The sequence below is a fragment of the Lithobates pipiens genome, unplaced genomic scaffold (genome assembly GCF_037356315.1).
Source record: "Lithobates pipiens isolate NorthernLeopardFrog02 unplaced genomic scaffold, aLitPip1_a1.2 Scaffold_13, whole genome shotgun sequence".
NCBI classification, from domain to species: Eukaryota; Metazoa; Chordata; class Amphibia; order Anura; family Ranidae; genus Lithobates; species Lithobates pipiens.
The window spans coordinates 96,294,293-96,420,729 of NW_027507718.1; the positions used below are offsets into that span (position 1 = coordinate 96,294,293).

Consider the following 126,437-nt stretch of genomic DNA (forward strand, 5'->3'; position numbering starts at 1 on the left):
ACAGAAATCCTATGGCGTGGAAAAAAAGTGATTTCATTTAAATGTTACATCTTGCTGGTGATTTGCAAGACTTGCTGTACTTGCAATGAAGCGACTGCCAACTGGTTTACCCTATAAATGTGTATATAGACCATGCTGCCAAAAAATGTAAATTAAGATTACTAAACGCTTCCTAAAGATGTCCAATTATAGACAAAACTAGTTGAGGCAGTGTTCCCCAGCTGATATGGTACATCCCATCCCTGGAGTGCAAGCCAGCTACTGGGGGCATAACCATAAGCGCTGTATGTACCTGGTGCTGGTCCATAGGCACATATACAGTATCTCACAAAAGTGAGTACACCCCTCACATTTTTGTAAATATTTTATATCTTTTCATGTGACAATACTGAAGAAATTACACTTTACTACAATGTAAAGTAGTGAGTGAACAGTTGTATAACAGTGTAAATTTGCTGTACCCTCAAAATAACTCAACACACAGCCTTTAATGTCTAAACCGCTGGCAACAAAAGTGAGTACACCACTAAGTGAAAATGTCCAAATTCGGCCCAATTAGCCATTTTCCCTCCCCAATGTCATGTGACTCAGTGTTACAGAGTCTCAGGTGTGAATGGGGAGCAGGGGTGTTAAATTTGGTGTTATCGCTCTTACTCTCTTATACTGGTCACTGGAAGTTCAACATGGTACCTCATGGCAAAGAACTCTCTGAGAATCTGAAAAAAATAATTGTTGCTAGACATAAAGATGGACTAGGCTATAAAAAGTTTGCCAAGACCCTGAAACTGAACTGCAGCATGGTGGCCATGACCATACAGTGGTTTAACAGGACAGGTTCCTCTCAGAACAGACCTCGCCATGGTCGACCAAAGAAGTTGAGTGTACATGCTCGTCATATCCAGAGGTTGTCTTTGGGAAATAGACGTATGAGTGCTGCCAGCATTGCTGTAGAAGTTGAAGGTGTGGGGTGTCAGCCTGTCAGTGCTCAGACCACATGCCGCACGCTGTATTAAATTGGTCTACATGGCTGTCATCCCAGAAGGAAGCCTCTTCTAAAGATGATGCACAAGCCCGCAGTTTTCTGAAGACAAGCAGACTAAGGACATGGATTACTGGAAACATGTCCTGTGGTCTAATGAGACCAAGATAAACTTATTTGGTTCAGATGGTGGCAAGCATGTGTGGGGGCAAACAGGTGAGGAGTACAAAGACAAGTGTGTCTTGCCTACAGTCAAGCATGGTGGTGGGAGTGTCATGGTCTAGGGCTGCATGAGTGCTGCCGGCACTGGGGAGCTACAGTTCATTGAGGGAAACATGAATGCCACATGTACTGTGACATACTGAAGCAGAGCATGATTCCCTCCCTTCGAAGAATGGGCCGCAGGGCAGTATTCCAACATAATGACCCCAAACACACCTCCAAGTTGACCACTGTCTTGCTAAAGAAGCTGAGGGTAAATGTGATGGACTGGCCAAGCTTGTCTCCTAACCTAAACCCTATTGAGCATCTGTGGGGCATCCCCAAATGGAAATTGGAGGAGCGCAAGGTCTCTAACATCCACCAGCTCTGTGATGTCGTCATGGAGGAGTAGAAGAGGACTCCAGTGATAACCTGTGAAGCTCTGGTGAACTCCTTGCCCAAGAGGGTTTAGGCAATGCTGGAAAATAATGGTGGCCACACAAAATATTTACACTTTGGGCCCAATTTGGACATTTTCACTTAGCGGTAGTCTCAGCTGGTGGATGTTAGAGACCTTGCGCTCCTCCACCTTCCGTTTGAGGATGCCCCACAGATGCTCAATAGGGTTTAGGTCTTGAGTAGGGATGAGCTCCGGATGCAAACATGCCGGAGCTCATACTTAGTCTTGAGACATGCTTGGCCAGTCCATCACCTTTTCCCTCATCTTCTTTAGTAAGGCAGTGGTCATCTTGGAGGTGTGTTTGGGGTCGTTATCACATTGGAATACCACCCTGCGGCCAAGTCTCTGAAGGGAGGGGATCGTGCTCTGCTTCAGTATGACACAGTACATGTTGGCATTCATGGTTCTTTCAATGAACTGTAGCTCCCCAGTGTTGGCAGTACTCATGCAGTCTGAGACCATGACACTCCCACCACCATGCTCGACTGTAGGCAAGACACTTGTCTTTGTACTTCTCACCTGGTTGCTGCCCCACACGCCTGACACCAACTAAACAAAATAAGTTCATCTTGATCTCAGACCACAGGACATGGTTCCAGTAATCCATGTCCTTAGTCTACTTGTCTTCAGCAAACTGATTGCAGACTTTCTTGTGCAGCATCTTTAGAAGAGGCTTCTTTCTGGGATGACAGCCATGCAGACCAATTTGATGCCGACACTACCCCCCCCCCCCCCCCCCAACCCCTTCAACCTCTGCAGCAATGCTGGCAGCACTCAAACGGCTATTTCCCAAAAGGCAACCTCTGGATATGACGCTGAGCACATGCACTCAACTTCTTTGGTCGACCACGGCTAGGCCTGTCCTGAGTGGAACCTGTCCCGTTTAACCGCTGTATGGTCTTGGCCACCATGCTGCAGCTCAGTTTCAGGGTCTTGGTAATCCTTTTATAGCTTAGGCCATCTTTATGTAGAGCAACAATTCTTTTTTTTCATATCCTCAGAGTTTTTTGCCATGAGGTGCCATGTTGAACTTTCAGTGACCAGTGTGAGAGAGTAAGAGCAATAACGCCAAATTTAACACAGCTGATTACCATTCACACCCGAGTCACATGGCACCGGGGAGGGAAAATGGCTAATTGGGCCCAATTTGGACATTTTCACTTAGGGGTGTATTCACTTTTGTTGCCAGTGGTTTAGACATTAATTGCTGTGTGTTGAGTTATTTTGTGGGGACAGCAAATTTATACTGTTGTACAAGATGTACACTCACTACTTTAAATTGTAGCAAAGTGTAATTTCTTCAGTGTTCTCACATGAAAAGATATAATAAAATATTTACATAAATGTGAGGGGTGTACTCAATTTTGTGAGATACTGTACATGTGTGTAATTGTAAGGTTCTATATGGTTGCTTTGTACAATTAACCTTTCCCGTGATACTGTTTATTGAGTGGCGGTGTATGGCAGAGGAAATCACATCCTGGTACTTGTGACTGGTCAAGTTGGGGACAAGATACACAGTGGGTCCAATAAATTACCACCCCCCACCACATTATGCCTCCACACTGCCTGTCAAATGCCTTTTAAAAAAATGATTCACCACGGAACACTTTTCAGAGGGTGATTTTACTATACACAAACTCTAATTTCAGAGAACCACAGTTGAGAAGATCTGTCCTGGAAGCAAGTTTACAAGAGACTACTGCACAGTTTGGGATTATGTTTGAGGTGACAGAAAATGTAAAATCAGAAACTTCTGTCATATTTGTGGTGACAAGAACTTGAAATACTTTCTATTGTCACGTTATAAATGCCAGGTCTTTTGTAGCAATTGTTACCATATAAGGCAAAGCAGTTGCCTCTATATTTACAATTTGCTCATGGTAGAATATAGTTGTTCAGATTCCATCACTTTTATTTTAATGCACTAGAATCAAAGAAGAATTGTGCAGCAAAATAAATACCCTAAATAGGAAACCTAAAACTATTCACTGATCTCTTTTAGGGATAGGCTTATCCAGCACCTCTTAACCTAAAAGATTTGGATTCCAGTTCCTAAATAATTTAGTTTTTTTATATCATCATTCAGCCTAAAAGAAACCTATGTTGTGTCCGTTCTATACAGTGGTAGGCCAGCATCTTGAACCCAGCCTTTCCTGATATCTAGAAAAGAGGGAGAGACGAGGGCGCTCTGGTGAGGCTGGGTATTCGGTCCTTTGTAGCAGTGGAGAGATGGCACTGAAGGCAGCATTTTGTAGAGAAGAAGCAGCTCTGGAGGATCATAAAGGAAAGAGAAAGGCGCCTTTTTCTTTCTTTTATTTCCTGAAATATAACCATATAAGATACTTGCCTTTCCTTGTCAAGAACACAAAGATGTGCAAAACCTGATAAATGGCATGTTATTCTACTAGTTGCTGGCACAGGTGATTCTGTCCTATTTGTTAATTAAAATGACACCTCTCCACAAAAGATAAGACTTATTTGCACAGTCTATGCCATATTCCTGGGTGTACTAGGGACAGAATACATGTGCATTTTTTAGAAAGGAAGATTTTCCTTTCTTTCCTGTCCTGTAGACCCAACCGGAAGTCTCTCCAAAGTAAGAGAAATGCCCTCTTGGACAGCTGACCTGCAAATGACTTTTGGAAGAACTGATCTATTCCTTTTCTGGTGATAATACAACATTTTATATTTTCCCTCAAGTTCGTTCAACGGGCCAATTAGAGAGAGTAAAACTTAAGCAGCCCATTGATGATTTGATTTTCTTTCCTTCATCCATGGTTGGGAGGAAAGAAAAATCATTTGAGTCCCTCATCGACACAATCAGTGTTAATGGGGAACTGCCTCCCTCAGTGCTCTTGTGTTCTGCCATGGAGGGTGCCTGGCTGGCAGAACACAATAAATCAGCCTGCCAATGGATCGATCAAACCTTGGCCGGCCCCTGACGAATTTTGTTCCATGTATGGCCGGCTACACTAGCAGCAGCACATATAGCACTAAAAATAGTATTTTTATAACAGCTTACCTTTTCTTGGAGTACATCACAGGACACAAAGCCATAGTATTAACTATAGAGAAAAGAAATTGGCTTTTACCATGTCAGAAATCGATGTAGTGGCCACATCCCTGGATTTTATAGAACAAAAGAAGGTACCCCCTATGTTTGGGACTTTGAAGGCCACAGACACCGATGTGTGTAGAAAAAGACATTTTATTTCATAAAAAGAATGGTGGTAGATCACTACAAATGATCAAACATCAAAAAATGTCTAGCATCTAATATTGTATACATGTGACCAGAGGCGGCTCTAGGCTTTGTGAGGCCTTAGGCATAACCTAGACATGAGGCCCTACTCACGTCTATAATGAGGGAAAAAAATAATTCAAGCAATAAAAAAGAATTGCATATATTAAGAGTACTGGTGTCAATGTGCTCAATCATACCAGTACTGAGAGCACAGTGACAGCAGTGCTGAGATAGAGCACACTGACACCAGCGCTGAGAGCACACTGACACCAGCGATGAGAGCACACTGAAACCATCGCTGAAATAGAGCACACTGACACCAGCGCTGACCTTGAGCACACTGACACCAGCGCTGAGCACACTGACACCAGCGCTGGGAGCACACTGACACCAGCGCTGACATTGAGCACACTGACACCAGCGCTGACATGGAGCACACGGACTCCAGCGCTGAGCACACTGACACCAACGCTGAGAGCACATTGACACCAGCGCTGAGAGCACATTGACACCAGCGCTGAGAGCACACCGACACCAGCGCTGAGAGCACACCGACACAAGCGCTGAGAGCACACCGGCACCAGCACTGAGAGCACACCAACACCAGCACTGAGAGAACACCGACACCAGCGCAGAGTACACTGACACCAACGCTGAGAGCACACTGACATAAGCACTGAGAGCACACTGACACCAACGCTGAGAGCACACTGACACCAGCGCTGAGAGCACACTGACACCAGCGCTGAAATAGAGCACACTGACACCAGCGCTGAGATTGAGCACACTGACACCAGTGCTGAGAGCACACTGACACCAGCGCTGAGAGCACACTGACACCAGCGCTGAAATAGAGCACACCGACACCAGCGCTGAGATTGAGCACACTGACACCAATACTGAGAGCACACTGACGCCAGCATTGAGTACACTGACGGCAACGCTGCGAGAACACTGACACCAGTGCTAAGATAGAGCACACTGACACCAGCGCTGAGATAGAGCACACTGACACCAGCATTGTGCACACTGACACCAACGCTGAGCACACTGACACCAGCACTGAGCACACTGACACCAACGCTGAGCACACTGACACCAGCACTGAGCACACTGACACCAACGCTGAGCACACTGACATCAACACTGAGAGCACACTGACACCAACACTGAGAGCACACTGACACCAGCACTGAGATAGAGCACACTGACACCAGCGCAGAGTACACTGACACCAGCACTGAGAGAACACTGACACCAGCGCTGAGCACGCTGACACCAGGGCTGAGATAGAGCACACTGACACCACACCACTGTACCACCCCCCCCCCAGTCACATGCACCCCCTAGTCACATTTACCTCACATAAAGCAAGGCTCTGTCCTCTCATAGTTCAGTCCGTCAGCTGCACAGTGCACACAGACAGGCTGAATTGGCTCCGCCTCCATCACGGAAGCCCCGCCCTGGAAGGAGAGTAGACTCTGTGCTCAGATGCTAGCTGTGCCCTGCCCTTGCACAAGAAAGGACGGACAGGATTTGATGGCGGGGGGGCGGGGCAGGGCAGTTGATGGTCTCTATCCTGTGTTCTGACTGGAAGGACACCTGCACTGCAGTTCCACTTCCAGTGAAGTTTCCTTGACAGGTGTGGGGCGGGGTGTTACAGAGAAGAGAGGAGGCGGGCTGACTGTACTGTGAACGAGGAGGCACCTGGCTGGGACGGATGTATGAGGATAGCCAGAGCCAGAGGCAGCTCTTTAGGCAAAGTAGGCGGGAGCGAGGCCCCTAGGAGGGCGAGGCCTTAGGCCACCGCCTACTTTGCCTAATTAGAGAGCCGCCTCTGCATGTGACCAACATAACGAAAAAACAAACTGTGACAGTGCATCTGAAATTAACACCAGTACTCTCCTGTGGATGGTAATCCCTGGTACCCGACACGTTTCCAGTTTAACACCTTCATCAGTGGTAGAGATCAGAAATAAGTATGGCCAAAAATAAGCCTCTAGGCATGAAAAACTATTCCTGTTCTATGCCCTGTATTATGCTAGAAGAGAGATCCTCCTTAAATGGAAGCAGTCCTTTTCCCCCACACAGCATATGTGAAGAGCTACAATAAATTCTGTTTTACCTCTATACAAACTCACATACGAGAGTAGAAATTGCGCTAAAAAATTTGATAAGGTCTGGTCCCAATGGGTTGATGCAATTGGATAGGGCCTTAGGGCTTGTAGAAAAACAGGAACAAAGTTGTTGCTCCTTAATGTAATCTCCTGGTCATAGACAACAATGCTGTTTTACTGAGTGCCTTGATGGATCTTCCCTCCCCCATCCCTATGTCCCTCCCCCTTTCCTTTTTCTCCCACTTCTAATCCAATGTTGCTAGAAATAACACTGTTGTTATATTATATTTTATTGTTAAAGATTAACATGACCAAGAACCATCAACCGTACCTTAAATTATATCTTAGACCTATATGACCTTATGCATGATTACTATCTATGAACTATGTCATTGTCAACTTTTTATATTTTCAATAAAAAAACTTTATACTGTAAAAAAAAGTATGGGCAAAGATAGTTTAACTCAAATGATAGTTCCATGTGGAGGACCAAATGAGGCAACTGTCAGGGGGGGAGGGGGGTGCAGACAAACGCCAGCCCAAGATCAATATAAATTTAAATTTGAGACAACCGATACCCACTCTGATGGTAGATAGGTGGCAACTGTTGGGTTCCAAAACTGGAACACGCACACTACGGTATATCTTCTCCCGAACGACAGGAAAGGAGTTAGCTGAAGCCTTCAATGAAGCTCCAAAATAAATGGATAATGCCCGATGCACCCTGTCTCCATATCTGCGCCAAATCTATAAGATGATGTGGGTCTGAGTGGCATCTCCCCTCTCTGCAATGCCTGGGCATTGAACAATATATAACCCCTCCTCCTAGTCTGTGGAGGTTTTAAGGAACCCAATGAAGAAAAGGAACTTCCAGCTGATTCAGTTAGGGGCAGCTTGAAAGCAGAACAAACCATTTCCGTAAGAGATTGTACCAGTAAATTTCTCCGATTGCGAGGCTGAAAAGGGTTCATCCACCATTGTTTCCACTGATTGGATTGCCTTTCCTCTTGATCCTCTGAGGGTAAAACCTCATCCTGTACCCACTGTTCCCTTGATAAAGGGTCTGAGGTGGGGGGAGGGGGGGGGATCTACCACGCTTCCTTTCCCTTTCAATGGAGGATGCGATTAAAGTCACTAGTCTTTCCTCTAGCCCTAGCAGGGCGGCGGAAAATGCATCTTCAGTCACGTATACAGGGGCTGAGATGTTGGAAGCAGCTGCAACATCCACAGGTTCCAATGACTCACCCTGGCTAGCCACTTCTGGTATTTCAGGAGAAGATGACAGGGTGGAGACATGACTAGTCCTCAGCGCCTGGGGATGATGTTTTAAGAACCTTTTTTGAGGTGTTTGCACTGCCCTTTTTGGGAGGCATAGTCCTAAGCACGAAAGCAGAGGCACTAAGTAAATGCACTATTTGCTGAACTATAGTCTAGCAATAGAATGCCGCTAATAAAATTTCAGCCTGGTGCTGAGTAAAATGAGTTTCCTCAATTTGAAAAACACCTGTATGCAGCGCCTTACGTGCCCCCACCGCTCCTGTGTCCTGTGTAATTAGACAGCTATTCTCTCTAGCTACTAGCTGAGGAGAGTCTGTTTTTCTGTGCTCAGCATCACCTGCGCCGCGTGTCCTTGTGGATGCTACGTCCAGCACACGGTGCTGCGCCTAAGCCACGCCCCCCCGCTGATCAACCTGCCCCACTTGTTTAAACTTCCAGCAGTCCCCACGCACGCATGGGTGGCATTCGGGTCTACTAGGCGGCAGACCCAGCAAGAGGGGAGGGAAGGCTGGGGAGGCTGGATCAAGCTCCCTCATCCCCCTGTGGGGAAGCATAAAATCAGCATAGGGAAGCTGCTGCACCCCTCCCCCGGGCGGGTAGGGGGGAAGTACAAACTACTGCTGTACCTCCCAGCCCCTTAGTTCCCCCAGAGAGATAAAATGCTGTATTTGGAAAAAAAAAATCCTGGATGAGGAATCCCCCTGAAATATTCTGCTGGCCTAGACCACACACATGCTGTTAGCTGTGACACTGAGCTGAACTGAGAGGCAATGTACCAAGGTATGTGCATTTTACTCCGTCTAGTGGAGACTTAAGGCATGACAACATTTTACTGAAGGAAGAAAAACCAAACCATTAGGTGGACTTTTTGCAGTTCCTAGGCTTCTTCCCTTACCTTTTCCTCACCGCAGGATACTTCTAACAGACAGATCCAATCTTAACCCATCACAGCTGGCTGCGTTTAGCAAACCTTCAAGGACCAGGTCCATTTTTATCGGGGTTCTACTCCTTTGGACCCGTATAGCACCCTGCCAGGAAAAACATGGTAACATGACCAAAGTACTGGATCCCGGGGTCCAGCCCTCCAAGGAGAGGCGTTACAGGCAAAACCTTGTTCTTCTTATGCGAGGCCCGGGTACCATGGCGCTTTGGATGGTTCCGGTCAGTGGAGGCTGTTTAAATCCAATAGGGATCCCTCTAGCAGAGCTCTACAGAGCACATCTACACTCGTGACCAACACCTTAGACACTGGCGAAAAAAACTAAGGTACCCCTGGTAGGAGAAGGATTTATATAGGGAGTGAACTTCCTGTCTTGGGTGTGCCAGTATCCATCGCCTGAAGGTACCTATATAGTTAATACTATGGCTGTGTCCTGTGATGTACAATAAAGAAAACATGAAAGACGATCAAACCCCCTTAGTACACTATCCAGCACTATTTCAGTGAAACCCCCACCTTTACCCGTTTTAGATTGGGTGGTTGTTGATGTTCCAAGAGAACTCATTCTGAGACTATTTCCTGAAGTCTTCTATCAAAAAATGTTTAGTGATAATGTGCATTAACCCTTTATTATTGAATTTGTAAATTACATCATGCGTATGGAAGAAATGCTAGCACTGGATAATAATACCTTCGAGAAATAGAATGTTTTAAGGTATATTTGGATCCATTTCTCCACTTCTAATGCTCTCAAGGAGATGTTATCACCTAATGGTAGTTAAGCGACTGCACCGCCTCAGTCTTCCAATAGGATAGTATAGTCGTTCCCTTGGCACATTTAAGACCCCCCCCATCGGTTGTCTTCGATGCCTCCCTCTGACAGCCTCCTTAACTTCACCTTTTTATTATCTTATCTTTTCGGTCCTAGAGATTCGCTCCTGCTCCGTCTCTCTCACTTAGTCTTCTGCCCTTTTTTTCCCCTTCTTTTTCGACCACCTTTGGTCATTCCTTCCTTTCTTTCCTCTTTTTCTTATCTGTTCCCCAGCTTTATTTTATTATGTCACTTAATTTTTTTATTACTGTAGGACCTAGTAATACTTATTTCATAGCTGTTGTTTACATGTCAACCTATATGTGCATCAAATGCCATAACTAGTCTTTTTTTCATCTTTTTTTGTAACTTGTATATAAACTGTAAATTGTTTAACTTGCTTGTTATAAGTGCACGTTATGTTCATGACCTTAGCTTTATATTTCTTTGTTAGGTTGTAAAACAAAGATATATTTGCCTCTAAAGTGTACATTGCAAAGTGTGTGTTAGTAAATAAGGTGAACCTGTGCTTATTCGTTTTCACCCACATCACCATTTTCACAAAACTTGGGGAACATTCCTTCACTTAACAGATTATACTGTTTTAGTAAATCAACTCTACTTTTTCTCCATGAATCTTCCCTCTAAGACCCATAACTTTTTTATGAAATAAATAAGCAAAGGCAAACATTACATGTCTTATAATGAAAACATGTTTAATACTTTAAAAATTATTAACAGCAGCTTTACTTGTAATTAGAGGCTTATGTAATTTTTTTGGCTTTTGCATTTACAAATGCCCTTAAACATTACTTGGTAATTAATGTAATCAAATTGCAAAGTAGTAGTTCTATTTACTTATAAAACACAGTGTAATTATCAGTGGAAGGCTTAATCAAGTATATGTTATTACATTTATACAGAAAGATATTTATATACAGCACAGCAAATAAGTTAATTTGGATAAAAAACAACTTGCAGTGAAGATGAGAAAACATATTTGTCCTTTGAATTCAACAAAATACCCAAACAGCACACACTAATGTAAGATCTGATTGGTTGCTTTGGATTAATGTCCGCATTGCTCTTTGGACTTACCTGGTAGGCTTGCACACATAAAACATTAGTGTAGTCTCTAAACGTAACCACTTCCCGGAAGCCTTTTAAGTGGGTCTTAACACCAGGAGAAAAGATGGACGTTCAGATTTCACAATCACTCTAACTGGCTGTCACTGTGGTTACATGATCAGGAGCCTGTCCTGTCACCCCTTTGATCCCAAACAGAGACCAGCACTGTCTCTGACAGCTGGGCTACTGTGCAGAGTGCTTTCTCAGCACAGAAATCTCTATCCCCATTGACACATATGCGTTAAGACCCATCCTTGCTGCTGCTAGCCATATGCATTATGTTGGTTAATCAAAAGAAACCCTGAGGCTGCCATTGCCGACACCTTCCTAAAGCCGGCCATAGATGGAATTAGCAGAAACCAGACAAATTTCGATCCATCTATGGGCAGGATGGCTGTACTGAAGTTGATCCATAGCCACCAGCAATAGTCATTATATTCTACCGATGGGGAAGGCTGTGTTGATGAAGGAATGAAGAAAATGTTCTTTCCTTCAACCCTTCAATATTGCATAATATATGGCCTGCCAGTAATGTTGATCCTCTGACTTCAGTACATTCCAAGCAACTGACCTAGAACTAGCATACAAAAAATTAACTCACAGTAAAGTCAAAACCCATAATTAGCGTATCTTACTCCAGGTGACAGAATGTGCCCAGTGAAAAGACACATTCTAATTTTCTTTAGGACCTTTTCACACTTGTCCATTTTGATGCTGGAAAAGTGTTGCATTTTGCAGCATGAAAATTCATGTCAAGTGAAAAATCCAATTATTTCCTGTGTGGCTGTTTTATATCTATGACCTGCAGTTTAGAGTGAAACTCCATGGGCACATTAACAGCAACATGTGTGCATGTCATGTACATGAAAAAAAGGAAATCCAGCTTTCAAATTCTGTAAAAAAATTATTTGGACCGTCTCCCCATAAATTAATCTTATCCTAGTTTCTCAAAACACATCTTGTGCTGAATTTAAATAAGTAGTAACCCGCATTAAAAATAAAATAAAAAAATTGGGCCCCGGGCAGTGCATCACATACTAACACACTATGACAGACTTAACCAAAACCGAAGCTCTCCAGTGGCAAAATGTCACCACTGAAGGCGCTTACATCTTCACCCAGTCTTCTTTCTGGGTTTGTGAGCTTCGGCCATATGAATGGCTGAGCCAGTGATGACATTACTCCCACGCATGCGAGTGGGAGTCGCTGTTTATGGCACGGCTCTGAAGGAACGGAATGGGTATGCTTGTCCTTCAGAGCGCATTCGGGTACAGGGTATACGCTGAAACGTTTCGGCTAAGAAGCCTTCATCAAAACATACATGTTTGATTTAAAAACTGATATTTATAACAAAGTAAGCACTCCAAGTTCCCTTTTACTGGCTGATAGCTGCCACCCCAGCCATACCATTAAATCTTTGCCCATTGGCGAATTCATCAGGGTCAGGAGGAACTGCTCTACAGACAAGGATTTTTTGCAAGAATGTCAGCAATTCAAAAGCGACTCAAAGAAAGGGGCTACAATACATCAACAATAGCTAGAAGTAAAAATATAGCATGTCACAGAGATCGGGTGGAGATGATTCAGAATAGTAGTGCAAATAAACATAAACAGTGCAGTGTTTTTAATAGAAATAAAGTTAATTTTGTTAGGCCCCTTTCACACTGGGGTGGTGCGGTCGTCGGCAGTAAAGCGCCACTATTTTTAGCGTCGCTTTACCGTCATTTTAGCGGCGGTCTGCGGGCACTAGCAGGTGGTTTTAAACCCCGCTAGCGTCCGAAAAAGGGTTAAAACCGCCCACAAAGCACCTTGCTGTCGGTATTGCCCCGCTGTCCCATTGATTTCAATGGGTAGGAGCGGTTTAGGAGCGGTGAATACACCGCTCCTTCACCGCTCCAAAGATGCGGCTAGCAGGACTTTTTTCACTGTCCTGCTAGCGCACCACTCCAGTGTGAAAGCCCTCAGGCTCTCACACTGGAGTGAAAGGGGCCAGTTTTTTCAGGCGCTATTTTTAGCGATGTAGCGCCTGAAAACCGCCTCAGTGTGAAAGGGGTCTTATTACATTTTCTTTAGAATACAACAAAATTGTTGCGATTCTCAAATAACATCTTCCCATCCTATATGCTGACAAGGATCTGTACAGTGCCATCCAGGGGGGTTGTTATTTTTATAGTAGAAGGGCCCCCAGTCTGGGTCGCATGCTGTCACCCAGTCTGTTTTGTTCTCAGAAGCCAAATGTCATACAATGTCAGACATAGAAGAAAAGGAAAAAACTGAGGTGTTTTTTTTTAAGAAAACAGCCAGTAAAAGGGAATTTAAAGTAATTACTTTGTTATAAATATCAGTTTTCAAATCAAACATGTATGCTTTGATACATGTATGCTTTGATAAAGGCTTCTTAGCCGAAATGCATCAACGTATAGCCTGTACCCATGTAACCAATAAAGGACTTTTATTCAAGAGCATCTGAGTTGCCAGCCCTTTTTGATTCAAAAACTATATTTAGGTTCTCAGGTATAATGGTTATATTTTGTTGCACGGCCTTAAAGTGAACCTGAAATCAAAAAGTGAAACTTTTCTACTAACCGGGAACATTTAGAAGTTCTAATTGTGCCTGAATAGTACCCTCAAAATGTACTTTATTGTCTTCAATTCCTTCTATAAAAAAAAAAAAAAAAAAAAAAAAAAAGCAGTGCACTTTATGTGCTTAGGCATTTTGTGCCTTCAGCTTCATAGTTGTATATCTGCAGTGTGATATCATCTAAGGCACTGCTGTCTGTTACCTACTGTCTGACAAAATGTAGAGCAAGGTTTGGCGATGTCACTTCTATTCTCATTATTCTCCTTGCTGGGGAAAAAAGTGGACCTGTGGACCGACAGACAATCATCTCCCTAATTCTGCCACATTCATTGTGTAGATCTGAGCTTTATCTACCGTTCTTGCTGCTGCTTGATCACTACCGCACCAGTCAATGGGGTGGCAACTCTGGCATGAGAAAGCAAGAATCAATGCAGGACAAGGCATTTAAAAGCTGGTAATTAGATAAATAATGCAATAAATGCAAAAGCAGAGGTACATTTTTCACTAATTGGAACCAATAAGACTCGATCACACATACAGTATGTAACTCAGAGTAATAATGGCTGATGTACAGTGCCTTGCGAAAGTATTCGGCCCCCTTGAACTTTTCAACCTTTTGCCACATTTCAGGCTTCAAACATAAAGATATAACATTTTTATTTTTTGTGAAGAATCACCAACAAGTGGGACACAATTGTGAAGTGGAACGAAATCTATTGGATTTTTGAAACTTTTTTAACTAATAAAAAAATGAAAAGTGGGACGTGCAAAATTATTCGGCCTCCTTGCGTTAATACGTTGTAGAGCCACCTTTTGCTGCGATTACAGCTGCAAGTCGCTTGGGGTATGTCTCTATCAGTTTTTCACATCGAGAGACTGAAATTCTTGCCCATTCTTCCTTGCAAAACAGCTCGAGCTCAGTGAGGTTGGATGGAGAGCGTTTGTGAACAGCAGTTTTCAGCTCTTTCCACAGATTCTCGATTGGATTCAGGTCTGGACTTTGACTTGGCCATTTTAACACCTGGATACGTTTATTTGTGAACCATTCCTTTGTAGATTTTGCTGTATGTTTGGGATCATTGTCTTGTTGGAAGATAAATCTCCATCCCAGTTTCAGGTCTTTTGTAGACTCCAACAGGTTTTCATCCAGAATGGTCCTGTATTTGGCTGCATCCATCTTCCCCTCAATTTTAACCATCTTCCCTGTCCCTGCTGAAGAAAAGCAGGCCCAAACCATGATGCTGCCACCACCATGTTTGACAGTGGGGATGGTGTGTTGAGGGTGATGAGCTGTGTTGCTTTTAGGCCAAACATATCGTTTTGCATTGTGGAAAAAAAGTTTGATTTTGGTTTCATCTGACCAGAGCACCTTCTTCCACATGTTTGGTGTGTCTCCCAGGTGGCTTGTGGCAAACTTTAGACGAGACTTTTTATGGATATCTTTGAGAAATGGCTTTCTTCTTGCCACTCTTCCATAAAGGCCAGATTTGTGCAGTGTACGACTGATTGTTGTCCTATGGATAGACTCTCCCACCTCAGCTGTAGTTCTCTGCAGTTCATCCAGAGTGATCATGGGCCTCTTGGCTGCATCTCTGATCAGTCTTCTCCTTGTCTAAGCTGAAAGTTTAGAGGGACGGCCAGGTCTTGGTAGATTTGCAGTGGTCTGATACTCCTTCCATTTCAAAATGATCGCTTGCACAGTGCTCCTTGGGATGTTTAAAGCTTGGGAAATCTTTTTGTATCAAAATTCGGCTTTAAACTTCTCCACAACAGTATTACGGACCTGCCTGGTGTGTTCCTTGGTCTTCATGATGCTCTCTGCGCTTTCAAAAGAACCCTGAGACTATCACAGAGCAGGTGCATTTATACAGAGACTTGATTACACACAGGTGGATTCTATTTATCACCATCAGTCATTTAGGACAACATTGGATCATTCAGAGATCCTCGCTGAACTTTTGCAGTGAGTTTGCTGCACTGAAAGTAAAGGGGCCGAATAATTTTGCACGCACCACTTTTCAGTTTTTTATTTGCTAAAAAAGTTAAAATTATCCAATAGATTTCGTTCCACTTCACAATTGTGTCCCACTTGTTGCTGATTCTTCACAAAAAATTAAAATTTTATATCTTTACGTTTGAAGCCTGAAATGTGGCAAAAGGTTGAAAAGTTCAAGGGGGCCGAATACTTTCGCAAGGCACTGTAGTACATGCAGTAACCCCTGTTTTCAGCATAGAAAGTAAACTGTATATACAAAAAGTATTGCAAAAGCAAAATATGCCTAGGTTTAAAATAAAGCCTTCTAATAAACGTACAAAACACCTACTCATCAATTTATGGCTTACTAAAATTCATCTGTATTAAATATGATTCCATTCGCCTAAGTAAAATACTCATAAAACTGTGCAAAATCTGCACTCTTGTAAAAGCACTTGTGTTTATTCTTCCAAATGCAGAACAACTGGGTCGTCATGTAGAATATAGAATTACATCTCCTCTTGATCATATATGTTTAGGAATGATATCACTAATATGATCATAAAGCTGCATATAAAGGTTGTGCAATTCCATCACTAAAGTATTTGTTCTTTATTAAAACCCCTGGATTAGGCATATTGATAAAAGGCAGTTCAGTTTAAAGAGTTTCTTTTGGAATCTTAGGCCTTTTCTGTGTACATTCACATTCTTCTTTAAAATGTTGCTGGACTCTGTCACACTGATTGCGAAGTTCTTTCTCCTGGCATGTATGACAGCAGGCAGTGAGCCCTTGCCCCTGGCACTTTGTGCAGGTCAGCACCAGTTGGCAGCAGCGATAAGTAGAGCATAACCTGTATTTGTCCCAGGCTGTACCACAGTAATGGCAACCTAGTTAGAAAAACAGGGGTGAGAAATTCATTATCAAATAGTACATACAAGTACCAAACTAAAAATAATTGTTTTTAAAGACATAATATGCTGTAATATGTATAAATGCATTGGTTACAAAAGCTCACAATCCACTACTTTCATGACGGACTAAAGCCGGCTATAGATGGAGCAAATTTCTTTCCTGCAACCAAGGGTTGATTATTCGATTTTCAAGTTGAGGCATATATGGCTTCACTATATTATACCTCAGAAGAGTTTCATAGAATATTTTCTACTTTGTCCTGGGAAGGTGGTTGGCTTGGATGTGGGGAACAGAGAATTGGATTTTCCTGCCTCCTCTCCCACTTCCTGCTCTTTTAATGACACCCCCCCCCCTTCTGTCTCCTCTTTTAAGTCTCTTCAACGACCAACCCGTCTACAGGAGATCTGTAGTAGTTTTGCAATCTTTTTGGGCCACTTCATGTCTACCAAATTTATCAGCCTATTCTTTTCTGCTTTTCTTGATTTCCTTTACTCTCCCCCCCCCCTTTTCTGTGATCCTTTCCCCTTGGATGGAGGACTCACAGAACCCCTCCAGTGTTTTGCTTTTATTATTTGATGCCTCATTTATATAATGTTCAACCAATTTAGTTAATTCTTAATTGTGGTATTTGTGGTACTTCTCATACAATAATGATTGTTACCTGATTTTCCCTTCTCCCTCTTTTATTTTGTACCCCCATGTTCTGATTTTCTCATAATAAAAACATTTAACCAAACCTGGTGCATACAAAATCTGGTGCAGCTGTGCATCTTCACCAATCATCTTCTAACTTCAGCTTGTTCAATTAGGCCTTGACAATTAGGCTTCATGCAGACAGGACATTTATTTAACGCACCTAAAAGCCAGCGTTTTTTTCAGAAAAAACGCCTGATGCTTGTTAAAGTGTCTAAAACTTTTACAGGCATCAAGCTCTTTGGTGTTATTTCATTTCATTGGCCAGAATAATTAATTCTGACCATTGAAATTAATTAATGCTCATAAATTTTAGGCGCATTTAGCAGCTTCTAGTAGCGTCAAGCATTTTTTCTGCCCAAACTCTGCTGCTCCTGGATGACTGGCAGTGTTTTTTTTCTTCCTGCCTCTAAAAGCTCCTGCCACTAAACGCTGCTAAAAGCCTATGTGTGTATTAACATAAACTACCCTGCTAACATGCAGGGTAATTTAGAGGTAGGGGAAAAAATATATATATATATCAGACGTCCCTAGAAACAGCTGTAAAAACATCCAGTGCACATGAGGCCTAAAACCTAGAAGCTGATTGGTTATTATGCACATCTGCACCAGATTCTGTGTGCACCAGTTTTAGTAAATCACCCCCAATAATTAATTTACCAGAAAGAATTTCCCCAGATCAGAAAAAAATACTAAGGAAACACATACACAAATGTGTTGGTTTAAAATGATTTTTGTGGGTATGGAGAAGTTATCTTTTTTTAGATGACTGTATCCTGTATGCATTGGGCTTTTCTAAAATGACCCCACCTCCCTCTTATTTGTAAGGTTCACTCAACTCATGAGAGTGGCAGACACATCTGTTTTGTACACAGTGTTCGATTCTGGCGCCGATAAAGGTATATGTATGGATTACCCATTATAAACGGATTACTGCTATATAGCTATGCAGTAATAATTGCAGTCTGTCTACAGCAGGACTATATGTTTCTGTGCCTTAAAAGCTTTAAAAGCCACACTCAATCCAAGACTTTGTCATCAACGCAATTTGCCTTTTGTGACTTAAAGCTGAACTTTGGGCAGGTATAAAAGGCACAGTTGAATGTGACGCTGTAATCATCAATAAATATATTTTAAATGTCAACAGTGAAAGTAACAGATTTTGGCCTGCATCGGGCCACCGCTTTCCTCGGAATAGGGTCTCATGTAAAAAGGTAAGGAAGGGTTTGTCGGCATCTAAGCTAGGCAACAGACTGAGTAGGCACATTTTTAGGTCTAGGGTAGCAGGAGAGCCCATCTGGTCATGCATGAAGTGTATCACCTGCATCCAGTACACTTGGATAGGTGGGCAGGCCCATGTAAGGTGGTATAAGGAGCCTGGGGTATGGTCGCATTGGCGGCATCCTGGATTGGACATAGGTTTAAAACGTGCTCTCTTCTGGGGGGTTAAATACGGTCTATGTATAATATACATTTGCGTGAGGCGGCCTGATAGTTTGGGGGATACATTTTTCATGTCCTCCAAAATCTCATCCCAATCCCCATCCCCAATCAGCCCAATGTCCACCTTCTACCTGGTCTTGGCAGCATAGGCCAAGGCCATGGCACTGGGGAGACGGATGGCGGAGTAGGGAGCGGAGATTAGTTTGGCTGCCTGTGACTACTATAGAGGGGACTACCAGGGACAGGCTGGAGCCAGTAAATTCGGTTTGTATAGCGTGGCGGAGTTGTAGGTATCTAAAAAGAAGACGGTTGGGGAGGGAAAATTCGTCCTTTAGCATTTGAAATGTTTTAAATTCCGTAGTGGTCATGACCTGGTGTATATACAAGATTGCATGATGTATCCACAGTGCAGCGTCTAGGATGGACAACAGTTCAGGTAGATGCATGTTGAACCAGAGAGGTGTGTGAGAATGGACCCACGGGGTCCCGAGTTTTTGCAGTGCCGCCCGCCATACCCTCCAGTGGTGTATCAGCATGTCTGTTTTGTGGTGGGAGGGAACGTCCCATCAAAGGGGCCCTGAGTACTGACTGAAGCGGGGTGTGGGCTAGGTCATCAGGGTGCCCACAGAGTAGCAACTGGTATCGTGGTAGCTCACTTTTGTCAAAATGATAAAAATGGGATATTCGGGAGGCAAGGCACTTCCTGAAAGTCTGGAAGAGCGGCTCCTCCTAGCGTCACCGGGTTCTGCAGGATTTTCCAAGATAATTAATGTCTACTGTGCCCCCATATAAACGAATTAAGAATAGATTTGATGGTTTTGAAAAATGTTTGTGGTATATATAGGGGGGCATGCCACACTAGATAAAGTATCTTTGGGAGGAGTATCATTTTGACTAAACTGATGCGTCCCATAACACCCAGGGATAGTCTGGCCCAATTCTGTGTCTTGGTCTTGATCAGGGCATACAGGGGTTCAATGTTAAGGAGTGTGTAGTCTGCGAGCGATCTGGTGACCTGTGCACCAAGGTACTTGATCAAGGTGACCCTCAAGAGGGTCAGAGGAGGGGACATGGACAAGGAAGGGAAGTGGTCAATCGTAAGGATCTGGGATTTAGACCAGTTAATGCTCAAACCCGAGCGGCTACCGATACGTTCTATGGAGTAGAGGGCTGCAGCCCAAGAGGGACCCAAGTCCGCCAAGTATAGGAGCGTATCATTGGCATACATCCCAATCTTTTCTTGCAGGTTCCCAATCTTAAGGCCGCGGAAACTAGTGTCTGCATGAATCGTGATGGCCAAAGGCGCACGGGGGAAAGAAGACAGCCTTGTCGGGTCCCTCTCTCTAGGGGGAATTGGTCAGAAAGCCAGCCATTTACAAACACCTTGGCCTTTGGGAATTAATATAGGAGCTGAACCCAGCAAATAAAGTTGGCGCCAAATCCAAATCCCGAGAGGCACTCCCACAGGTAGTTCCACTCCACAGAATCAAAGGCCTTGGCGGCATCCAAAGCCACCATGACCCTCGAACCGATTTTATTTTTATCATGGGACCCCTGAATATTCATCAATAGGCGGCGAATGTTCATCGCAGTATTTTTCCCTGGCATAAAGCCTGTCTGGTCAGGGTGGACCAGTGACAGAATAACCCGATTAAGACGGGAGGCTAAAATCTTAGCCAGTATCTTAATGTCAACTTGTAGCAGGGAAATAGGTCTATACGATTCGGGGTATTTAGGGTCCTTACCAGTCTTAGGGATTACTACAATTTGGGCCTCTCTCATGGGGGGGGGGGGGTAAAATACCTGTATCAAATATGGATTTGTACAGATCGTAGAGTTTAGGGATTTGAATTTCAGAGTAGGTGGCATCGAATTTGAGTGGTAAGCTGTCCGATCCTGGGCCCTTAGATGCAGCCAAGCAGGAGATAGCCTTAGAAATATCCTCCATAGTAATAGGGGCTTCCAAAAGTTTAAGATGGTCATTGGTCAGTCTAGAGGATTGAACTCCTGCTAGGTAGTCCCTAGCGTCTTGGAGAGTGTGGGTGACTCGGGAAGTGTAGAGTGCACAGCAGAATTTCCCAAATTCCTCCGCCACTTGTAGCGGATCAGCAATATCATTCCCCTGCGGATCCATCAACGATACCACCACAGGGGGACGCGCATCCAGATGGGTAAGATACGCAAGTAGTTTGCCCGATCGTTCTCCATACCCAAACACCCTTTGTCTACAGAAGAAGATGCATTGCTTAGCTTTTTCGATGTGTAATTGGGAGACCTGTCGCGTCTAAATCTTAAGATTGTTGGCCGTGCTGGGGCGAGGGGTCCCGATGGAATGCCTCCTCCAAAACCTGTAGATGTTCTGTAGCCTGTTGGACAATAAGTTTCAATGTCCTTTTAACTCTATTGATACGCATGGAAAGGAGAGAACGGACATGGAGTTTAAACATTTCCCACAACATGTCATATGCATATATAGTCCCTGTTGGCTGTGAAATAGTATTGTAGTTCTGCGGGGATGTCATCCTGGTCCTGCAGAGCCGTCAGCCAAAATGGCTTTAACCGCCAAAATGGAGAAGGGGAGGCTCTCAGGAGCTGGAGTTTGACCCAGTAGGGGGCGTGATCCGAAAGTACTCTCGGAGCAAAGCCCACATCTCCTAGTTTAGGTGTCAAGGACTTTGAAATTAAGATGAAATTGATGCGCAACATCATGTTGCAACCAACTGAGAAGCACAAGGAAACTTTAGCGTGCGGGCGCCAAGTGTCGACAATAGAAAAATCAGTCAGTATGCGGTATAGTATGGTGTGGGCCGGTGGGTCAAGGGGAGGGTCCGGTGCACCCATTCTGTCCACAGCGGGAATGAGGGTCATATTGAAGTCCCCCATCCAAAACGCTGGTACAGAGGGATATTGTGTCATAAAGCAAGACCCTCCCTAATTACAAATGAATTGTATGGGGGGACGGGGGACGAACATAGCAAGCTAGTATCAGGATAGGGGATCCATTAATGGTGGCATGTATAGCACGCTGAGACTTGAGGACTGTTAGGATGGATGCGCTTACTTATTGCCCTGATGGCAAGGAGTACTCACAGCTTGTAGGCAGCATGGCACATTCAGGCCCCACAATTCCTCTGATCGATCCAAGTGGATGCCAGTTCGGGGTCCTCAAAGAAGTGGGTTAGGCCGTCGCACTCCACACGAAGCTTTGCAGGGTATAGCATATAGCGTATTTAAGGGCAGGCAAAACTGTAGGAGTGGCCGTCGGGTGGAGCAAGATGGCCACCGCTCCAGGAGTCAGGCCGAATCCCCAGTCTATCCCTCTAGTTAGTGCAGGATGGGGAAGAGGAGCTGCGGTGGCGGTCTCGAGTGGCGCTTTGACAAGCTGAAAGGCTCCGAGGGCTGCGCTGGGAGCAGGGCAGGTTTGCTGGTGTGTAGATGCTGGGGAATCTAGTAGGATATTGAATTCAGTAGTGTGGGCAAGCGGAGCTCTCACTACATGTGTCCTACTCCATTGCTCTCCAAGCCATGCCCCCGTCACTGATTTAACAATCACAATTCCTAAATGCACAAAATACTGGAAATTCATAGTTTTAGGTAATAACAACAGGGGTTGTTGACCCAGGAAATATCTGATGATCTGAGCCCTCTGGGGAATCAGGAACAAATATATTTTCTTCCCTGCCTAAGCAAATTGGACCTTGCTTTATATAGGATTTTATGTTTGCCTTCCTCTGTATCAACTGTGGGTACAGGATTCTGTATATGGAGGTTTTCAAATTGATTCATTTTCTATTGGTAGAACTAGATGGGCGTGTGTCTTTTACAACCTAACTTAATATGTAAGTATATGCAACAGTACTTACTTGATATGATGTCATTGTTAGAAGAAATGGTATATCGCCCATCAAAAACAAACAACTTTCCCCTGAAAAAGCCATCTGGGAACTGTTCCAGATATTTATGGATGCCCCCCTTCAGCTGGTAGACTTCTTTGCAAACAGCCTACAGAAGGGATAAGGAAGAAGAAACTAAAATACTATATACGCTTCTTACAAATCACTACATGAGGTGACTGTAGTCAAATTAGTGCAGATACAACAAAAACAACAAATATTGATTTTGAAGTATATAAACTAAGTACTGTCCATAATACTTATTTAATTTTCACTAACATTTAAAGTTTCAGGTCAAGCTTTTGCAGCGTTCCCTTCTCCTTAGTCCAAATGGGTACTATTTGGACTGAGAAAAAAAAGAGGACACCCGAAAGCTTGTCCTAAAAATGGTAATGTTAGTGAAAATGTAATAAGTATTATGGAAAGTACTTCGTTTTTTTGTTTTTTTTGTTTTGTTTTTATACAAATCACTGAAAAATCGATGTTTATAAATACTACTGACAATTTCATAATAACAGCTTCCCACCTGCCCCAGCATCCCTTTGAAAGGTTCTGAACATCAAGGATGGGAAAAATCGGCCAATCACCTAACCACTGTGATTGGCTGTCACAGTGGTCAAATGATCAAGTGATTGGGAGCTGGTCCTGCCAAGAGCAATCTTTCACAGCTCGGTCTCTGTGCTGTAAGCCGGCAGTGTACGCGCTCTGGGCACAGAAACATTGACGGCCAGCAGCACCTATATGCAGTGTGTGGGCATTAAAGCCAACCCTTTTACTGCCACACATATGTGTTAGGCGGTCATAAAGGAGGAAAGGAGTATTTCTGATTGATATCACCATTTATGAATGGTATTCACGATAAATTACATTATTTGAGTGGAATCAAAGATATCCTTAACAGTCTACGTATGTCAATCAGACACACTCATCCATTTGTAACAGACTAGCAGTGAATCAGAAAGGTTCAGAGCAAAGCAAAAACAAAAAAGAGCCAATATAGGTAAAGATGAAAATGTAGGTGCCCCCTTAACCTATTTTTATCTAAAAACAAGGCTTTTAAACAACTGATAAATGTATATCTAATGATGCTCACAGAAGGATGATATAGTAAATAGTCCACTGTCTAAGGAGCACTTTTCAGACAGCCTGCAAGAACGTTCTCAGGGTACTAAGAAACCACTGTGTTTTACTTTATATGGAAATTCTGGAATTGTACATAAATGTTCCACACAGTGTCAGCTATATGGAAAACTTCTAGTTTTAATTAGCCAACTCCTAGATTAAGAACAGGATCTGCTGAATGAGCATATTTAATTTGAATACAATTCTAATATATATATATATATATATATATATATATATATATATATATATATATATATATATACACACACACACACACACATACATACATATATATATATATATATATATATATATATACACACACATACATATACACACACAGCTACATACTGTATATATTATTGTATTTTTTTATCAGATAGAATTTATTGAAACATTTGCAACATTATACAAGAGGAATGGCAGCAGAATCATAGAAAATAGTACAACCAGGTAGTTGGTTACAATTTGTAGACAAACAGACAAAAAAGTCACAAAAAACAGTTGTACAAAATGTGAACTATCCCACCAAGGGCAATGATAGGGCAGTATATAATCAAAGCATAGCTAACATTTTGTAGTATCAAATAATAATGCCTAAAAATTGCCAAAAAATGTATACAAGTCTGCAGGAGGATCAAACCTGCCTACGGTATTACTTATATAAAGCCATGGATTTTTAGTGTGCACCATTTCAACCTTCCAGCCACAGACGTTCTAATAACCAGTAAAGTCATCAGTGTTGATAATAAGGCCGTTGATCGTCTGCACAGCATTATTGGTTGACCCTCCGCTGCCACTCTCAATCAACACTGGGGTCACATTAGCTGAGTGATGGAGAGAAACTGAGGGAGAGAAGAAAAACTGGAATACTATTCGGTAGTAATGTGGAAAAGTATCTTTGCTCTAGAAGAATAAATCACCTCTAATATTGGGTGTTCTTCACGTGCCAATGCTGCCGCATTATGTAAAATTATTAGAATAGTTTTTTAAATTTTAGAATGTGGTGCCTTGAGACTGTGCATAATTTTAAAGGATGCCTTGACTAAAAAAAAGTTTGAAAAACACAGAAATAACCAATAGATGGAGGAAAGGGAGGGGTAAGAAAGAAAAGGAAGGGAAAGAAAAGGAAGGGAAAAAAAAGGAAGGGGTGGGGATATTTTATCTTACAATACATTTTCTCACCTTTGATCTGAGGTAAGCTGAACCACGTTCACAGCGAATTCCTCCTGTACAGTACATTAACACCGTCTTATCCTTAAATAAGTCCAGATTTTGATCAACATAGTCGGGAAAGTAGCTAAATTTCCTGATGTCTGGAGCCAGGCAATTCTGAAACTGCCCCTATATAAACACACAGAGCAAATTAGAATAATAATACAGGCTACAATAAAATGAAATAATGTTCATGTTGGCAATCAGTATATATATATATATATATATATATATATATATATATATATATATATACACATACACACACACACACATACATACATACACACACACACACACACACACACACAATCTTAGTGAGACCTAAATTTTGGATTCAGAAGATGAATTTAGCAGTGTCTAAACGTAATGCTGAATATCCGTATTAAAAAAATAAAAAATTTAGGAGGTTAAAAGGAACCTGTCAGAATAGAAATATAGCAGCCATTATTGCTAACTTGTTTTGCAATGGTGCAAGCTCCAAGGCTGCTATTCATTTCATTTACTTTGCGAGTTGCTAACTCAAAAAAATTTATTAATTAATTTAAAAAAAGTTTGTACTGCTCTACTGCAGACATTCCCTGTTTGACAAAAGGTAAGGAGGAGCTACCTTTGTCAGTTTACGACATCAAAGCAACACGCACACATCCTTTCCACTATAAAGGAGGGACTAACTTACAAAAAAAAAAAATTATATTTTTTTATATTCACCAGCTTTCACAAAAATATTTTTTTAATATTCAGTGGATACATTTTAATACTTACAATTTTGCTTTCATAAAAATTCCGGCAATCCAGCAAAATTGTGTCCTTGTGTTCATAAAGAGATGCAGATAAAAATTGTTCCACTCTTTTATGAAACTCCTCCGGAGAGAGATGTATAGCTGTACAAACAAAATACAATGCCATGCTATTAAAAGGGTCTCTAGCAGCACACGGTTACACCATTGATTTCTAACTACTTAATACTTCCAACAACAAAGTCTGTGCTGATGACCCCACTGAAATGGGGGGGGTGGCGAACCCAAATGACCAACGGTGGGGTATGGCTGTGGGTGAATTGTGTGCCGCCCCCCCCCCCCCCCAAAATACCACCACTGGTATTATCTAATAGCTTAGAGCCCAAAGTACAGAAAGGAGCATTACACAGTGTTCCACAAACAGTAACCCCACTAGTTGGATGTCCAGGGAAGCCCCTTTTTGTCATATTTCCATGGACATCCTCTGTTCATGTAGGTAAGTTTATACATAGGAAGCGAGGCATCTATCATGGCCTCCCAGGATGCCACCATAGGAGACTCTGCCGAAGTCCACTTCAGCAGAATCTCCTTTTTAGCATAATACATAAGGTAAGAAATTAACAATTTAAAGTGATGCGACCGTTGTGCCTCATCATGAAGTCCTAGCAAGGCTTAATCTGGTGAGAAGGGTAATGATAGTTGTAAGCGAAGATCAATCAACTCAAAAACCTCTGACCAATAAGGAGTGCGCTTAACCACTTCCATACCAGGCCACAGTAAAATGACGCTGGCAGGAACACTCTGGTCCCTCCGGGCAAGCATCGTATGACGTCCGCCTGTTTTCAGCACACAGTGTGGCAATTGGGGATAATGCATGTTCCTCGGGACACAGTACATCCCCGATCAGTGTAAAGAGACAATAAAAATGTCTCTTTACCACATGACCGGCTATGTCCAATCACAGCTGGTCACAAGCATGGTCCTCGTGCACGCCCCCAGGTGCACGCAGAGCGGCGATCAGGGATGAGGCATGTCACTCTGACACAGCCCATTCCCGATCATGGTAGAGTCAACAAAATTGACTCTTTACCATGTGACCGGCTGTGTCCAATCAAAGCCGGTCACAGAATGTAAACTAGCTGCGGTAACCTACTGTTACCGAGTTCTCCTCCTCACACACCAATTGTGTCTGAGGAGAAGATTGCTGTAACAGCTAGTTACCGCCTACGGTACACACCAATACACACCGATTGTCCCCAGTGATAAAGAGGACCCGTCACCAGCCCATCTGAGTACCCAAGTACCTGTCATTAGCCCATCAGAGTACCCGAGTACCTGCCCCCAGCCCAGAGTACCTATCTGCAGTCATCAGAATTCCTGAGTGCCTGTCTCCTGCCTAGAGTACCTATCTGCAGCCCCTCAGAGTACATGAGTACCTGTCCCCAGCCCAGAGTACCCGAGTACCTATCTGCAGTCCACTAGAGTACCAGAGTACCTATCTGCAGTCCACTGGAGTACCAGAGTACCTATCTGCAGTCCACTGGAGTACCAGAGTACCTATCTGCAGTCCACTGGAGTACCAGAGTACCTATCTGCAGTCCACTGGAGTACCAGAGTACCTATCTGCAGTCCACTGGAGTACCAGAGTACCTATCTGCAGTCCACTGGAGTACCAGAGTACCTATCTGCAGTCCACTGGAGTACCAGAGTACCTATCTGCAGTCCACTGGAGTACCAGAGTACCTATCTGCAGTCCACTGGAGTACCAGAGTACCTATCTGCAGTCCACTGGAGTACCAGAGTACCTATCTGCAGTCCACTGGAGTACCAGAGTACCTATCTGCAGTCCACTGGAGTACCAGAGTACCTATCTGCAGTCCACTGGAGTACCAGAGTACCTATCTGCAGTCCACTGGAGTACCAGAGTACCTATCTGCAGTCCACTGGAGTACCAGAGTACCTATCTGCAGTCCACTGGAGTACCAGAGTACCTATCTGCAGTCCACTGGAGTACCAGAGTACCTATCTGCAGTCCACTGGAGTACCAGAGTACCTATCTGCAGTCCACTGGAGTACCAGAGTACCTATCTGCAGTCCACTGGAGTACCAGAGTACCTATCTGCAGTCCACTGGAGTACCAGAGTACCTATCTGCAGTCCACTGGAGTACCAGAGTACCTATCTGCAGTCCACTGGAGTACCAGAGTACCTATCTGCAGTCCACTGGAGTACCAGAGTACCTATCTGCAGTCCACTGGAGTACCAGAGTACCTATCTGCAGCCCATTAGAGTACCCGAGTACCTATCTGCAGCCCATTAGAGTACCCGAGTACCTATCTGCAGCCCATTAGAGTACCCGAGTACCTATCTGCAGTCCACTAGAGTACCCGAGTACCTATCTGCAGTCCACTGGAGTACCAGAGTACCTATCTGCAGTCCACTGGAGTACCAGAGTACCTATCTGCAGCCCACTAGAGTACCAGAGTACCTATCTGCAGCCCACTAGAGTAGCCGAGTACCTATCTGCAGCCCACTAGAGTAGCCGAGTACCTATCTGCAGCCCACTAGAGTAGCCGAGTACCTATCTGCAGCCCATTAGAGTACCCGAGTACCTATCTGCAGCCCATTAGAGTACCCGAGTACCTATCTGCAGCCCATTAGAGTACCCGAGTACCTATCTGCAGCCCATTAGAGTACCCGAGTACCTATCTGCAACCCATTAGAGTACCCGAGTACCTATCTGCAGCCCATTAAAATACCCGAGTACCTATCTGCAGCCCATTAAAATACCCGAGTACCTATCTGCAGCCCATTAGAGTACCCGAGTACCTATCTGCAGCCCATTAGAGTACCCGAGTACCTATCTGCAGCCCATTAGAGTACCCGAGTACCTATCTGCAGCCCATTAGAGTACCCGAGTACCTATCTGCAGCCCACTAGAGTACCCGAGTACCTATCTGCAGCCCATTAGAGTACCCGAGTACCTATCTGCAGCCCACTAGAGTACCCGAGTACCTATCTGCAGCCCACTAGAGTACCCGAGTACCTATCTGCAGCCCACTAGAGTACCCGAGTACCTATCTGCAGCCCATTAGAGTACCCGAGTACCTATCTGCAGCCCACTAGAGTACCCGAGTACCTATCTGCAGCCCACTAGAGTACCCGAGTACCTCTCTGCAGCCCACTAGAGTACCTATCTGCAGCCCACTAGAGTACCCATCTGCAGCCAACTAGAGTACCCATCTGCAGCCAACTAGAGTACCCATCTGCAGCCAACTAGAGTTACCGGAGTGCCTATCTGCAGCCCACTAGAGTTACCAGAGTACCTATCTGCAGCCCACTAGAGTTACCTGAGTACCTATCTGCAGCCCACTAGAGTTACCCGAGTACCCATCTGCAGCCCACTAGAGTACCCAAGGACCTATCTGCAGCCTACTAGAGTACCCGAGTGCCTACCAGCAGCCCACGAGAGTACCTGAGTACCTATCCGCAGGCCATCAGAGTACCCAAGTACCTATCTCCAACCCAGATTTCCCAACCAAGTACCTAACTGCAGCCCATCAGAGTACCCCAGTACATGTCTCCAGCTCATCAGAGTACCCCAGTACATGTCTCCAGCCCAGAGTACCTGTCTCCAGCCCATTAGAGTATCCAAATACCTATCTGCAGCCCTGAGTAAAACTTGCCATGCCTATTACTAAATACCTTGGAATGTCCACTTTAAAAAAAATAAAAAATAAAGTACATTTGGGTGGTATTTGTACTGTCCTGACATTCCTTTTTGCTTTTTCCACTTATATCGCTAAAATAAAGAACCCAGTAGTGATTAAATACCACCAAAAGGAAGCTCTATTTGTGTGAAAAAAATTATAAAAATGTTGTTTGGGTACAGTGTTGCATGACTAAATGGCATTCAAATTTCGAGAGCACTGAAAGCTGAAAATTGGTCTGGGCAGGAAGAGGGTATAAGTGCCCTGTATTAAAGTGATTAAGTCCAAAACATATGCAAAAAAGGATCCTGAGTGTATCCGACAGTAGGAACGTCACTCCCCAGATTATATCCAAGAAGACTTCAAGGGGGTATAATAGACGTGGTGCAGAAACTTGACCTTTATAAGTTTGTCTCTCGAGGAGATGATCAGCTTGCTGTCTGTGGCCCTGCTCCAGACAGTCCTTCTAGCCCTCTCTTTCCAGACAGGGAGTATGCTCCCAAATTTCCAACAAAAGCTCTATCTTAGGGGAGTTGCCACACAGCAGTGCACCATACAGGGAGGATTCAGGGTTTTTTTAAGGTCTCCCTGAGCCAGCAGCTCTTCGAAAGGGATCAGCCTGAAGGATGGGAGGTTGTGGTTATTGTGTCCTGGCTGCCTGCCGCAGCTCAAAGTACCGAAATAACATCTTATCTGGCAAACGGAACCGATGAAAAAGCAGAGGGAAGGGGAGCAAGGCCCCAGAAGGCATGATATCACCAAAGTCTTAACATCATATCTTGCACACAATTAAGTGTCAGAAATAGATCAAAAATGAAGGAAAGTAGCCGAAGGAAAGTAAGGAAATTAAGGAAAGTGAAGGAAATGAAGGAAAGTAGAATTTAGAGATTGGGCCAGGAAAATATGGCCAAGCTTCACGAATCGGCACCGAACCATCATCTAGACCCATGGCCTGGGTTGGCTCCGATATGCTATAATATGAAGATAAGCTAAGGAGCCCAAAAAGGCAACTGCCAAACAGACAGCAGCACTGTAACTAAAGCCCCCAAACCACCAGTAAACCGTCACCAGCATCGCCGCCGAATAATACACCTGAACATTTGGAAGGGCCAACCACCCTAGACTAGAAGGAAGATGTAGTGTGGATTTCGCCAGATGAGGGAAAACACCATTTCAAATAAGAGGGGCCTACACAGCGCTCTATATCCCGAAAAAAGGAGCTAGAGATCCACACTGGAGAGTTCCAAAAAACATTGTTAAAGTTAGGGAGGACCATCATTTTTAACAAGTTGATTCGGGCTATAAGGTTCAAAAGGAAGACTCGACCAGACCTGACACCATTCCCGCAATAGGGACAAGAGAGGAAGTAGGTTAAGGTCAAAGAATTGATAAACATCCCTGGTCACCTGTACCTCCAGGTCCCGAAATTCACCCACCCAGCATAGCAGGGAGAGGCTCGCCGCATCATCATCCAGGAAAAAGAGGAGAGACTTAGACCAGTTAAAAGGAACAACGGAAAAGCCTATATAGGTATCAAATGGCTGCATTGCCGCTAAGAGCAACGGGCCTGCATCATTAAGATATAACAGGACGTCATCTGCATATAGAGATATCTTTTCCTCCAATGTAGCTGCCCTCAATCCCTTCACTACTGAGGATTCCCGAACTAGGATAGCCAGGGGTTCTAATGCTAACACAAATAAACCAGGTGACAAACGCCCAACCCTGACGTGCTCCTCGATGCAAGTCAAAGAGTTTGGAGATTCAGTCGTTGGTATGGACCCAGGTCCTGGGAGCTCTGTAAAGCATCTGTATCCAACTAAAGAATTTATTTCCAAACCCAAAGCAGCAGAGGACTTCCCAGAGATAGTGCCACTCAACTGAGTCAAACACCTTTTTGGCGTCTAGTGAGGAAATTACCCTAGTACCAGGAATATCATGCGCAAGGGTTTTATTAAGGAAAAGGCGTTGTATGTTGATATTGGTTTTATTTTCTCTGGCATGAAGCCCATTTGATCCACATGAATCAAGTTCTCTATTACTGTAGAAAGGCAACTAGCTAAGATTCGTGAAAATCTTTCTCAATGACATTCAATAGGGAAATTGGCCTGTAGGAGGCACATTCCTGCGGGTCCTTGCTGAGTTTGGAAACCAACACTATGGTAGCTTTCTCCAAAGACACAGGGAGTGAAACCTGGGAGGAGAGCTCCGCAAAGAGTGGTAAGCTTAGGAGCCAACAGTTCAACAAATTGCATATAAAACTCCATTGGGAATCCATCTGCACCAGGGGTTTTCCCATTCTGGAGACAACCTATTGCTTACTGGACCACCTTAAAAAGGGAGATGTCGGCCTCCAGGAGCTCCTGATCTACAGCACCTGGTGTGGGAAAGGGAATAGTTCAAGAAAGGCAGCAAGGTCTGTATCTGGAAGGAGTATAGGTCCTGAAAGCAGTCATAAAACTGGGCATTAATAAGGCCTGTGGAAAAGAGTAAACAATCCCCCGCTACCCTAATGCTGCCAATATGAGTAGTAGGGGACTGCCCTTTTGCCAACCAGACTAAAAATCTGCCATGCTTGTTTCCATACTCAAAAACTCTGTGCGAAGGCCATAAGGGGTTTCTTGGTCTGTTCTACCCGAGCAACAGAGAGGTCACAAAGAAAGTGGCACCAAGCCAGATAACATTCTGGAAAGTGGTCGGCAACATAAGCTGCTTCCATAAGCCGCTTCCTAGTTCAATCCTCCAGGGAGACAAATGAGTGAGCCACTTGTTTTTGGAGTTCCGGGAAGTATATTCCCTTTTCACCGAAGCCTAAAGCCTTGTAGACACGATCAAATTTTCGGGCGGGAATTTTGTGATGACTGACTGTTTGCCTAAAATCCAATCATTACTACGCTCCCTCAGACAATTGTTGTCCAATTTTCCGCCAACAAATGATGGATGGCAGGCTAGTAAATTTTCACCGGATAAAGGTCTGTTGACAAGATTTCCGTATTGTGTGTACACAAGTCCATCACACAAAAGTCCAAAGTACAAACACGCATGCTCGGAGTCAATGCTCACGAAACACGAGCAGAAGATGCCCAAAGGGTGGTGCTCAAGAACTGAAATTCTATGTAGTGCGTCACTAAGTTCGTGCTTGTTGGCCAACAATTGTGTGTCGTTAGTATGCAAGACAAGTTCCTGGCACACACCCTTTGGACAAAAGTATGACACTCTGTTGGCCAACAATCCAATCATCTGTATGAGGCTTTAAAGGCATCCCATAGAACTAGCAGAGATGCATAGTTTCCATTGAGTACCCAATAGTTTTATAAGGACTGGGCACCTGCAACCTTGTGTCCATTGCTCAGAACCTAGACAGACGTCACAGCCAAACTCCAGGAGGGGACAAAAGGAACAGTTTTACACAGAGTGTGACATGGTCAGGCACACCCCGGGGAAGGATACAAGCCTCATGCAAAAAACGTAGAAAGGCAGGGTAGGCATATGCCAGGTCAAAATGTGAGGCCGAATGACAAGTGAATTCCTTGCTAGTAGTGTGTAGATGACAACAGAAATCAGTAAGAGTAAACGTTTTGGCCTAGTGGGATAAATCAGCAGAGGAATGTGTGGTGGCATGGAGTCTATCCGATCCGAGCAAGGGACTATATTAAAATCACCTATAAATAGTACATTGTCAGTGTCCTATTACATGATTAATTGCATAATTGTATAGAGTAACTGAGTAGGTGCTGGAGGTGGTAAATAGTGACCCACAAGCACCACATTGCAATCTCAGATAAAAGCACGGAGTGTAACATTTCTGCCCTCTGGGTTAGTACGTATATAACATTTTGAAACAAAAAGGGTGGATTGGTGCACTACAGCAATGCCTAGATAGAAAATTGATCTACTGAGAAGACTATTCCCTGTATGGATCTCAAGGTTTGTTTTTCAGTTTTGACTGAATATTTAGCTATTTTGGCTAAATATTACGTGATTATTAAGCGATTTCAATACAGAACTATCTGTTCAAAATTAATGGTATCCACGATTACACAATGGATAGCTGATATCTACTGAACAATCTTGGAAGTTACTTCTCTTACCGTCCCGCCACCTCCCACAGGACAAAATTACATCAGTGCTATGCTCCACCCTATGTGTTTTGTCATAAATTTAGTCATCATTTGCCCCTGATGACATAATTTAGACCCCTTTCACACTGAGCCGCCCCAGGCGTTTTAGCGGCGCTATTCAGCCGCTAGCGGGGCGTTATGGCGGTGCTGCCCCATTGTTCTAAATGGGCAGGAGTGGTGGAGGAGCGGTGTATTCACCGCTCCTACACTGCTGCAAAAGAAGCTGCTGGTAGGACTTTTTGGTAACGCCCTGGCCGAGTGCTTTCACACTGGGCTTGCAGTTGAGGCTTTTTTCAGGTGCTATTTTTAGCACTGTAGCGCCTGAAAAATGCCTCCAGTGTGAAAGCGGTCTTAGGATGAAAAGCATAGGATGGAGCATAGTGTGCTGATGTCATTATGTCCTACAGGAGATGGTGAGGAGATGATTTTACATGCTTACAGGTTAGTATACTTAAAGGGATTGTAAAGTAAAATTTTTTATTTTTTTAAAATAACAAACATGTTATACTTGCCTCCACTGTGCAGCTTGTTTTGCACAGAGTGGCCCGAAACCTGCTCTTCTGGGGTCCTTTGGCGGCTGTCTCAGCTTCCTTCTGCAGGTACTTCTCACATTCCTGCGAGCTCCCTTGCATGGTGAGAAGCACCTGCGGGCACGCTCCCGTGATACAGCCGGCGGCTATAGCCGCTCGCTGTATCACACGGCCCTGCCCCCGGCACGCTACGTCACTGGATGTGATTAACAGCAGCACGAGCCAATGGCTGCGCTGCTTTCAATCCATCCACTCCAGCCAATCAGCGGCTAGGCTGAGTGGCGAAGAGGACGGCGGGGGCGAGCGCGGGATTTTCGAGGGGTCAGGTAAGTAAAATGGGGGGACTGGGGGTGTCGGCAGTGTGAGATGTTTTTTCACCTTAATGCATAGAATGCATTAAGGTGAAAAAACATTTACCTTTACAACCTCTTTAAGTTTGTAAGCTTTTCTCTTGTTTTTTAAAGAAAATTTGAAGCTTTTGTTTTAAACTGCACTATATAGAGTGCTTTCTCATTTGCATGGTATGAATCTTTAGGATTATGAGGCACCTTAACTGATGCATGGCCAGCTGACCGGCCGGTCTTTGTCCTCTGTCAAAAAGTTCATCTATAAGTGCTGTTTGACCCTTTATGGTCTTGAGGCCTACGTTTCTAACGGTAGTGCGCAGTGGTAGCAAGTGGCATCATGGAGGAGTTTTGAACTTCTTGGAATTGAAGGTGGATTGATTCAAATAGCATGATAAACTTTCAATTGTTAAGAATTATTTTGGGATGTTTGGATTGCAGTGGAATTAGAACAATTATTATTCAATTTACATTATAATTCATTCACAATATTCATCTGTTTTACATGGTATTAGGTGAATGATTCACAAGTTATTTATAGTATACTTGTGATTTATCTATTTATCTATATACACACACACAATGTATATCATGATATTGTGCAAACTGCTTCAATAATGTGACTTCATGCACTAAGTGCAGAATGTTAAGTTTATTTAAAGCTATTGACCTGTGACCTGTTGTCGGCGGATGTCAATCATCCAGTCCAGGCTGGGGAAATATCTCGACTTTACAGTCAGGATGCACCCAGATGCCTGGACCTGCAGCTGGAGGGGCAGAGCAGTGAGTTGGTGACTGACAGTCACAGCTCTCTGCTCAGAGTGGAAGGGAGAACTGAGCGATCCGGGGGGGCTTGATTGCTCAGTTCTCCAGTTCTCAGTGCAGAGGCTGCAGGGGGACAGACACAGCATTGGATTGATGCTGCATTCACCTAGGTGAGTATAAGGTTTTTTGTTTTTTCAAACCAATCCTTTTCTTAATATAAACCAAGAGTTAGAATAATCTCAAAACTTCAGCTGAGAATTAGGGCTATTTTGCATGCAATGACTTGTTGACTTTAGCTCAGAGAGAAAAGGGACAACAGTGGAACGGCAGTTCTCCAGAAGGTGAAATTAGTTAAAAAGGTTTTATTTTTTAATAGAAATAGATTATTCACATCTTAGCAATCCATTATGATGCATTTACTCACTTTATGACAGTGCTGCAGATTCAGACAACACTGATAGAGAGTCTGCATTTCAATGTAAAATGAAAGCACAGCCAAGATTTACCTGTATAGCATAACATCAGAATTTTGGAGCTATGCAGGGACCTCTTTTGACCTTTAACCATCAGAACGGCGTCCATGTGCAGCTTCAAAATGCTGTTGCGCTTACAAGTAAATTTAGGTTTTATTTTCAAATTGGAGCATTCGCTCTCTGTTGTAATAGAATATTTTTTTATTATTTTTGTAAGGCAGTGTACCACAATGATTAACATTGAGGGTTATTTACTTAGGCTAGAGAGTGCACAATCAGGCTCACTTCTGCATATAAAATCAATCAGCTTCCAGGTTTTATTGCCAAAGCTCAATTGAACAAGCTGAGGTTAGAAGCTGATTGGTTTCTATTCAGAAGCGAGTCTGATTTTGCATTCTCCAGCTTTAGTAAATAAACCCCAATGTGTTCTGCCCTGTACACATGGTTAGACTTTCTGACGGAAAATGTACGATCGGACTGTGTTGTCGGAAATTCCAATGGTGTTTGGGCTCCATTGGACGGAATTTCCAACACACAAAGTTTGAGATCTTGTTCTAAAATTTTCTGACAACAGAATCTGATCGTTTAAATTCCGATCATGTTTAGACAATTCCGACGCACAAAGTGACGCACATGCTCAGAATAAATTACGAAACTAAAGCTATTGGCTACTAGCCTCTTTATAGTCCCGTCGTACGTGTTGTATGTCACCTCGTTCTGAACGATCGGATTTTCCGACAACTTTGTGCGACCATGTGTATGCAAGACAAGTTTGAGCCAAAATCAGTCTAAAAAAATTTGACGGATTTTGTCGTCGGAATGTCCAACCATGTGTACAGGGCATTGCAGTGGACTACAACATAGGTGCATTAAGCCAAGTATGTTGGAATGCCACTAAAAATAATACACAAGCGAATAGAGCATTGCTGCACATTACTGCAATGCATATATGAAAATGGGCCCATAATGGGAAATTTTTTTTCTTTTAGCATTACATTTTCTAAGCAGGTCAAACATTTCTGTAGTAAAATATAAAATCTGTTGTACCCGTTATGTCTAATAGAGTTTACCATACAGGTGTTGGTGACCATGCTAAACAATAGAGAACAGTCAACTGTTTATAAACATACCTGTTTCTTTATAGCAGACTTTGTGTGGATCAACACCCATTGGCACTATTTCTTGGAAAACTCCTACACGAAGGTCAGGAAAACAATGTGCACCCCCTTCACTTGTCTTCAAAATCATACGATTAAAAAAAATAAACACAGAATGCGCATGTATAATTGTACAATTAGAGTGAACAAACACAAGCAGCATTTAGGACTTTATTGTTACAGGTTGCATTGTTTTTGGAACCTGTCCTGCTCAGTATAATACTATTTAACCACTTCAGCCCCGGAAGATTTTACCCCCTTCCTGACCAGAGCACTTTTTGCAATTCGACACTGCGTCGTTTAAACTGTCAATTGCGCGGTCATGCGACATTGCACCCAAACAAAATTGACGGCCTTTTTTTTTCCCATAAATATCGCTTTCTTTTGGTGGTATTTGATCGCCTCTGCGGTTTTTATTTTTTGCGCTATAAACAAAATAAGAGCAACAATTTTGAAAAATGCTATATTTTTTACTTGTTGCTATAATAAATATCCCCAAATATCTATAAAAAAGCATTTTTTCCTCAGTTTAGGCCGATGCGTATTCTTCTATATATTTTTGGTAAAAAAAAAAAATTAAAAAAAAAAAATCGCAATAAGCGTATATTGATTGGTTTGCGCAAAAGTTATAGCGTCTACAAAATAGGGGATAGTTTTAGGGCTTTTTTATTATTCATTTTTTTAAATTTTATTAGTAATGACGGCAATCTGCAATTTTTTATCGGCACGGCGACATTATGGCGGACACATCGGACAATTTTGACACATTTTTGGGACCATTGGCATTTTTACAGATATCAATGCTCAATTAAATTGCATTGATTACTGTAAAAATATCACTGGCAGTAAAGGAGTTAACCACTAGGGGGCAGTGAAGGGGTTAAGTGTGTCCTAGTATGTGTTCTAACTGAAGGGGGAGGGGACTGTGCAGGGGAGATGACAGATTGTCTGTTCATACTCTGTATGAACAGACAATCTGTCTGTTCTCCCCTCAGAGAACTGGAAACTGTGTGTGTACACCCACAGATCCTGGTTCTCGATGTGCCTCGAGTGATCGCTGGAGCCTGGCGGTGATCGCGACCGCCAGGCACTCGCAATGGCTCAGTGGACGAGCAGGGGGCACGTGCCCCCTAGTGGCTGTCTATGTTACCGAAATGACATGACGGCGAGTCGCGCAGCCGAGCCATGTTGCTGCAGTTTGTCGGCATGCGGTTAATGCACCCTTTCTCAACCTTTTTACTCCTTGAACTTATTTTCATGTCTTGGGGAACCCCTGCTATAAGCTGAACCACGTCAACTGACTTGATCTGTGTTTGTTCACTGTGGCTATTCAATAAAATGAAGAAATTTTAAGAGCAACAACCGGAGTGCGGATCATTTTTTCCACATTACTCTACTCAGTTAGCGACTGTGGATCGAGTACCTGGGAGCTCTGCTACCTATGTGATGAATGGGTAGTAGCGCTGACTTTTCTGTTTATACTTTGAACCTCTGGGAGGAACCCTGGTTAAGAATGGCTGATATAATGTATACTGTATAAATTACATCCTGCAGTTTGCAGTAGCACAATACCATGTTTGCTCCAACGCTTATCTTTAGCTCATCTTTGGGTTGCAGGAACTGAATTAGAATATACAGTGAGAGAACAAAGTTTTTGATCCCCTGCCGATCATGTATGTTTGCCCACTGACAAAGAAATGATCATGATTTTAATGGTAAATTTTAACAGCGAGAGACAGAAAAACAATAAAATATTCAGAAAAACACATTTCAAAAAAGTTATAAATTGATTTGCATTTTAATGAGTGAAATAAGTATTTGATCCCCTATTAATCAGCAACATTTCTGGTTCCCAGGTGTCTCCTATTCTGTTAAAGGGAGTTCTCCTAATTTCAGCTTGTTACCTGTATAAAAAACAACTGTCCACAGAAGCAATCAGATTCCAATCTCTCCATCATGGCCAAGACCAAAGAGCTGTCCAAGGATGTCAAGGACAAGATTGTAGACCTAAATAAGGCTGGAATGGACTACAAGACTATCGCAAAGCAGCTTGATGAGAGGGTGACAACAGTTGGTGCGATTATTCGCAAATGGAAGAAACACAAATTACGTGTCAATCTCCCTCAGTCTGGGGCTCCATGCAAGATCTCACCTTGTGGAGTTTCAATGATCATGTGAACGGTGAGAAATTAGCCAAGAACTACGCAGGAGAATCTTGTGAATGATCTCAAGGCAGCTGGGACCATAGTCACCAAGAAAAAAATTAGTAGTACCTGTAAGGTCTCCCTGTTCAAGAAAGCACATGTACAGGTCTGTCTGAAGTTTGCTAATGAACATCTGAATGATTCAGAGAACTGGGTGAAAGTGTTGTGGTCAGATGAGAGCAAAATCAAGCTCTTTGGCATCAACTTAACTCGCCGTGTTTAGAAGGGGAGGAATGCTTCCCATTACCCCAAGAACACCATCCTCACTGTCAAGCACGGGAGGTGGAAACATTATACTTTGGGGGTGTTTTTCTGCTAAGGGGACAGGACAACTTCACTGCATCAAAGGGACGATGGATGGGGCCATGTACCATCAAATCTTGGATGCAAACCTCTTTCCTTCAGCCAGGGCATTGAAAAAGGGTAGTGGATGGGTATTCCAGCATGACAATGATCCAAAACACACAGCTAAGACAACAAAGGAGTGGCTCAAGAAGAAGAACATTAAGGTCCTGGAGTGGCCTAGCCAGTTTTCAGACCTTAATCCCATAGAAAATATGTGGAACGAGCTGAAGGTTCAAGTTACCAAACGTCAGCCTCAAAACCTTAATGACTTGGAGAGGATCTGCAAAGAGGAGTGGGACAAAACCCACCCCGAGATGTGTGCAAACCTGGTGGCCAACTACAAGGAACGTCTGACCTCTGTGATTGCCAAAAAGGGATTTGCCACCAAGTACCAAGTCATGTTTTGCTAAGGGGTCAAATACTTATTTCAATTATTAAAATGCAAATCAATTCATAACTTTTTTTAAATGCGTTTTTCTGGATTTTTTTGTTGTTATTCTGTCTCTCATTGTTAAAATAAACCTACCATTAAAATTATAGACTGATCATTTCTTCGTCAGTGGGCAAATGTACAAAATCAGCAGGGGATCAAATACTTTTTTTATCTCACTGTATCTGTTACTCTAGGGGAAAGACTCTTGAATCATGGAATCAATCATACCAAAACCAACCAGACTGGTTTGTCTCTCAATTGCATATAAAAAGAAATCAGTTCTTGATGGGATGTGCATGTATATGAGGTACTCATGACATTATTTGCATTGTCTCTGACTGACCACTGAACAACCCTCAAGACGGATGTGGGTGATGGATTGCCCAAATGTGTAAGGCTGGCCATACAAGGTTTGAAACTCAGCCGTTTCAGCAGGAACCGGCAGAGATTTGAACCGTTAATGGGCAGACTGAATGTACTAAGTTGATCAATCGCTCAGCCAGGGCATTACAGGGTTTGAATCTGAGCCGGTTCAGCAGGAACCGGCAGAGATTTGAACCGTTAACGGGCAGACTGAATGTACCGAGTTGATCAATCGCTCAACTTGGGTACAATCAACCTGCTGGATTCTCTTACAATTATTGCTAGCGGCTGCTATAGCCACTAACAATAATCATGGTTTTCTCCCTGCGGGGACAGCTTCACCACCCCCCAGGAGCAGATAATAGCTTGGCAGGAGGGATTCCCCTGTTAGCACTGTCTGTGTAGATGGGGAAAATTTGCACCATGTATGGCCGTCCTAAATTTCAACCATGCAAGCAAAAATTCAAGTCAAATGTTATGTTAATGTGTCTTACCTTGAAATCATCCAGGCACATGCTGTGCTTAAACAGAGGATGTGAAAGCATAGTGTTGATGTAAATTTTGGTGGAGACTTTGCTTCCCCCTACTGTACCATTTATTCCTTCTGTAGCTATACGAATCTACACAGCAGAAAAAAAAAACGCACAAAAAAAACAAACAGTCATTATCTCTCGTGCTTCAGGATTTAATAAAAAGAATAAAAGAGACCGTTAAGTGCTCTACTTATTTGTACAGTCCGAAGTAGTTTTTGGATAACAAGCATAGGAAGAAAGCGCACCAACCTAGAGCATTACCATAGGACTCTTTAATCAATAAAAATAAAAACCAAACTACTCACAAAAATACAAAGTCAAGTGTATGTATTACTCCAACAAGTCACCGGAAGTGTGTCAATCCACCAGGGTGCAGTTAACGCTAAGAGCCCTGAGGAAGGGGGCATCACCCTTCAAACGCGTTAGCTACACCCTGGTGGATAGATACGCTTCCAGTGGCTTGTTGGATTAAAACATGCACTTGACTTTGTATTTTTGTGAGTAGTTTGGCATTTATTTTTATTGATTATAAAAGTCCTATGGTAATGCTCTAAGCTGATGCCCTTTCTTCCTATGCTAGTTTTGTAGTATTGGTTCTCCCTGAATTGAAGAAGGCAGCAATGCTGACCCAGTGCGGGATGTCAAGGCCATCAGAGGTGGCTACTGATACCCTATTACCCTGACCAGATTTAAGATGAGTCTTCCCTCACCTTCAGTGTGGACTACAGAGTCTGAAGGGCTCCTTTTTCCTGTAGCAAGGACTTTAGTTCTGTTGATGTAAAATAGTTTCTGGACCTGATTAGTTTTCATCAAAATGTCATGGTCATTGGAGAAAAATGCAGGCTGCCATTGCTGAGCAACTTAAAATTCTTACCACCTGGCTGTTATGCTGGCCAAATAGCTTTAATACTTTTGGGGTCATTGACCTATAACAAGTTTGCAGCCTAGGAATGTTGGAAAAACATTTTGAAGTTTGGGTCAGTGACTCAAAGTATTGAAGCCATTGAGTCAGAATGTTAGCAAGGCAGTAAGACACTAAGAATTTTCAGATGAAAAAAAAAAAAAAAAGGTGAGCTCTGGCTGTATCTTTTTATGACAAATTGGGGATTGTTATACATGATATGTGCCCACCATTTCACTTTCTCATAGTTAGATTCATCTCTCACAAAGAACAGTAAAAAAAAAAAAAAAAAAAAAAAAAAAATATATATATATATATAATAATAATAATAATAATAATAAGATGAGTAGTAAATGGAAAAAAATGTGCGCAACTCCTCTGTGCATGCAGTCCAACAAAAAACAACTCTACCCAAATCATTCAGGGTTGCAACAATAAAAGTATCAAACAAGTCAGAAACTGCCCTGCTATTCAACTAAAAAACTGAATGTGCAAGTATCACAAAGGTGAACCAAACACATTAATATTATGGTGATACTACAACAATCCCTACTTAAAGCGGAGCTCCACCCTAAAGTGGAGCTTCCGCTCATTAGAACCCTCCCCCCTCCGGCGCCACAATTGGCACCTTTCAGGGGGGAGGGGGGGTGCAGGTACCTGTACAGTACAGGTATCTGCACCCACTTCCGGCGTAGATTGTGCAGAAGGTACGCCCCTTTCCGCAGAATCTACGTCCCTTTCCGAAGGTCCCCCGCTGCCTGCTGGGAAACACACGGATCCCAGAGACAGCGGGGACCATCCTTATTGCGCAGCGCGACTCGCGCATGCGCAGTAGGGAACCGGGAAATGAAGCCGTAAGGCTCCACTTCCTGATTCCCATAACCAAGATGGCGGCAGCAGCACCCGAGAGACGATCGAGAGATCGGCTTCGGGTGCTGACATCGCGGACGCGCTGGGCGGGTAAGTGTCATTATTTTAAAAGTCAGCAGCTGCAGTATTTGTAGCTGCTGGCTTTTAAAAAAAACAAAAAACGGCGGACTCCCGCTTTAATGTTATCATTCATCAGGGAACTCAAATAAGAGTTTTGGGTGACGTTGACCCAGGTTAGTAACCTATATGCTTAGCATGTATTATAATTAACCAAATAAAACACAATGAAAAATCTAAATTATTATCATAAAAATTATATATATATATATATATATATATATATATATATATATATATATATATATTTTACATACATACACACATTAAGCATATGGTTTCCTGCATCATTGACACTGAGGGCTCTATTTGAGCTCCCAGATGATTGCATTATATAGCAGAGGGATATTGATATTTTGATTTGGGGGGTATATGTTTTAAAAAAAAAAAAAAATTATCCCGTGGGTTGTCTTATTCATGTATTTTTTTTTCTTGTGTGTTTTGTATTCTATTTTGGTGCCCCTCATCTGTACAGTTGGCGTTTTCAGTTCTATGGACCTCTTAGAAAGAGATATACATTGTAATAGTGTTATTGAGCCAATCCTTTGGGTACTGGGGGAATGCAACTGCATGACAGGGCACAATCCATGGGCATGCAGTGTAGAAGGGGTACTCTCAGGAGGCAAAGAGCCTGAAATAAGGAAGCATAGCAACAAAATGAAAAACAACTAATCCGTTTACTGTAGTGGCTGACTCAAATTTTAAAAGTATTTGGGTACCTTGCCTAGACTTTTAAAGAATATGGGAAATGTTATTATCTCAAATGCATATATCCCTCTTACTTTTCCTGTAAGATGCAAAAGTTGGCACAAACTTCGTTGCCAGTCACAGATCCACTGCGGGTCAATCACATCACAGTAGCAGTAATATAAAAGAACTTCACCTGGATCACTGCAAAAAAAGCATTAACAAACAAGGTATCATTAACCTGTCAAAAAAATTGCATACAATTCTAAATGAACAAATGAAGAATAAAAAATGTAATTTAAAGAAAACCACCTCAAAACAACCAGTAGAACCAGAGATAGGCAGCTGACGTTATATGTAATCTCAAAGTCTCCTATCAGGTTTGGCCTTGGCAATTGACATTGGCATATGCATTTCTCAGCTCAGCTGCAATAACAATATTATCATATGTGGTCAGATGAGACCAAAATTGAGCTCTTTGGCATTAACTCAACGTGTTTGGAGGAAGAATAAATGCTGACTAGAACACCATCCCTACAGTCAAGCATGGATGTGGAAACATTATGCTTTGGGGCTATTTCTCTGCTAAAGGTACAGGCCAACTTCATCGCATTGAAGGGCCAATGGACAGGGCAATGTATTGTAAAATTGTGGACAAGAACCTTCTTCCCTCAGCCAAAACACTGAAGATGGATGGTGGATGGGTCTTTCAGCATGACAATGACCCTAAACAAACCACCAAGGCAACAAAGGAGTAGCTCAACAAGAAGCGCATAATACCGCGTAGACACGATCAGACTTTCCGGCAGACTTGGTCGGGCAGACCGGAATCTGGACAATTCGATCGTGTGTGGGCTCCAGCTGACTTTTTTTCCCAAAAGTCCAACGGACCAAGAAATAAAACATGTTTCAAATAAATCTATCCGACAGACTCACGTCTGACGGACTAAAAAATCAGGACAACCGTTAGTCTATGTGTTAGTCCGACTGACCAGATACAACGCAAGGGCAGCTAATGGCTACTGTCTATTGAACTTCCTTGCTTAGTCCCGTTTATGTCATCATGTTCAAAACTAACAGACTTTCAAACGGATTTAGTTGTCGTGTGTGGACAAGTCCGTTCGTTCAGAAAGTCCATCGGACCTCCGCTGAAAGTCCGTCGGGAAGACCGTCGGACCTAGTCCATCGAAAAGTCCGGTCGTGTGTACGCGGCATAAGAGTCATGGAGTGCCCTAGCCAGTCTCCAGACCTTAAAGTTCTAGAAAAATTTATGGAGGGAGCTGAAACTTCAAGTTGCCAATCGACAGCCAAGAAACCTTAAGGATTTAGAGAAAATCTGTAAAAAAAGAGTGGATCAAAATCCCTCCTGAGATGTGTGCAAACCTGGTAACCAACTACAAGAAATTCCTTACTTCTGTGCTTGCCAATAAGGGTTTGTCAATCAAGTACTAAGTCACGTTTTGCTTGGGGAGCAAATACTTATAAATTGAGTTGCAGTGCAAGGAGTAAAATAACATTTGTATCATGTGTTTTTTCTGGATTTTTGGTTGATATTCTGTCTCCATTATTAAAAATACACCGATTATAAAAATGATAGACTCTTTATTTCTTTGTAAGTGGGCAAACGTACAAAATCTTCAGGGGGGTCAAATAATTATTTTCCCCACTGTACATACTGTATTTTACAAAAGACTGCCAAAAGCCACTTGTATGGACCAAACATACTTTGAGAGACTGCTAACACAAAATATAATGGTGTCACTAACTTCTCACATGTTATTGTTCTCCAATTAAATAGAAATTGTTCGGTAGACAGTAGAACCTACACTGATTTACCCAGAAGTTTTAACCACTTTATACTCTATCCAAAATCAAAAGAAAGTTTTGGCCATTAAGTGATTGTTATTTATTTATTTTTAAATTAGACTTTACAAAAGGTGTTATACTTGCATGCTCTGTGCAGTGGATTTGCACAGGGCAGACTTGATCCTCCACTTCTCGGATCCCCCTTCACTGCTCCTGGCCCCTCCCTCCTTTCGAGTGCCCCAAGGCAAGCCGCTTGCTATGGGAGCACCCGAGCTGAGCTACAGCTCAGTGTGTCTGTGCGGTTCAGTCCCGCCCCCTCTCTCTCCTGATTGGCTGACTTTGACAGCAGTGGGAGCTGATGGCACTCAGACAATCAGAGGGGAGAGTCCCGGATGGCCGAGGGACTCATGGACATCCCAGGATAGAGCAGGGGCTGAGGTAAGTATTAGGGGGGCTGAGGGTGGCTGCTGCACACAGAAGGCTTTTTATCTTAATGCATAGACTAAGTGACTAAGTGGTTAACACTTCCATTTGGCAGTAAGGTCATTGGTTTGAATCCCAACCACAGACCTGCCTGCCTGTAGTATGCAAGTTCTCCCTGTGCCTGTGTGGGTTTCCTCCCACACTCCAAAGACATGCTGGTAGGTTAATTGGATCCTGTATAAATTGGCCCTAGTATATGTATGTATAAATGTGAGTTAGGGACCTTTGATTGTAAATTCCTTGAGGGTAAGGACTCATCTGATTGTATAATATATATGTAAAGAGCTATGTATATTGAATGTGCCATATACAGTAAGTACCTGTATTAAATAAAATAAAATATGGTAGTTATTAAGGCATGCATATCTGTGTTTCTACCTTGTTAGCTCTTCTTTCTTGTAGTGGCTTAGATCAGGTAACCAGTCAGAAACTGGACTGTGATTCCAAGAGATTTTGGCTGAGGCACTGGTGTTATCATCATGGTCAGTGCATGGCACATTGGTTGTAGCAGCTATGGCAAGTTCTTGTAAAATACTTTGTGTCCTTTTCCAAATTTCATTTGCATGAAATGCAGCCACGTGTCTGTGAACAGTCCTGAGGTCTGTAAGCTCTTGTTCGCAGCATCTCCACCGAATCACATCTTCTTGTCCAGTGTGAAGTGCATCACTGGATGACTGTAGTTCTTTAACGAAAAGAGCAAATGCCTGCAGATGAAGAATATTGCTGTGGTCTTATATATGTCAATTTTAGCCTGACTTAGTTCCAAAAAATTGTTCACAACACTGCTGCTAATACACGTCTAAAACATAACTTTGGTCAGATGACAGTGCAATACAACAGGACAGACCTAAATACACTGTGCCATATATACATTAAGGCTACTCTGTTGCTCCTCTATGGAAAATCAACCCATTGCTACTGGGGGGGGGGCAGAGCTGGTGAAGTCTGTGAAGATTTCACTTGCCACCCACCAGGAGCATCTGGATGGATTTTTGTAGAGAAGGGATAGGTTCAAAATAGACCCTTCACGTATCCAACAGACTAGAGCTCGAAGTAAGACATAGAACTCACACATTCGTCTTACTGCCACTTCCCCTCTGATCTATCTTTTCCTATATTAGGGACCCCCTTCCCTCCCTTTTTCCCCTCCTTTTGCTTTTCTCCCCCCCCCCTCCTTTTTTATTTTTATTTTTTGTTTTGTTTTTATTCGTATTCTTCCCTTCTTTTTTGTTTTAATTTTTCTTGATGTTCTGTGCTCCATTTAGTTGAATTCGACCTATGACCCCCTGAGGTCGATATGGCTATGGTTATAGGGTATAGGCACACGACATGTTTGGGTTGTGTGCAGGGTGGGATGGGGTGGGTGGTTCTGTTGTGTTGGTTGGTGCTGTGTGCTGTTGTCTCTCTCTGTTTGTGCCCCCTCAGGCTGGGAAAGATATCCCAGACCTGGACAGGTAATGCTCTCCCGATGCATTTGTTACATTATAATTGCCTTATACATGGTACGTGAAATAAGTATACTATCATGGAATGTTCGTGGTATGAACTCAAAGGTAAAAAACGTTCCCTTGTCTTTGACTTTATACGATGATATAAACCCCATATAATCCTGCTTCAAGAAACACATCTCCAGGGCTCTAAGGTTATGGCTCTGAAAAAAGCCAATATTATGAGAGTCATACATGCAGAATATTCTACGTATTCTAGAGGGGTGGCTATTTTAGTCACAAAAAAAGCAGCAGCTCATATTCTGCAGGTTAAATCTGACCCTAGTGGCAGATATGTTATTTTGGTTTGTCAAATGTTTAATGTGTGCTTGACTCTGGTATGTGTGTATGTTCCACCCCCATTCTCTTTCCACATCTTGGACAGTATCCTCCATGAAGCAGTAATGATAGCACAAGGCCCACTGTTGTTGATGGGAGATTTTAATGTGGTGTCGGATGGGGTTCTGGACAGGCACGGGTGTGTATCTGGCTCACGTTATACTCTAGCATCATGGCTGGACAGCTATGCTCTCACAGACGTGTGGCGTTACAAACACCCGGGGGTCAGTGCATACTCGTGCCACTCGGAGACCCATAAGACGTTGACCAGAATTGATATGCTTCTATCCTCCCTGGATGGTCTCCCTATTATCTCCAGGGTTAGATACCTTCCCAGGGCACTGTCGACCACTCGCCTTTGGAGGTCACGTTGGACCTAAATATTCTCACTGGGAGATGACAATGGCGACTGCAAACACAGTGGCTGCTAGAGGAATATGTGACACTAAAATGCAGGGAGGCTATGGGTCACTATTGGAGGGAAAATGGTGCTGTAACCACGATACACACTCAATGGGAAGCCTTTCAAGCTACCATGAGAGGGATTTTTGCTAAAGAGACGAAAGATTTTGCAAAGGCCCTGGACAGTGAGGTGAAACAACTAGAATGTGACATTACTCTTGCAGAACGAGCATACATACAGGACCCATCCCCTGACGCATATAAAGCTTGGCAGGACCTGACGAGACAGTTTAGATTGCTTTTGACGGACCGGACCACAAAGAAACAGCTCAGGCAAACTAGCTCCATTTTTGAATTTGGGGACAAGGGTGGTCGCCTGCTAGCCTTTCTGGCGAGGCCTCTATACGCCCCTACATCTGTACTAAGTATCAGACGCCCAGCGGGTGACTTAGTGACTGATACGCAGGATATTCTGACCACCTTTTTAAATTTTTACTGTGATCTTTATCAATCCCAATCTAACTGTACGGACCAAGACCTCTCTTCGTATTTAGAGGGTATTGACCTTCCCTTGCTGCCCCTAGAGGACAGTAACATATTAGAGCAGTCTATCACCTCTGAGGAAATAACTGGTGCCATTTCCTCCTTCAGACCGGGGAAGTCACCTGGACTGGACGGTTTTCTGGCGGAATGGTACCAGCTCCACGTGGAGAGTTTAGTCCCACGCCTTTTAAAAGTGTTTGTGGCTGCGGAAAAAAGAGGACATCTTGCCGCAATCCATGCGTGAAGCTTTGATTGTTCTGATTCCAAAGCCCGGAAAGGACCTACAAGAATGTGAATCGTACAGACCAATCTCTTTGATCAATACTGATGCCAAAATACTGGCCAAAATTTTGGCCGGTAGGTTGCAGTCGGTGATTCTCAAACTGATCAACTCCGATCAAAAGGGTTTTATCCCAGGCCGATGCACTCAAATGAACCTCAGGAGACTCTATGTAAATATGCAAATTTCCCATACTAATATTGGTAGCCGCGTGATAGCCTCCCTGGATACAAAAAAGGCCTTTGATTCGGTCGAGTGGAAATATATGTTCTCTCTGCTGGAAAAAATGGGTTTTGGACCAAGGTTTGTGAACTGGGTTAGATTACTGTATAACGATCCCCGGGCTTGTATCAGGGTGAACGGACATATTTCGGACTCTTTTCAGATTGGGAGAGGAACACGGCAGGGTTGTCCCCTGTCCCCTCTCCTTTTTGCTCTGGCTATAGAGCCACTGGCTATTAAGCTCAGGACTCGGGATGACATTAGGGGACTTTTGGTCGGGGAATTGGAGGAACGCATTTCGTTATATGCAGATGATATGCTGCTTTATCTTGGGGACCCCCACCATTCGTTAGCTACTGCATTCCGGGTGATCGAGGAATTCAGAGATTTTTCTGGATTTCGGATCAACTGGACCAAATCAACGCTGTTTGCCCTAGACCCACAACCGGATCTGGTGCTCCCTCGCTGTCCCCTGACAGTCACAACCCAATTTAAATACCTGGGGATACATGTGAAATTACCTGTCGAGTCATTCACGGAGGTGAATCTATGGCAGGTAATTCGAGACTTTAGAGACAAAATACAAAAATGGAACGAACTCCCGCTCACTTTATTGGGAAGAGCTAACTTATTCAAAATGATTTATCTCCCGAAATTTTTATACATAATCTCCAACGCCCCGCGATTTATCCCTAAAAAGACTTTCGGTTATATTGACTCCTTGCTGATCTCCTTTTTGTGGGGCGGCAAGGCAGCACGAGTCTCGCTGAACATTCTGCAACTACCGGTGGGGAGAGGGGGGTTGGCAATCCCTAATCTTCGCATGTACTACTTGGCATCGCAATTAGTCCAGGCTCATTGGCAAATGTTTTCGCAGCTGAGCAACGCTGCGACTGCGGTGGAGGCAGCTGCGGCCTCCTCCTATGAGACACTTTTGAATTTTTTCTTTCGAGGTGAAGTACCGACGGAATGCGGCATGACTGCACTCAAACCAGCCAAACAGGTGCTAGAGACATGTACAAGGCATATACAGGATGCGCCCTCCTGTCTATCCCCCAATGCCCCCACGCCAGACTGAAACATGCGACCCATGCTCAGTTTGGGTCCGGGCCGATAGTTTTGGAAAACACAAGACTGGAAAAATTACTTGCAGAACCGGAGCACACAAAACGTGTCTCTACTTATTATGTGGTCCTTATGACCAAAAGACTGCCCGGTGAGGATAAGATGAGGAGCAGATGGACGGAGGTGATTCCGGAGCTGACCGAGGCCCAGTGGGAGGAAGTTCTAGCCTCCTACGGGCCCACAGTCATCTCAGCCCGGGACAAACTTATACAGTTACGATACCTTCACCAAATGTATTATACTCCACACAGACTATTTAGGATGGGCAGAAGAGATGACCCTACTTGCCACAAGTGCCAGGTGGCAGCTGGCACTTTTATTCACATGGTGTGGGAGTGTGGCAAGATACGACCGCTATGGTCACAGGTGTCCCAGTTTATTGCAGACACTTTTGATCTTCCGAATATCTGTAGCCCACTTTTGGGACTCCTGGGTGTAATAGAGGATGAGGTGATGAATAACAATACAAGGCAATTTTTGCGATTACTGTATTATTATGTCAGAAAACTTATAGTGTTGAATTGGATTAAGAGTGAGGTTCTTACCCTATCTGCATGGAAAGGTCTGGTCAATGCAAATGTTACCCTGTACAATATGACTTATGAAGCAAGAGGTAGTAAGAAAAAATGTAACAAAATATGGGGCAGATGGGTAAATTCTAAGGAAACCAAACCATGTGATATCTAAGGGACACAATTATATACCATTGTTGACTAAGTATTTCCTGAGAGATGTTATCAGTGAGGGCATATCGGGGGGGTGGGGAGATGACAGCACACAGCACGGAAAAAGGTGGGGAATTAACCCACATAGTTTTGGTTTATAAATTGTTTATAGGTTTGTTCTTTGTTTACCATAATATATACGGGTGCTGAACGATATGATCTGTAATACATATCGGTGAATGGTTAAGTATTCAATGACCGGGGAAAAAAAAGCTATAAGTGATAACTTGTTTTTGCCTGCGCACTGTGCAACTGTGTAAACGGTTCATACTTCCGCCACTTTGTTGTATATGGCTGAGTATATACTTTGTAAATGGTGCCTTCTTTGTATGTATGCACACTTGGCGAATAAAACTATTTAAAAAAAAAAGACATAGAACTCACAAAAAAAAAAAAAAAAAAAAAAAAAAAACATATGTCAGGCACAAGGCCCGCAGGCCCTTCCTGGTCCACTATGCCTTGTCATGTGGCCCTCCCACCCAGTTTGGCAGCCGAAACGTGGAAGAACTCCATCTCGCCACCTCACCCTCTGCTACCACTCCCCAGCTCTTACTTGTAAACAAAGAAGCTTCCTGTGTTTAAAAGGCACAGCTTTGCTTTCAGCAGCTTCTAGATATAACAGATGTAGCGCACCCATGAACGTTAAACGCTGTACGTAGCTCACCATAGGTAAAACTGGCCCTTTGAGAGCAACCAAACTGCTGATGCGGTCCGTGATTAAATGGAGTTTGACACCCCTGCACTAAAAGATGTAGCATGAAAAGCTATTTCTATAGAGATTTGGGCTTACAGCAGAAAAGGAAACCCATCTTCTCCAACAAAGTCTAGCTAAGCATAGCAAACATTTGCAATGCACTTTTAATCAAAGATTCCTAAAAAGAAAATAACTCAATGCACTCCAGGCTGCAGCAACCTTTCTTGTTTATTGGATTGTGGCAGGGGTGCTGAGAAGAGCTTTTTCAAAGATATTCTTTGAAAAGACACTAAGTGCATGACATATCAGCGGTGACCCCCTGCTACAATGCAAATAAAAAAAAAGGAGCTGCAATCCGGAGTGCTCTGACTCAATTCATTTTCTGAATGATTTGCTAAAGTTCAATTAGCTGGACCAGCACCTCCGGATTTCAAAGTAAAGCCTTTGATGCATCACTCATCTTAAATGATATTAATATATTTCTGCTGAATTCAACCTATCCCCTTCCTTTGATTAGAGCTTGGCAGGTAAGCATCAGAAAAGTTTTGTTAGCAGAATACATGAAAAGGGCAAAGGGGGAAGGCTAGCATTTATTGAAAGTTTATGTCTGCTTCCCAGGAACCCTATGCTGAAAAAATACAATGCCTTAAAAAAGTATTCATACTTAGAAATTATCAACATTTTGTTACAACCAAAAACGTAAATGTATTTTATTGGAATCTTATGTGATAGACCAACACAAAGTGGCACATAAGTGTGAAGTGGAAGGAAAATGATAAATGGTTTTCAAAAGTTTTTACAAATAAATATGTGAAAAGTGTGGTGTGCATTTGTATTCAGCCCCCCTGAGTCAATACTTTGTAGAACCTCCTTTCACTGCAATTACAGCTGAAAGTCTTTTGGAATATGTCTCTACCAGATTTGCACATCTAGAGAGTGACATTTTTGTCCATTCTTCTTTGCAAAATAGTTCATGCTCTGTTAGATTGGATGGAGAGAGTCTGAACAGCAATTTTCAAGTCTTGCCACAAATTTTCAATTGGATTTAGGTCTGAACTTTGACTGGGCCATTCTAACACACAAATATACTTTGATCTAAGCTATTCCATTGTAGCCCTGGCTGTATGTTTAGGGTCACTGCCCTGTTGGACGGTGAACCTGCACCCCAATCTCAAGTCTATTGCAGTCTATTGCAGACAGATTTTCTTCTAAGATTGCCCGGTTTTTGGCTCCATCCATCTTCCCATCAACTCTGATCAGCTTCCCTGTCCCTGCTGAAGAAAAGCATCCCCACAACATGTTGCTGCCACCACCATGTTTCATGGTGGGGATGGTGAGTTCAGGATGACGTGCAGTGTAAAGGCCCATACACACGATCAGACTTTTTGACAACAAACATGCAAATTAGCTGTTTTGGAGCAACATCCGACTGTGTGTACGCTCCATCGGACAAACTTTTTTGGTTTTCATCTGACTTTTGTTGGCTGTGCGAACGGACAAACTTTCTGGCAACAAAAGTCCGATGGAACAAAGTCTGATCGTGTGTACAGAAAACCATAGGACTTTTGTACAAGGTACAAACAGGCATGCTCAGAACCAATGCAAAAGATCAGACAACAATACAGAAGTTGACCAAAGGTGGCAGTAAAGAGCAGAAAAACCACATGATTTGGTGAAAGTTGGCTGAAAAAGTCCTGCTGTGTGTATGCAATACAAGTTCAGGGCCGACGCCCTTTGTACAAAAATCCACAGGAAAGTTTGTACAAAGTCCTATCGTGTGTATGAGGCTTTAGTTTTCCATCACACATAGCGTTTTGCTTTTAGGCCAAAAAGTAAAATTTTGGTCTCATCTCGGCTGTTATCAGCGTTTTTTTTGGCAGGAGCGTTTAATGGCTGGAAAACCCCCCCAGAACTAGTGGGTTTTTCAGCTGTAAAAACGCTCTACCTCTGATAAAAGCTTTAAAAAAAAAACAGAAAAACATTTTTCTGCTTTTTTTCAGCATTTTTGAGCCATAAGCTTTTGTGGGAGTATAGTTTTGCAAAAGAAAAGCTAAACAAGGCAAAAAAACACTACTGTAAAAAATCTGCAAAATGCCACTTGCTTTTTTATAATGTCCAATGTGCTTGATTAACTTCACTTTTGTTGAGAAAAAAAAATTCCCTCTGGGTGATCAATGTACATTGCAAGGATTTTAACAAAATTTGATTGCTCTGAAGGAATGGCTGTTTGGTTCACCATGTCAGACTGATTGGGAGTGGCTGGTTCATTATTATCAGCAGGCGCACTCTCAGTGTTCTAATAAGAAAAGCTAAGCTATCTGCAAATGTTGCGGAGTATCTCATCAAAGCCAAAATTGCTATTTCTGGGGGTGCCTTAAACTTAAACTGTATCTTAGTGCAGACTTCTGGGAAATTCAGTGAGCCAAATCGCACAAGCATAAATGATATTTCTGGGGTGTTCTGAGGACCAACCCTGTACAGAACAAATTCCGGGTGGCCATATTGCAGTCTGTTTGACAAAATATTACAGCAGCTACAGATTAAATGGAAAAGATCATTTTTAATAACATTAAATCACAATATGGCTTGTGTAGCAATTGCATATGAATATTATATATATATATATATATATATATATATATATATAATTATTATTATTATTTTTTTGCTATATTTTCTTTCACGAAAAAGGAGTTATCCCTTAATCAAGTCAGCTCTCACACCTCTATACTCTATAAAAAAAAAATAATAATAATAATAATAATAATAAATATATATATATATATATATATATATATATATATATATATATGGGAAGAAGGGGAGGAAGGAGTTAATTGGGAACATTTAGCGCTTATTAAAAGGTTAAAGAGGAACAAATGTTATATATATATATATATATATATATATATATATAAAAAAAAATAACTTAGGTTTGCTTCAAAGATGAACTTCACCCATAAGGGAAGTTCCACTTGTCTGCCTCCTCTGCCCCTCCTCCGCCATATTTGGCACTTCTTTTTTTTTGGGGGGGGGGGGGGATACCTGGTTTTGACAGGTACCTGCTCCTACTGGTTAGATCACTGCAACGATCTGAGCCGAAGTGTGCTGCCGCCCTCCCCTCTCAGGTCCCAGAAAGCTGCAGGACCATTCACAAGGCGCGGCTCGTGCATGCGCAGTGTGAAACTGAGCACAGTCACATCCGGCTTCCCAAAGTAAACATGCCGGCAGCCAAAATGCTTGCTTGAGGAGAGGGTGGCTCAGGATCCCTGGTTAGGTAAGTGTCCTATTATTGAAAGGCAGCAGCTAAAGTATTTGTTAATTTTTTTCCAGGGGTAAAGAGCTGCTTTAACTCACATAATATGCAGATCAAAGGTGATCTGCACATAAATGAAACATAGTAAGTAAATACAGTATAATGAAACATTCATTTTAATGTTAGATTGTTTCTAAACACTATTCCGAACATCATTCAGAAGTGTCAATTTACACATCAGAAGCTGTAGTTGCTGTTGTGACACAAAGTTAGTCCCGGTGTTCTGTCCAAAAATGTCCGCCTATCAAATAGTGTCCTCCCCGTACTGTGCAGGCGCATCGCTTGCACAGTACGGAGCACAAGAAGATTCGGAAAATCTCTGAAGATGAACAGCGCCTTCGCCATGAGTCCAGGTGCAAGCCCCACCATCCAAGTGAACATAGGGCTGCACATAGTTAGAGGGTTGCTCGCCACACTTCGGGCACGGCCTCGCACGCCACACTTCGGGGCATGGCCTCACTTCGCTCGCCACACTACGGGCATGGCCTCGCTTCACTCGGCTCTTTTTTATTCTAACTCTATGTCCACTTGGATGGTGGGGCTTGAACCTGGACTCACGGCGCAGGTGCCATTAATCTTCGGATATTTTTGGAATCTGCTTGTCATGTGTACTGTGCATGCACAGTACACAAAGGACACTATCCGACGGGGGACAGTATTAGGACACTGGATGTCATTTTGATGGCCAGGATTGCCAATAATAGCAGCAGAGCAGCAGAAGAGGTGTGTGGCTGGCAGTGTCAATTTCAGCCAGAGCACTGTGCTGAATAGAACTTCAAGGGAGTGGAGGAATGGCGCTGCTGAGGAGAGGGGCATGAATACAAAGGAATTGCTTTGCCCTGCATGCCTTGCTTTTTGACTCAAAGCCTACCTCAAGGAGGGAGAAAGGAAAAGAATTAAAAAAAACTTGCAGAGGGGATGCACATTATCAGTGGCGGCCTGTCCATATGGGGCGCGGCCCCCCTAATCCATGCTCCCGGACTGTAATCTACATGCACGGTGCTGGACACGTGGATTCCAATGGGGTTTTTTTTTTGAAGCACATGATTAGAGCCTGAGGCTCCAATTGGCTTCAAAAAAAGGGTGAGCCTACCCACTTGTGTGACAATAGCAAGTTAATATTAGCTATTGTCTTCCTGATTCTCCTCCCGACCAATCAAGAAACAGCTCCCGAGACCCGACTGGCCAGGGAGTCTTAGGACTCCCAATCGTGTCTCAGGACACACTTCCTGTTCAGCCTGGAGGAGAACAGAGAGGAGAATGGCCCAGGTCTTCATTCCCCCTGCCTCCTATATTAAGGTTAGTCTCCGCCGCCACCTTCTCTTCTGTCTAACGCCCGGGGGGGGTTATCGGTGTGCTTGCGGCGATTGCCACCTTCCAGTCTGTTAGTTTACCACCCTATCCCCCCACCCCCCCAAAAAAATATTTAGCACCAGCCGCCACTGCACATTATGTTAAATTCTATTTAAGTCTAGGAAATGCTAAGAAGGGTGTAATACTTACATTAACCAGGCAGCCATTGAGATGAAGCCTTATAAGAGTGGGTGCACAGGTCATATTGGGACATGTTTGTATATTCGGTGGAGGGGAAGTCCCTCCTGGAGAGCTGCTCTGGGGATTGATGTCCTCCTGCCCTTCTTGCCAATGCATGCGTGCATCCTATCACCCTGGAACCCCCCCCCCCCCCAACACACTTTTTTTTTTTCTCGTTTTGGCGCCCATAGGCATTCTTTAGGTTCTCTGTTCTTGTTCCTTTCCTCTAAAAAACTGAAGTGTCTGCACGAGCAAACTTTGGCATATTGTCTACAGTTACCTCCTCGTTTTTGGAAGTGAAAAATTAATGTGGGTTTTAGTGATGTCAGAATACCTTGCACTTTATACTACTTTGAATGGCCTTTGTATTATGTGAGATTTTGCACCTATTCTATTTTGTTGTACATTGATTTGATGGATGCTTTATTCTTTTATATAAATAATGAATTAAAAATAAAAAGGAAGAGTGGGTGCACAGATGGAGGGAGCCAACATAAGCGAGGACTAAAGTAAGTATTACTCCTTATCCCTGTACCCCTAGACTTAACGAGCAGTAAACCCTTGCAGTACAGAGGCCAGGTAGAGGCTCACTGCAATTTTTTTTTCTTGTGCCCACATGTGGGCTTTAAAGAGGACGTAAACCCTGATGGGTTTTACTTCCTCTTTATCCCCCTGTAAAGTAAAAAACATATTATCATGCACCTACCTGCAAACGAAGCCCGGCGATGTCCCCGGGGTCCCTGCTGGTGGCTACGTCCATCTTCACCCCTCTTCCTTCCAGGCCTCTGCCTCTGTGACTGGCCAGAGTCACGTGACGTCACTCCTGCGCATTCGCGGGGGAGCAGACGGTCACGGCACAGGCTCTATAGAAACGGCACAAGCGTATATGGTAAATATCTTCTAAACCGTGCAGGTTTAGGAGATATTTCCAGTACCTACAGGTAAGCCTTATTATAGGCTTACCTGTAGGTAAAAGGGGTGTGTAAGGGTTTACAACCACTTTAAAGGGCTAAGGCCCCTTTCACACAGGCTTTCCGATCAGGTCCACCTGTCAGTTTTTCAGACAGACCCGATGGGACGCTCTATTCATCCCTATGGGGCAGCGGATGTCAGCGGTGACATGTCCACTGACTAAGGATGAGCTCCGGCGTGTTCGCACACTCCACGTGCAGAGCCCTCCAGGAAGTCGGCACTGCACTAATCACAGGCAGTGAGACATTGTCCCAATGCGCTGCTGCAGAGATCGGGAAATGTCTCACTGCCTGTGATTAGCGCAGCGTCGACTTCCTGGCAGGCTCTGCACGTGGGCTGTGTGAACATGCCGGAACTCATCCTTACCACTGACACCTGCTGCTATCTGATCTTGTCTGTGAAATCCAGATGGATGGAAACCCTATTTTCCATCCGTTTGGTGGATCGGATGGGATGAAAAACAGATAGATGGACCGTTTTCATCCAATATTCCCATAGAGGAGAGTGGAGCTCTGACAGGTCTGTCTCTGCACAATGAGCAGGGACAGAGCTGTCACCCGCCTGCTCAGTGGAGATCAGCGGATTGAGAAAAACTGAGTCCGCCAGGACAGCGTGGTGGCGGTAAAACACCTGTCACCGCAAGGACACACAGAAAGCAATTGTTTCCTGTGTGTCCCATTCACACTGCAACGCAGCTCGGAGCTGCAGCATGCTGCGATAAAATGCAGACATGCTATACAGAATCGCACAGCACTGTACAGCAGAGTAGTGAATCATGTTGATGTAGAATGGCATGATGAAGAGAAAAAAAAAAGTGAGCTGTGTGTGATGCACTGAATCACTCACCACACTTCCCCATACTGAGATCAGGAAAAGACAGCTGCCAGAAGGGTAAAGCGCTCTGGCATCTGTCCGTTCCTGTGTGAATACAGCCTCGGGCTATGGTGCTGTGTATGAATGTGCATTATTTTTCGTATTAAGGTGCATGGCATTAGGGTAACGCATTCATTCAAATAGGCTGTTTTAACCCACCAAAAAGGTGCATGCATTGTTTTTTTGTAGCACAGTGCACCGCAAGGCATGGCAGTGCATTACTGTGAATTGTGGTGTGCTGTAATGCAGGTGGGCTGGTAAGGTGTGTTAGGTTGTCATTAAGAATGAAAGGCAGTGCATGAGTTATCAAAGCACAACTGTGTGAACCCAGTCCAAAGGCTTACATTGCATCATGTGCATTACCTTAAAGCAAAAACATGGATCGAAATCAAAGTTCCCCGGGCACAATGCACTATTTTTGGGGAGCTAACCTAGCAAGGCCATTAAAAAGACAGTTTTGAAGAAAACTTGGTGCCAATTCACATTGGGATCACACAGTAATGCAGCATTTCCCATGTGGGGCATTGTGATAGCCCATTCATTTGAATGGGGTGCAAATCACATTGGAATGCAGAAAAAGAAATGCATGCATTACTTTTAAAAATCACGCTGCAGCAAACAGCATGGTACTGGGGAAACCATGCGATATGGTGCCCACAAACGCACCGCGTTTGCGATCTGCATCTGGGGTGATGTTACTAATACACACAGGCTGAATGCTGGGCGAAATCGGCTGGTTCAATAAAAAATGGCCTGTGTGTATGGCAGCTTGTCGGACAAGCATGCTGGAAAACCAGCAGCCGACCGGCTCCCGGCCATCGCTCTCAGCCAACAGAACACAACAGCTCAGTGGAGGAGATCACTTACCGTTGGATCGCTGGGTGTACCAGGCTTTAAGACCTATATTAATGTGTGTTGCCTTAGGCCAGCCCATTCATTTAAATGGTCTACCTAGTGCACCACAACGGATCAAAAACTGTGCATTCAATGTACATTAGGGCACTGCGCTGCACTGCAATGCAAGAGTGCTGGGGAGGTACATCGATGTGACATTCAGAATGTTTGGCACTGCATTGCACCAACATATGTTTCATATTTCACTGCAATAGTGTAAATGGTTAAAAAAAAGGCCTTTTTAATATTCGCCTGTCCTGGCTGCACAGCTAAACTCTGCAACAAAGAGAAAATCTGGCTGACCAATATTGTACATTTGACACATCTGGTAGTGTAGAATGCCAGTATCACCCATTGCATTCTGTGGCTCCATCCGCCAATGTCACTACAGGACACTGCACTTTAAGCTCCACCAGAAAATTCAGGGTAAAATGTAAGAGGCACTGGAGCCAAAGTACATAAACATCAACTGACAGCAGAAAGAGTTCAGAGAAGCCCAGCACTAGAATTTGAAATGTTTTAAAACCCAAATGACATACCTTCTTTTTTGCAAATGGGTACCTCTTCCGCGTACCGCCATCCAATCCTGCTTTTAAGGTGCTCTGTGGTGTGGGGTCAGCAGACCCATTCAAGTCTTCATCAGGAAATCTCAAGTCACAGTAGTCCAGCAGCTCACTGCAGGAGAAGACCTCTGCCTCATTACAGTAGGAAGACATGGACATTTTTTTTTTAGAGCAGCTTCAAAATGCTAATATTAAGTGGTTTAGAAAAAATAAAATATTCTCTTAAGGCACGAGGCAGGATTGTTGCTTGCTTCAATTCCAATAAAAAACTATCTAGCGGTAGATAACTTACTTGTGTTGATGTGTACAAGGTATAATAATACTCATCTACAAGTTTGAATCCTTTTTAACTGGTTTCTTCAGCAGTATACAGTTACGTATGATACCTGAAAGGTTACCAGTCAGTGCTGGACCTGAATTATTATATGCCAAGGTAGGTAGATGTTACACCACCAGGTCAGCTTTGCCAGCACAAAACTGTGAATGAAGCTGCTGCTGCTGCTGCTGCTGCTGGTGGAAGCGTGTCAATGCCCCTCCCTCCAGGAAGTCTAGTAGTGACTTAGGGATCATCTGCAATTCACAGGCTGCATCTATTCTCATTGAACACACAGCTAGTGTGTAGGCTGGAGCTCTTGTTCATTCAGGGAACAGCTCTGTCATTTGCAAATTTTGCTGCCCAAATTTCCATATTGGAATGAGGACTAGCGATGAGCACAGTGATTTCAATAGGAGCCCATCAATAACATATAGTGAATGTTAAATCTTAAAGTGAATGTAAAGCTTGATTTCTTTTTCTTCTTAGGTTTCCCCACCAGCACTCTGGGTTCCACCGCCCACCTTGTACCCCCATAGAAAGCCACTTGCTATGGGGCACTCATACGTGCTCACTCACACAGAATGGGTCTCGGCCCCGCTCCCTGCTCCTTGTCACTGGCTCTGCTTTAAGCGGAGCTCCAGCCCCGACTCCAAAAACTGAATAAAATACTGTAGCTGCTGACTTTTAATATTAGGACACTTACCTGTCCAGGGGATTTTTCAATCGGCTCATGCATAGCTCAGGAGCGCCACCTGCATAATCCATGCGCCCGGCCCCTAATCTACATGAATTTTTTTGGGGTTTCTTTCAAAGCACATGATAAGAGCCTGAGGCTCTAAGTGGCTTCAAAAAGGGTGAGCTCAGGGCGCAGAGCACTGTGCCCAGAGCCCACCCAGTTGCGTGACAATAGCAAATTAATATTCACTAATGTCTTCCTGTTTCTCCTCCCGGCCAATCAGGAAGTGGGTCCTGAAACCCGAATGTCTGGAAGTCCTAAGACCTGATTGGCCTCCAGTCCTAAGTACTGATTGATCAGGAGGAGAAACGACCGCTGGGAGGAGACGCAGGAGGGAAGCCGCAACCTAGCTGGTGTAAGTGCAGGGCTGGCGGGGGGCCTGGCAGGCGACGGGCGAGTAGAGTTGCCACATCATCCCTTTAATCCAGGACACACATTAATTACACAGGTTCTGTGGCTGATTAAGTTGGTAATTAAACACAATCGGTGCCTTATCTGCATTAAATCAGCCTCAGAACCTGTGTAATTAATATGTTTCCTGGATTAAAGGGATAATGTGGCAAACCTACGGGCGAGAAATGTGGTGATCGAGCGATGGGGGAAGCGCTGACTGAGTGAGCGAGTACTAGGGGGGTAGGAGGTGTTTGGTTGGCTGGGGGGATGTCGTGGCTGGCTGTTTGGGGGGTGCGCTCACCCAAGAAAATTGAGCACCAGCCGCCACCGTTTGGGTGCTGCCTCTGCCGCCGCAATTCCTTGTAAGGTAAACCTTACAGCTTCACAGCCGATTCCCTACTGTGTATGCCATGACGAGGTCTCCTGGAAGTGGGGATGAATACCTGTCAAAAAAGAGTACCCACTCCCCCCCCCCCGAAAGGTGCCAAATATGGCAGCGGAGGGGAGGAGGTAGCAAACAAGTGGAGCTTCCCCTTTTGGATGGAGCTCCCCTTTAAAGTGTTACTAAACCCACAACAGTAAAATCAGTCTGTATATGAAATAAAGCATGGTTGTTATACTCACTGTGGAACCTAAGGGGTTAATCCCCTGCATTGTGTAAAAAGACTGTTTGATCCCATCTTCTCTGATATTCCCCTTCTTCCACTGTCCCCAATCCATTTCCTAATAGAACAAAGGCTAGTGGACAGGTGGCACATGCTCAGTTTGATGTGTATTGCTAGAAAGTTGTTGTTTTTCTTGGGAGAGTGCATGTGATCAGCACAGGGCAAATCAACTCTGTCCAGACAGAGGGTCAGGGGTCCTGCAGCCTCATAGGACAAACAGGAGAGAATGAAAACTCCTCCTACAAGTTTTAACCAGACACTGATGGAAGTCACAAGACTGCTGATGAGAAAAAGTATTTAGCAATTTATATTTATTAGTAGTTCTGCGTATTGTTTGGGACCAGATATAGTGAATGCAGGTTCCTGGGTTTAGTAACACTTTAACAGCAGCAGGAGCCAATGAGGAGTGAGAGAGCTAAGAGAGCATTGGCTTTCATGCAGCTTGCTGAATTGAGATTGGGCTCAGGTGATTATAAGGGGTGCTGTGGGGGAAGCTGAATGCAAAAGGATTTTTACCTTACTGCATAGAATGCAAAAAGGTAAAAAAAAAAACCTTCTGCCTTTATAAGCACATTAAGGCCTTGCACCCACTGGGCTTAAAAAACACTGCTTTTACAGGTGTTTGGCGTTTTTTTTTTCAACCTGTAAAAGCACCCTTTTTAGCCTGATATCTATGCATACAAAGGTGTTTACAGGCACATTAGAAGAGGAGCATTGGCAGGCTGAAAAAGCAAACAAACAAAAACATCACCAGCGCATTCAGGAGAGGAGCTTTTGAACAGAAAAAAGCTAGATACACCTAAACATGTGTAAATGCACCAAAACACTAGATGCATCTAATATTTGAGCAAGTGGCAGGCCATAGAATATGCCATTTTCTTTCCTGCAACCAGCAGGGGAAGAGGGCACGTGGAGTGACCCTGCCAGAAGAACCCAATGATTATTGCTAGCGGCTATATCGCATACTAGAAATCCAACATGCTGGTTGTGCCCAAGTCGATTGATGGATTGACTTGGGTACACTATGCCTGCCTATAGATGATCGAATCTCAGCCGGTCCCTGTTGAAGCAGATAAGATTCGAACCATGGCCTGCTTTAATGCTTTCCAGTTGCCAGAATACATTAACCACTTGCCGACCGCCGCACGACGATGTATGTCGACAGAATGGCACGGGCAGGCATATGGGCGTACATGTACGTCCCTGCCTTCCCGCGGGTGGGGGGCCCGATCGGGCCCCCCCCCGGTGCCAGCGGCGGTCGGTATCCGTTCAGGAGCGATCCGGGATGAGGGGGCGGCCATTCGTTCATGGCCACCCCCTCGCGATCGCTCCTGACGAATGGAAGTGAAGCATGACATCACTTCCTCTCCTGTAATGTAAACACAGGCAGAGGAAGTGATGTAATCTCTCCTCCGTGTCGGTATTTTTCGTTCCGGCACCGAGGAGAGAGGATCGGTGAGTTGCACCAACACTACACTACACAGTAGAACATGCCAGGCACACTCTCACCCCCCCCTTCACCCCCCGATCACCCCCCTAATCACCCCTGCCCCCCCAGTCACAGTGACACCAATTGCATTATTTTTTTTTTTTGCATTGGTGTCATTTGTGACTGTAATAACTGTTAGGGCAGTTAGGGTTAGCCCCCTTTAGTTCTAAGGTACCCCCCTAACCCCCCAATAAAGGTTTAACCCCGTGATCACCCCCCGTCGCCAGTGTCACTAAGGCTGGGTTCACATTGCAGCGGTTTTTGAGAACGGATGTGATTCGCACCGCACTGCAGTGCAAATCACATCCGATCTCTGTGTGATTCGAGTTCAGCCATACAGATAGTATGGCTGAATTCGCGTCGCACCCGCCGCACAGGCCGTAAACTCGCATGGGACCCTTTTTTTGGTCCGCAGCAGAATCGGATCGCATGGGTGTTCACACCATGCGATCCGAGTTTGCAGATCGCACTGTGATATGCGTACTGAACTGGGGGTGTCATTAACATTTCACTGACACTCCCAGCAGTTCGCATAGGGCAGTGTGAACTGCCGCCGGGAGGCATGCGATGCGGGAACCCGCCGCGGATTCGTGGCGTTCCCGCATCGCTCCAGTGTGAACCCAGCCTAATAAGCGATCGTTTTTCTGATCGCTGTATTAGTGTCACAGGTGACGCTAGTTAGGCAGGTAGGTATTTAGGTTCGCCGCAGCTTTTTATAGCGCCAGGGACCCCCATATACTACCGCATAAAGCCCCCTGATTGCCCCCTAGTTAACCCTTTCACCAGTGATCACCATATAACTGTTACAGGTGACGCTGGTTGGTTAGTTATTTTTTTATAGTTTCAGGGCACCCGCCGTTTATTACCTAATAAAGGTTTAACCCCCTGATCACCCGGCGGGTGATATAAGTTTGAGGGTCAGATAAGGTCTGCGTCGCCCCAGGCAGCGTCAGGTTAGTGCCAGTACCGCTAACACCCACGCGCAAAGCATACACCTCCCTTAGTAATATCGTATCTGATCAGATCTATATTAGCGTCGCCAGCAGTTTAGGTTTCCCAAAACGCATTGTTAGCGGGATCAGCCCAGATACCTGCTAGCACCTGCGTTTAGCCCCTCCGCCAAGCCCAGACCAGCCCACCCAAGTGCAGTATCGATCGATCACTGTCACTTACAAAACACAACACACATAACTGCAGCGTTCGCAGAGTCAGGCCTGATCCCTGCGATCGCTAACAGTTTTTTTTGTAGCGTTTTGATACAGTCGCTGACAGCCTAGGTGCTTTTTTACCTGTGAGTCTCACTAGTGTACCCCTAAATTTAGGGGTGTCTACTTTCCAAAATGGGGTCATTTGGGGGGGGGGGGGGTTGTGCCATCTTGGCATTTTATGGCCTTCAAAACTGTAATAGGTAAGTGAGGAGTGAAGTCAAAAATTTACGCCCTTAGAAATCCTGAAGGCGGTTCTTGGCTTTCGGGGCCCCGTACACGGCTAGGCTCCCAAAAAATCCCACACATGTGGTATCCCCGTACTCAGGAGAAGCAGCAGAAATTATTTTGGGGTGTCATTTCACATATGCCCATAGCATGTGTGAGCAATATATCATTTAGTGACAACTTTGTGAAAAAAAAATAAAAATAAATAAAGTTTGTAATTTTCCCGCAACTTGTGCCAAATATAAAATATTCCATGGACTCAACATGCCTCTCAGCAAATAGCTTGGGGTGTCTACTTTCTAAAATGGGGTCATTTGTGGGTGTTTTGTGCCATCTTGGCATTTTATGGCCTTCAAAACTGTGATAGGTAGTGAGGAGTGAAATTACAAATGTATGCCCTTAGAAATCCTGAAGGCGGTGCTTGGCTTTCGGGGCCCCGTACGCGGCTAGGCTTCCAAAAAGTATCCCCGTACTCAGGAGAAGCAGCAGAATGTATTTTGGGGTACAATTCCACATATAACCATGGCATGTGTGAGCAATATATCATTTAGTGACAACTTTGTGTAAAAAAAAAAAAAAAATTTTTTTTTTGTCATTATTCAATCGCTTGAGGCAAAAAAATAAAATATTCAATGGGCTCAACATGCCTCTTATCAAACTCCTTAGGGTATCTACTTTCCAAAATGGGGTCATTTGGGGGGGGTTTGTACTGCCCTGCCATTTTAGCACCTCAAGAAATGAGATAGGCAGTCATAAACTAAAAGCTGCGTAAATTCCAGAAAACTTACCTTAGTTTGTAGATGTGACAACTTTTGCGCAAACCAATAAATATACAGTTATTGACTTTTTTTTTACCAAAGACATGTGGCTGAATACATTTTGGCCTAAATGTATGACTAAAATTGAGTTTATTGGATTTTTCTAATAACAAAAAGTAGAAAATATCATTTCCTGACAGACTCCATGGCAGCAACGTGTGGGTTAAGTCCCGCCTCCACTACCCTATAGGACACTACTCCCATAAATCTTTGCTCCCTGCCCATGGCCGTGTTCTTTTTTTGTCCTCCTCCGTAGGACCAGACGTATGGTCTTTCTACCTGAAGATTGCTCCCACACGGTTCCGTCGTTGGTTTGGCCGAAAAGCGACTGTGGACGAAGTTGTCGCATATCTCCGTTAAGCCCTAGCTACTAGCGGGGTATGGAGTGGGCAGTTGGATATAAGCGCTGGAGGAAAGCCAGGAGCCTAGCCACTGGCAGGCAGGCTGCGCATTTGGTCGGATAGCCCAGCTAAATAGCAGGTGACCTATTGTGCCCTAAGAAGTCCGGTATGTATTGTGCTTACCTTCGGCCTGGAGACGTTCGTGTGGGAGCGGTAAGATTGTTCCTCTTTTTTCATGGCAGCAGTTTGTGTTTGTTCTTTGCCTTCTTCCCTTCTTTTCTGTTCGTTTTTTCCTGTGTATAGGTATATGGGTTTAGACATTGCGGTCGGATTAGCCTGCGTTCCAGCCGTCGCTCACTTCCTGGTTTTCGTTAATACGTTCGTTCTGCGCATGCGCGAGTACGACTCAGGATCGAGGCTTGGTTCGCGCATGCGCGATAGCGGCAAAGTGACGCTATTCGCGCATGCGCGGTAGCGGCGCACGGGACGCGGTGATGACGTCATTAAGGCGCCTTATTTAAACATGGGATATAGCCTGCAAGCCTTGGGAATGCTTGCAGGTTATTTCGTGACTTCCCCTTGTCCAGGTTCTCTGCTGTGGAGGTAGGTGGCCTTCTGGGAAGATGGGGGTGGGCATGTGTGTGTGTTTATAGCATCCTCAGCCTTACTTATATGTCTTTGCAGCAGTTATGGAGACCCTTAGAGATACGGATTCACCTCCGCCTGTATGTGGCCAGCCCTCTCATAATAGGTACTGTCTGGGGGGGAAGTAAGGGGGGGGGGAGGGGTCCGGTATTAGTCAGTCTGTTATCTTTCCTTATCTGTATGTCTCTTCTATCTCTGTCTTAGCCCATCTAGATCAGAACAGCAACGCAGCTCAACGCACAGAGGAAGCGATTCTTCTAAATCTTACCACCGGCACTCATATTCCAAGTCTAAGCATCACGGCTCACCCTCTAGATCTGGGCGCCGTAGCGAGCATCGATCTCGCTCCTCCAGGGCTCATTCCAGCCACTCAGTTATCAACTCTTGCTGGGGATGCAGATCACAAGTTCCCATTGGAAAATCCCTGTGTGACCTCTGCTTTTCCAAAGCCTCTAGTGAGAGAGGGGGTACGGACCAGCAACTAAGATCCCTTGTGGAAAAAGTGGTAAAGGAGTCCCTCAAGGGGATCAGGGCCAATCAGACCCCTGTGCCTCAATCAGAGTCACCTCAGTCACCAGTCAGGGAGTCGCATGCTCAAGAGCTCTGGGAATCCTCTTTAACCAGCCATCATTCAGCTGCTGCTTCAGACAGTGAATCTGAGGAAGATAGTCCCTGTGTGGGTTTTGATTTTGCTTTACTTTCCCCCTTGGTGAAGGCCATCAGAGAGGCTTTGAACTGGGAAGATGAGGTGGCTAATCCTTCCAAGCAAAGGAAGTATTTTAAGCAACTTAAAAGGGAGCGTCTTAACTTTCCATTTCTGTCTGAACTTGGTGAGGTCATCACGGATGAATGGAGTAAAGTGGAGAAAAAGAATAGTATGCTCTCAAAAGTCCTAAGGTTATATCCCTTTAAGGAGGATGAGGTCAAGCATCTGGAATCGGCTCCTCTTGTGGATGCAGCGGTGATGAGACTAGTAAAACACGTGACCCTTCCTTTGGAGGATACAGTTTCATTTAAGGATGCTTTAGATAGACGGATTGATTCCGATTTAAAGAGAGTCTACCTCACTGCCGGTATGGCATGCAAGCCAGCATTGGCTTTAGCGGCAATGTCCAAAGCCATGGAAGTCTGGACGGACGGTGTGGATGATACCCTCAGAAACATTTCGGAGGAAGTCGCTAAAAGTTCTCCTATTCAGGAGTTACGGCTTGCTTCGGCTTTTCTGGGGGAGGCTTCGATTGACATCATCCGCCTAGTGTCCCGGGTTATGCTTTCGGCTGTAACCGCAAAGCGGGCCCTATGGCTCCGTCCCTGGCTGGCTGATCCAGCTTCAAAACAGGTGTGGTGCCGTATCCCTTTTGAAGGTTCTTCCCTTTTTGGGAATAAATTGGATAGCGCCATATCCCGGGCCACTGGTGGTAAATCGGGGTTTCTTCCTCAGGACAGACGTCTAAAAAGCCAGAAGAGATTTTTTCCTAAAAAACAGTATCAGGAGCAAGCCAGGGAGGCCCGTAGCTATAGACCGGGTCGGGAATATTCTAGATCATGGAAATCAAGGCAGTCATCCTTCAAGAAATCTGCCAAGAGCAGTGCGACAGGAGAGAGGGAACCAACCAAATCTTTTTGAGATTGGGCCCGCTCAGATAGGCCAGGTGGGGGCTCGTCTTCTACATTTTCGGCATGTCTGGGCGGCCTCAATCAAGGACTTCTGGACCGTCAGAACGGTCTCTTCAGGCCATTCTTGGACCTTCAGCAGGGCCCCAAGACTAAAGTTTGTTCCCACCTCCCTTCCAGCCTCAGAAGAAAAAAGGCAGATCTTGTTGGCCTACGTGAAATCTTTATTGGCTCAAGGCGCTGCCGTACCCGTGCCAGACGATCAACGAGGGAGAGGAATTTATTCTCCTCTTTTTATGGTCCAAAAGAAAAACGGTTCTTGGAGACCAGTCATAGACCTTACACATCTGAATCATTTTATCAGAAAGGAAAGGTTCAAGATGGAAACCTTGTCGACAATACAACAGTCAGTCCAGTCAGGCGACTGGATGATTTCAATAGATCTAAAGGACGCGTACTTTCATGTCCCTGTGGCAGAAGATTTTCAGCAGTTTCTGCGATTTTCAGTAGGAAAACTACATCTCCAGTTCGTTTGTCTCCCGTTCGGACTTTCAACATCCCCCCGAGTGTTTTCAAAAGTGTTGTTGGCCGTAGTGGCTCTATTGAGAACCAAGGGAATTCGTCTTCACCACTATTTAGACGATCTTCTGCTGCTAGCCCAGGACAGAGACCGTCTGTTAGTGCACAAGGAGCAGGTCATCTCCACTCTTCAAGAATTCGGTTGGATCCTGAATCTAGAAAAGAGTCAGTTAATTCCTTCCCAGTCTCTGGTATTCCTAGGCGCACTCTTCAACACAGTGAGGGGTACCATCTCATTACCCGAGGAGAAAGTAGTGGTAATTCGGGACAGAATCCGTCCGGCCCTCTCAGCCTCCCATCTTCCGGCTCTTCAGTGCTTGAGAATTATTGGCACCATGGTGGCAACGATTCCGATGGTGAAGTGGGCCCAATGGAAGATGAGACCGTTTCAAAAAGGTTTTCTTCACCAATGGCTAGGCGACAAGACTCAACCTATCCGGATCACATCTTCAATGAGAATCTCTCTGCCCTGGTGGCTTCAGAAGGTGAACCTATTCAATTGTCATTCCATTCTCCCCATCTCGTGGATAACAATAACTTCGGATGCCAGCAACAGGGGCTGGGGCGCCCACTGTTTGTCGGAAGTAGCACAAGGCACCTGGGACTTCCCTTCCAGGGGGACGGTGTCGAATATTCTAGAATTGAGGGCAGCCTTTCAGGCACTCCTGGCCTTTCGTCATCTGGTCTCAGGAACCTCGGTCCTACTCAGACTAGACAACACAACAGCAGTGGCATATATAAGGAGACAAGGAGGTACTCGGAGTCTCTCCCTTCTTCAGGAGGTAGAGCCAATCATGTCTTGGGCTCAGAAGAACCTGGTCAACATTACAGCAACTTATGTTCCAGGAACACAGAATGTCCAGGCGGACTTTCTGTCTCGAGTCAGTCTGGACAACAACGAATGGTCCCTTCACGTAGAAGTTTTCAGGTGGATTCTAACATTGTGGTTCGTCCCAGAGGTCGACCTATTTGCCTCCCCTTGCAACAAGAAACTGGCAAGATACTATTCCAGGTTTCGGGATCCTCAGGCCTACGGAGTGGATGCTCTGACGGATCGATGGTGGTTCAACAAAGCCTACGCCTTTCCTCCAACTCCTATTATTCTACAGTTCCTGCGGAGACTCAAATCAGAAGCAGTAGAGGTGATAGCTGTAATACCTTATTGGCCCAACAGGCCATGGTTTCCGCTTCTAATGCTCCTCAGTGTCAGGGATCCGATTCCCTTACCTCTCAGATCCGATCTTCTGTCCCAGGGCTCGAAGCTCCATCCCTGCCCGGCCCATCTATGTCTGAGGGTCTGGTTTTTGAGAGGGGAAGGTTAGAGGCTCTGGGTTGTCCAAAGGAGGCCATCCCTACTCTCATGAGTGCTAGAAGGAAAAGTACCAACCAGGTGTATGAGAGGATTTGGTCTAGATTCACAAATCACTTATCTTCCAGGTCTTGCTCCGATGGTAATTTGACGGTTCAGGATGTTCTGAGTTTCTTACAGTCCGGACTAGACATTCCCCTATCTGTCAGCGCTCTTCGTGTGCAAGTCTCGGCAATTTCAGCCTTTTCTGGAATATCTTGGGCTAAACATCCTTTGGTTCAGCAATTTTTTAAAGGAGCAATTAGACTTAGACCACAGAGGAAACCCAGATTCCCCAAGTGGGATTTACCCTTAGTTCTCGACTTCTTCTCTCAACTGGACAGATCACTTTCAGTCAAAGAATTGTCCCTAATGACATCTTTTTTGGTAGCCATATCCTCAGCGAAGAGAGTCTCTGAGATTCAGTCTTTAGGATCAAAGGAACCTTTCCTCACATTCTTCCCTGACAGAGTGGTCCTAGTGCCAATGCTGGGTTCAAACCCAAAGGTTACCTCGGTCTTCCACGAAAATCAGGACATTACTCTTCCTACCTTTAATTCTGCTGGGAGTCAGGATCTTCATCCTCTCGACATGGGAATTATTCTGAAACGGTACCTGGAGGCGACAGCTTCTTTCCGGCAATCGGATTACCTTTTTGTTCTTTTTCATGGCAAAAACAAAGGCCTTAAGGCTTCGGTCAGATCCATCTCCACGTGGGTGGTTCAGGCGATCCAGTGGGCTTATAAAGAGAAGGGCTTGGCTCCTCCTGAGGCGGTTACGGCACATTCCACGAGAAGTCTCTCTACTTCTTGGGCAGCTTCACGTCATGTGGCTCCTGAGGTTATCTGCAAGGCTGCCTCTTGGTCGTCCATTCATACATTTATGGCTCACTATTGTGTCGAACCTGTCAGTTTATCTTCTGTTGATTTTGGTTTAAAGGTGCTGTCAGTGGACAGTGTTAAATAAATCTTGGTTCAGCATTTTTGCCCACCCGAGTGTGTTTGGCGAGTTATTTCCCACACGTTGCTGCCATGGAGTCTGTCAGGAAAACGGAAAATTCCTATCAAAATACTTACCGTAATTTTCCTTTCCTGATGGACTCCATGGCAGCAGGAGTTCCCTCCCAAAATGGCTGGAGTAGGCTAGTTATCGAACACGGCCATGGGCAGGGAGCAAAGATTTATGGGAGTAGTGTCCTATAGGGTAGTGGAGGCGGGACTTAACCCACACGTTGCTGCCATGGAGTCCATCAGGAAAGGAAAATTACGGTAAGTATTTTGATAGGAATTTTCCGGTTTTTTTTCAAAATTTGCGGTCTTTTTAAGTTTATATCGCAAAAAATAAAAATCGCAGAGTCAGTCAAATACCTTTAAAAGAAAGCTCTATTTGTGGGAAAAAAAGGACGCAAATTTTGTTTGGGTACAACATTGCATGACCGCGCAATTATCAGTTAAAGCAGCGCAGTGCCAAATTGTAAAAAGACCTCTGGTCATTGACCAGCAAAATGGTCCGGTCTGAAAGTGGTTAATATTGGCCCGTGGAATCCATTAACAACCAAGTGCTTAGCCGGTATATGCGATACGCAACTTTAGGCACGTTTTTTAAGCAACATGCCTAGGTGAAGGGGCAGCAGGAAAGGTGGGGCGAAGTAGAACAGGGGACGGGGCAGCAGGACAGGTGGAGGGCAGTGTCACAGGTGGGAGCAGTGTCACACACAGCTTGGGAAGCACCAGTCCTCCCAGCTCTCACTGGTCCAGCAGTACCAGGAGGGATAGTTGAGTTGAGTACCATCTCCACCAGGCTCTCCGGCGGCAGCTGCAAGAAAAAGCAGGGGGCAGCTGACCTTCCCCCTGACCTTCTCCTCCATGGGGCCCTCCTCGCACAGGCCAGTGCACACTGTAGTAAGAGAAGAGCAGGGGGGGTCTCCTCCACCCTCCCTGACCTCCTCCTCCATGGGGCCCTCCTCCTAACACAGGCCGGCGCACACTGTAGTAAGAAAAGAGCGGGGGGGCTCCTCCACCCTACCGGACCTCCTCCTCCATGGGGCCCTCCACTGGCACCTCACCCCCCCCCCCCCAGGGCACACTGTGGTACCGGGCCCGACCTTTACAGTGCACATACGTGGGATCTGCCCATCTCTCCACCCTCCTCTGCATCCTGGCAGATGGTCCACTCTGACGTCAGCTGCCATGTGTTAAAGACCCGTGGTCTGGGCTCCTCAGATGCCCGGGCCCCTTACTTGTGTACTGGCTGTAGGGTTGCCACCTGTCCAGGATTCATCTAGACAGTTCAGGTTTTGAATCCTGTGTCTGGGTTTTAGACCACCTGAAACCCGGACACATTATTCAGACCAGACTATGGCTTCCTAGCAGGGTTGCTGGCTGCAGTTGTCTAAGCTGAGAGTGTCTTTACACTCTCTTTCACACTGCCCAAAGCCAGCACTAACTATCCACCCCCCCCCCCCCCACACTGACAGGAGGGGGGAAAGGGCTCGATCTGCTCCTCTTCCTCCCATCCCTACCCCTCTGTGTCTAACCACATTCCAATCCCTGGCTCTGTGCCTCAGAAAAGGAAAGTGGGGGTGGGAAATTTGAAGCCCAATAGTCGCAGCTCCATCTGGATGAGAGGTGCTGACTGCCAAGGGGTGAGTGAGCTCACCATCCATCCCTGTCTGTGACTGAAGTCTTCCCCCTTCTCTCTCCTGCCTCTGAGTGAGTACTCTAAGGTGAATCAGAGTTCTCAGAGCACCCCTTACATCAGAGTTCCCATTTATACCAGAGGCCACAGTGTTGCCCCTTACATCAGAGTCCACTCCTTACATCAGAGCTCTCAGTGTACCCCCTTAAATAAGGATTCCCAGAGCATCCCCCCCCAAAGTTCTCCCTTACATCAGAGTCTGCAGGGTCCCCCCTTAGAGTGTAACGGAACTCTGCTAGTTCAGATATAAAGAGGGAACTCTGCGGATTCCAATGTAAAGGGGGACTCTTGTGATTAACTTTATATGATTGGAAATGTTATTTAATAGCAAAATATATATATAGTTTATACTGTAAAAAAATTGCTTTGCTACGCTAAAGTGTTCGGGTTTGATTTGAAGAAAAGGTGGCAACCCTAACTGGCTGTACTCCCCTGATGGTGGCCCTGGGTGTGAACCATGCCTAAAGCAGAACCCTCCTATCCTTTTCAGCCAAGGAAGCTGCACATGTGATCAGTTATGACATCAGCCATTGGATAGTTTGACTGTTTAGTTGAGAGCAGAAGCAAATGTGACAGTTATCATCACCGGCATGCTGAAAATTTAACTGTTTATTTTTAAACCATTAAATCGATGGGTTTAATTCAGATTTAATTAATTTTTAATATTCCAAGCGAACTCCCCCATCCATCCATGTCTCCATGATTTAATTTACTGAGAAATCACTTTGAAAAAAAACCCCTAGCATTTCTGGTCGTGGCCATGATTGATGATTTATGTAGCATTTACTTTCTGGAATCCACCTGCCCTTAGCTCATGCATACAGGCCAGGAGGGCGTGCTTAGCTGAGAAAACCCCTCCTCCTTTCCTGAAGACTCCTGGGATGTATGACATCATTTGTCTAGGCCTGGGAACCAGGAAGTACTGTAACCGAAGACATGTAAAAAAAAAATGTAAAACAAGTTAAAGCGGAGCTCCACCCTAAAGTGGAACTTCCGCTCATTGGAACCCTCCCCCCCTCCGGCGCCACAATTGGCACCTTTCAGGGGGGAGGGGGGTGCAGGTACCTGTACAGTACAGGTATCTGCACCCACTTCCGGCGTAGATTCTGCAGAAGCTATGCCCCTTTCCACAGAATCTTCGCCCCTTTCCGAAGGTCCCCCGCTGTCTGCTGGGAAACACACGGATCCCAGAGACAGCGGGGACCATCCTTATTGCGCAGCGCGACTCGCGCATGCGCAGTAGGGAACCGGGAAATGAAGCCGCAAGGCTCCACTTTCTGATTCCCATACCCAAGATGGCCGCGGCAGCACCCGAGAGACGATCGAGAGATCGGCTTCGGGTGCCGACATCGGGGGCGCGCTGGACAGGTAAGAAAACATGGTATATGTCACATGGGTTGGTCACATGGTATATGTCACATGGGTTGGTCACATGGGTTGATGTCACATGGGGACTATGACATCGTAAGGGGCGGGGTCACCATGTGACCAACCCATGTGACATATACCATGTGACACCGCCCCATTGTCACTATATAAGTGACCGCACAGCGCGGCTCTGGCATTCCGGCCGGAGAGAGCGACGTGTCAACATCTCCTGGAGAAGAAGAAGAAGAACAAGAAGAAGAAGAAGAACGGAAGGCGGCGACGGCGACAGCGACAGCGGCGACAGAAGACCGGGCCACCGCCTGTAAAAGAGCTACAAAAAGGCGCGGTGGCCCGGCAGAAGAACCGAAGGCGGCGACAGAAGAACGGAAGGCAGCGGCGACAGAAGACCGGGCCACCGCCTGCAAAAGAGCTACAAGAAGGCGCGGTGGCCCGGCAGAAGAACCGAAGAGGGGGACAAGACCCCCGAAGTCGGGAGAAGAGGCCGGCGGCGGGGAGGAAGAAAGCCGGACTCCTCCGCTAGCAAAAGAGCTACACGAAGATAGCGGAGGAGTCCGGCGAGAAGACCCCCGAAGACGGAAGACCCCCGGAGCTGTGCAATAAAATATTTTTTCCCTGTGTTGTGTTTTTTTTTGTACTTTATTTCACAGGTGAATGGGTAGGGGTACATTGTACCCCATACTCATTCACATAGGGTGGGGGGCCGGTATCCGGGGGCCCCCTTCTTAAAGGGGGCTCCCGGATTCTGATAAGCCCCCCGCCCGCAGACCCCGACAACCAACGGCCAGGGTTGTCGGGAAGAGGCCCTTGTCCTCATCAACATGGGGACAAGGTGCTTTGGGGTAGGGGGGCCGCGCGGCCCCCCCTTCCCCAAGGCACCCCCCATGTTGAGGGCACGCGGCCTGGTACGGCTCAGGAGGGGGGGCGCGCTCGCTCGCCCCCCTTTCCTGGCCGGCCGGGTAGCGTGCTCGGACAAGGGTCTGTTGTGGACTTTGGGGGGACCCCACGCCGATTTTTTTCGGCGTTGGGGTTCCCCTTTAAGTCCATTCCAGGCGGCGGAGCCCGCGACGTCTCCTTCGCGGGCCCCGCCTACCTGTACACGCGCTCGAAATGGGCAGACTTTCCTCCGAGCGGGAACAGTTTGCTCATTTCGAAAGTAGCCTACACACGGGCGGACTGTTCGCTCAAACACAGTTTCAGCGGACAGTTTTTCGGAATTTCCGAAAGACTTTGTCCGTCAAACTGTCCGCTGAAACTGTCCGCTGAAAGCCTACACACGAGCGGACTGTCCGCCCAAACACTGTTCAGCGGACAAGGTTGGGCGAACAGTCCGCCCGTGTGTACGCGGCCTCAGGCTCAGTTCTTTCAGCTGTCAGCGGGATTCTCCCACTGACAGCTGAAATGTAAAAATTAAATGTAAAAATGTAAAAATGAAATGTAAAAATGTAATTATCAGTTGTTAAGAAGTATAGCCATTGCATCCTTAACAACTGATTACTCATTCAGCTGTCAGTGGGGTTCCCCTGTTGACAGCTGAAGTGTTAGGGATCAGGTACACAGGGCAGTTGAAAACCTGACAGGTGAAAAACTTTTGTTTTAGGGCTCATTTACACTTACTTTGGCTTCAACACACATTAAAGCGCCTACCGCTTCAACATGCTTTTATGCTGTCTTTCTGATGCTTTGGTGGTGCTTCAATTCAATTAAGCTTTGGTGATGCTTCGATGAAGCGTCTGTGATGCTCTTTTGAAGCTTTGTTAAAGCTTGACAGATGCCCTGTGTATGTGTGTGTGTGTGTGTGTGTGTGTGTGTGTGTGTATGTATGTCTCTTCCCTGCAATTTCTCCAAAACAAAGCTAAGCTAAAGTTGAATAAAAGCCTCTCAAATGCCGCAGGTGCTTCAAGTGAGCTTTGTCAAAGAGTTATATGGAGGCTTTGAAGACACTTTTAAGTACCACTAAAGCTACATGGAATATACATTTTTTGAAGCAAAGCATAGCCGAAGAAAAGCAAAGCAAATGCAAGGTGTAAACAGGACTATAAGCTAACCATTTTATTTAGTAACAGGAGCTTTGACTGGCATTCAGAGAGCTTTAACAAAGCCCGTCCGAAGCCTTGTTTTGAAGCAAGTGTAAACTAGCCCTTAAAACTTTTATATACCAGGTTTATGCAAGTTTAGCAGCAGTTATAAACATTTGAGGTTAGAAGCATTTTTCTTAGGGCTAGTTTACACTTCAAAACATAGCTTCGGTCACGCTTTGTTAAAGTTCTCTAAACGCTAGTCAAAGTGCCTGTCACTAAATCAAATGGTTAGCTTATAGTCCTGTTTACACCTTGCTTTTGCTTGGTGCTTCGATGAAGCTTCGTGTGCCTTTGATGAGGCTTTGGTGGAGCTTTGATAGGGCTTCGGTGGGGCTTTGATGAGGCTTCGGTGGGGTTTTGATGAGGCTTCGGTGAGGCTTTGGTGGGGCAAGCTTGGGCCATAGACTTCTTGGGAGGCTTTGAAGCACCACTAAAGCTACATAGTGTATAATGTTTGAAGCGAAGCAAAGCAAACCAAAGGCAAGGTGTAAACAGAACTGTAAGCTAACCATTTAATTTAGTGACAGGAGCTTTGACTGGTGTTCAGAGAGCTTTAACAAAGCCTGCCCAAAGTCTTGTTTTGAAGCAAATGTAAACTAGCCATTAAATGTGTGTTATATCTGTCTTCACCGCAGACTTCTTTGACAGCATTAATGGCAGAAGTAACTGAGTTTGGAGCATTATCTCATTTTAAGATCAACTTTGAAAAGTCGGTAATCTTGCCAAGTCGTGTACCCCCCGATATGACCAGGATGTTGCAAAGCTCTTACCCCTTTGTTTGTAATAAAAAAATCTTTGAAGTATTTGGGAATATATATTTCAGCAGACCTTAAGGTCTTGTATGATTTGAACTATAATAACTTAATGGAAGGGGTAATAGAGGAATTGAATAAATAGAAAGGACAGCTTCTAACTTGGTTCGGAAGGGTGAATGCAATAAAAATGAACATACTTCCCAAAATAATTTATATTTTATATACAGTGCCAATTCAACTTCCAAAGAGTTTTTTCAAAAAAAATAAGGAGGGCCTTTGTTTCTTTCATTTGGAATAATAAACGACCAAGACTTGCATTTCAAATTATATGCAAAGGGAGGTCAAAAGGTGGTATGGGACTACTGGATGTTAGGGCATACTACAGCACAATGGCCCTAGTTCGTATTTTAAACTGGCATCATGACCAACACAATAAAATTTGGCTAACATTAGAACAAAAAATGGCAGGAAGGAAACTGACAGGATTACCCTGGATTCCGAATTTAAATCGAGGGCTCTCAAAATGGACTTCACCATTAACCCAAAAAACATTAAAAATATGGGACAAACTTAATCAACTAGGAGAATGTGACCCATGGGTATCCCCCCTGGCCCCAGTGGAAGGGTTCCCATGGTTTATACTGGGGGAAGATGAGGGATCAATGTGTCCATGGGGAAAGGATGGAGATACGTCATGGGGCAAATTTGCACCGTATGGTAAATTATTGCCACTAGAAGTACTAATACAGAAGTTAGGACCAAGACCAATGGCCGAATGGAGGTATTACCAAATGGTAGTTTTTTACAATAAAATTAAAGCTATGATAAGGTCCATGAATACGTTTACTATATTTGAATCAAGATGTGTGAAGGTAGTCAGGGCCAGTAAGGGCCAGCCATCTATTATCACAAATGCATACACTAGTACTTGGGACTAAGAAAAACACAAAACTATATTATATTAGAGAATGGGAACAGGAACTAAATTGCAGTTTCACACCTAACCAAGCTAGAAATCTTATTGAATCTACATATAAGACATCTATAAGCACACAAATTCAAGAAATGTCCTATAAATTTCTGACTAGGTGGTATCAAACTCCAGTGAAAATGGCACAAATCTACCCAACAGTAGTCGCTAACTGTTGGAGAGGGAGTGGGCAGAGGGGCACCCCTCTCCATATATATGGTGGTCATGCCCTTTGATTAAAGGCTTTTGGCAGGAAATCGCCCCATGGGTAGAGAAGGTAACCCCCGGTAGAATCAAACTAACGCCCTTAAACTTTCCATTCTATGGGACAATGACATAATTTAGAAGATACAAAGAGGGTATTGTGCCACGTACACACGATCAGACTATCCGGCGGACTTAGTCTGGCGGACAAACCCGCCGGAAAGTCCGCCAAATTTCTGAACGAGCGGACCTGCCCACACACGGGACTTTCCGGCAGACTATCCGCCGGACATAATCCGCCGGACTATCCGCCGTACTTTTAAAATGAACGGACTTGCCCACACACGGAGGAAAGTCTGTTCATTTTGAACGCGGCTCCGGGACTAGCGAAGGAGGTCAATGATATGAGATTGACACGTCGCTGGCCCCGTCACCTGATATGAACTTAAAGGGGAAGCCCTACCCCGAAAAAAACGCGTGGGGATCCCCCCAAGGTCCATATAAGACCCTTATCTGAGCACACAACCCGGCCAGTCAGGAAAGGGGTGGGGACGAGCGAGCGCCCCCCCCTCCCCTCCTGAGCCGTACCAGGCCGCGTGCCCTCAACATGGGGGGGTGCTTTGGGGAAGGGGGGGCATGCGGTTCTTCTTGCCAGGCCTCCACTCCTTCTTCCAGCTCAGTCTTCGCCGCCTTCTGTTCTTCTCTTCTTGAGATGTTGACTCGTTGCTGTCTCTGGCCGTAATGGCAGGGACGTGTTGCACGGAGATGACAGGAGATGGTATATACAAATGAGAAGATGGAAATGATATATATTGTCTTAGATTGTTCTGTTTGTTATAAAAATCAATAAAAACTTGGATTAGAAAAAAAAATGTGTGTTGAAGCCGAAGCAAGTGTAAATGAGCCCTTAGAGATAACCTAAGGAGACCCCCCCAAATGCCCACAATGCATGAAAAACAACTAAATTATGAACCATTTAAAGCGGAGTTCCACCCAAAAATGGAACTTCCATTTTAAGAGAAGGTGACCCCCTGACATAGCACATTTGGCATGTAATTTTTTTTTGGCGGGGGAGCGGAAACCCTCTTTTTAGAGGGTTTCAGCTGCCACTTGCTCCTGGCGCTCGACGGAGCTGGAAGGGAGATCACCTCTCCCCCCTCCATCTTGACAATCATCTGGGACACAGGTCCCAGACGATTGCCCGGCCAGTCACAGCATGCGGCGCGGCTCGCACATGTGCAGTGCGTGCCTGGCTGTGAAGCCACAGCCGGTCCCCCACAGTGACAATGCCATCACCGCAGAGAGGAGGGGAAGAGGAGCGGGGCTTCTTCCCCCCGCATTGCTGGATTATTAAAAGTCAGCAGCTGCAGTATTGGTAGCTGCTGACTTTTATTTTTATTTTTTTAAGCAGAACTCTTCTTTAAGCCATTCTGCGAGAGAAGACAGAGCAGCAGCAGAGAGAACAGAGTGCTTGTAGATAGCTGTCCTATTGTTTGTGTTTTTACAATGGATGCCATCATGAGCATGTGTGAGAAAATGCTCCTGATGTTAAGATAAGAAGAGGAGAAGGCGCCTCTAAGTGCAGTATTAAAAACGTTTAATGACAACCAAAGTGAATTGCACTTACAGGATCACAGGTAAAATGGGCATCTCAGATCATCACATAGGGTTCCGTTCCTGTTCCTGTGGCTCCATCTCCTTTAGCCGACCAGCAGAAAGAAGGGGGGATGGACGTGGTGAGCTGACCCAGGGAGGTCCTGTGATCCGAGGCCTTGGTGGAACGCATTCCTCACTTGTGGAACGCACAGAGCATAGTGATGTCAGGGGGCGGTAACTTGTTTCGGAGCTGATGAAGGAGCTCTACTGCTCATGCTCCAAAATGTGTTACCGCCCACTGATGTCACTATGACCCGTGTGGTCCATGAGTGAGGCGTGTATTCCAGAGTGGCCTCGGACCACAGGAACTCCCCGGGTTGGCTCTAAAACATCCAACCCCTGCTGCTGGTTGGCTAAAGGAGACTGAGACACGCCCGTTTTACCTGTGATCCTGTAAGTGCAATTTACTTTGGTTGTCATTTAACGTTTTTAACCGGTTCCCAACCGGCGCACGCCGATGTACGTCAGCGGAATGGCACAGACAGGCAAATGGGCGTACAGGTACATCCCTTTAAATTTGCCATTGCGTGCGTGCACTGGCCAGGAGTCGATCGCCGCAGGGATACCCGCGATCGTCTCACGGGGAGGAAACACGCCCCAGGATACACTTAACCCTTACCCTGCCCCTAGTGGTTAACCCCTTCACTGCCAGTGTCATTTACACAGGAATCAGTGCATTTGTATAGCACTTATTGCTGTATAAATGACAATGGTCCCAAAAATATGTCAAAAATGTCCGCTGTGTCCACCATAATGTCGGAGTCACAATAAAAATCGCTGATCGCCGCCATTACTAATAACAAAAAAAAGAGTAATAAAAATGCCATAAAACTATCCCCTATTGTGTAAACGCTATAGCTTTTGCGCAAACCAATCAATAATCGCTTATTGCGATTTTTTTAACCAAAAATATGTAGAAGAATACGTATCGGTCTAAACTGAGGTAAAACATTTTTTTTTATATATTTTTGGGGGATATTTATTATAGCAAAATTTAAAAAATGATGTGTTTTTTTCAAAATTGACGCTCTTTTTTTGTTTATATATCAACAAATAAAAACCGCAGGGGTGATCAAATACCACCAAAAGAAAGCTCTATTTGTAGGAAAAAAGGATGCCAATTTTGTTTGGAAGCCACGTCGCAAGACCGTGTAATTGTCAGTTAAAGCGACGCAGTGCCGAATCGCATAAAGTGCTTTTAAAATTATCAGAAATGTTTTCCCTTTTAAAAATGCTTATAAGCGCAAATGTGCATAAATACAGTTTACCACGGTTACACGTAGAACAAGCTTTTGGCATTTGAAATGCAGGTAAACTACGGTCCTGATCCTGAATGTGACTTTAATGCGTGTTTTTATTAAATTTTCCTCTGCTCCATACCTTATTAACTGCTAATTTAATCTAATAAGCCTTAATTAACTCCTTATTCTCCTCCATTTAATTATTATTTTCCTGCTGATTTTTTTTTTTCACTTCTATTTTATCAACTATTAATAATTAAAACTTTTTTTTTTGTTTCATTAGTTAATATTTTTACACCGTTAATATATATTTACACGTTTCACATTGAAAAAAGCACAAAAAAAAAAAAAAAAAGATTTAATTTGTAACCAACTTTTCAATGCTTTGTACCATTGCTGAGTATAAACAAAACAGTTGCGGTAGGTATTGGTAATTGGTATCAGCGAGTACAAAAAGAAAAGTATTTGTACTCGTACTCATAAAAAAAAAAATGGTATGGGTGCATCCCTAAAAACAACCCATTCAGTTTTAAATAGAAATGAAAAGAAAAACGTTTGTGTATACTGTAGCAGGGGTAGCCCAACCTTTTGAAGAGCGAGGGCCACTTAACGAATTGGTTACCGTTCGTGGGCCACAATGAATGGAGCAGGCAGATGACAAAACCTGGCCACTCTGAATATGCAGAGCAGACACAGGTACAGCCTTCTGTACTCGATGGACTCCAATCTGATCCGCCCAGACGGAAGGGGGACGGATCCTCTTCTGTTTTTTCAAAGTGGATCGGATTGGAGATAGGCAGATGTAAATGGACACAAATCTGTTTACATCTACCGCTCCAAAGATGTGAAGGGAGGGTCTGATTGGATCTGCCTGAAAAACGGGACAGGCTGACATAATTGGACCGATCATGTGAAAGGGGCTGCTTTCACACTGATGTGCTGCAGTTTACCCCCACTGCGGTTGCAGCGCAGTGCACCTGTGGCTTTCCTGCGGGTTAGCTGCGTTTAGTCATAGACTTGTATTATATTCTGCAGGTGTGGTGCACTTTCAGAAAGTGCACCAAAACTCCTGCATGGCTTAGTGCAGGTAACCCGCAGGTGCACTGTGCTAAACCTGTGGATCCCTTTGAAAGCAGCCTAGTAACCACTGCAGAAGAGATATGCCCATATATACGCAGTGATTTTAGTAGAATCTCCCTTGCTACAGGTATTGTCGGCGGTTGCTGTCCCAGGTGGAGTGCAATTGGCATCACTTCGCCTGTGACAAGAGCTGGCTCTATAAAGGAAGCATCGGCTTATGTGGTTCTGCTCCTTCCGCAGCTGTACTTTCTCTAGTGTCGCCTCTATTCGGAACACATGCTCTGGAATGGAAGATCAGAGACCCACAATCTGGGCTTTACAACCTGCCATTCCAGAGAAGGAGGACACGTGCCACATCCAAGGCTCATTGATCCACATGTAGCCCGCCAGCCAGTGGTTGGGCATTTCTGGTGTATAGATGGAAAAAAAACAAAAAACATTATAAATTTATTTTCTTTATAAGTGATCGTATAAATGGTTAATTAGTGTATCGCTAAGTGTTACATAAACAAAATACGTGAAAGTGTAATTAAACACACAGTATGAATATAATTATACAATATAATACACAAAAAAAGAAGACAAACATTTGTGTTTATGTGGACTGTTACAGCCATAGGACACATTGGATCGAGTTCTTTAAATTTTGAACTACGTTTACCCAGTTTTGTTTCTGGTGTTGCACTAATATTTTTTTGTGTATTATATTGTATGATTTTATTCATACTGTGTGTTTAATTACACTTTCACGTATTTTGTTTATATAACACTTAGAGCTACACTAATTAAAGCGGGGTTCCACCCTAAAGTGGAACTTCCGCTTATTGGAACCCTCCCCCCCTCCGGTGTCACAATTGGCACCTTTCAGGGGGAAGGGGGGTGCAGCTACCTGTCAAAGACAGGTATTTACACTCACTTCTGGGCATAGACTCCCACGGGAGTCTATGCCTCTTCCTGTCCCTGCGTGCTGTCTGCTGGGACACACACGGGTCCCAGAGACAGCGCGGACAATTCCTATTGCGCTGCGCGACTCGCGCATGCGCAGTAGGGAGCCGGGAAGTGAAGCCGCAACGCTTCACTTCCTGATTCCCTCACCTAGAATGGTGGCGGCAGAAGCCGAGAGCCGAGCGATCAATCGGTCTCGGCTGCCGGCATCGCTGGACCCCGGGACAGGTGAGTGTCCATTTATTAAAAGTCAGCAGCTGCAGTATTTGTAGCTGCTGGCTTTTAATATTTTTTTCCACAGTGCAATCCCGCTTTAACCATTTTACTGCTTGGCTTTGTTTGCTTGAGTGTTAGCCGCTCATTATTTCAGTATTATTTCCTTAGAGCAGTGTTTTCCCCCACCATTCCCACGTGATCATATAACCTTTGTTCTTAGCTGCATAAGGAGCTCAGAGAGCTGGGATAGGAGAAACAGCAGCATTCTGATCTTCCCAGTGAAAGGCTGTGCAGAGGGGTGTTCCAGGACAAGTCTGATTATTGGAGGAGAGCACACTGAGTTCTCAGCACAGCTAGAGAACTGACCACAGTGTATTCTTCTGTTCAGTGTGGTCAGTTTTTAATAGAAAAACAGAGGGACTGGCAGGAACATCAGATTATTCTTCATTCCCCTCAAGGCCTCCTGCTCTCTAGCTCCCTTGTGACCTCCTCCCATACTCGCTTCCAGAACTTTTCCAGAGCCTCTCCAATCCTATGGAACTCCTTACCCCAATCTGTTTGATTATCTCCTATAATCTCCTATTATATTAGCTTTTAGACGACCCCTGAAAACACTTTTTTTTCAGAGAAGCCTACCCTACCCACACCTAACTGTATTTTCATTTTCACCATGTGATCATCCCCCACAGCTATTGCCTTTTGTTCTACTTGTCCCTTCTAGATTGTAAGCTCTAAAGAGCAAGGCCCTCTGATCCCTTCTGTATTGATTTGTATTGTAAATGTACTGTCTGCCCTCATGTTGTAAAGTGCTGTGCAAACTGTTGGCGCTATATAAATCCTGTATGATAATAATAATTTTATGTAAAAAGAAGCAATATAAAGAGAACAGGAGACTTGTTCATACATGGTACAGCAGGTACATATGAGGATTATGAAATGTTGGGGTAACATTATGATATACTTTCCTACATTGTCTATTGCATTAGAGTGTGTACCCCAGAGCACAAAAACACATTCATGTATATCAGCAGAGCAGTGATTGGTGTCAGTAGTTTTTATGTTGTAAATATTTTTTACAATTCATTTCTTACAATTATTTTTTACAATATTTTTTATTTATTTTTTTTACATTTTTTTAGGAGCCCTGCTAGGGGACTTTGGTGAAACGTCAAGGGACAGAAGACAAAGCATCCCAGTCCCTTTCTCTGCAGCCTCAGCTGCACCGAACAGTAAACTAATTGAAAGTGCTCTTTGCTGAGCAGCTTTCTGTTCATTCACAAACTGAAGCATAGTAAACATAGTTCACTGTCCTTCATTTAAAGAGGAACTGCAGTCTGTTCACATAATTTGTAATAAAAATATATTTGCCATTCTGAAGCTTCCCTCCAACCACTTTGCATATTATTTTATATATACTGCGATTCTGTACTTGCCAAATATGCTGCAGAAATCTCCCTCCACTAAGTCAGGCTGCAGTCATTTTAACTTTGGGCAGGCTGATGGTGCTACCTGTTTACTTCCTGGATTTACACCGAGGTACAACTCCAGCTCTGCAGTCCTTATTGGCCCTCTTATGGCTCATCCCCCCTCCCTTCCTGGCAAACTCTCACCAGAGTGAGAGAGAGCTGTGCATGATGTCATAAGCCTAGGCTAATGACCAGATAAGAAACAGGAAGTATGCTGTATAAGAAAAAAAAATGTTTTACTATCCAAAGTTAAAACAACAAGGGCAGAAGATTTAATAGATGGAAAGTTGAAAAAAATAACTGAAGGTCCGCTTTAAGAATGAACACAGGAGTGATCAGTACAGATCACCCACTGCGTTCATTCCTCCTGAAACATCCCCCACGGCAGCTTGCGGGAGAGGAGAGGAGGGAGACAAAAACAGGACATTCCATGGCTCAACTCACCAATCAGTCTGCTGACCAACCAGATTAACCTGTCCAACAGTCTGCATTAAAAACAGGGGTTTAGTTAGCACGTATTTGTAAACAGGAGAGGAGGGAAGCTGGCAGCACTGCAAGTGAGCAGACAGGGGGTGCCACGAAGCAAGGGGAGTCGTCTCCACACAGGGCGATTAAGGTGTGCCCAGGCACACCCAGCACACCCTGTGCGCACACCTAAGCTTTCCTATTTACTAGGGATGAGCTCCAGCGCGTTCGCAAATTCCACGTGCAGAGCCCGCCAGGAAGTCAGCGCTGCGCTAATCACAGGCAGTGAAACATTTCCCGGTCTCTGCAGCCGTAAGAAGCATAAGGATTAAGAATAGCCAATGTTGATTAAGAGACTAAAGTTTCACTTTAAAAGTTCTGTCCAATTGGAGACATTTCTCTTACACCCTATCCCTGTGACATTCATAAAAGAAATAGGCAGAGCAGTTGTCACTAAGAAGGGTAGGCACTGACACCAATAATAAGCATGCCTTTCCACAGCAACATCGAAGTTCTGCGCTTTACACACGCTCCCTCAGAGAACAGGCCTCCCGGAAGTTCACACCCCCCCTCTAAAACCATAGACGCGCTAACCTAGTGCCTGGCAAGAACGTCTCTCTGCCTGGCCTCCCATTCTGTGAGAACCGGAAGCGGCTGCCAGCGGCGTCCTACAGCCGTGCACGCTTCTCTCTTTGGTGCCTCTGGAGTAAGTTCCAGAAACCGGCCGGCCAATCAGAGCGGGAATCCGTTGAAGCCCTCGCGAGATTTTCTGGTAGTCTTGCGCCTTTCGGAGCCGAGCTCGTCCGCTATCTGCACGGAGAGGATCATAACCGGGGAGCAGCCATGTCTCGGCGGAGGCACAGCGATGAGAGTGATGGTGAGAGACTCTATGAGGGGGGGTTCTATGTGAATAAACGCAGCTTGTAGCTGTGTGTTGTGAGACTCTGAATCCTTTGTAATGCACAAAGCTAATACTCTGGGCTCTGCTGTAGGGCTGACTTCTTAGATATGGGCAGATGTGCATTCTAAGTTCAGTACATTGGTCACTGTACACAGCAATACACATTGGTTCTCTTGTGTGTGGAAATTATTATGGGTCCAGTCATGTAAACCCTTCTGCACACGCGTGTATGTATCAATTCATACTCCAAATATGCAGGCTTTTTTTATTTTTTTGCCAGGAAAAAAAAAATCCCTTAATGTTGAGTATGTACGTGCGTTTATGCGCATATGATAAAAGTAAATGCGTTTTTTCTGGCCTCAAAATATGAACATTGAAGTGCATTTACTCTCATATGCACGTTTACACATGTATATGCATAAATTATGCTCATCTCCCCTCCGCAGCTTTGCCATGGGGTGTGTTTTTATTTTTTTATGTGAAAATTCACTCTGAACCGCTTCAGCTCCCCTGCCTGACCAAGCCGTTTTTTGTTTTTTTTTGCGATGCAGTACTACGCTTTAACTTGACAATTGCACGGTCCTGTGACACTGTACCCAAATAAGATTTTTTTTTTTTTTTTTTTATCCCCTCAAATAGATCTTTCTTTTGGTGCTATTTGACATTGCGTGTGTGTGGCTTTTTTATTTTTTTTGTGCTATAAAGAAAAAACACTAATATTGGGAGGGAAAAAACATATATAATTTTTTTTCTATTCGCAATCAAAAAAAACAAATTCCTTCATAAATTTAGGCCAATATGTACCCTGCTACCTATTTTTGTTAAAAACATTCCCAATAAGCGTATACTGATTGGTTTGCGCTAGGGTTGCTCCGATGCTTGGTCCAATACCATCCTCAGCGTAGCAGGGGGGGGCCAGGCAGGCTCACAGGTGATCAATGCGGCAGTCCGGGGGAGGTACACAGATTTCCCAACCCCCCCCGTATAGGTGCTGGTCCTCCCTCCCGCCTGCGGATGTCAGATGCTTTATTGAAAGCTATACAGGGAGATCGGTGCTCTGTAATTTACTGGCTCCTTCCTTTTTGGAATGCACAGTCAGTGATCACTGACTGTCCATATCTGAGCATTGTAAACTGTTTACGCCTGTCCATTCATATTCAGTGAAGCTGGGGCTGCAGAGAAAGGGACTGGGGAATCTGTGTACGCAGTCCCTTTTCCTGTCTCCAAGGGGAGATGTAAGGGGTCTGTTTAGACCCCTGATAGTGATAGCTCACCAAAGGCGCCCCCCAAAGAAAAAAATCATAATAAATATTTAAAGGTTAAATTGTAAACATTTAAAAAAAAAAAAAAAAACACTGACACCATCCATTCACCCCCACCAACTCACACCATCAGTGCTGCATATTAGTGCCACTGTCACATGACATTAAAAAAAGTATCTAATCAGTATCGGCGGGGGGGGGGGGGGGAGAAATGTATCGGTATTTGGTTTAAAAAAAAAAAAAAAAGTTGTATCGGTGCAACCCTAGTTTGTGCAAAAGTTATAGCATCTTCAAACTATGTATATCATTTTTATTTGTATTTATTACTAGTAATGGCAGTGATATGGGACGTTCTATAGGTATGAGATGCTCCCGAACTGTGCATGAGACCTACAATCTTCCGGTATGCGTTCCACTCACTTTGCAACAAGTGTTCTGTCGATAGGAAACACTCGCTCTTGAATGGCGCTTTTAAAGAAAAGCCATTTTTCTGTAAATGCTGCTCATGGACTATTCAGGTCTTTCAATATTGACAGAACACAGTCGCAAAGCAATGGTATGGGACGCATACAAGAAGATTGTATGTCGCATGCGCATTTTGAGAGAGTCACATATCAACATAACAGTGGCAATCAGTGACTTTTATAGTGGGACTGCGATATTGCGGTGGACAGTCCGACTCTCTGACACTTTTTTGACTCTTTTTGGGATTAGTGACACTAATTCAGTGATCAGTGCTAAAAATGCACACTCGGCATGGGCACCATTCAGAGAACATGTATGAATGTAAGGTGTTCTCTGATGTGGACATTAAGGATCGCTGCTGTAGCGGTGGCTACTAGGGTGATTCTTCACTTCTGGAGGGATTGGCCAGGTATGGAATATGTATACTTACATTGGCCCAAACAGAACCAATTTAAAAGAAAGGTTCATCTTTGGGAACATGTTGCATTTTCCACCCATCCCATGGGGGGGGTAGGGGGGGTGGGTGTAGGTTGGTTCAAATCTTGTAGCCACTACGTGTCATTCATGTGAATGAATGAACTACAACTTTTGCGGCTGACAGCTTTCAGTTCTCAACTAACAGAGTGCTGATGAGCACTCTTGGTAGTTCATTGATTCTTCCTGTCGCTGTGTAACTACCTGCGCATATCGGAGGTACAAGCAGACAGCTTACACTGACAGTCTGCTGTTCAGAAGTGGAATGCTTTACATGCTCCTACAAAAAAAGTAAATGCACTTTTTTTGTCCCTGCAAAAAATTTTTTGCCTGGAGTGGAGCTGTTTGTGTCATGATTACATGTGTGTCTCATGAGCTGTATTGATGTGGAACATTGTGTCGTCCTATAGTTGTCTCAGGTTAGCACCCTTGTCATGGAGTGCTGGCTGGCACTTTTTTTTTCTGCTCACGGCATATTAGCAGATTTTATTGGACAATGTAAGTAATCTTCAAACGGATTTAATTCTTTTATATAAATATTAAATGTAGGGGTGCACCGAATGGGTTTTTTGGTACCGAAAATGGAAAAATACACTACGCCGAAAACCGATACCGAAAATGACTGTTTTTAAAAAATCTTTTTATACGGGGGATGTTCAGAGACTGGGGACGTGGTACGGGGGATGGTCAGAGACTGGGGACGTGGTACGGGGGATGGTCAGAGACTGGGGACGTGGTACGGGGGATAAGTACAGCTAGTGTGTTGTCTCCAGTACAGGGAAGAGAGAGGAGAGCCGCCTGGTTGAATAGAGTGCCGGGAACATCACAACTTTAATTTCAATAGCTGTGTGTTCCCCGTCTCGCACCGTCACATACAGCCCCCCCCCCCCCCCGTCCAGGCACTTTGATAGACAGATCACCCGTCCAATCCTGGGACGGGTGATCTGTCAAAGTTCCTCAAACAAGGGGGAGGGGCTGTATGTGACGGCGTGCGACGGAGAACACACAGCTATTGAAATTAAAGTTGTGATGTTCCCGGCACTCTATTCAACCAGGCGGCTCTCCTGCGCTATATACCCTCCATGATGGTGCTCTGCCCCGCCCCATTTTCGGCTCCATTATCGGCCGTTTTTTCCTTTCGGCAAATTGCCGAAAAGGGCATTTTCGGCCGATATGTTTCGGCAGCCGAAATTTTGGTGCATCCCTAATTAAATGTGCAAATGCAGGCATTTTTAACCAAAATGGAAATAAGTTTTGCTGATAGAGGAAACATAACACTTGTGTTGGAATTTTTTTTTTCCCCCCCCCACATTAAAACCCAGCAGTGGTGAGGGTAAGGATGTGTGTGGCCTTTGAGGGAGTATAGCTAACAGGGGTTGCGTGTAGTATACTGATTGGCTCATTACTTACACGCACTCGGAGTCATCATACTGATGGGCAACCTTTGATGCTGTGCTACCTCTCAGTGGCTCTGTGGTATCTCTTGGGTGGGGTGTGTAAAGGACAAATTAGGAGATGCACAAAGTATCAAAAATGTTGTTGTTCCCATAATGCTTATTGTGTGTTTTCAGCAGGTGTAGACCTCCAAAAGCCTGGCCTGAAAGATCAAAGCCTATTTCTTGGCAAATAAAAAAAAAGATTGCTCACTTTTGTCTAGGGGAACAATATAAGGAGAGATACCCAAGCCTCCGCTTCTCCTCAGAGCTACACCGGTCCCTGTAGCTTCTGCACCTCTGTGCTCTTGAAGTCTGGGGTCTTGACATCATCAAGACCAGAGCAGGGTCCATATGTCCTTCGGAACATGCATAGCATTCTCGCATGTCTGTTTTAATAATTATTATTATTATTATTATTATTATTATTTTTGTTTTTACTGAAGAGACAATGTATTCCCAAAATCATTAGTTTACCATATAGTAGTCAGCAAGAGGATACATTTTTTTTTTTGCTTAGAAAATATATAATGCATAACTTCAGTATTCTTTGGAAATTTTATTATGAATAGTCTATATAATTTGCCTGTCCTGCTTTCTCTGCTGTAAGTTTGATGGATAAGACACTTTTTGATAGGAAAGCTGAAGGCATCATGGCCCTGAATGCACCTGTTTTTGTCTTTGCACACAGGAGGACAACCTCACAAAAGGAGACGAGCATCTGAACCACTTGAAATAGAAGGGCGCTTGGAGTCATTGATATGTAGAGTTGGAGAGAAGGTATACATTTAGATCCCAACCTACCCCCAAAAAAATGAGCCCCATTATACAAACACACAAATCGGGGATCCTATGAGCAAAAACTGTGATTGCACTTCACTTGAGTGCAATATATCTAGTCCCATTATGCACAATTAACTCTAAATGGATGACCTGCAGGGGCTTTTAAACTGTCGCCTATGGAAAATGGAGGTTATTTAAGTTTGGCGGGTTATGATTCTGTTGGTCACTAGGGTGATTTAAAGGGGTTGTAAACTCGTGTTTTTTCACCTTAATGCGTTAAGGTGAAAAAACTTCTGACACTGAGCAGCCCACGCCCCCCTCTCCTCCTCTTTCTTTCCCACGGTGGAGACGCGTTCTGCCATTGGTTCCCACTGCTGTTGATCAAATCCAATGACGTGGGTTGTGGGGTGGAGCCGAGTCAGGCTTTCTGTGTGAATACACGCAGAAGCAGGACTCGGGAGCGTGCCCACATGGGTGTCCACCAAAGAGAGCGCTTCTCCAGCGTGGACACCCAATTCAAGGGAGGAGTTAAGTGTCGCCAGGGGTCCCCAGAAGGGGTGGATCAGGGCCACTCTGTGCAAAACGAACCACACAGTGGAGGTAAGTATGACGTTTTTTTTTTTTTTTTTAAAGTGCTTACAACCCCTTTTAAAATGTTATCTGATAGCTAAGATATTATTTTTTTTTTTTCTTAAATAGAAGATTTTTTGAAAAGCATAACCAAATTATTTTGCTAATTATGTGGTTTTTAAGAAGTAGCTGTGTTTAACTGTAAATCAAACTTTGTGGTCTGTTTTTGTCAGAGCTCATCATCGCTTGAAAGTAACTTGGAGGGCCTTGCTGGTGTCTTGGAAGCTGATCTACCAAACTATAAAAGTATTATCTTAAGAATCCTCTGTTCGGTGTAAGTGTGTGTCCTCCATTATATTTGGAATGCTTTCTAAAATAGTGTTTGTTTTTTTAAGTTTGTTTCCTTTCAGCTGGTCTCTGCACCATAAACCGGGAATATGGTAAATTAATTTGTACTTGTGCTGCTCCATTAATCTAATTCACACAGTTTAGAATTAATTGGTAATTCTAACTAGCTTATAATAAAACATGTACATGTAGTAACTTTTTTTTTTTTTCCTGTACTGTATGGAATGGTAAAAACCTCTTTCAGGTTTTATTGCTATCTGAGGACTCATTGGGGTTATTTGTGAAAGGCAAATCCACTTTGCACAAGTGCAAATTGCCCTGAAAGTGCACTTGGAACTGCAGTTGCTGTAACTCTAAGGGGTAGATCTGAAATGAGGGGAAGCTCTGCTGATTTTATCATCCAATCATGTGCAAGCTAAAATGCTGTTTTATTTTCCTTGCATATCCCCCCTCGGATCTACAGTGAGTGCACTTTCAGTGCAATTTTAAGTACACTTTGCACTTGTAGTGCAAAGTGGATTTGCCTTTCTTAAATAACCCCTGTTGAGTTTCCCTTCGCTTCTTTTCCCTGTCACGAGCTGTCAGCCAGACAGTAAAGTAGAAAAATCTCCAACAGGGATACAGATGACCAGACAGCAATAAAGTCTTTGTAGATCAGGTGAAGCGTCTCCTGCCACTGCGAGCAGTACAGGTTATGAATAGTACTGGTGATGCCAAGAAAGGAGCAGCAACCGCATTAGGCTTAGAGAGAGACACTGACACCCTGCTGCCTGTTTTTTTTTGTTTGACCAGGCCATTTATTTTTTTTTTTGGGGGGGGGCGATACGGTGCGTTACTTTAACTGACAAGTGCAACACTGTACCCAAACAATTTTTTTTTTTTTTTTTTTTTTTTTTCTTTTTTGCCTCGCAAATAGATTAAGTCTTCATCAATTTAGGCCAATATGTATTTTGCTACATATTTTTGGTACAAAAAAATCCAATAAGCGTATGATTGGCTTGCACAAAAGATATAGCATCTACAAACTATGGTATGTTTTTTTATCCTACTAGTAATGGCGGCGATCAGCAACTTATAGCGGCACTGCAATATTGCGGCAGACACTTAACTGCCAATTTTTGGGGACCAATGACACTAATGGTGATCAGTGCTAAAAATATGCACCATCACTACTGACGCTGACTGGGAAGGGGTTAAACGTCAGTGGTGATCAAAGGGTTAACTGTGTGCCTAGCCAGTGTTTGTGCACTGGGGAGAGGTGCTTTTACTACAGGAAAGCATTTATCCATGTTCCTGCTTTGCTTCCTTCCCTAATGACAGAATGGCGACCTGCCCTGTTTACATATGCAGATCATCATTCCGGCTCTCTGCCTAATGATCGACAGGTGTCGGCGGACATATAGAGTCTGCGGTACCAGCAGATCAGCTCCCACTGTGCCTAATCGGAGGGAGCGGGTCGCTGGTGGCACACTTTTGCACGCCCCGTGATCTGGCGCAGAGTGTCTGCCCTGCCGCAGTATACAGTATCTCACAAAAGTGGGGATACTCCTCACATTTTTGTAAATATTTTATTATCTTTTCATGTGACAAAACTGAAGAAATTACACGTTGCTTCAATGTAAAGTAGTGAGTGCACAGCTTGTATAACAGTACATTTAATGTCCCCTCAAAATAACTCAACACCCAGCCATTAATGTCTAAACCTCTGGCAACAAAAGTGAGTACACCCCTAAGTGAAAATGTCCAAATTGGGCCCAATTAGCCATTTTCCCTCCCTGGTGTCATGTGACTTGTTAGTGTTACAAGGTCTCGGGTGTGAATGGTAAGCAGGTGTGTTAAATTTGGCATTATTGCTCCCACTTCTCTCTTCTCATACTGGTCACTGAAAGTCCAGCATGGCACCTCATGGTAAAGAACTCAGAGGATCTGAAAAAAAAAAGCATTGTTGCTCTACGTAAAGATGGCCTAGGCTATAAAGGATTGCTAAGACCCTGAAACTGAGCTGCAGCACGGTGGCCAAGACCATACAACGGTTAAACGGGACAGGTTGCACTCGGGCCTAGCCATGGTCGACCAAAGAAGTTGAGTGCATGTGCTCCGCATCATATCCAGAGGTTGTCTTTTGGGAAATAGCCGTATGAGTGCTGCCAGCATTGCTGCAGAGGTTGAAGGGGTTTGGGGGTGGGGGTCGGGGTGTGTGTGTCGGCATCAAATTGGTCTCCATGGCTGTCATCCCAGAAAGAAGCCTCTTCTAAAGATGCACAAGAGAGCCTGCAATCAGTTTGCTGAAGACAAGTAGACTAAGGACATGGATTACTGGAACCATGTCCTGTAGTCTGAGATCAAGATAAACTTATTTGGTTTAGATGGTGTCAGGCATGTGGGGCAGCAGCCAAGTGAGAAGTACAGACAAGTGTCTTGCCTACAGTCGAGCATGGTGGTGGGAGTGTCATGGTCTGGGGCTGCATGAGTACTGCCAACACTGGGGAGCTACAGTTCATTGAAAGAACCATGAATGCCAACATGTACTGTGTCATACTGAAGCAGAGCATGATCCCCTCCCTTCAGAGACTCGGCTGCAGGGCAGTATTCCAATGTGATGACGACCCCAAACACACCTCCAAGACGACCACTGCCTTGCAAAAGAAGATGAGGGAAAGGGTGATGGACTGGCCAAGCATGTCTCGAGACTAAGGGTGAGCTCCGGAGTGTTCACGTACTCCACGTGCAGAGCCTGCCAGGAAGAACACGCCGGAGCTTATCCCTACTCAAGACCTAAACCCTATTGAGCATCTGTGGGGCATCCTCAAACGGAAGGTGGAGGAGCGCAAGGTCTCCAACTTCCACCAGCTCTGTGATTTTGTCATGGAGGAGTGGAAGAGGACTCCAGTGGCAACTTGTGAAGCTCTGGTGAACTCCATGCCCAAGAGGGTTAAGGCAGTGCTGGAAAATGGTGGCCACACAAAATAGACACTTTTCGGCCATTCTTACTTGGGGATGTAATCTATTGTTGCTAGTGGATTTTTAGGGACAGCAAATTTTACACTTGTACAAGCTGTACACTCACTACTTTGTGTTGAAGCAAAATGTCATTTCTTCAGTTTTATAGCGATTTAACCGGTGAAAATTTTAAGGACTGGTTAGTGTGTGTGTATTCTATTCTTCCTTTTTTTTTTTTTCACTTTAAATGGTTATTTGTTGCAAGCACTGGGGCATGTTCATGAAACATTTGATATTACTTTTACATATTTTCAAGCCCATAAGTTTAAACACCATTTTTAATATATATATATTTTTTTTTTTTTTGCAGTTCTCGTTGTTTGCCAGAGAAAATGACTGTTTACACTACGTTAGTGGGGTTGTTAAATGCTAGAAACTACAACTTCGGTGGGGAATTCGTAGAAGCCATGATTCGTCAGCTCAAAGAAACTATAAAATCCAATTTGTATACAGAAGCTTCTTACGTTGTAAGCAACTCTTCAAATAATGTACTATTGACAAGTGAGACCTGTAAAATTTAGGCTAGAACTACACAGGCCATCATCCTAGTAAAAGACCAAACTTGTTGGCAGTAATTTCATTGCTGTGAACTTAAATCAGTGTGCTGTCGATGATGATATATTTTTAAGTAGCAAGAAATTAAAATCCTTATGCTTGGGTTTAAGAACTTGAATTGAATTTCATAGGAAATCTAACCCATCCATTTTTCTCTTTTCTGATTTTTGTCTTTCACAATCTTGTTATACAGGTACGCTTTCTTTCTGATCTTGTGAATTGCCATGTTATTGCAGCACCTTCTATGGTTGCAATGTTTGAGAACTTTGTTGGGGTCACTCAGGAAGAAGATATACCTCAGGTAAAAAATGTCAGTCATGATTATGAGAAGAGGCAGTAAGCTTGAGCTGAGATTAACCTCTTGGTACTGGTGCCTACCTGCCCTTTAAGGTATTTCAGATGTCGGGAGGCTAGGCGGGGCTTATGGCCATGTGACCACCGTGATTGGCGGTCACATGAGCAGCTCCCAATTACGAGAGCTTTCTGCCAGAAACTATGCAGAGAACACATAGGACTGGTACGCAAATATGATTTTATACGTTCACTTTAATCATTCATTCATGTTGAAGAAAGTTAAGGGAGGAGAGTCACCTCATATCATCATTTAAATGGGTATATCCTCTTTGGTCTGCATCTATTAAGTGGCAGATAGGCCCTACCACAGCATTAATGGAAAAATGCACTTTCATTAAAAACCAAATGTGGAAATATAAACAAAGCTCTTTTGGCAATATTTCTCCTGTGGGTCACAGGAGAGCACTTTGTTGTGCACTCCTGTTGAACAGATTCAGCCGACAGCAGGCTAAAGGCGGCTGACATCAGACCTGGTCGGCTCTGCAGGGATCCCCGCAATAATGTTGGGATTAGACCAGATTCCTGACCGGTAGCTGGCCCAACCTCTTGATGTGCTGCTGAGCGCCTGTGCCATCCACTCCCACCCTCTCCATTATCCTTTACTGCATGGTCAGAAGGCAGAGTACAGAGTGGCGACTGACAGTCCTGACTTTGTGCTCAGAATGGACCTGAGAACTGATGAGCAGTCCTTGATTGCTTTGTTCTTGGTGTAGAACCATGGACCAATGCTGCATCTACACTGGTGATAAAACTGATACAAAGCCATTTTGCAATTTATTAAAAAATACATTTCTATTGCAGTCTGCAGCCACAATTCCCCCCCCCCCCCCCCAAAAAATGTAATGCAATGTTTTTACACTGCTGGGGATAAACACCTCCAGGTTATTTTCTTGCTTCAGTGATTGATATTTTTTCTCAGTAATCTGCACTAGGATACAAGTAAAATTTGAAGTATCCCCTGCATTAGGAATTTCATTTTGGTGAGATTCCCTACATCTTCTCCACTAGGGATGTAAACACTACAACTTTCCTCAGAACAATGTGATTTTATGCAAATAGTTATGATAAACCTGAATGTTATGGTTTGTTTCAATTCTGTATTGAACATAGTGGGGGGGGGGGGTAAACTGCAATTTTGAACAGGGAAAAAAAAAGCAAGGCTCTATACAGCAACCTATATTTTATGAATAAAAACAAGGCCTCAGTGTGAAGTAATGTTGCAGTGCTAGGCAATATAATGTAAACTGGGGTTGCTGTTTTATTCTTCCCTGATAATGGCCAGTAAACTGAAATGGACAGCAGGAGATAAGTGTTGTGTACCAGCTATAAAAATGTGTTGAGTTTATTATAAATTGTGGCTTTCAGTCATATCTTGAGTGGTGATCTTGGCATGTTTTCTATTTAGGTTCGATCGGACTGGTATGTGTTTGCTGTCCTTTCCTCCTTACCCTGGGTTGGAAAAGAACTTTATGAGAAGAAGGATGTTGAGATGGACCGTATTTTCTCACAAGTTGAAAGTTACCTCAAGTATGTATTCTGTTAAGCCCTCCTGATGGGCAGGTATGTTTTGGCACTTCATGATTGTGCCAAAGTACGCCTGCCCCTTTCTACCTACTGCAAATTTTTTATTTTCATAGTAATAAGCCAGTAGGAATGTGTAAAGGCAGGTCTTGGAAATGGCTAAAAATACACTTTTTCCTTTAGGGTAAATGTGCTCTATGCTAATAGTTGAGTGAAGGCCATACTCCTCTGTACAAGTGTACACGTATTGTGCTGATGTGGTAAGATGGTATGCCTGAAAAGGTCTGTTTAGCTTTTGGACTACACTGAGCAGCACTGCCAAATTCGGCTTATTGGACAGTGTGGACATGGTATTTAGTATAGTGTCTGTCTGATTATTTCTTTGACCACACTTTAAGGCTAGGGTCACATCTAAGCGATTTTGCATGTGCACAGCAGCCTATACATTGTAAAGGGCTTCTGTACCTTTTTTATTTCCTGTAGGAAAAATTTCCCTGCGCCTTTAATTATTTGGCCACATGGTACTTTTGAGTTTCTGCATGAGGGAAACCACACCTCGCTTTTCTTTTTCGTTCATTGACACACAGTGCTCCATTATTCACAACCATAGGGTTAGAAAGCCGCCACCCCCCCCCCCCCCCCCCCACACAGGAGTAGGATACTAGGCAGAAAAAGACTTGGCGAAGCCTATGGGCATAGCTCGCTCTGCTATAGGTCTTCAGGTGTTGTTTTTTTTTTTTTTTTTTCCTGGATTTTTCTCCGGTGAGATCTACAATCGACTGCCGGGCTGGGCGACAGCTGGACGCTAAGGTCCAGTGGTCTCCACCAGTCTTGCGAGCGCTTGCGGACTGCAGCTACGTGCTAGGAAGGGGGCTGGCCCTGTGAGTTAAATGTCTCGCTAGGTTGCGTACGGCCAGGTCTCAGCCTGAGTCGCAGCGTTCTTCATGGTCGACAGCCCCCTCATTTCGGTGGCGAGGGGATCGATCTGGGAGCATTACCCACGCGCTTCGCTGAATCGGTAAGGTGGCTTTCACACCAAGCCATCCATTGCGTCGGCGGTAAAACGCGGTTATTTTCAGCGTCTTTTTACCGTCTGATTTGCAGAGCATTTTGGGTGCTAGCGGGGCACTTTTACCCCCCGCTAGCGGCCGCATTCCAAAGAAGCTGCTGGCAGGACTTTTCCTAACGTCCTGCCAGCGCTCCGCTCCAGTGTGAAAGCCCTCTGGCTTTCACACTGGAGTGAATGGAGCAGCAGTTTGAGGGTGGATTGCAGGCAATATTTCTAGCGCTATACCACCTGCAAAACACCCTCGGTGTGAAAGGGGTCTAAGTACGGGCTCTCCTCGCTACTGCCTTTAGGCAGTGGAAACGGCTTCCACCATTGGATTCCAGAGGAAAATCACAGGGTCAGGCTCAAAGGAAGACCTGGAGCCGTAAGACTACAAAGCAGAATACTAAGGCCTCTTCATGAAGAGGCGTCTTCCCTCACCAAGGTGACGGAAAGACTTCTGCATTTTGCAGAAGTCTGGCAGAGGGAAACTCGGGACAGATGGGCTCTCTCCACAGTGACTCTAGGATACAAACTAGTGTTTTCGGGAGTTTCCACCATCTCACTTTCTGAGGTCAAACGTTCCCAAGGATCCAGGGAAAAGACAAATCGCTGTTTCAAGCATTAGACCAATTATTGACTAGGTGATCTTACAAATCCCCACAGAACAAAAAAAAATAAATCCTAAAAATTCGCTCATTTTCAATGGAATCGATCAGGTCAGTGGTCTCCATCCTACAAGGTGGAGAACTTTTGGCATCCATCGTCATCAGGGACACATCTGCATTTCCCTAAATTTTCCACTCTCCAAAAGTTTCTGTGATTCCAAGTGCAACAACGGCACTTTCAGTTCACAGCCTTACCCTTCAGGCTAGCCACAGCACCACGGGTATTCACAAAAATACTGGCCCCACCTCTAGCTAGTTTGAGGCCACAGGGCATAACAGCATTGGCTTACCTAGATAATCTATTGTTAATAGACCAGCCAGTGACTCCCTTAAGGCACAGTGTACGCATTACAACCAGTTACCTGGAAAGTCTCGGTTGGATCCTCAACCTAGAGAAGTCTTCCTTAAAACCATTATAAGGCTGGATTACTTAGGCTTGATCATAGATACAGCCCAGAAAAGGGTGTTCTTGCCTCCAGCAAAGATCAACTGCATACAAGAGCTGGTACGGATGGTCAAGTCAAAAGCAAAAGCCTTTGCATGAGGTTGTTGGGAAAGATGGTAGCTTCATTCTAAGCAGTCCCCTATGCCCAGTTCCATTCAAGACTGTTGCAAAACAGAATCCTCTCTGCCTGGAACAAGACGATCGAAGCTTTGGACTTGCCAATGTAGCTGTCCCCAAGAGTGTCTCAAAGCCTCAGTTGGTTGTTATGAAGCCAGAGTTTGCTGAAGGGGAAATCCTTCAAACCAATAATCTGGAAAGTAGTAACGACAGATGTCAGCCTCTCGGGGCTGGGGAGCGGTACTAGGAGAGACTGTCCAGAGACGGTCAAAACTCAAGAGCCCTGCCCATCAACATCCTAGAGATTTGAGCGGTTTATCTGGCTCTGAAAACCTGGACCTCCAGGTTAAAGAATTGTCCAGTCCAGATTCAATCCAACAATGCCATAGCTGTGGCCTATATCAATCACCAAGGGGGCACCAAGAGTCTCTCCTCTCAGAGAGAGGTGAACCATATCCTTATTTGGGCATAAAGAAATATCCCATCCCTATCTGCAGTTTTCATTCCAGCAGTAGAAAATTCTCTGGCGGACTATCTAAGTCGCCAGCAGTTATTCCCAGGGGAATGGTCTCTTCACACCAAAGTGTTTCGGGCTGTTTGCCAAAGATGGGGGACTCCGGACATAGATCTTCTAGTGTCCAGATTCTACATGAAGTTAGTCAACTTTGTGTCCAGAACAAGGAATCCACTTTCACTGATCTACGCTTTCCCCCGATTCATTGGCTGCCTCGACTTCTTTTCAGGATCAAGCTGGAAAGAAAGTCGGTAATTCTGGTAGCACAGCATGGCCCAGAAGGTCACGGTATGCAGAGATTGTAAAGATGGCAGTGGAAGGTCCTTGGCCTCTCCCATTAAGGCCAAACCTGCTATCACGTGGTCTGATATTCCATCCTACTTTACGAGCGCTAAGTTTAACGGCTTGGCTATTGAAACCCAGATTCTGAAGAAACGTGGGCTTTCCAAGTCTGTTGTCTCAACTTTAATAAATGCAAGGAAACCAGTTTCCAGAGCTGTATATTATAGCGTTTGGAAAGCTTACGTTTCCTGGTGTGAATCCAAGGGTTGGCACCCTCGGAGATGTAGGCAGAATCCTTGCCTTTCTACAATTGGGCGTAGAGATGAAGTTGGCCCTAAGTACTATTAAGGGCCAAGTCTCAGCCTTATCGTGTTTTTTTTTTTTTTTTTTTTTTTTTTTTTTTTTTTACAAAGGCTGCTTGCTACGCGTTCTTTAGTCCGGGGTTTTATGCAAGGGGTGATGTGGATTAATCTGCCAGTTAAAGCACCTTTTAACCCCTTGGGACTTGAATTTAGTTTTGTCAGTGTTAAAAAAAAAAAACGCCATTTGAACCGTTACAGCATGTTCCCTTAGTCCTCCTGATTAGGAAGCTTATATTTTTGTTTGCTATATCCTCCACAAGGAGGGTTTCAGAATTTGCTGTTCTTTCTTGTAAAGAGCCATGTTTGATTATTCATGTGGACAGAGTGGTGTTACGCCCTCGTCCAGTCTTTTTGCCAAAAGTGGTTTCAGGCTTTCATCTGAATGTAGATACTGTCCTGCCATTATTTTTCCAAAAACCATGTTCCAGGGAAGAAAAGTCGCTACATTGTCTTGATGTAGTGAGAGCAGTGAAAATCTATTTAATGAGAATTGCTCAGATTTGTTAGACTGTCTTATTTATTCTGCCAGAGGGTCCTAAAAAGGACAGGCAGCGTCGAAATCCACTGTTGCTAAGTGGATTCAGCAAGTTATAATTCAAACTTATGATTTAAGGGGTAAGATTCCCCCTATTCAAGTTAAGGTGCACTCTACCAGAGCACGTTAGTGCTTCTTGGGCAGTGCATCACCAGGCCTCCTTTGCTCAGATCTGCAAGGCCGCAACTTGGTCTTTGGTCCATACATTCACAAAATTTTACCAAGTGGATGTAAAGAAGGAATGAGGATATCTCCTTCGGGTGCAGTGTGCTGCAGGCAGCAGTAAAAGTCCTCAAGGTCTGGGGGTGCTCTACGGGTTGTCTCCCCTCGAGTAGCATTGCTATGGGACGTTCCACTAAGTAAATACTTAAGGCTCTGTGTCCTATGATGTACGATAAAGAAAATAGGATTTTTATTCTTAGTGCCATTACTATTATTCATTAGTACTTCCACTACGTCATATCCGATCGACGGCACCTCCGCTGTCATCAGAGGCGCCCTCACTTACTGGAAAAACACGATGTATTGTACTCGATCTCCAACACACCACAGTCTCTAAGGTTCAGGCTCGCCCCCCTATATCACGGAGGCCACCGTTCCATCCGGCGCATCACAACTTGCCCCCGATGGAACGCAGAGCATCCTATAGATTTCGGGTCCCCCACATGGAGCGACATGGGCTACAGCCAATCCAAGCCCCATTCCCATCTATAGATCAAAATATCGAACATACCCAATCCGCCTGTGTCTATCCCTCTAAGTTTAACCCCGTGAAACAACCCAGGGTAAACCACCACGGTACATTATTATAGAGGCAGGATAATAGCAAACAGGGTTAGCAACAATGTATTCACTATAAAATTAAACTGAATATTACCAAAAAACCTCGATAACCTATACATATTAAAAATCCTCAAATATGAAACTTGAAACTGAGCTGATAAAAAGTATATACATATGAGAACTCCATAGTGCACTCACTAAGGAGAAGGATCAGACAGCCATTCTACCTCACACCTTTTCCTTAATTTAAATATGCTCAAAGCATATGCTGCACTTATTTTCTTTTCCTTTGTATGCTCTGATTATATCTCATCATAAACAAAAAAGGATCCAAAAAACTGATTTATTAGTGATCCCCTCAGACTCCTTAACCATGGATTATTATGGAGGAGTGAACCCCTTTTATTTCAGAGTTAAGTATATATTTTAGGGATGCCACCCCTAACTCAATCCCATCCCGCCCGTAGGGCACGGTGCCAAGAAACCACTATATTTCATGCCCAAAGTACAGGCCATCGGGGAGGGCTCACAAAAATATATAATATATATCACTAATACAAGCCAAAATATTCTGTCAGACTATCCCAAATAAGAATAATCAATTCAAAAAAGGAAAATATTGAAAATAATGCAAGAAACAATACAAAATGTAATACAGAATACAGTATCAAAAGAAGGGGGAATAGAAAAATTCTGATGGTAACAAATTTCCATAAGGCCTGAGAACGCACTCAAGCATTGTTAATGAATGCGTTCACATCCGTATCCACGTTAAGGCCATACGGGACATAAGTTCTGAGTCTGTGTATCCACGCCATCTCTTGTTTTGAGATTTCTCTGACCAATGACCCACCCCTCCAATGAGGCCTATACTTGTCAATGCCCATATACAAGGTATTAGAGGGGTCCCTATTATGCCTTTGGTCAAAATGGCGTGACACCGGGTGCTTATCAAAGCCTCTCCTTATATTCCCAATGTGTTCATTGAGTCTCACTTTCAGTGCCCTCTTGGTCCTCCCAATATATTGGAGGCCGCAAGGGCACTGGATCAAATATACCACTCCCTCAGATGAGCAAGTAATAAAAGGTTTGACTTCATAGGACCTTGATGTACTGGTTGATACAACATTGGTAATCCTCCTTTCTTTGCACCTGTTTAAAGTGCAAACCTGGCAATTTTTACATTTGTAATAACCCTTAAGATTCTGAAAAAAACACCTGTTGGAACTTGGGGGATCGTGTACACTTGGTGCAATCCGATTTCCCAAAGATGACACCCCTTTAAACACTACTTGTGGTTTACCCAGTAGTATAGTACCAAGAACCGGATCACTTGTTAATAAATGCCAGTGTTTCTGTATTAAACGCTTAATACTACGGTGTTGCACCGAAAAAGTGGTAATAAAAGGAACTTTATCCTGTGTCTCTCTATCTTCCCTTCTGTCCTCCAAAAGTTTCATCCTATCCTTTTCCCGGGCACTCTGAAGTGCTTCCGACAAAAAATCCCTGTTATATCCCTTCTCCAGGAACCTTTTAACAAGAACAGCCGCCTGTTCCTCAAAGGTCTCTACCTCAGTGCAGTTCCTCCTCAGGCGTGTGAATTGTCCCTGGGGCACTTATCACAGCTGTGTGTGATACCCTGAAGATCCAGGAGCCAGCGGATCCCTCTGCTGATGTACCGGTCCCTTTTGGGTCCCGCAAGCCAGCACGTTCACCTAAGGTGTTCCCGTATTTGACTTATTTTGACAAATTCATCTACAGGGAATGGGGTCGCCCGGAAAGGACCTTTTCGGTCCCCAAAAACATGGCGGTGCATTACCCCTTTGAGGAAAGCCTTCTCAAAAAGTAGTCGGCTCCTTCGGTCGTGGATCCCCAGTATCCAGGTTAAATAAAATAACCATGATCCCGGTTGAGGGCACTCCTGCATTCAAGGATCCCACGGACAGGAGGGCCGAGGCTGTGGTGCGTTCCTTGTTTACGGTTGTACTGGCATCCGCACTGGTGTCGCAGACACTGACTGAGTGGGCAAAACTTTTGCACTGTGAATTGGGAGAGCAAAACGCCTCCCCTGTCTGCGTGGAACTAGCAGACCAACTAGTGCAAGACCTTAAGTACGTTTGACGCGGCCCTGGATACTCTCCCTCTGTTGTCCAGGGCTTCAGTGTCAGCTGTGGTGCCTAATTTGGCTAAAATGCTGGTCTGCTGACCAGGCATCCAAGAAAGCCCTGACGGATCTTTCCTTCCTTGGCGACCGGCTCTTTGGAGCCTCGTTGGATTACATTATTAAAATGCCACTGGTGGTAAGAGTAGGGCCAGGAAGGCCAAGGAGCCACGCCGCAGGCAAGGGCCCTCCTTTTCCACTCGCAAACGGCTTTTTCGTCCGCCCGGTGCTTCGGCAAAACGTCCCCAGCCCGACAGGACGCCCACAGACGGTCAGAAGCGTCCCTGGAACCGCAAGCCTGCGAACAAAATTGCTACTGCTTGAAGGTTTACCCCCACCCTCATATCGGGTGGGGGGTCTTCTTCGGAAGTTTGCAGTTTCTCGGCCGCCAACCAGATTCTTCCCCTCCAGCATACTTGCGTCCCCCTGTTAGGGGCGGTATGGGACTTGCTGAATCAGGGGGTGATTGTACCGGTATCGGAACGTTTCCAGGGGTTCTACTCAAATCTGTGGTTCCCAAGAAGGAAAGGGTGCGTCCGATCTTGGACTTAAAAGCCCTCAATCACTTTGTAAAAGTGCAGAGGTTCAGAATGGAATCGGTTCGCTCAGTAGTCGCTGCACTCCAAGGGCACTACCTGGCGTTCCTTAGACATCCTGGATGCATACCTGCACATACCCGTATTCCTTCGGCATCAAAAATTTCTGCGTTTGGCAGTCGGAAGCACACTACCAATTTGTGGCTCTCCCTTTTGGCCTGGCATCAGCCCCCCCCGAGTCTTTACCAAGGTACTGGCTCCAGTATTGGCATTTCTGCGACAACGCGGGATCGCGATCGTGGGTTACCTAGACTATCTCCTCCTGAGGGCATCTTCCGCCTCAGAATTGGAGGAGGATGTGGCAATCGCCATGCAGACCCTGCAAGAATTTGGGTGGCTGTTGAACCTAAGAAGTCGGTGGTTGTACCGACTCGGCGTCTGGAGTACCTGGGTTTACTATTGGACTCCAGGGAAGCGAGGGTTTTTCTCCCCTCAGACAAATTTCTGACTCTCAGATCTGCGGTCAATCTGATGAGCCGCAAGTGGGCGTCGCTCCACTTTTGCATGCAAGTACTGGGGCTCATGGTGGCCTCCTTCGAGGCAGTACCTTATGCCCAGTTCCACAGCAGAGTCCTGCAGAAGGAGATTTTGACAAAATGGGACAAATCTCCGTTGTCCCTGGATCGGCAGATCCAGGTGAGCCAGCTAGTCGGGGACTCCCTGATCTGGTAGTTGAGGTCCCCGGTGATTCAGTCCAGAAAATCATTCCTTCCTCTGAAATGGACGATGATCACTACGGACGCCAGTCTATCCGTCTGGGGTGGAGTGATGGGGATTCAGTCAGCTCAGGGCGTCTGGTCGACGGAGGAATCCAAGTTGCCGATCAATCTGCTCGAATTGAGAGCGATCAGGCTATGCCTCCACACTTGGTCAATGAGTCTTCAAGGGCGTCTGATCAGGATACAGTCGGACAACACCACAGCTGTGGTGTACATAAATCACCAAGGGGGAACAAGAAGCTCAGCCGCTGCTCGAGAGGTCGCTCACATACTTCAGTGGGCAGAGCAACACGTTCCGGCCCTGTCAGCCATTTACAACCCGGGGGTGGAAAATTGACAGGCGGACTGAGTCGTCAGATGCTGGACCCAGGAGACTGGGTGTTGCATCCAGAGATATTCAGGCTGCTGTGCCTGAAATGGGGCACACCAGATGGGGATCTGTTGGCCTCCCGTCTCAATCGGAAGGTGCCAAGATTCGTGTCCAGGACAAGAGGTCCGCGGTCAGACGCGCTGGTGGCTCCATGGGATCAGTACCGGCTGATTTATAGCTTTCCTCCACTGAAGCTGTTATCGCGTCTGCTTCAGAGTGGAAGCCGAGGGGATCCCAGTAATCCTGGTTGCCCCAGATTGGCCTCAGCGGCCCTGTTACGCAGACCTCGTGCATCTGGTGGCAGACGCCCCTTGGCGACTGCCACTACGAGCGGACCTCCTATCTCAAGGTCCAATCTTTCACCCCGCTTTACTGTCGCTGGCATTAACGGCATGGCTATTGAGAGCCAGGTATTGACGAGCCGGGGTCTGTCGGACTCGGTAATTACAACTATGCTGCGGGTGCGGAAATCTTCTTCACGGAAGATATACCATCGTACCTGGAAGGCCTACATTTCCATGTGTGAGGAGAAAGGATGGCATCTGCGCTCCTTTTCTATATCCAGGATCCTGCTGTTTCTTCAGCAAGGGGTAGACCAGAAATTGGCGCTGAGCACCATTAAGGGGCAAATTTCAGCCCTGGCTGTCTTTTTTTTTTTTTTTTTTTTTTTTTATTTTTTTTAAATTTATTTATTTTTATTTTATTTTTTTTTCCCAGCGACCCCTGGCGTCTCACTCAGTGAGTACCTTTTGTTCAGGGGGTTCGACATGTAGTCCCTCTGGTGCGTCCACAGTTACCCCCATGAGATTTGAACCTGGTGTTGGCGCTTCAGAAGCCACCATTTGAGAATATCAGGGAGATTCCCCTGTTGACCCTTTCACAGAAGGTGGTCTTTCTAGTGGCCATCACATCGGCTTGTCATGCAAGTCGCCTTATCTGGTTATCCACAGGGATAAGGTGGCGTTGCGTCCACTACCGTCATTTCTGCCAAAGGTGGTCTCTGCTTTTCATATCAATGAGGACATTGTATTGCCATCGTTGTGTCCTAAGCCGAAGCACCCCAAAGAGGTGGCCCTTCACGCTCTTGACGTGGTTAGGGTTCTAAGAGCGTATTTGTCTGCCACAGCTCCCTTTCGGAGGTCAGACTCGCTGTTTGTTTCAGTGGCTGGTCCGAAGAAGGGTATGGCGGTCTCGTCTGCCACCATTTCCAGGTGGATCAGACAGATTGTAGTACAAGCCTATGCCTTGATGGGGCAGGTGCCCCCCTTTCCAGTCAGGGCTCGCTCTACAAGAGCAGTTGGAACGTCTTGGGCCTTCTGACACCAAGCGTCTGTCGCTCAGGTGTGTAAGGCAGCGACCTGGTCGTCTGTCCATACGTTTACCAAGTTCTACAAGATAGACGTCAGTGCATCGGCTGATGCCTGTTTTGGCCGCAAAGTCTTGCAGGCGGCCATGTAGTTGAAATGGAGATTTTCCTGTGTGTGTTTTTTTTTTTTTTTTTTTTTGTAAAAACGCAGTACTGTTTTTGTTAATGCACTGTTGCGTTACTTCCGCAAAAAGCTTGCGGTGTTGGGGGTCTCTCCTGTTGAGAATGCCCGGTTATGGCGGTGTGTTTTTCCGTACACTGCTGGTTGTGGGGTTTTGTTTCACTAGTTCCCACTTGCCATGGTGGATGAAGGTTTAATGCTGTGTTTTCCCACCCCTCGTTTGGCACTGCTTCGGGACGCCCCATTTAGTTAGAGAGGAGCTGTGTTGGTCGGTGAATATAAGAGAAAATAGGATTTTTGTACTCCCCGTAAAATCATTTTCTCTGTAATTCACCGAGCGACACAGCACCCACCCCTCCTTTTCTCTACGTTATACTGCTTGTTGACGTATTGAGTCTGCTGGGAGCAGAAGGGAGGGTTGTTTGCACAGGGTCCGCTCCTGGGGGGGGGGGGGCGGGGCTGAAAGTTGTATATTGTGTAACAATTTTGCCTAGTTCTCCTAATGGCAGGCTAAACAACCCATTTAGTTAGAGAGGAGCTGTGTCGGTCTGTGAATTACAGAGAAAAGGATTTTACGGTGAGTACAAAAATCCTATTTTTCATTTTCTGTTGTCTGGCAGGTGGGCCTCCCTGCGGATCTGCATGTGGGTGTTGGGTCTGATATAAAAATGGTGATTCCATTTTGCACAGTTCCATATAAGCTTCCTTCAGGGTGATCCTGGCATAATGGGACAAGTGCCTGAGGTCTCTGGACAATCGGATTTGGCTGAGCCAGGAAACTAGAGGTTCCCTGGTCTGGTGGATTCACTCTTCGTGGCGTAAATCCTTTCTCCCCTTGTATTGAACAGGGTGACCAATGCCAGTCTCTCCGGGTGGGGAGATGTCCTGGGACTGAGCTTTGGGTTGTGGGATGCTGGTGGAATCCGGACTACCGCGCAATATCATGGAACTTTGAGCGATCAGACTGTCTGGATCATGGACAGATCGACTTCAAGGGCTCCCGGTACAGATCCAGTCGGACAATGCAACGGCAGTGGCTTATGTCAGTCATCAGGGCGGGCCAAATTGGGTGTTGGCAGCCCTGGCAGTTGCCAGTATCCTCCAATGGGCAGAACGTCTTGTTCCGTCCCTCTCCGATATACGCATTCCAGGAGTGGAATACTAAGTCTGATGCCTAAGTCTGCTTGGGTTGGGCCACGGGGTGGGCCCTTCACTGGGCCGTCTTTCATCGGATACTGAATGTCTACGATGGGGCACTCCTGAGGTAGATATGTTTGCATCCTTGCTCAACAGGATGGTACCAAGGTTTCTGGTGGGCACCTCAATCGCTCTGGTGACCCATGGGGCCGGTAATGTTTTGCTCTTCGCCTTTCCTCCTTTCCAGCTTCTGCGTAGACTCAGGTTTGCGGGGATTCCGGTCATTCTTTTGGCTCCAGATGGGTCCCGTCAGTTTGGGTACACCGATCGGGTGCGCCTGGTCGCCAGTTTTCTTTGCTGACTGCCTCTCAGGGAGGATCTACTGTCCCAAGGGCCGTTCTTCCATCCTGCTTTAGAGTCGCTGGTTTTAATGGCCTGGCTGTGATGAGCCAGGTGCTGCAATTCTGACGCAGCTGATGGCTAGGGAGTCCATCTCCGGTAAAGTGCATATATCCTGGTGTGAGTGACCGGGCATTCATCCTCGTTATTTCTCAGTGGCTCCAATTCCGACCTCCCCTTTGCGGTGCAGTCTCTTCTACTGCCGTGGGATCTGAACTTGGTGGTTTTTCTTTTGTGTGTGTGTGTGTGTGGTATTATCTTGTCGTACACCTTACCCAGGGTTACACTAGGTTAAGGTGGTTCTTTGCCCTTTTTACATTGTTCCTTCCTCGAATTTCCTTTTTAATAAGGACTTTGTGTTGCCTTCCTTGTGTTCCTGGTCAACACATCCTAAGGATTTTTCCTTTATATGCCCTGGATGTGGTTTGGGGGATTCTGATATATATATCAGCCACTGAGACTTTTTGGAGGTCAGACTCGCATCAGGAACGGGCCAAGAAGGGGGCTGTCTGCTTCTTCTGCCACCATTTCTGGATGGAATCAGACAGATGATGACTTTGGCATTTCTGTCGCATTCGGCGGCCACTGGTCATCGGTGTATACACTTTACTACACTCTACGAAGTGTATGTGGATCTGCAGATGCTTCTTTTTGGCCGAAGTTTTGCAGGCCACTGTTTAGAGCAGGCATTTGAACGGCCCTGCTGGTTATTTGGACATATATCTTTTGTGGCCCCCGACTATCTCCCAGTGCCGGGGCCACAAAAGATGTATATGCTTGGAAGGGACAGGGAGGAGACGGGACCGAGCGCCGTACACAGAATTTCCTGTTTACGGATGGCCTCTGTAATAGGAAGTCCCGTCTCCGGCGCTGCCATTGGACGACTGTTCTGTCCATCAAAGGAGGCGAGACATCCCATTAAAGAGGACGCCATGTAAACAGAAGAGTCTCCTTTGGCGCTTGTCAGTGTGTTCCTGGCTATGGTGGGGGGGGTTCCTGGCTTTGGTGAGGCTACATTGGTGGGCACTGACCATTATTTTGCTTCACAGTTCTTTATTTAAAATAAAAAAAATGTGTTTATTTATTTTTCTTGAAACTTCCCTCTTAAAGTGAAGGTCCGTGTTGTGCACCAATAAATACAGTATATCCAAATAATATGCCTAAGCTCATCTCTTCCCCACACACAGCCACAAAGGCAAGAGAATTCTTTTTGGGCCGTGTATTAGAGCTCGAAAGAACATACTTAGACCGAATTTTAACAGTTCAAAGAATGTCAGGCAAAATGGTCGGCCCTCACGCATGTTCACTTGATCAAATCCGTTCCTCTTTGAAAAAAGTTTGGACACCCCAGGTTTAGAGGATCTATTCGCTCTTGAAGGGGTGTTCAGGTTGGGTTCCAGCTTGTTCTGAGTTCCTGTTACCTGGTTGGCTCTTATATTAGCCCTGGGATTTTTTTGTTGTCCCACCCCTCGTGTTTGGCACTGCATTGGGACGTCCCTATGGTTCTGAATAATGGAGTGCTGCGTCTGTCATTGAAAGAGAAAATGTGATTTTTGACTTGCCGTAAAATCCATTTCTCTGAGTTCATTAACACACAGCACCCACTCCTCTAAGGAGTTGTAATACTTCTGACACTGCTTGTTACTAAACTGAAGGCATATAGCAGAGGGGGGGTCTATACCGCCTAGGATTGCCCATAGGCGTAGCCAAGTCTTTTTTTTTTTTTTTTTTTCCCCCTACTCCTGTAGTGGGTGGTTTAACCCTAGGGTCCTGAATAATGGAGGTCTGTGTCAATTAACTCAGAATAATGGATTTTATGGTGAGTCAAAAATCCAATATTTCAGTTTGTGGGGGTGCCATTAAGAGTTAATGGCACCCCTGCGTGTTTTCTTAAAAGCACTGCATTTGGTGTGCAGGTACATGTGCAACTTGCCTGTACAGATGTTAACCTGAAAGAGTAGGAGTTGGTCACTTTTTTAGAATTAACTACTTCCCACCCCGGCCAATGTATATATACGGCCAGGTGGGAGCTCTCTACTTCTGACTGGACGTTCCTGAATGTCCTTCAGAAGTAGGGGGATCGCGCATGTGCCCGCGAAGCGGTGCGATCCCGATGCGCTCGTGTCACCCGGACACGGCGCATCTCGGATCGGCAGGAGGGCTCTGTGATTTTCCCCTTCTGATCACATGACGACCGTGTCTATTCACACTCGTCATGTGATGTAAACAAACAGCTGGTTGCTGTCGTCGCTGAGGAGAGCGGATCGCTGCAGCCGGCTGGTGATCAGTGAGTATGAGCTGTTTTTACAGCTTTTTACTCACTGATTACCAACCTAGTCTAAAACAGTGTAAACACACATGTCCCCACACATGTCCCCAAATAATAAACACGCATGTCCCCACACATGTCCCCAAATAATAAACACACATGTCCCCAAATAATAAACACGCATGTCCCACTAAAATCACATGCACACATCTGTACATGATCATTTGCGTACATGTCCTTGATCACCTGCACACATCTGTACATGATCATTTGCGTACATATGTCCGTGATCACGCAAACCAATTATACACTTAACGGATTTTTTTTTTACCAAAGACATGTAGCAGAATACATTTTGGCTTAAATTTATGACCAAATTCGATTTTATTGGATTTCTTTTAAAATAGAAGAAAATATTATTTTCTTTTTTCCAAATTTACGCAATTTTTTTTGCTTGTATCACAAAAAGAAAACGGAAAAAAAAAAAACGGAGCTGTAAATAAATACCACCAAAACAAAGCTATATTTGTGCAAACAAAATGATAAAAATTTGAGTACAGTGTAGCATGACCGCGCAATTATAATTGAAAGTGCAAGAGCGCTGAAAGCTAAAATTTGGGCTGGGAAGGAAGGGGGCGAAAGTGCCCTGTATTGTAGTGGTTAAAATAGAATGACAAAACTTGTATTTGTAGCAATTCTATCAGTATGTACTGGTTTAGTCATTAAAAATTGTATGTTGCGTTATTCTTTAACAATGAATGCCGGTTCACGCCAAGCGCGGCTTTGAAGTCTGCATCCATGCGCGACTTCACGGTAGCCTGCATACGACTTCTTTAACAGAAGTCAATGCAAGTGGTGAGGAATTTGCCCCAAAACAGCGCAGGGACCATTTTCTAAGTTGGAGAGACTCGAGCCACACTGATGAGAAGGGTTCCATTGCCGTTTAATGGGTTGTGACTTGTCATGTGATTGACACATAACAAATTGCGGCAGTGTGAACGAGGGCTAATTTAGAGAACATAATACATGTTCCATTGAGTACCTGGCTAGAATTGAAAATTGGGTAAAATCTAATTTATATATAATTTATTTTTATTTTTTTATTATAGGCAACGTCAAAAAATTCATGTGTCTATGTTACAAATATGGTCTGCGGATAAACCTCACCCACAGGAAGAGGTATGGGGATTTCTATGTTTATTTGCAGAGACATCGGATCTAAGCTGAACTCCAAGCAAATAAATGAACCATTAATGCAGCTCTATGTTCTTTCTTAAATCATTAAAATGTTTTTTGTGTGTTTTTTTTTTTTTTTTTTTTTTTTTTTTTTAATGCAAGCAGTATAAGTACCTCAATATGCCTTTTGGGTGTATAGCAGAGCAAAGAGAGAAACTCCTCTCGGTCACTCTGCTCTCTTAGCATATCATTTTGCTGCTTCTCCTTTCACTGTCCAGTAACAGGTGGTGGAGGGTTAAGACCTGTAAGTATTAAGCAGGCCATACGGGAGTTGAAAAATTAGCCAATAACAAAATTGCCATTCGATTTTTATTTTTCATACGATTGTGCCAATGTTTTGTTAATTGCCCTGGGATAACCACATTACTGCGCCTTTTTCCATTTGGTTAATGCGCCAACATGAAATTATTTTTATTTTTTTGCTTTTTTCAACTTGTGTATAGTTTCATTTACTGAACTGCAGCAGAAAAAAATTGGGTCCCCTGCTAGACAGGGATGTGCTGTGTGACAGTTGTGTAAATCTCAGGGGTGAATAGACAGAAATGCAAATCCTTTTGGCAGGTAAAACAACTTGAACTTCATCTGTGTATTTAGGGTTTTGTCTGGAGTTCAGCTTTAATCAGATAATGTATACTATTCCTGAGACATTACCGGGCTTAAGACTGTGTGTGTGTTTATGATCTAGTACTTGGATTGCCTGTGGGCACAGATTCAAAAGCTGAAAAAGGATCGCTGGCAAGAGAGGCACATCCTACGTCCTTACCTAGCTTTTGACAGCATATTGTGTGAAGCCCTGCAACATAACCTCCCACCGTTCACACCACCACCTCACACAGAGGATTCGATCTATCCAATGCCAAGTGTTATATTCAGGATGTTTGATTACACGGATGCTCCAGAGGTACATACTTTGCTTTTGGTTTTTTCAACTTTTTAACCATATTGCACCTTTTTTAAGATTGTTTTCTGCTTCTATTTACACTGATGGCAGTTTACTTTTGATATTCAAGTGTAAACTGTTGGTTTGAGTAATAAAATTAAGGAGTTTTCAAGATTATATATTTGAGGTTGAGCGATTTTATCTTTATTTCCTGCTTTAGGGTCCAGTGATGCCTGGAACTCATTCTGTTGAGCGATTTGTTATAGAAGAAAACCTGCACTGTATTATTAAGTCACACTGGAAAGAGAGGAAAAACTGGTAAATTACACCTTTCTTTTGTGCTTTTAACGTTTTGCAGGAAAAATGGCAGCCTATTCTTTACTGGACTTCTTTAAAAGTGGCAAATATAATGTACAAGATTTAACTGCTTCCCACCCAGGCCATTGTAAAATAAAGTTCAGGCAGAAACCCTGTTCTGGGAGGATGTCATATGACCTTCCGGGAACAAGCTTTGCAGCCACCGAACACAGTGGATGACCCAGTGTACCAGCCTGCTGCCGGTAACATTGGTCACAGCGATGACATGACAGTTATAGTGCTAGCTATGTTTGGTCATAGTGATCACAGATGGGGCCAATTGCAGCCCGTTTGTACCATGTGATTAGCTGTGGCCAATTACAACAATAATGTCTACACGCTGTCATTCAGTAAAAATATGTGCTTATAGCCATGAAATTCACTGCCATAAGTAATCAAAGGATGTAAAATAAAAGAATCCTGATCAGCTGTGTGGTATAGTGTTGCCAACCCCCCCCCCCGTTTTTTTATCGGTCCATGTCCCTGGTCACTGCCACACTGTGTACTGATGGTAGTATGTTTAAAAATAAAAAGATATTACAACTTTAAGGAACACGCCATGCCTCTTACTAATTACCTCAGACGCTCAACAAATGAGGCCGTCAGTACATCAGGATTGATCTCGTGTGTGTGTGTATGTGTGTATATATATATATATATATATATATATATATATATATATATATATATATATATATATATATATATATATATATATATATATATATATATATATATATATATATATATATTTTTTTTTTTTTCTCATAGTTTGTGGACTATAACTTTCCTACAGACTAAATAATATACACTGATTTGGGTTATTTTCACCAAATGTAGAATTCATTTTGACCTAAATTTTATAAAGATTATTTGCAAAATGTTATAATGTAAATGATGGAAAACGCTTTTTGAAAGAAAGTTTGGCCTTTTTTTTTCTTTTAGCAAAAAAAAAAAACCCCAGTGGGGGTTAAATACCACCAAAAGAAAAACTTATATTTTTGTAAAAAGAGGGTAAAAATTACAGCTATTAAAGTGTTTAAAACTGCTAAATACTACTTTTTTTTTTGTTTTTTTACCGGCTTCTTGGTTCCCTATTTGAATCTCTTATTTTTAAGGAATCTTCCCTAAATGGTACCTGCTCAGTACTACAGGTTGCAATCCCTAAGTAAGGTTTTTATTGCGATCTGTGTTCCGCTGTTACTCACTGAGCAGGCAGACTTTTTATTGCAGAAAGCACATGCAATGTTTCTCCTGCAATAAACTAAACCTGCCTTCTTGCATTGATCCCTGGAATGTAAACTGAGGTGCGCATTCGCAAGTCTGCTTGCAGCAGCTGGCCCAATCCCTGTGTGCTGGAATGACGTCATTCCTGCGCAGGAGATGGTCATCCAATGCCAGCCTGAAAACCGGGAAGGCATGAAATGCTGGCAAGGGACTGTTGGAAAGTTGAGTAACACTTTTTTTTATTTTTTATTTATTTTTTTGTTCCGCTGTAGGATGGTTTCAGGCAGGAGTACAATATTTACATTTCTCACAATGTACTTTTAAAACATAGTATTCTGTATATGCTACATACTAAATGCCTACCAGCAAATTTTATCACCTTTTACTATTATGACATGCCCTTACAGCTCAAGCTAAAACAAAATCACTGCTGTTGACGTCGATCCCACTCATAGAAACGTTAACAAACACCTCCCATCTTATGATTAGTCATGTCTAACCTCCCCACCCCTGTCAGGAAAGGTTGGGAGGGGGTGTTTGGTATCTTAACAGACATCTGGAACAGCGTTTTGGAGCAAGTTCTTCTTGTATCCCTATCGCCTTCAGAGTCTGTCTCTCAGTTTATAATAAACAAGAGTAAACTGCACTTCTTTGAAAATTTTCAGTGTAGGCAGGACCATCCAGATTGCCCTAGGTGCCCGGGGGCACCAACAGAATTGATAATATGCTTTCAATGTCCCAAGCTAGTTCAATACTGGCAGTCTATGGTGGACATCATTATTATTGTATCAAATAAAGCTCACTTCCTCACCCCTTTTTAGTTCAGGTTTGTATTTTGGTATACTTGGATTAGCAAACATCCACCAGAGACTTTGGTTCCAGGCTCTAGACTCCCCTTTGGCTCGCAAATGCATAACTGTGAAATGGATTTGTCCAAATCCTCCCATGCTGGAAGAGTGGCGAACACGCGTTCATTCTACACCTCTAAACGAACGTGCACCCTCTCGATGTAGAGGCACATCCTGTAAATTTTAATTTATGGGACCATTAACTATACATATTTTACTCCAATGTTGAGAATAAGGCTATTTTATGGTAGGACTGTGGTGGGCAAGATCTATGGAATAGAGGACACAGGTGAAGTTCCTGGAAATGGCTTTATTTCTACAATGGTTATATAAAGCATAATTACTCTGTTACAACTATGTGTGTAGGTTGTACACTTGTAATATTCTATTGAGAAATTAGTAAGAGACCTCTAATCTGCTCGTTGGTGTTATACAAGTTACTTAGTGTCCTGCACATTATTATAATATGCATTCACTCTTAGACATTAGCTTTATCTGGCCTAATGTTTCTAGATTGGTCTTCACCCATTATAACTGGAACGTTTGGTTGTAGAGTCCTTAGTTATGCCGAATACGAACTGTATGTTTTTAAGTAAGAAAATGTTTAAGAAAAAATTTTCTTTTTTTGTTTTGTCCAAATGTGTGGCGGGGGGAAAGTTAAAATACTGTTGAATGGGTGAACCGATTGCTTGGATTTTGCAAACATCCAAAGGATATGAATTTTGAGTTCTACCTGCTGTTAGCCACTGTAGATGAGTAAAAGGCACCTCCTAAGATTGTAAAAATGTTAATGTTCTTTCCAGTTTGGGTAGAGCAAGGGAGGGTTTTTAGCTTTTATTTTTTTATGTCCCATCGCAGAGATTTCCCTTCACTATCTGTCCAATAGCCAAACATAATGTTATAGGAAATCCCTGCAAATTAAGGGAGTTCTTTGGGGACCCCTGGGTCACCAGAACTAGTGACCCTATTGGAATATTTCCCCTCTATTACTTCTAGGGGCAACCTAAAATGTGGGAGTTTACTTTTACTTTCAATGACAATGGTAAACCAAGAGGGTGAATTTCCTTAAAGGGGGCAGAGACAACAGTAACAAAACTGACCCAGATGTTCTAATCCCTCTCCACTCCATCCAAAACTAAAAAAAACTAAAAAAATATATATATATATTTTGCCTTTTTAGTTATACTAAATCTTCTTAAATGCTTTTTTTAGTGCTGTAATGTATAACTGATTTTTATTTTATCTTTTTTCCACATTTTACTTTAGTGCTGCACAGCTGCTTAGTTACCCTGGAAAAAATAAGATTCCGTTAAATTATCATATTGTTGAGGTATGTGTTTCCTGGTTATGTTCTGTTCAGGTATTTTCCATTTTAGTTTGCGTGTTGGGTTTTTTTTTTTTTTTGTAGTTGAGTAAAATGTTGAGATTGGTACTGGAGGTGGAGGTTTTTTTTCCCCTCAAAGTAATTGGCACAATAGTGCATACTTTTTTAGTTCAATACAGATTGTGTTGTTATCTCAAAGCATTTAAATCTTATTCCAAATGTGGTTTGTGAAAATGGGTATCTATAATTTTTATTACATTTCAGGTCATCTTTGGAGAATTGTTTCAGCTTCCCATGCCTCCACATATTGACGTTATGTATACAACACTGTTAATTGAACTTTGCAAACTGCAGCCTGGATCTTTGCCACAAGTGGTATCCTTTTTCTTAAAACTGTGTTCTATTTTGTTAAATGCTAGAAGGGTTTTTTGCACTATATGTAGGCTCCTAATTGTATGTATATGTGTGTATGTATATGCATATATATATATATATATATATGTGTGTGTGTGTGTGTGTGTGTGTGTGTGTGTGTGTGTGTGTGTGTGGAGATGGAGAGTATTTTTTTTTTTTTGTTAATCATCGTACCTGGGTGTTCTGGTCCTGATTTAAACTACAAACACATCACCGCTCTTTATATTTATTATCTAGAGGGGAATTCGGGAAAGGCTGAAGCAAGTACATGCTGCACCTCCCTGGGTGTCGGCAACTTTTTGAGCAGAGGCATATGGTGTCCCTGCCTACAGCTAAAACTGGAAGTGATGACATTTTCATTGCTTCTGGGTTCTTGGTGTCAGATTGGGCAAGAGACATTCCTCCCGCCTTCAGTGTTCTTCCGATGTGAGTTTGCAGTGGTCTCGGGCTCCCTGGTGGAATGGGAGAGCCTGGGAAAATTGGCTTTGGAGGCAGCCCTTTTGTGCCTTATACAAAGCCCTGTAACGAGTAACTGTATAGCCATTCAGATAACTAATAAAAGAGCGCCCCACCAGCACTAAACGACTACAGGATCATTGCTGTGGCTGCCTTATTGTGAATTTCTTAGATCTGTGACTTTGTGGTATTATTTCAAATGATCTGCTTTGTGGCGTAGGCCTCATTTGCATAAGTGTCTCTGTGAATTTTTTTTTTTTTTCTTCACTACCTTAAGACTAACTATGGATTGTGCAATGTTTGCATTTTGCATAAATGGACATTGACACATGTTACATAGTTAGTAAGGTTGAATAAAGACACCAGTTCAACCTGAGTGAGTGTCTACAATTGTCCCTATCCCTGTACATTGCACACTCGCATCCGTCCCTACCCTCAAGGAGCCCACAATCCAAGGTCCCCATTCATATACTAGGGCCAATTTTGGACAGAAGCCAATTAACCTACCTGCATGTCTTTGGAGTGTGGTAGGAAACCGGAGTTCCCGGAGGAAACCCACGCAGGCACAGGGAGAACATGCAAACCCCAGGCAGGTAGTGTCCCTTTTTACTGCTAGGCGAGAGTGCTAACCACTACACCACTGTGCCGTCCATGTGAGTGGTTTAGGGATAAGACCTTTGGATTCTGGGGCCTTACCAGGGTGTATCGTCATGCAAGGTCTCAAGCCTTGTATATGAAATTCACAACCTACTACTATTTAAAAAAATAATAATAAATCGTATATTCTCCAATCATCTTCCAGGACGGCACACCTGAGAGATGACTGGTCCACTTGACAGGAAACACAATCAACAACAAGTTTAAAAGTTCCCATCCCTCCCTCAGACCCTCAGTTCTTGATTGAGTTTCCCACAGGATGGCAGCGAAACCATTTTTCTCCTTTTTTATTTTTTGAGAGGTCTGGGACCTCATTTTTTTCCTAGAGGATTCTTTCCCTGGGACTCAGCAGACAGGGTCTGCGATACTCCCTTGTAACCCCCAGAGACACCTGGGGGAGATGGTCCTCACTCAAGGACTCTTTAGAGAGCCTTGTTCTCAGCCACGTGGGACAGGGGAGTTGTCCTAGACGTGCTGCTCCCCATTTATGCTGGTGCCTACCTTGAACTTTGTTCGTTGGTGGAGTGAGGTGAGCTGCTTCCTTCCAGGAGTGCTGAACGCGGATGGCATGCGTTCCAGCACTACGGCGCATGTCCGAAAGTTCGGACGCGTCACTTCCGGGCATCGAGTTTCCGGATGGAGACCTTGTTGGTACTGTGATGTTTGGACGCACCGGCGTGCGTTCCAGCATCACGGCGCAGGACCGGAAGAGGGGCGTACGTCATTTCCGGGCGACGGACCTCCCAAAGATGGCGCCGATCTGCGGTTTATTTAAACAAGCAGAGGGTGCAGTGGAAAGCACCCAGGCTACATTCTGGTGAAGCGCTTTGTGCATTGCAGCATCTCCAAGGCAAACAGGGGAACGCTTAAGACTACACCTTGATCCAGCGATCCTGCAGGGCAGCTAAATCGCTATGGAACTGGAAGGTCCTTCTGAGCAGACAGCCATTGAGGTTGCCACAGGGGGTGAGTGATCCAGCTGTGTTTTAGGGGCAGGGTACTCAGAGGCAGACCCCCCTTGGCCCTTTTTGGACATGAGTAGCTGATTGTCTATTTACTATTTCCAGGGACTGAAGGCTCTGCCCAGGGGTCAGCCTGTAGGTCTAAAGGAAAGGCTACTTCAAAGTCCAGGCGTTGTGGTTATTGTAATTCTAAGTTAGCACAGGACCACAGCAAGCCTTTCTGAGATAGATGTATCTTTAAGCTCGCAGGCAAGGAGACCGCCCAGGTCGTGAAGGAATGTAGGGCTTTACAGTCAGAAATGTTAGCCACCATTCAATCTTTTCAAACTACTCAAGTGAAGAGTCAGGATGAGGGTCCTTCTGGGAGAGAGACTCCTCATTCACAAGAGAATTTTTCCACATCCTATACGGAGAGTTCCCAGGGCCAGGTCTTCCTATTGTCTGAGGTGGAGGAAGGTCAGGTCCCAGAATATAGTTCTGGGGAGGAAGATTCAGACCAGGATAGCCAGGGGGAGGCAAAACCTGGGGGACTTTTGTTCTCGAGTGAGGACATGGAAGGTCTATTAAAGGCCATTTACACCTCGGAAGATATCCAGGTCCTCTCTGCTCAGTTTTCAGGACAGGGTGTATAGGGGCCTAGGAAGGTTGCAGGCCAGAACCTTTCCCATCCACCAGTCTCTGAAGGAGAGAGTCCTCAGAGAATGAAAGAAACCTGAACGTAAGCTCCTCAGACTGAAAGCTTGGAAGAGAAGGTGTCCCTTTTAAGGATGAAGAGGAGAATTTTTTTAAAACTCCTCGTTTGGATGCAGCCCTAGCGCAGGTGTCTAAGAGGTCTGATTTATCCTTCGAAGATTCTGGAAATATCCAGGATCAGATGGATAGAAAGTCTGAGACATTACTCAAAAGGGCCTGGGAGGTGAATGCGGCAGCAATGGCACCGGCTCTAGCTTCCGCCTGTGTAGCCAGAAATGCAGACACCTGGCTTGGCAAATTAATGGATCACGTCTCCCGGGGTGAGGAGACTAAAGAAATTGTAGACTCGATGGAGGTAATCAGTCGAGCGGTAGCATATGTGGCAGATGCAGCGGTGGAGACTGTTAGGACCACAGCTAAGGCAGCAGCACTTTTAAACTCCGCAAGGAGGGCCCTATGGGTAAAGACCTGGGATGGAGATTTCACTCCCAAGTCTCGCTTATGCGGCATTCCCTTTGAAGGTTCCCTGCTGTTTGGGTCAGGCCTAGATCTGGTTCTGTCCCGATCTACTGAAAAGGGAAAGAAGTTCCCGGTGAGGCCCAAGAGGGAAAGGGGTAATATTTTTTCGAGGCCCCCACTCAGACTCATCATAAAGGGAAAGTTGAACAAAGGAAGAGGTGGAACCTTGGAAAAGGAAAAGATAAGAGTGCAATTCTTTTCTCCAGTTCCGGAGCCTCTCAGATGAAAGGCAAATGACGCCACCCCAAGGGTGGGCGCAAGACTCAGCAACTTCCTTCCCCATTGGGAAAGGATTACGCAGAGTCCATATATTTTAAATCTCTTAAAAGAGGGGTACAGACTGGAATTCCAAAGTCTTCCCCCACAGAAATTTCTGATTACCTTTCCTCCCAGGGACCCAGCCAAGGCAGCGGGTTACTGAGAAATTTAAAGGAGCTGGCAGAGCAAGGGGTTATTGCTCCAGTACCAGCCAGTCAGTTAGCCCAGGGTTTTTACTCACACGTATTTGTGGTTCCAAAACCCTCAGGAAAATTTCGGTTAATAATAAATCTGAGAGGACTAAACCGTTACTTACTTCAGAAGAGGTTCAGGATGGAGGGTATTTACTCAGTAAGAAAACATCTTCAGGCAGGAGTTTTTATGGTCACTCTGGACCAGAAAGACGCATATCTTCACGTACCCATTGCTCCCGAACACCAGCAGTACCTACGCTTCGCAGTTCACACACAGCAGAAGGTACAACACTGGCAGTTCAGAGCTCTTCCCTTTTGGGCTGGTGGCAAGCCCAAGGGTATTCACAAAAGTGATGGTCGAGGTTGTAGCATACCTACACCTGCAGGGGATAAGGTTAATACCCTACCTGGACGACTTGCTGATCTACAGTGTGGATCGGAGGCAAGCAGTGATAGAGACATCGTGTTAGAGACTCTGGAGACCTTGGGCTGGATGGTCAGTCGGGAGAAGTCCTCACTGACACCATCTCAGTCCAAACAATACCTAGGCTACCTGTTAGACTCGCAGGCACAGAAGGTATTCTTACCAACAGAAAAGGTAGTGAAGGTCCAGAATGCGGTTGTCACCCTTCTCGAAAGAGGAGAAGCCTTTCTGAGATATATGAGACTGCTGGGTCTCATGACGGCCTGCATACCGGCAGTAACCTGGGCACAACTTCATTCTCGACGACTTCAGACCCTCACAGAGGAGGTCTCTCTCTCTCTCTCTCTCTCTCTCTCTCTCTCTCTCTCTCTCTCTCTCTCTCTCTCTCTCTCTCTCTCTCTCTCTCTCTCTCTCTCTCTCTCTCTCTCTCTCTCTCTCTCTCTCTCTCTCTCTCTCTCTCTCTCTCTCTCTCTCTCTCTCTCTCTCTCTCTCTCTCTCTCTCTCTCTCTCTCTCTCTCTCTCTCTCTCTCTCTCGACCCAGACAATTTGTTGAAAGGTCGCCCCTGGTCCCAGGTAAACCCGTTGGTCTTGACCACGGACGCCAGCGCTTGGGGTTGGGGGGCTCATCTGGGAGCCCGATATACTCAAGGGTCCTGGAACCGCAGCCAAGCCAGGGAATCTTCCAATTTCAGGGAGCTCCTGGCAGTAGGCAAAGCCCTAGAGTATTTCCAACAGCAGCTGCAGGACAGAGAGGTTCAGGTCCTCTCAGACAACCGGGTCACAGTTGCATACCTAAACCACCAAGGGGGGACAAGGTCTGGCAAACTGAGGGAGTTAGCACAGCAGATCCTTGGGGAAGCAGAAAGGAGTGTTCTTTCACTGGCAGCGATTCATATAAAAGGCTCACGCAATCTGCAGGCAGATTTCCTAAGCAGACAGCCCATCCTTCAAGGGGAGTGGGGATTGAGAAAGTATATCTTCTTCCTGATTTGCAGACATTTTGGCAAGCCAGAAATAGATTTATTCGCTTCCCGGAGGAATGCAAAGGTCCGCAGGTTTTTCTCCCTTTACAAGGATCAAGAAGCAGAAGGGATAGACGCTCTTGTACAGGTGTGGGATTTCAGGCTGGCCTATGCCTTTCCCCCACTGGTACTCCTTCCCAGAGTTCTACAGAAGTTAACCTACTCAAGGACAGACCTGGTGCTGATAGCACCCTGGTGGCCCAAGAGGGTTTGGTTTCCCACCGTTCAGAGTCTCTGGGTAGCTCCCCCGCTGCATCTGCCGGTGCAACGAGACCTGCTCAGTCAGGGTCCAGTCTTTCACCCCGACCCGGGATGTCTCTCTCTGACAGCATGGCTATTGAGAGGGAAATACTCCGTGACAGGGGCTGTTCGGAGAGAGTGATAGACTCTCAGTAGGAAGGGCGTCACCAGAAAAATTTATGCAAAGGTCTGGAAAGTTTTCTCCCATTGGCTGCAGTCTAAGGAGGGGGCTCTCCAGATGATACCTACCATCCTAGACTTTCTTCAAGAGGGGGTGGACCAAGGTTTGGCAGTCAGCACCCTCAAAGTCCAAGTGGCAGCCCTGTCCGTGTTTTTTGACAGGAAGCTAGGGCAAGAACCACTGATAAAAAGATTTTTGTTGGCCAGGGAAAGGGTAGTTTCAGTCAGGTCGGTCAGTTGCCCTCCATGGGACCTGTCCCTGGTATTGGATACCCTAACAAAAGGGCCCTTTGAGCCGGTGGCTCAAGTTTCTGTAAAGCCCCATACACACTATCAGTTTTTCTGCTGAGTTTTTCCTTCAGGTTTACCAAAACCATGTAGTACAAGGGCCTGCCTGATTGCATACAAATTGAAACTCCTAAGGTTTGACCTCCTATTATATGGTTTTGGTAAATCTGAAGGAAAAACTCAGCAGAAAAACTGATAGTGTGTATGGGGCTTTAGACTTTTATCATTTAAGTTGGCCTTCCTTCTGGCTATCCCTACGGCCAGAAGGGTGGGTGATATACAGGCCCTTTCGATTAAAGAGCCGTTTTTGCGTATCCTAGAGGATAGGGTAATCCTCACTCAGGATCCTCTTTATTTGCCAAAGGTGGCTTCACTATTTCACAGAACACAGGAGATTATTCTCCCGTCCTTTTGCCAGAATCCCAAGAATAAGGAAGAGGAAAGATTCCATTTCTTAGATGTCAGGCGCTGTCTCCTAGTCTATTTGGAAAGAGTGAAAGACTTTAGGAGATCCAGTCACTTATTGATCACCTTCTCAGGGAAGAGAAAGGGTCTACAAGCTTCTAAGGCAACGATAGCTAGATGGGTCAGACAAACCATATCTATTGCTTATAGACAGGCAGGTAAACCAGTGCCAACCCGCCTTAAGGCACATTCAACCAGATCCCTGACGACCTCCTGGGCAGAGAGGGCAGGCGCCTCAATCGACCATATCTGCAGAGCAGCAACATGGACCAGCCATAGAACATTTCTGAGGCACTACAGAGTGGAGCTGTTGTCCCCTCAGGATTTGGCACTTGGCAGGAAGGTCCTACAAGCGGTTGTCCCGCCCTAAAGGTAGGCCTGAACTTCTTGCTTATCGTCTCAGGTGTGCCGTCCTGGAAGATGATTGGAGAAAATGACCAGTTACACTTACCGGTAACTGCTTTTCTAGGAAATCTTCCAGGACGGCAGGCTTGCTTCCCTACCCTTGTTTTATTGGTGTGGTATATTTATTCCTCACAGAATGTTCCCTCTGACACCGGTGTGGGCTTTTCTTTACCATAACTGAGGGTCTGAGGGAGAGGTGGGAACTTTTAAACTTGTTGATTGTGTTTCCTGTCAGGTAGACCAGTCATCTCTCAGGTGTGCCGTCCTGGAAGATTTCCTAGAAAAGCCGTTACCGGTAAGTGTAACTGGTCATTTTTTTTATACCATGTATAGTGATTGTATTTGGGGTTTTTTTCTTTGAGTGAATGATTTGTTTTCTTTTTGAATGCACCCTAAGGGTTCATTAACTTCACAGGCAGTGGAAAAAGAACTGCATGGATCCAGCTGGATTTTCTTGAAAAAAAAAATTTTTTTTTTTTTTTATAAGCAAATGGCTACTTATCTTTTTATAGGTGTTTATCGCCAGTAGTTTGTATACCTGTGTGTGTTGTTTGTTCAAACCTGTTCTATGTGATCCTGCACTGTAATGTTTTTCTTTGGGTGTGTTCAATAGCACCATCCAGAGGGTTCATGGCCCTTCTTTAATCATCTGATATTGTTTATGTTCCTTAATTTACCTTAATAGCTTGCCCAAGCCACAGAGATGCTTTACACTCGATTAGACACGATGAATGCAACTTGTGTGGACAGGTAATTTATTTTGTGTCGGTGGTACAGTTGATGTGTTTTAATTTTTAGAATGATGGAAGGTACTGCAAACGGGCACTGTCCTGGCAATGGTGACAAATGCTAAACTTACACTAGGTAAAAAAGATCAAAGGAAGAATTGATATGCATTATCTTTGCTTGTTTAGGCAGCCTACCGAAATAAATGAGCTGCCAATCCTCCGGAACACACAGCAATGGACAAGCAACATATACAGTGCCTTGCGAAAGTATTCGGCCCCCTTGAACTTTTCAACCTTTTGCCACATTTCAGGCTTCAAACATAAAGATAGAAAATTTTAATTTTTTGTGAAGAATCACCAACAAGTGGGACACAATTGTGAAGTGGAACAAAATCTATTGGATATTTTAAAATTTTTTAGCAAATAAAAAACTGAAAAGTGGTGCGTGCAAATTATTCGGCCCCTTTACTTTCAGTGCAGCAAACTCACTCCAGAAGTTCAGCGAGGATCTCTGAATGATCCAATGTTGTCCTAAATGACTGATGGTGATAGAATCCACCTGTGTGTAATCAAGTCTCTGTATAAATGCACCTGCTCTGTGATAGTCTCAGGTTTCTGTTGAAAGCGCAGAGAGCATCATGAAGACCAAGGAACACACCAGGCAGGTCCATAATACTGTTGTGGGACAGAGATTTATCTTCCAACAAGACAATGATCCCAAACATACAGCAAAATCTACAGGGAATGGTTCACAAATAAACATATCAGGTGTTAGAATGGCCAAGTCAAAGTCCAGACCTGATCAATCGAGAATCTGTGGAAAGAGCTGAAAACTGCTGTTCACAAACGCTCTCCATCCACACCTCACTGAGCTCGAGCTGTTTTGCAAGGAAGAATGGGCAAAAATTTCAGTCTCTCCAGTGTGCAAAACTGATAGACATACCCCAAGCGACTTGCAGCTGTAATCGCAGCAAAAGGTGGCTCTACAAAGTATTAACGCAAGGGGGCCGAATAATTTTGCACGCCCCACTTTCATTTTTTTTATTAGTTAAAAAAGTTTAAAAAATCCAATAGATTTCGTTCCAGTTCACAATTGTGTCCCACTTGTTTGTGGTTCTTCACAAAAATCTTTACGTTTGAAGCCTGAATGTGGCAAAAGGTTGAAAAGTTCAAGGGGGCCGAATACTTCGCAAGGCACTGTATATATTTTTTTCTGATGCAGGGTAGTAGACTGGTATGTTGCAGTCAGTGTGCTTTGAAGGTGTTGGAATGCCAATGACCGGTGGCACAACACACTGACAGGTGTGCATTGGCCCTTTAGTATACGAGGTCTGAAATGCAAAAGTTGCATTTTTCTGGCACAGTGCTTTTAAAGCCGGACAATGTATTTAATCAAACTACTTTTCATTTAATGCACTAGTTTCTTGCTCCAAGGCTCTGCATCAGTTTACAGTACTAAATAAACATGTACTGCACAGAGCTCAATTTCCACTGTGGAAAGTATTTGGTGCTAACGATGCAATTCTTTTGCGCCTGCACTATATATTGTGATAAAGGGTCGGATCAAGAGCCAGATTTCAAATGGAGATAAACCACTGGCTTGTAGAAAGTGCAGTAGACCTAAAGCATGCTTTTAAAGTGTATGTCAAGCAGCTAACAAAAAGTTACTATTGAAAATGTTTCCAGTGGGTATGTTTACAAAACAAAAAGGACCAATAAGGGAGGTTCATTGTTGACGGCTTCATGCACTTTGAAAGCAATTCTTTTCTTTCGTTCATCGACGGACACAGCACTTTAATCTTGACCCTTAGGGTTATATCGCCACCTTTAGAAGAGGACTAGGCAGAACACCTAAACACTGCACGCCCAGGGGTCGTCCTACTGGCTATAACCCCGCTCTGCTTCCAGCAGCTCAGTTTTTTTTTTTTTCTGCCTAGTCTAGAAGAACCTGGCTCCCTGTGCAGACCAATGGTCCTTGGAATTTTTTTATTTTTTTTGTTTTGGCTCCTGTGATC

At 44.5% G+C, this 126,437-nt stretch overlaps 2 protein-coding genes across 3 annotated transcripts in view; one reads left to right on the top strand and one right to left on the bottom strand.

Moving 5' to 3' along the window:
* Positions 1–16,153: 16,153 nt before the first annotated feature.
* On the bottom strand, positions 16,154–60,052 carry TSTD2 (thiosulfate sulfurtransferase like domain containing 2). 2 transcript variants are annotated; one of them, XM_077475292.1, is made up of 10 exons: positions 59,841–60,052; positions 59,525–59,660; positions 45,959–46,284; positions 43,387–43,495; positions 40,678–40,803; positions 36,812–36,917; positions 25,765–25,883; positions 24,970–25,128; positions 22,630–22,768; positions 16,154–16,605 (listed from the first exon to the last, which is right to left on the bottom strand). In XM_077475292.1, exons 1-10 carry the CDS (start codon positions 59,873–59,875, stop codon positions 16,376–16,378), a joined length of 1,485 nt encoding a protein of 494 aa, XP_077331418.1. In that variant the 5' UTR covers positions 59,876–60,052; the 3' UTR covers positions 16,154–16,375. The 2 variants fall into 2 exon arrangements, with proteins under 2 accessions (XP_077331418.1, XP_077331417.1); XM_077475291.1 differs by having other exon boundaries at positions 59,525–60,052.
* A 25,663-nt stretch (positions 60,053–85,715) lies between these two features.
* Positions 85,716–126,437, top strand: part of NCBP1 (nuclear cap binding protein subunit 1) — a 90,642-nt gene continuing 49,920 nt past the window's right edge. Inside the window, exons 1-12 of the mRNA XM_077475293.1 lie at positions 85,716–85,964; positions 90,314–90,402; positions 91,209–91,309; positions 94,634–94,790; positions 95,072–95,179; positions 96,638–96,759; positions 111,755–111,824; positions 112,567–112,782; positions 112,982–113,079; positions 116,460–116,523; positions 116,782–116,892; positions 124,380–124,444. Coding sequence (XP_077331419.1) covers positions 85,931–85,964; positions 90,314–90,402; positions 91,209–91,309; positions 94,634–94,790; positions 95,072–95,179; positions 96,638–96,759; positions 111,755–111,824; positions 112,567–112,782; positions 112,982–113,079; positions 116,460–116,523; positions 116,782–116,892; positions 124,380–124,444 — 1,235 coding nt within the window. The 5' untranslated portion in view covers positions 85,716–85,930. The remainder of the gene's footprint in view (positions 85,965–90,313; positions 90,403–91,208; positions 91,310–94,633; positions 94,791–95,071; positions 95,180–96,637; positions 96,760–111,754; positions 111,825–112,566; positions 112,783–112,981; positions 113,080–116,459; positions 116,524–116,781; positions 116,893–124,379; positions 124,445–126,437) is intronic.

Coding starts and splice junctions, on each gene's coding strand:
- TSTD2 (XM_077475291.1), bottom strand. CDS start 59,707: ATGTCCATGTCTTCCTACTGTAATGAGGCAGAGGTCTTCTCCTGCAGT. Junction 43,496..45,958: donor AAGAAAGAAGAGCTAACAAG/GTAGAAACACAG, acceptor CTTTTTTTGCAG/TGATCCAGGTGAAGTTCTTT. Junction 16,606..22,629: donor TAACAATGACATCATATCAA/GTAAGTACTGTT, acceptor TTTTCTAACTAG/GTTGCCATTACTGTGGTACA.